Source organism: Mobula hypostoma, chromosome 1 (genome assembly GCF_963921235.1).
Source record: "Mobula hypostoma chromosome 1, sMobHyp1.1, whole genome shotgun sequence".
In the NCBI taxonomy this organism is placed as follows: domain Eukaryota; kingdom Metazoa; phylum Chordata; class Chondrichthyes; order Myliobatiformes; family Myliobatidae; genus Mobula; species Mobula hypostoma.
Genome location: NC_086097.1, coordinates 10,884,421 through 11,028,599, shown reverse-complemented (window position 1 = coordinate 11,028,599; position 144,179 = coordinate 10,884,421). Strand labels below are relative to the sequence as shown.

General features: G+C 41.8%; 1 protein-coding gene and 1 long non-coding RNA gene across 3 annotated transcripts; one reads left to right on the top strand and one right to left on the bottom strand.

Annotated features, from left to right (window-relative positions):
* Positions 1–38,135: 38,135 nt before the first annotated feature.
* LOC134344193 (protein sel-1 homolog 1-like) lies at positions 38,136–92,873 on the bottom strand. The gene is made up of 21 exons (XM_063043597.1): positions 92,711–92,873; positions 80,529–80,563; positions 79,279–79,438; positions 73,275–73,433; positions 69,893–69,998; positions 66,776–66,938; positions 63,738–63,791; positions 63,569–63,628; positions 63,265–63,346; positions 57,075–57,229; positions 56,783–56,839; positions 56,344–56,412; positions 56,183–56,260; positions 54,178–54,240; positions 51,641–51,728; positions 50,890–51,038; positions 48,449–48,614; positions 45,667–45,741; positions 44,655–44,827; positions 40,786–40,914; positions 38,136–39,582 (listed from the first exon to the last, which is right to left on the bottom strand). Exons 1-21 carry the CDS (start codon positions 92,793–92,795, stop codon positions 39,415–39,417), a joined length of 2,274 nt encoding a protein of 757 aa, XP_062899667.1. The 5' UTR covers positions 92,796–92,873; the 3' UTR covers positions 38,136–39,414.
* On the top strand, positions 61,749–134,335 carry LOC134344197 (uncharacterized). Of its 2 annotated transcripts, XR_010017391.1 has the most exons (4): positions 61,749–62,304; positions 85,525–85,694; positions 92,884–93,035; positions 127,120–134,335. It is a non-coding gene; the product is annotated as an uncharacterized LOC134344197 (long non-coding RNA). The 2 variants fall into 2 exon arrangements; XR_010017395.1 differs by lacking the exon at positions 85,525–85,694 and having other exon boundaries at positions 61,755–62,304.
* Positions 134,336–144,179: the final 9,844 nt, after the last annotated feature.

Here is a 144,179-nt window from a genome sequence, read left to right as displayed (position 1 = left end):
CCGGGACATCAGAGATATTCTCCTTCTTCAAAGAACGAGATTTCTTTTCCTCCACTATTGATTCTGCCCTCACCCGCATCTCCTCCATTTCCTGGACATCTTCAGTTCATCTTCCCCCCACCTTAACAATGACAGCCCATGAGCCTCTGCATCCAACACACCATTCTCCACAACTTCTGCCATCTTCAAAGGGATCCTATCACCAAGCACATCATTACCACCCCCCACCCCACTCTCCGCTTTCTGCAGGGATTGCTCCCCCCATATCCAGTTATCTCTTCTCACGAATCTCCCTCCCAGCACTTATCCCTGCAAGTGGTCAAAAAGCTACACCTGCCCATTCACTTTCTCCCTCACTTCCTCCCAGGGCCACCCATGAATCTGCTAGAGGTCGTCTATGGTATCCAGTGCTCCCAGTGCAGCCTCCTCTATAGTAGTGAGTGAATGAGGCCTCCATTGGTCAAGGTTGACCATGGATGTTGCATCTCAGCTGTCTAGATACGCAAGCCTGGGCTGTACGATATGGAGAGCAAGCTGCTGCCCATGCAGCAGTATCTACCTCTCCACACATCTAATGAACCCAAAAGAACAGCAGGCACTGATACAGTTTGATACCAGCAGCATGGCTCAAGTTGCCAGTCAGTGTTGAACTCAACAGAGGACTGCCTTAGGGACTCCAGCTCCAGAGCTTTCCCTTGGGGTTTACTCCCAAAGCCTTCCCCATATGGGTATAGCCTCAAGGTGGCAGAAGTTTGAGAGTTTTCCTTCTCCTAGATGAGCTGCCAACCATAGCTGATGTGCCTGAAGTGCCTGGTTTTATGGTGCCAGTAACCCGCCTATTCCCATTCTCCTGTCAGTAGAAATGGTTCCACCAAGCTTGATAGCTAAGACACACATGAAGGCCAGGAGCTGGACTTGGTTGTCAGAGGCTAGTTGAGGTGCACAGCATTGGGAGCGTTCAATAGGTAGTGGGAGCTTGTCTTCATTGCTACCCCAGCTATAACAACTTGAAGGCTTCATACTAGTCAGACCCATCGTAAACTGGCGCATCAGTTCTTCAAGCATCTCCGCTCCATCAGCCGAAATCAGAACTTTCCAGTGGCCAAACACTTTAATTCCAATTCCCATTCCCATTCACATTCCTGGTCCTCTTGTGCCACAATGAGGCCATCCCCAGGGTGAAGGAGCAACACCTTATATTCAACCTGATGGCATGAATATCGATTTGTCCTTCAGGTAAAATAAAATCTCTCTTGCTCTCCTCTTCTTTTATTCCCCACTCTGGATTTTTACCTCTTCTCACCTACCTATCAATTCCACATTCCTCTCCTATCAAATACCTTCTTCTCCAGCTCTTTACCTTTCCCATCTACCTGGCTTCACCTGTCACCTTCCAGCTATCCTCTTCCCCACCCCCCAAACTTATTCGGGCAGATGTGACCTGTACAAAAAGAATGGGTTGCACTTGAATCCCAAGGGGACCAACATCATGGCGGGGAAGATTGCAAAGGCTATTGGGAAGAGTTTAAACTAGAACTGCTGCGGGGGGGGGGGGGAACCGAACTTAAGTGATGGAGGAAGAGGCGGTTGACTTGGAGACTGTAGAAGAGGAAGGATTTTGATCTATTTTAATGCAAGGATTATTATGAACAAAGCGAATGAGCTTAGAGTGTGGATCAGTACTTGGAGCTATGATGTTGTGGCCATTACGGAGACTTGGATGGCTCAGGGGCAGGAATGCCAGGTTAGAGTGACAGGTTTTAGATGCTTCAGAATGGACAGGGATGGAGGCAAAAGAGGTGGGAGCATGGCACTGTTGATCGGAAATAGTGTCACGGCTGCAGAAAAGGAGGAAGTTATGGAGGGATTATAACGGAGTCTCTGCGGGTGGAAGTTAGGAACAGGAACAGGAAAGGGTCAATAATTCTACTGGGTGTTTTTTATTGACCACCCAATAGTAACAGGGACATCAAGGAGCAGATCGGGAGACAAATTCTGGACTGGAGTAATAATAACAGGGTTGTTGTGGTGGGAGATTTTAATTTCCCAAATATTGATTGACATCTCCCTAGAGTGAGGGGTTTAGATGGGATGGAGTTTGTTAGGTGTGTTCAGGAAGGTTTCTTGATGCAATATATAGATAAGCCTACAAGAGGAGAGGCTGTACTTGATCTGGTATTGGGAAATGAATCTGGTCAGGTGTCAGGTCTCTCAGTGGGAGAGCATTTTGGAGATTGTGATCACAATTCTATCTTCTTTACCATAGCGTTGGAGAGGGATAGGAACAGATAAGTTAGGATATCGTTCAATTAGAGTAAGGGGAAATATCAGGCTATCAGGCAGGAACTTGGGAGCATAAATTAGAAACAGATGTTCTCAGGGAAACGTATGGAAGAAATGTGGCAAATGTTCAGGGGATATTTGCATGGGGTTCTGCATAGGTACGTTCCAATGAGACAGGGAAAGGATGATAGGGTACAGGAACCATGGTGTAGAAAGGCTGTTGTAAAACTAGTCAAGAAGAAAAGAAGAGCTTACAGAAGGTTCAAAAAGCTATGTAATGATAGAGATCTAGAAGATTATAAGGCTAGCAGGAAGAAGCTTAAGAATGAAATTAGGAGAGCCAGAGGGGCCATGAGAAAGCCTTGGTGGACAGGATTAAGGAAAACCCCAAGGTATTCTACAAGTATGTGAAGAGCAAGAAGATAAGACGTGTGAGAATAGGACCAATCAAGTGTGACAGTGGAAAAGTGTGTATGGAACCAGAGGAAATGGCAGAGGTACTTAATGAATACTTTGCTTCAGTATTCACTGCAGAAAAGGATCTGGGCAATTGTGGGGATGCCTTACAGTGGACTGAAAAGCTTGAGCATGTAGATATTAAGGAAGAGGATGTGCTGGAGATTTTGGAAAGCATCAAGTTGGATAAGTCACCGGGACCAGATGAGATGTACCCCAGGCTGCTGTAAGAGGTGAGGGGGGAGATTGCTGAGCCTCTGGCGATGTTCTTTGCATCATCAATGGGGACGGGAGAGGTTCCGGAGGATTGGAGGGTTGCGGATTTTGTTCTCTTGTTCAAGAAAGAGAGTAGAGATAGCCCAGGAAATTATAGACCAGTGATTTTACTTCAGTGGTTCGTAAGTTGATGGTGAAAATCCTGAGAGGCAGGATTTATGAACATTTGGAGAGGCATAATATGATTAGGAATAGTCAACATGGCTTTGTCAAAGGCAGGTCGTGCCCTACAAGCCTGAATGATTTTTTAGAGGATGTGACTAAACATTGATGAAGGTAGAGCAGTAGATGTAGTGTAGCAGCAACAGTAGAAGTGGCAGATGGAATTCAAGCCAGGTAAGTGGGAGTGGATTCATTTTGGTAGGTCAAATATGATGACAGAATACTGTATTAATGGTAAGACCCTTGGCAGTGTGGGGGATCAGAGGGATCTTGGGGTCCGTTTCCTAGAACGCGCAAAGCTGCTGTGCAGGTTGACCCTGTGGTTAAGAAGGCATACAGTGCATCGGCCTTCATCAATCGTGGGATTGAGTTTAAGAGCCAAGAGATAATGTTGCAGCTCTATAGGACCCTGGTCAGACCCCACTTGGAGTACAGTACTGTGCTCAGTTCTGGTCGCCTCACTACAGGAAGGATGTGGAAACCATAGAAAGGGTGCAGAGGAGATTTACAAGGATGTTGCCTGGATTGGGGAGCATGCCTTATGAGAATAGGTTGAGTTAACTCGGCCTTTTCTCCTTGGAGTGACGGAGGATGAGAGGTACCTGATAGAGGTGTACAAGATGATGAGAGGCATTGATCATGTGAATAGTCAGATACTTGTCCCCAGAGCTGAAATGGCTAGCACAAGAGGGCACAGTTTTAAGGTGCTTGGAAGTAGGTACAGAGGAGATGCCAGGGGTAAGTTTTTTACGCAGAGAGTGGTGAGTGCGTGGAATGGGCTGCCGGCAATGTTGGTGGAGGTGGATACGATAGGGTCTTTTAAAAGACTCCTAGATAGTTACATGGAGCTTAGAAAAACAGGGGGCTATGTGTAACCCTAGTAATTTCTAAGGTAAGGACATAATTGGCACAGCTTTGTGGGCCAAAGGGCCTGTATTGTGCTGCAGGTTTTCCATGTTTCTTGAGATTTGTCTGCTTACAGGCAGCCACAAAACAAAGAAACACAGTAGAATCTATTATATATTCGAATTGTAATTTTTATTTTATTATTCTCCTGTATTGAATGGGACTGCTGCCACAAAACAACAAAGTGCTGGCGATATTACTCCTGATTAGATTATTATTAGATAATCAGCTATGGATCATAGGTCTAATAGTATATATTATTATTTACGATATCAATAATCCTATACAATATGTTGTGTAATAGGATATACTGCCAGAAATGGAAGCTATTCTTTGCATGCCTATAGTGTATAAAATCTAATCAACTTTCTTTCTTACAATGTGATATATTCTGTTACCTTCCAGTCATTCAATAATGTTCGGTGTGAAACAACACAGAAAATGTTGGAAGAACTTAGTGTAACAGGCAGTATCTGCCGAGGGAAATGGGCAGTCAACATTTGAAGCTGAGATGCTTCATCTGAAACCCCAGTGACCTCCTCCGGTGTTTTATGTGTTGAAGCAGACTCTCCAATATTCTACAGTACTGTTAAAAATCTTAAGCCAGTATATAGCTAGGGTTCCTAAAGCATTTGCAGAGTATTGTATTTGTCAACAGAGAATGAAGAGCGAGTTTGTAAATCTGGTAGGAGTAAAGGATGTTGGGTCTTTAGAGGATGGAGCATTATGGGAGGAGTGTGGGACAGGAGTGGAGTGCCCTGGGCAGGAGGTTGCTTGGGTGCAGACACACCCAGCTCTGAGACAGCAGGCAAGGTCGTTTGTTTCCAAACACTTGGTTTATTGATCATTACAGAATGTCCCTCTGATGCTTCACACTCCCTCCCCTGTCCTTTTTCCTTTTCCTAACCATGACTCCCTCTCCCTGCCCCCTTCCCACTCTCAGTCCATAATAGAGACTCATATCAAAATCAGGTTTATTGTCACTCACATATGTCATGAAATTTGTTTTTTTTTTGTGGCAGCAGTACAGTGCAATACATAAAATGACTAAATACTGTAAGACTACCTTAAGTCTTAGGTACCCTAGTTATGTATATGTGTCTTGGACTTTTGCACAGTACTACATGTTGATTTACTAAATCAAAGCATCATTATACACACTGAGACAGGCCTGAATACATAAATCTGTTTTCATTTACCATGCTAACATGTTACATGTCAAGAGTCGGGCGAAGTTGGATCGCTCTAAGTACTGATCCGACCTGACTCTCCAGCAGTGAAATCTAGTCCCAGAGTGATTCTGTACGACTGAATCCAGTTCCTAGCGCAAGGTTCAGACAATTTAAACACTGGCCCAGATAGTCTGGGAGCTCCTCCTTCCGTGACGCTAAGATGGTGAGACTGCCCCTGGCTGCTGTGCTTCGTATCTGCGAACTTTGCAGCGATTTGCCCCACTAATATGATGAACTGAATACCGAGGCTTTGGGCCTACTCCGGGATCCGGTTTTGAGGATTTGGATCTAAGGACATATGTTAGTTCAGATTTCTGTTGCTTTTGCTTGCTTCTATTGTTTGCATAATTTCTTTTGGTTTTTTTTCTCTTTCTCTCTGGGCACTCAGGGTTTATCCTTTTTTTCTAATTGGGTTCTTTCAGGTTCCTTGCTTTGCGACTGCTGTTAAGCAAACAAATCTCAAGCTGTATATTTTATACATTCACCTTTGTATAACAGAGCTGACCCTGATGCCTAACATGGCTTCACGCTCTGCTGTGAACCAAATAATCTGAGGTGCACTTTGCTTGAAAAATTTTCTCCCTTACTGTCTAATGCAAAAGGGGGCATCCATCATTAAGGATCGCCATCACACAGAACATGCACTCTTTTCATTATTACCATTGTGGAGGAGGTACAAGATCCTAAAGGCACACACTATAACTCAGGAATAGCTTCTTCCCTTCCACAGTCAAATTTCTAATGATAAAAGTAGTGTGGTAGTATACATGGGTTCATTGTTCATAGAATGGACAATAAACCAAAGTACATTACTTCACATCAAAGTTGCTGGTGAATGCAGCAGGCCAGGCAGCATCTCCAGGAAGAGGTACAGTTGACGTTTCAGGCCGAGGCCGAGACCCTTCGTCAGATCCTGACGAAGGGTCTCGGCCTGAAACGTCGACTGTACCTCTTCCTAGAGATGCTGCCTGGCCTGCTGCATTCACCAGCAACTTTGATGTGTGTTGCTTGAATTTCCAGCATCTGCAGAATTCCTCGTGTTTACATTACTTCACTAAATTTTTCTTTCCTTTTCTGTTCTCATTTGCATTACATTTTTAATTTAAATGTTCTATATATTTCTTACTATAATTTATAGTTTACTTTATTATGCATTGCAATGTATTGCTGCGGCCAGACAACAGATTTCACGACATATGACAATGACATTAAACCTGTTTCTGATTCTGATCCTGAGCCCTAAGTGTTGTTTCAGACTTTAGAAGATCATTTGATCTTCTTGGGAATATTTGCCATAGAATAAACCCATGTTTTATTTGTACAATGTGTTATATTTTTCTCAATGTCCAATGTAGCTCCTGCAGGCTATTAGATAGACACATGAATATGCAGGCAATGGGAAAAAATAGATCATGAACATGCAGAAGAGATGGAATTTAATTCGGCACCATGTTCAGCTGAGACATTGTGGGCCAGGTGGCCTGTTTCTAAGCTGAATGTGCTATACCAATCCCATTATATTCTCATCACCAACCTCAGATTCTAATACACACTCCGTGTCTTTGTGACGTGGGCGGAAATGCAACCATCATTAGAGGAGTAGATGCTTACTGGGAGGAGGTGTAAACATCACACGAACAGTACTAGAGGTCACGAACAAGCCGGTACCACAGGAGCTGTAAAGCAGCATCTCCACTAGCTACGTCACTATGCAATCTTTCTTTATAATTATGCTGCACTCTTCTTGTTTTGCCTGCACTCACTAGAGTTTAGAAGAATGAGGGAGGGATCTCATTGAAACCCATTGAGTATTGAATGGCTGAAATAGAGTGGAAGTGAGAAAGATGTTTCCTATAGTGGGGGAGTCAAGGACTAGACGGCACAGACTCAGAATACAAGGATGTCCTTTTAGAACAGTGGTGCAGAGGAATTTCCTAAACTAGGGAGTGGTGAATCAATGGATTTTTTGCCACAGATGGCTGTGGAGGGTGTGGTATTAGTTATTGAGGGATCGTGCAGAACACGCCAGGACATAACAAGCAGGATTTTCAACTGAGCTTTATTGACGACCTTGCTTGTACAGTATGAGAACTCCTCCCATGTGGGAACGCATAGCTGAGTGGCATAGTTGATACTTAACCCAGAGGGCAAGTCATTGAGTATATTTAAAGCAGAAGTTGATTGGTTCTTGAAAAGTCTGGACAACAAAGGTTATGGGAGAAGGCAAGAAAATTGGGTTGAGATGAGTAATAAGTCAGCCATGATGAAATGGTGGAGCAGACTCAATGGGTCAAATGGACTAATTCTGTTCCTATGCCTTTAAGGTTTAGTAACTTTTATTTTTAAATAAACAATGCCTAACATCAAACTGAAACTGTTGGAAATTGGGAATACAAGCAGAGAAAGATATAAATATTCAACATAAACAACAGGAATTCTGCAGATGCTGGAAATTCAAGCAACACACATCAAAGTTGCTGGTGAACGCAGCAGGCCAGGCAGCATCTGTAGGAAGAGATGCAGTCGACGTTTTAGGCCGAAACCCTTCGTCAGGAATAACGAAGTCCTGACGAAGGGTCTCGGCCTGAAACGTCGACTGCACCTCTTCCTACAGATGCTGCTTGGCCTGCTGCGTTCACCAGCAACTTTGATGTGTGTTGCTTAAATATTCAACATGTCAGGTTTTGTTTGGAGGAGAAACAAAGTAAGTGTTTATTGTAATGACTTTTCAACAAACTTAGAAATTAAGAATGTTTTAACTTGTGGAGAAGGGGCAGAATGGATAGAAGGGGAATCTGCAATACAGTGGAGAGAATGGAGGATACCATCTGAGAGAGAATGGTGAAGTCTTATTAATTACAGAATAATCTATTTCACGTTTTTAGACGGCTATGTAATATGTGTTTCTGGTTTCTGGTTACTCCTTTTTTTATTGCCATTTTGCGCAGAGGATGAGAAGTGACCTGATAGAGGTGTATAAGATGATGAGAGGCATTGATCATGTGGATAGTCAGAGGCTTTTTCCCGGGGCTGAAATGGCTAACACGAGAGGGCACAGTTTTAAGGTGCTTAGAAGTAGGTACAGAGGAGATGTCAGGGGTAAGTTTTTTGACTCAGAGAGTGGTGACTATATGGAATGGGCTGCCGGCGACGGTGGTGGAGGCGGATAAGATAGGGTCTTTTAGAGACTCCTGACAGGTACATGGATCTCAGAAAAATAGAGGGCTATGGGTAACCTTTGGTAATTTCTAAGGTAAGGGCATGTTCAGCACAGCCTTGTGGGCTGAAAGGCCTGTATTGTGCTGTAGGTTTTCTATCTTTCTTTGAACCTCCTTTGGACTCTCTCCAATGACAATACTTAGTTTCTGAGATAAGGAGCCTAAAGTTGTTGACAATACTCCAAGTGCAGCCTTACTAGTGTCTTTTAAAGCTTCAGCATTATCTCCTTGTTTTTATATTCTATCCCCTTGAAATAAATGCCATCATTGCATTTGTTTTCTTTACCAGAGGCTCAACCTTTGAATTAACCTTCCTAGAGTCATGCACGAAAATTTCTAATTCCTTCTGCATCTCTGATGTTTGAACTTTCTCCCCATTTAGATAATAGTCTGCACTATTGTTCCTTTTGCCAAAATGCATTATCATATATTTCCCAACACTGTACTCAATCTGCCACGTTTTTGCCCATTCTTCTAATTTGTCTGTCCTGCTGCAATCGTGTTGCTTCCTCAGCATACCCTATCTCTCCACCTATCTTTATATCATCTGCATACTTTGCCAGAAATCCATCAATTCCGTTATCTAAATCATTGACAAACAATATGAAAAGTAGCAGTCCCAGTATTGACCTCTGAAGAACACCACTAGTCACTGGCAGCCAACCAGAAAAGGCCCCTTCTATTCCCATTTGCTGCCTTCTACCTGTCAGTCATTCCGCTATCCATGTCAGTATCTTTCCTGTAATGCCACAGGATTTTATCCTGTTAAGCAGCCTCATGTGTGGCACCATATCAAGCGCCTTCTAAAAATCCAAGTAAATGACATCTACTTCCTCTCCTTTGTCCACCCTACTTTTTACTTACTTGAAGAACTCTAACGGATTTGTCAGGCAATATTTCTCTTAAGAGAAACTATGTTGACTTTGGTTTATTCTATCATTAGTCTCCAAGTACCTCAAAACTTCATCCTTAATAATTAACTCCAACACTTTCTGAACCACTGAGGTTAGGTTAACTGGCCTATAATTTCCGTTCATTTGCCTTCCTCTCTTTTTAAAGAGTGGAGTGACATTTGCAGTCTTCGAATCCTCCAGACCCATGCCAGGATCAAGTGATTCTTCAATAGATCTGGTATCTCAGCAACCTCTGGGATGTAGTCCATCTGGCCCAGGTGACTTATCCACCTTAAGACCTTTGAGTTGCCTGACACTTTTCCCTTTGTAATATCAATGGCATTCCTGCTTCCTGACACTCACGGACCTCTGGCACACTGCTAGTGTCTTTCACAGTGAAGACAGCTGCAAAGTACCCAGTAAATTCACCTGCCATTTCTTTGTCTCCCATTACTACCTCACCAGCATCATTTTCCAGTGGTCCAATATTAACTTTCACCTTCCTTTTACTCTAAAATAACTAAACACACTTTTGGTTTCCTGTTTTATATTGTTGGCTAGTCTGTCCTCATATTTCATCGTTTCCCTTCTTATAGATTTCTTAGTTGCCTTTTGTTGTATTTTAAAAGCTTCCCAATCATTCAACTTCCCACTCACTTTTGCTACATTATATGCCCTGTCCTTGGCTTTTATGCAGTCCTTAACTTCCCTTGACAGCCACGGTTACCTAGCCCTGCCATATGAGAACTTCTTCCTCTGTAGGACATATCTGTCCTGCACCTTGTGGACTATTCCCAGAAACTTCAGCCATCTCTACTGTGCCGTCATCCTCACCAATATCCTCCTCCAAATCCACCTGGGCAAATTCCTCTCTTCTGCATCTGTAATTCCTTTTATTCCATTGCAATACAGATACATGTGACTTACGTTTCTCTCCTTCAAATGGCAGTATAAATTCAATCATATTATGATCACTGCCTCCTAAGGATTCCTTTACGTTAAGCATCCTAATAAGATCTGGGTTGTAACACAACACCCAGTCTAAAATAGCCTTTCCTCGAGTACAAGCACAAGCTGCTCAAAGAGCCATCTCATAACATTCAATAAATTCCCTTTCTTGCAATCCAACACCAATCTGATTTTCCCAATCACCTTGTATATTGAAATCCCCCGTTACAATTGTGTCATTACCCTTATTACATAACTTTTCCAGCTCCTTTTGCAATCTCAACCCCACATCTTGGCTACTATTTGGAGGCCTATATACGATTCCCATAATGTTTTTGTTTATCCTTGCAATTTCTTAACTCTGCGCACAACATTCTCTGACCCTATGTCACCACTTTCTAAGGATAAAATTCCATCTTTTATCAACAGAGCCACACCACCAGCTATGCCTTCTTGCCTGTCTTTCCAATACAAAGTATATCATTTGACGTTAAGCTCCCAGCTATAGCCTTCTTTCAGCCATGACTGATGCCCACAACATCATACCAATCAATCTCTAATTGCGAGTTCGTCCACGAGACTGTTGTGTGTGAAAATACCAGGAGATCAATAGTTTCTGAGATATTCAAATCACCAACAATCATTCCACAAACTCACTTATATCGCATTTCTTCCCCATTCTGATGTTGCTCTGAACAACGACTGAACCTCTTGATTGCGTGCTTTTATGCGTTGAACTGCTGCCACATGATTGGCTGATTAAATAATCATGTGTAGAGATGTACCTAATATAGTGACCACTGAGTGTAGATCTGATATCCTGTAGTTATGAATCGAGAAATTGCAGATGCAGTTTAATCTGGGAAAGTCTGAGGCATTGCGCTTTGGGGGGGTAAAAGGGAAAGCATGCAGTTAATGGTAATCATCATTATGTGCCATGTTGTGGGTGATCATAGTCTATCCATGACCATGATTGTTCTTGGAAACATTTTTCTACACAAGCGGTTTGCCTTTGCCTTCTACTGGGCAGTGTCTTTACAAGACGGATGACCCCAGCCGTTGTCAATACTCTTCAGATATTGGTGTCAGTGGTCACATAACCAGGACTTGTGATACACTCCAGCTGCTTATGGTAGGACCCTTAACAGCATTGATCTTGGAGTCCGAGCCCATTCTGCTCTGAAAGTGGTAACACAGGTTGAATGGTAAAGATGATGTATAGACAGCAGTATGAAGTAACATTGATTGGATGCAATGAGTAAAGTGATTATTGGAAATTAATGACATGTTTAACCTCCAGAACTGGCCTGTCGAATGAGATATTACTGTATTAATGGCCAACTACCTAATTGTGGAATTGCAGAATATAATGGAAAGCAGAGCACATTGTTAACAAAAATTATTCTGTCTCTGCAAATGAAATAAAAATAATAGTAGGTCTTTTTTTAATTTCAGGCTCAGTCTGATATAAAATGATTCAATGCCACGTCATGTTCCAGACAGCAAGTATGGAATGCACAATTAACAGATGCATAAATGTACAGGAATAAATCCTATTTTCAGCTGTTTGCCTCTCATCCTTTATGCGTACACTAAGAGCTATGAAATGTCATTTCACCAGCTGTATATTCAAGCTACATACTGTAAGTAACAATTACTTGTCCTTGCAATAGTTACACAAATCTTTAGATGCACTGTGGAGAGTATTCTGGCTAGTTTCATCATGGACTGGTGAAAACGCCCCCAGTGCCCAAGAATGAAAAAGCCTACAGCAAGTAGTGGATACAGCCGAGTCTATCACAGAAAAAGTGTTCCCCATCATTTAACACATCTGCCACAGGAAACTGTTATCCATCACCAAGGCCCTCCACTATCCAAGCCATGTTCTCCTCTTGCTGAATCAGACTTTGTTTGTGAGTAGTTTTTCATTGATTCTATTTTATTTCACTGCTCTACTGTGAATGCCTGTAAGAAAATGAATCTCAAGATAATATATGTGACATTATATACTTTGATAATAAATTTACACTGAACTTTGAACACGCCATGTTTCCAAAGCTGTCATCGTTCATTCTCGATTGACCACTGACAGCCGTGATCAAAGTCACTTTACTCTCCTGCCGAAAAGCCTCGGCCTGAAACGTCGACTGCACTCTTTTCCATAGATGCTGCCTGGCCTGCTGAGTTCCTCCAGCACCTTGGGTGTGTTACTTGGATTTCCAGCAACTGCAGATTTTTTCTTGTTTGTGATTTGATGACTCTCCATGTGCCCTTTTTCTGTCATTGTTCATTGCAGATTAAAGCATTTTAACCTGTTTCATTACATTTCATTCCGCTTTCAAATTTTAGCATTTATTGACAATTGACCTTAAACATCTGCTTATACTGGAGTATCAAAAATTTGATCACTTAAAAACTAGATGCAAAGGCTGAATTTAAGCCTATCATTTCAATTACAGGCACTGGTCATTGCTAATAGTAGTAGATAGGGCCCATTCCATCAAAGGTAAAGAATTTGCCCCTCCCACCCACCCTTGAGCACATCTTTCTGTCTGCATAGCTTGTTGTCTTCTGCTCTCTGGGTGAATGCCCAAGTTGCGTGGTATTTCACGGATTCCGTTGTGGTTATTTTCTATAGATTTATTGAGTATGCCCACAAGAAAATGAATCTCAGGGTTGTATATGATGACATATATGTACTTCGATAATAAATTTGCTTTGAACTTTGAACTTTTAATTGTGTTGCTTATTTCCAGGAGTTCCTCCGATATTTTCTGTGTATTGCTTTGGATTTCCAGCATCAGCAGACTTTCTGTTGTTTATGATACAATACTTCACTATTTTTTCTTTTTTTGTTCTCTTTTTGCACTGCTTATTTAATTTAATATTAAAATATATTTCTTATTGTAATATATATGTTTTTATTATTATATATGGCATTGTACCGCTGCATCAAAACAAATTTCACAATGTATCCAGTGATATTGAATCTGATTCTGATTTTGATATCTGTGCCACTCATAATGTTGTATTTTCTATCAGTTCACCCCTGAACCTCTTTGCTCCAAACAAAAAAAGTCCAGCCTCTCCAAACCCTCCTTATATCTAGAGTCCTCTCACTCAGGAGATCTATTCTGGTGAATCTCCTCTACATATAGTAAGTTTCTCATCAGCCGGCCTTCCACAGCTTGATGGATTTTCTGTCCAAGGAGCTTTGGTAGCAATTGGGCAGATGTCCACTTACCATTAGTCTATATATTCTTTTAGTCCTCTAACTATCAGGAAACTAATACATTTTACTTATCCTGGCTACAGTTCAGAGGCCTGTATATAACCCCATCAGGGTCTTTTTAACCTTGCAGTTTCTTAACTCTAACAACATGATCCTATGTTACCTCTTTCTAAGGATCTGATTTCAGTTTTTACCATTTTTGCCACCCACTCTGCCTACCTGACTGTCCTTTCAATACAAGGTGTATCCTTGGATGATAAGTTCCCATCTATGATCTGCTTCAGCCATGACTCAATGATGTCTACACTGTCATACCTGCCAATCTCTAAAGTGCGCTGTATTCAAATGTAGCACCTTCACACCTATATTACTCACCCTTTTTGATTTTGCCCCCATGTTACACTTCACCTCAAGCCACTGACTGCAATTTTGCCCTATCATCTACCAGTCCTTCCTCACAGTCTCACTACAAAATGTCTTGGCTTGCATACCAACTGCCCCATTCTCAGCCCTAACACTCTAGTTTCTATCCCCCTGCCAAATTAGTTTAGTCACCTCCCCAACTGCTCCGGTAAACTTACCTACAAGGATGTTGGTCCCCCTTGGGTTCAGGTGTAACCTATCCTTTTTGTACAAGTCACACCTTCCCCAGAAGAGATCTCAATGATCCAGATTTCTGAAATTTTGCTCCCTGCATCACTCCCTCAGCCACTCATTCACTTATACTATCATCCTATTCCCGCCTTGACTAGCATGTGGTACTGGGAGTAACCCAGAGATTAGTACCTTGGAGGTCTTGCTTTTCACCCTCTACCCTAGCTCCCTATGCTCCTTTTGCAAGATCTCCTCTCTTTCTACCAATGTCATCAGTTCCAATATGCACCATGACCTCTGCCTGCCCAACTCCCCTCTTGAGAACCTTCTGCAGCTGCTCTGAGAAACCCTAGCACCTGGGAGGTAACACGCTATACTGGTGTTTCTTTCAGGGCCACATAATCTCATGTTCGTCCCCCTGACCATTGAGTCTCCAATTTACTATCTCTCTTCCTGACAACCCTTCGCTGTTGAGCCTCAGAGTGCCACTGGCCTAGCTGCTACTGTTGTGCCCTGATAGGTCCTCCTCCCACTCCCACAGTAGTATCCAGAGGGGTATAGTATACTTGTTGCTGAGGGAATGGTCACAGAGGAACGCTGCACTGACTGCTTACTCCCCTTTCTCCTCCTGGTGGTCACTCATCTCCTATCTGAAGCCCACACTCCGGGTGTGACCACCTCAGTAAAAGTCTTAACTATGAGGTTTTCAGCCTCCCGGATAATCCTGAAGACATCCAGCTCCAACTCCAGTTCCTCGACCTCATCAGTCAGGAGTTGATGGTGGTTACACTCCCTGCAGATGAACCCTGAAATCTCAAATCTCACAGGAGGAGCCTTAACTACCATCCTGCCTACACTTGTTATACCTCAAACCATAGGGTTTTCCTCGCAAGATATGGAAGTAGAATGCCTGGCCTTTCATTCACCGTGAAGAAAAGTTACTGAGCTCTTCTTCAGTCTTGCGCTGCTTCACCAATGAATGACTTCTCATGATGATTGCAGCCCACCAAATATGGGAAGAGTCAACTTGTAACTAAACTCCAGAGGGGAAAATTCTTTATTCACCACGGCATCACTGGCATGTAGATACATTTTCCGCTAATTTCCATAGAACAGCCTGAGATACTTCAAAACTAATATTTAAATTTACCCTTTAAGAAGTTATTCAGCCTTAAATTTGACATATCTGTTCACACAATGCAATTTTATACAGCACATATTAGCATTTGAAGAAATGGTTTGAATACATTTTGTGCATGGCTTGTGGTTGAGATAGTTAAGTTAATCTTATGGAAACTCAGAATATGGTAATGTTGAATATTAACACCAAGGGGTCAATAACGTTGCAATTAATTCACCAAAGTAATTTCTTAATACTTTGGAAGATACAACATTAAATGAGGCAACATCCTATTGGATCCTGATGCTTTTGTGATCCAAAGGTTCGTTGGAAGTTAAGATTGAGGCATAAAATTTATTAAGTGTTAGAAGAACAAAGAAGAAAAAGGGAGAAGCAAGATGAGGAGGGAGAACAAAAAAGAGCAGGCGGAAAAGTGCCTAGGAAAAAGAGAGTGAACAAAGATGGTCCAGTTTTCTTGTAGCAGACCACTGATAATGTTAAATTCCATGAATAACATTAACCAATCAGATAGCCAGATTTAAGTCATGTGATAGTCCTCACTGAAACCAAGAAATGTCCAGAAAAATGCAGAGGAAACTGTTACTGAACATTCCTAGTCTGTTCCAAGGACTCTGTCATTAGATGTTTAATATTCTTTGTGTTTTTCTCTTGCTTTTTTTGCCATTTGTGCAATTTGTTCTTTTGTTCGACAATCCTCTACACTATCCAGAACACCCCCAACCTTTGTGTCATCTGCAAACTTGCCAACCCACCCTTCTACCCCCATATCCAGGTCCTTAATAAAAATCATGAAAAGTAGAGGTCCCAGAACTGATCCTTGTAGGACAGCGCTAGTCACAACCCTCCAATCCGAATGTACTCCCTCCACCGCAACCCTCTGCCTTCTGTAGGCAAGCCAATTCTGAATCCACCCGGCCAAATCTCTCTGGATCCCATGCCTTCTGACTTTCTGAATAAGCCTACCGTGTGGAACCTTGTCAAATGCCTTACTAAAATCCATATAGATCACATCCACTGCACTATCCTCATCTATATGCCTGGTCCCCTCCTCAAAGAACTCTATCAGGCTTGTTAGACACGATCTGTCCTTCACAAAGCCATGCTGACTGTCCCTGATCAGACCATGATTCTCTAAATGTCCATAGATCCTATCTCTAAGAATCTTTTCCAACAGCTTTCTCACCACAGACGTAAGGCTCACTGGCCTGCCTATAATTACCTGGACTATCCCTACTACCTTTTTTGAACAAGGGGACAACATTCGCCTCTCTCCAATCCTCTGGTACCATTCCCATGGACAATGAGGGCATAAAGATCCTAGCCAGAGGCTCAGCAATCTCTTCTCTCGCCTCGTGGAGCATCCGGGGAAATATTCCATCAGGCCCCGGGGACTTATCCATCCTAACGTATTTTAACAACTCCAACACCTCCTCTCCCTTAATATCAACATGCTCCAGAACATCAACCTCACTCATATTGTCCTCACCATCATCAAGTTCCCTCTCATTGGTGAATACCAAAGAGAAGTATTCATTGAGGACCTCGCTCACTTTCACAGCCTCCAGGCACATCTTCCCACCTTTATCTCTAATCGGTCCTACATTCACTCCTGTCATCCTTTTGTTCTTCACATAATTGAAGAATGCCTTGGTGTTTTCCTTTACCCTACTGGCCAAGGTCTTCTCATGCCTCCTACTTGCTCTCCTCAGCCCCTTCCTAAGCTCCTTCTTGCTACCCTATATTCCTCAATAGACCCATCTGATCCTTGCTTCCTAAACCTCATGTATGCTGCCTTCTTCCACCTGACTGGATTTTCCACCTCACTTGTCACCCATAGTTCCTTCACCCTACCATTCTTTATCTTCCTCACCGGGACAAATTTATCCCTAACATCCTGCAAGAGATCCCTAAACATTGATCACATGTCCATAGTAGATTTCCCTGCAAAAACATCATCCCAATTCACACCCACAAGTTCTTGCCTTACAGCCTCATAATTTGCCCTTCTCCAATTAAAGATTTTCCTGTCCTCTCTGATTCTATCCTTTTCCATGATAATGCTAAAGGCCAGGGAGCAGTGGTCACTGTCCCCCAGATGCTCATCCACTGAGAGATCTGTGACCTGACCTGGTTCATTACCTAAGTAAGTAAATAAATAAATAACTATTTGAAATTCAGATTAAATTGACTTGTTTGGTTCCTGGATGAAGAGATGAATTGAAGAACAATTAAACAGGTTGAGCCAAAACACAATATAGTTTACAAGAATGAAAGGTATTTTATTGAAACTGTTACGTAACCGGCAACAATGAACATTAATCAAGACAGGTTATATAAAAGCAACCAAACATTTATTAAACACGGATAAACAATAAAAAAAGACAAACAAAAACCTTAACCGGAAGTTAACCGCTATGCAGCCGTTCAACAAATTGTCACGCGGCACTGGTTCTTAAAGTGTTAAATGCGAAAACATTTCTTAAAGTGGTAAAGTCAGATATAGTTCTTAAAATGGTAAATTCAAAAGGTCAACAGATTTATACGTTCAATTGGGAGAGACTTCTCTGGAGAAGGATTTCTTCATAGACGTGACTTTCCTGTTGGTTCTACCCAAAGGATTCAAGATGCAGGAAATAAACAGTTTAAGACAACAGACCTTAAATTCTAGAGAGCAAATCCGGCAGGAAATCTTAGCTCTTTTGGCAAGAGTTATCTTTGATGCAGGTCACTACTCCTTCAACGAAGACTCAATAAGGTCGATCCTTTGTTAAACTGCTGAAGGATACTGACTCCTCTCAATCCTTCAGGTCCTGTACTTCGATAAAGTCTTCACTCTCCCGTACTACTGCTAGAATAAGGTACATCAACACATCTAGCAAAAATTGCCAGTCCAGCACTATTGTACCTTGCAACAGAGCATACACTCCATTTTAAAAATGAAACTGCGTCATAAAAACAAATACGCAACAGAAACAGAGACACAGATGCACGTTTTAGCTGGAAACTGAAAACTAAAAACTAAAAACTAACTGCGTCATCTGTAGACTTCCCTTATATACCCGTGGTGCACATGTTATCACGTGACCTCACATCGGCGGGAAAATTACATCAGGTGACCTCCAAAAGACCATTACGTCATTTTCACAAAAAATAATCACAGATCTCCTTGAGGTAGCAAAACAAAATGATATATTCTGAGGGTGCTTGATGGGGCAAATGTTCAGTGGATGCTGCCATTGGGACAATTTCAAGATAGATCTCAAGGCAGATATTAACAGAATTTTGGTTTGCATGGGAGTCAAAGGACAGTAAAGAAAACAGAACTGAGGCTAAGATGGGAACACACAAGAGAATCTGTACACTAAGTGCACACTAAATGCTTGTGGAACTCAGCGGGGCAGGCAGCATCTATGAAGGAAAATAAACAATCGGCATTTCAGACCAAGACCATTCATTAGGAGGCTAAGTAGACTACATCTTGTCAAGTCATCTTACGATCTTATATGTTTGAGCAAAATATTGTCTCTTCTTTTCCCTCTGACATGGCCTAGCTACCTGCTCAATTAATATCAAAAGCAAACATATTATGCCCATCGGAAATATTCAATTAAGGACAGAAAATTTAGGACTCACTACTCAGAGAGTGGTGAGTGTGTGGAATTGGCTGCCAGCAACGGTGGTGGAGGCGGGTACGATAGGGTCTTTTAAGAGACTTTTGGATAGGTAGAAAAATAGAGGGCTATAGGTAAGCCTAGTAATTTCTAAGGTTCAGCACAACTTTGTGGGCCGAAGGGCCTGTATTGCGCTGTAGGTTTTCTATGTTTCTATGTTCTAATAAAATTGTGGGAAATAAGTGGTAATATTTGGGGGGAATTGATTGTGAGTGTGTGCAGCATATGGTACTGGCAAATCTGTGAACTGGCACATAGTAGATGGGCCAAATATTTCATCCAGAAATATGGAGATTAAGTGATAAAGTAGATCATGGGCAACACAGTAATGTAGCAGTTAGTGCAACGCTTTACAGTGCTAGTTGTAAGATTGGCATTCGATTGACGTCACTGTCTGTAAAGAGTGGGTACAGTAGGTTCTCTTCTTGACTGTTTGGGATTCCTCCGGATTCTTCGGCTTCCTCGCACATTCCAGGGATGTACAGTTAGGATTAGTGAGTTGTGGGCATGCTACGTTGGTGTCCGAAGCAAGGATACCCTTGTCGGTTGTCCTGCACAATCCTTGTTTATTTGATTTTAGTTGACGCAAACATCACATTTCACTGTATGTTTTGATGTACATGAGACAAATAAATCATCTTCTATGATTCAAGGATGAATGATGATGGATTTGAGGGAACTAAACATAGTAAACCTCAATCTTGCAAAGTGTAAATGAAAGATGAACACTAGTAATCTGAATTTGTTCAGCGAAAGGTTGGAAAGCTACTTGCAGAAATGTAGTTTTGAAGAAGGAGGGAGTGCAATTCAATAGTTAAGCAGGTCCAGTCAGGAAATGGTGTGGTGCTCCTCATACTAACATTGAACTTCAATGGGACAGAGTGGAAGATCAAGGGCACAACTGCCAGAGTTCAATTAGCGAAAGGAAACTCAACATCATGCTTGCAAACTGCAAGTGATGTGCAAAGTATAACTCTGGATTTCATAGCATCCCTTTCAAAATCTTCCATCATATGACCACACTAAGGAGGAGATAAACCGCGGAGGTACTGTACATAAGATATATCAAACTGCTGCAAAGAATCAGTTGTTCAAAAAGACAGCCCAGTCCCTGTCCTGAACAATTTTTTAAAAAAGAAATCAGATTCCTCTTCTTTTCCTTCCTCCCACGGTCCACTTTCCTCTCCTCTCAGATTCCTTCTACTTCAGCCCTTTAACTTTTCCACCTCTCACGTTCCAGCTTCTCACTTCATTCCCCCCTCTCCCCCACCTACCGTCCACTTCACCTGGTCTCACCTATCACCTTCCAGCATGTCCTTCTTCCCCTCCTCCTCACCTTCTTATTCTGACTTCCACCCCCTTCCTTTCCAGTCCTGATGAAGGGTCTCTGTCTGAAGTATTGTCTGTTCATTCCTTTCCATAGATGCTGCCTGGCCGCTGAGTTCCTCCAGCGTTTTGTACGTGTTAATCAAATTCAAAATTGGGTGGCGGGGTGGAAATACATCTCTATCAAAGGAGGTGTAAGGTGCTCTTTCCTTCTGCTATCCTGCAGGTCACCCTTGGGCAAGGTGTAGCACCTGTTTAACCCCCCAGATCAGGGTAGCATGTAGCCATGGGTGCAGGTGGTGGATGGTCGTATGAGCAGCTGGTGCATATCACAAGTCCTGGTTATGTGACCACTGACGCCAGGCAGATAGTCTGTGAAGAGTATTATTAACAGCTGGGGTCACCTATCTTGCCAAGACACTGCCCAGAAGGAGGCAATGGCAAACCATTATGTAGAATAATTCACCAAGATAATCATGGTCATGGCCATGATTGCCAACGTCATATGACATGATGATGATGACAGGAGTGTAAGAAAGAGACAGGTTCTAGTGACATGTTGTCATGACACCAACTTTTCCCTCAATATCAGCCAAACAAAGGAGCCGGCCATTGACTTCGGGAAGGAGGTCGGTGCACCAGCTCCTGTCTGAGATGAGAGGGTTAGGAGCTTCCTGGGAGTGAACATCACCAACAGTCCTCAATCCACCACGTTAACATCATGGCTAAGAAAGCTCACCAGCATCTCTACTTTCTCAGGAGACTAAAGAAGGTTGACATGAAATTCGCATTCCAGAAATCATTCTATACAATATGGCTTTGTATGGCAAACTGCTCTGCTTGTGACCGTAAGTAACTACTGGGATTTTTATTTGTTTTGAGCCACACTGCGCAGCAACCACTGACAATCCTAATTTAACCCCAATTTAATCATAGGTCATTTTACAATGAGTAATTAACCTACCGAGTATGTCTTTGGACTGTGGGAGGAAACCAAAGGACCCGGAGAAAGCTCATGTGATCCAGGGGTAGGACGACCAGAGACTCCTGACAGAGGATGTCAAGACTGTATTCTGAAGTCCAGCGCCGGGACTTGTGATAGCATGTCACCAATCACTGTATGTCAACACTGCTCAGCACATCACAGAGACCAGCCTCCCCTCCGTATACTCTGTTCATGCTTCTCACTGCCCCAGTCAAGCAGCCAACATAATCAGAGACACCTTCCAGCCTGGCATCTCTTCTCTCCTTTCTCCCATCAGATAGAAGATTTACAAGCCTGAGAGCATGTACCACCAGGTTCAAGGACAGCTTCTACCTCTCTGTAATGATGGTCCTTCCTTGTACTCTTGGCGTCAGAATTTACCTCATTATAATATTGCACTTTATTGTCTATGTAACCCAGGTTAATTAAACCCAAAGATGTAACGTTAGAAAGCTCCACCTGTGGAGGGATGAAAATGAGACTAACTGAACTTAAAATAAAAGGAAACTTGAAAAAAATTGTTAAGCGCGAATAAGGCATGGCTGACGCAGGCATAGACAAACGACTAAAACACAGAAAACTGTAGAAACTAACTAACGGTAAAAACTGTTAGAAGTCCTCAGGATGAAGATAAGTTGAAGCTACGGCTATAATGAGCACCAGCTATAGCGAGACAATATCGGCAGAGAGTAGTGTCCAAGATTTCTACAGTGCAACCAGGATTTAGTTCTGATAAATCAAACCAAGGGATTTGGTGAATTAAAACACTTTTACTATTCTGAGTGTATAATTTGTGTGTGAAATGTATTTGGTAGTGTTGTAACTGATAAATGTTTGGAAATGACAATGTGATAATGAATTATTTTGAAATAGAAAATAGAATGCATATAAGAAACTTATGGACTGTAATCCTGTTGTATACAGCTCAGCTTTTTTTTGTGTATGTATTGTGAATTGACTTTCTGTGGATGACCCACCATTTCATCCAATGAGCCAAGAAACAAGATGGCGAGCCATCCAAGTTCGAAGAACCAGTTGGAAAGGAAATGTTTCAAGACATAACAGATTTAATATGGTTGGATGTACAAGTTCATTTCTCATTCAAAGGATCTGAATTCGATTTTCTGGAAGAACTGATTATTTTGCAAGAATTTTGATAATTTACTGAATGAAATTTACCTTATTTAAAAGTTGTGATGTTGGAGAATATGTCGTGAAAGGAGTTAAGCTGTATTTTTGTTTGGGGATTGAATTTGAATTTGTAGACATATTGACTTGAAAATGAAACTGAGGTTAATCATAATGCAGGTCGACCTTCACTAATCCGACTACCTGTAATCCGGTTTTTCAATAATCCAGCACTGATTATGCTTAATGTGATCCTTCTGTAATCTGGCATTTTCACTAATCCAGCACTCCTCAGGTCCCAGTGGTGCTGGATGAATGAAGACCGACCTGTACAAGAAAGTAGGAATTCAGTAAGTTTCCGAAGTAACTAGTGATAAATAAAAAGACAAATGTTAGTATGTAAATATTTAAATAGGTAATAACACTAGATCTAATTAGTTAGAGAAATTGGGGTACTAAAGGTTTTTCTAATAAATCTCACTGATTCTAAATAAAAAGGAACACACATCAAAGTTGCTGGTGAACGCAGCAGGCCAAGCAGCATCCATAGGAAGAGGTGCAGTCGACGTTTCAGGCCGAGACCCTTTGTCAGGACTAACTGAAGGAAGAGTGAGTAAGGGATTTGAAAGCTGGAGGGGGAGGAGGAGATCCAAAATGATAGGAGAAGACAGGAGGGGGAGGGATGGAGCCGAGAGCTGGACAGGTGATAGGCAAAAGGGGATACGAGAGGATCATGGGACAGGAGGTCCGGGAAGAAAGACAAGGGGGGGGTGTGACCCAGAGGATGGGCAAGAGGTATATTCAGAGGGACAGAGGGAGAAAAAGGAGAGTGAGAGAAAGAATGTGTGCTTAAAAATGAGTAACAGATGGGGTACGAGGGGGAGGTGGGGCCTTAGCGGAAGTTAGAGAAGTCAATGTTCATGCCATTAGTTTGGAGGCTACCCAGACGGAATATAAGGTGTTGTTCCTCCAACCTGAGTGTGGCTTCATCTTTACAGTAGAGGAGGCCGTGGATAGACATGTCAGAATGGGAATGGGATGTGGAATTAAAATGCGTGGCCACTGGGAGATACTGCTTTCTCTGGCGGACAGAGCGTAGATGTTCAGCAAAGCGGTCTCCCGGTCTGCGTCAGGTCTCACCAATATATAAAAGGCCACATCGGGAGCACCGGACGCAGTATATCACCCCAGTCGACTCACAGGTGAAGTGATGCCTCACCTGGAAGGACTGTGGGCCCTGAATGGTGGTAAGGGAGGAAGTGTAAGGTCATGTGTAGCACTTGTTCCGCTTACACGGATAAGTGCCAGGAGGGAGATCAGTGGGGAGGGATGAGGGGGACGAATGGACAAGGGTGTTGCGTAGGGAGCGATCCCTGCGGAATGCAGAGACAGTGGGGGAGGGAAAGATGTGCTTAGTGGTGGGATCCCGTTGGAGGTGGCGGAAGTTACGGAGAATAATATGTTGGACCCGGAGGCTGGTAGGGTGGTAGGTGAGGACCAGGGGAACCCTATTCCTAGTGGGGTGGTGGGAGGATGGAGTGAGAGCAGATGTACGTGAAATGGGGGAGATGCGTTTAAGAACTTGGTTTTCATTGATATCTGAGACTTGGACTGAATGTTAGAATTTTGAATTGCTCTTACTCATGTAAATAATTTTTACATGTTGCTATTTTTTTGTAACCAAAACTTACTTCCAGCAGTGTGTGTTTTCTATTCACTGCCTCCTTCCGATACCTAGAGCTTCTGATGGCCTACTAGCACCCAGTGTAGTACTAGGTAATTCAAATTCTTCATAAACTGTGTGGCGACCAGTCTCACAAGATAAGAAAACACTACAAAGGTGTTACATAAAACTTGGTGGGTTAGCCAGGAGGCAGTTTATTAGATAAATACTAACACACTGATTAATGTACAAAGCATTAAAATAATCTCATTATTCAAACTCACTTTTGTTCAATTAAATTACTGTTACATTGAAAGAAAATGGAAGTCCTGGAGGAAAAAGGTGTCAAAATCCCAAATGCTGATTTAGTCAGTGGCATAATAGGAACAGAAAAAGATGAGAAAGTACCAAACTTCCTAAAAAGATATGGTTCAGTTGCCAGAGTTATTCCTCTAACTGATTCTGGAGCAGAGTCTACTGAGTCCCTCGTAGCAGAGTACAATTTTGGTTCTGTAGTGTAAGATCTCAAGCCCTTGCTACAGTACACTCAACAGGCAAGCGGTGACCAAAATGTTTCCTACCATGTAGTTACTTTAGCCAGTGTTTGCACTCATATAGCTGGAAAAGACATCACTTAAGCTTATCTTGGTGAGTTGAAAACCTTAGAAAAGTGCAGTGGTAAAGATTATGAAGAAATCTTGAGTGAGAGTTAGCACAGATCTGTGAAACACCTATTATCGAGAGTGGGGAAATAATTTCAGAGCCGACTCCTCTGATATTAACCAGCCAGAAACAGATCTAGCTGCTATGCAGAATAACTCAGTCCTTGTAATACAAGCTACTGGAGTTGCAATGAACCCATCCTTCTCTCCCAGTGATCAAGATATTCAAGGAGTCGTAGTGGAGCACATTGTGCACAGTAATGACTTGATGGCTCATGGTAATCCACCAGTGAGGCTCTAGACTTTTTTTGATAGGGTCCTTCATCCATCTAATGAGGCGGATTATGAGATTTGGCGCTCTAGTGTTGAACTGCTCTTGCAAGACCCAAGAGTGTATGATCTTCATATTACACAGAAAATATGTGGATATCATCAAGCCAATAAGCTCTGGAGCTTCACCTGCTGTTTATGTCAACTCCTAGATTCAGATTTTGCCTCCATGGAAGACAGTGATGAATTATCCATCAAATTTATGAATACGGTACAGAACATGGGTGAAAAACTGTCTGCCTATCTATAGCGGCTGCAGGTAGTGTTGACATGGACCATAAAGTGAGACAGAGTTGCTGAAATTGAGGCTAACAAGCATCTCTTAAAGCAATTTTATAGGCGATGTTGGGACGGCTCCCCAATCTTAGAGCTGTAGCTGGATCAGAAAAAACAAAACCCGCCATCATTTCCCAAGCTATTGACATTTCTACGCACCAAGGAAGACAGGCATGCTTCCAGAACCACATGCATGATATGGCATTTAGGAACAGTCAAACAACATGCCATTATATAGTCTCAAACGGCAGGTGCCTGTAAAGGAGATAACTTCAGTTACTTCCTAACTGACTCTGACGAGATAGCGGTGGCCAATTCTCAGAAATCTAAGGGAATTGAAGTCCTTCCTGGAGGAACAAAAAGTATCATTTCTTAATGCACGCATTACTAAAGGACAATAAAAGAGGACTGTGTATCCTCATAATCTAATCTAATCTAATATATTGGATATTAGCACTAATTTATTAAGGATTTTTCTTGTAAAGTTAAGCCACTCAATGATTTGACATTAGGGTACCCAGCTACCAGAAAGAACTCCACTATGAAGAATGATAGCCAGTATCATAATCTGAAAGAACCCATTTGGAGGCACGTGGACTACTGCATCTCAAGAAGCATTCAACCTAATCATAAAGGAAATTACATCTGCTCTTGTATTGCCTTTTGGTACATGGGACAACAATAAACCAATTCCAAGTCCAATGGAAAACCATGTACATTCAGTTCTCTGTAATAACTCACCAGCTAATGATAAAGTAGTACTTCTGTGAATAAACAGAGTTGAGGAATCTCATTAACCCGAATTTCTCTTGTTCCATTATGAACAATCTCTTGCAGCAGCTTGTTATGACAAGTTGTAAATTCCACTTAGCTTTGGTGAATGCCTGGGATAATTGGTTATTTGTTATTTTTTTGTTACACTCTCTTATTTATGCCTGGCTTCCTAAGATCCTGACCTTTCAAGTATTGTTATATTGATATTCATGAGGGGAAGGTAACACATTTCAGACAACATGAAAATGCACATGAATAGGCTGGGTATAATCAGTTTGCATTCTGCAGAAGAAAAAATGGTCTATCAGCAGAGCATAATGCCATTGGACAAGGGCCAGTGGGTATTTGATTGTCATGAGTTCCGTCTTTGTGATGATCTGACTTCCCTTTGTTTGTTGAGATACCTGTGGTAAAAGCAGTCCAATCTCTAAAAACAAAGGTTCTATTCTGAAGACCTCTAAAATTGTTTGTTAAATTGCACTGAAAAGTAAGCAGAAATCAGTAATAAATATAAATGGATTTTGGTTGTACCACAGCTCTGTAGGTTGGGGGCTGCTTTGTGTGATTGTTTGCACATTTTCAATGAGAATTTATTGTCTCTAATTAAACTGCACGGGTAAGACATGCAGGTTCAGATTCAGAATTCTCCCAGTATTTTGTGTGTGTGCATTTGCAGCCATGCTTATGGATGAGAATAAAATCACAGTCATACAGGCCCTTCAGCTACAGAGTCTGCAATAAATGTACCCTGCATTTTAAGCATACATTTATAGAAATAATTTTAAAATGAAGGTGAAAATTTAACTAGAAATTTTCCTTCATGGATTAATAATATATCATGCATTTCATCTCAAATTCCTGATTAAAATAATGTCATATGCCCAGCTATGATGGTGTTTAGGGTGCCAATGAAGATCCTCCACCTCCTTGGCGGCGGTCAGGGCTTCCTTCATTGTGTCAGCAGTTTCCTCTCGGTTTTCACTACTGTCATTCATGCAAGTCCCAGGTGGAGACTCCAAAATACCATCACAGACAGATGTTGAAGGATTCTTCATTGCTGTTTTCACAATAGCTTTGTTTTACCAGTCGGGGTTGTTAGCCCTGAGCTGAACCCACAAATCTGGAGGACTAGTGGGCCACTCTTTTCTTTTTTTCTTTATTAATCTTTTTATTGATTTAGAAAGAGCACATATACAAACAAGAGGAGAATTATCTCAAATATATATATTAGTAACAATATTAAACAGAAAGTGAAATAGACATTATCAAAATCATACATCGTATTAAGCGAATATGTAATATATAATTAAAGAGAAAGACATCTAATTCTCCTCTTATCAATTCATAGAGAGAGAAAAAAAACTTTAAATTTTTAAAATGAGAAGAAAAGAAAACCCCTCCCACTACATTGTAAGAAAAAAAAGGAAAGAAAAGGACTGGGCAGTCCATTCTGAGGATACGACTTTCTGATCAATTCTAAAACTTCGAAAAGAATAATTGGAAGAGTAACAAATCAAATCAAGTGAAAATATTGAATAAAAGGTCGCCAGATTTGCTCAAATTTAAAGGATGTATCAAATGTCCGACTTCTTATTTTCTCTAAACTTAACAGGACATAATGGAGGAAAACCAAAAAAAGACAGTAGGTGGATTAGAAACCTTCCACTTCAATAAAATGGGTCTCCTAGTCAATAAAGTTGAAAAGGCTATCATACGTTGAGCGGAAACAGGAATATTTCTTGTTTTCGATGGGATAATCCCAAAGATTGCCATGAGTAAATTAGGTTGTGCGTCCAGATCTAAGACTTCTGATAGCGTTTTAAAAAGATCTGTCCAAAACTTATCTAGCTTTATACAAGACCAAAACTTATGAGTTAGAGTGGCCACCTTAATATTTCATCTGTCACAAATAGGATTAATGCTGGAAAAAATATGTGCCAGTTTATCCTTTGACATTTGGGCCCGATGCACTACCTTGAACTGTATCAAGGAATGACGGGCACAAATCGATGAGTTATTCACCAAATGAAAAATTTTACTCCATTGATTATCTGAAAATGACTCCTGAAATTCCAATTCCCATGCACGTTTAATTTTATCGTTAGATATCATTCGTAAATTCAATAACCGTTTATAAATTATAGCTATCAACCCTTTCTGAAGTGGTTTAAACTGAAAGAGAGCATCTGTCATGTTAGGTGGATAAGCAGAAGGGTAATTTGGCAGCAAACCACGTAAGAAATTCCTAATTTGTAAATACCAGTATCTAAAAAAGTGTACATTAGATAAATCATTTTTATCCACTAACTGAGAAAAAAACAGTAAACAATCCCCTGAAAACAAATCTGAAAAAGTTGTTATTCTCTTGGTTTTACAAATTAAAAAGGCCTTATCCAAAATTGATGGTTTAAAAAGAAAATTGAGATGGACATTACTAAAAAGAGCAAAATTGTTTAACTCAAAAAATTTATGAAACTGAAACCAAATTCTTAATGTTTGTTTAATAATGGATTAAAATCGTGTCTACTAATCTTAGAAAACAAAAAGGGAAGAGGAGCTCCCAGTAAAGAGAACCCCTTCACCGAGTATGTCTGAATAATGAATCCAAAAAGTAATGTATCAAATATTAATTGCCCAATAACACATTCTAAAATTTGGCAAAGCCATACCACCATCCTTTTTTAATTTCTGCAATAAGAGTTTACTCAATTTAGCATTTTTATTATTCCAAATATAAGAGAAGCTTATAGAGTCTATTCTGTCAAAAAACATTTTAGGAACAAAGGAAGGAACTGCCTGAAATATATATATAAGAATTTCGGTAGGACTATCATTTTAATAGCATTAATTCGACCTATTAATGATAATGTCATAGGTGACCATTTAAAAAGCATTTGTTTGGTGTGATCAATTATTGGGAGAAAATTACATTTATAGAGATCTTTAAAATTTTTAGTAATTTAGTAATTTTTTTAATACCAACATAAGTAAAGTAATTTTTAGCAATACTAAAAGGTACTTCATGATTTTGATCGGAGTAATTATTAATAGGAAATAACTTAGTTCTATGTAAAGTTAATTTATATCTAGAAAAACTACTGAATTCAGAAAATATAGATAACATAGAAGGAATAGATTTCTTAGGATCTGAAATATAAACCAACAGGTGATCTGCATAAAACGAAAACTTGTGTACTTTGTCCCCTCTCTTGTCCCCTGAACATAGAAACATAGAAACATAGAAAATAGGTGCAGGAGTAGGCCATTCGGCCCTTCGAGCCTGCACCGCCATTTATTATGATCATGGCTGATCATCCAACTCAGAACCCAGCCTTCCCTCCATACCCCCTGACCCCTGTAGCCACAAGGGCCATATCTAACTTCCTTTTAAACATAGCTAATGAACTGGCCTCAACAGTTTGCTGTGGCAGAGAATTCCACAGATTCACCACTCTCTGTGTGAAGAAGTTTTTCCTAACCTCGGTCCTAAAAGGCTTCCCCTCTATCCTCAAACTGTGACCCCTCGTTCTAGACCTCCCCAACATCGGGAACAATCTTCCCGCATCTAGCCTGTCCAATCCCTTTAGGATCTTATACGTTTCAATCAGATACGAGTATTAACAATCAACAGTATTAGAATCTCTAAGAGTAATAGTAAGGGACTCCAAAGCCAACTTAAGTAATAAGGGGCTAAGAGGACATCCCTGCCTAGTACCCCTGTATAATCTAAAGTAAGGAGATTTTTTGATTATTAGTTATAACCGCAGCCATAGGGGTATGATAGATCAATTTAATCCAGGAAATAAATCCTGGACTAAAATTAAATCTTTCCAAAACCTCAGACAAGTAAGACCACTCCACCCTATCAAAGACTTTCTCTGCATCAAGGGAAACAACACATTCAGATTCTTTGGATGGAGAAGAGTGAATAATGTTTAATAATCTTCGAATGTTAAAATGTGAATATCTATTTTTAATAAATCCAGTTTGATCATTGGAAATAATCCTAGGTAAAATACTCTCAAGTCTATTAGCCAAGATCTTAGAAGGAATTTTAAAATCCACGTTCAGTGGGCCACTCTTAATCTAGCATCTACCCTTTGACCTTTTTGTCCTTGGTGACCTTACTAAGAGCCAAAGCATAAAGCCCTGACTCATAAAGCCTCCAAATCCTATGACATGGTTGTGGTCCTCTTGGAGGACCATAGAATAATATAACTCAGAAACAGGCCCTTTGGCTCAACTTGTCATTGCTGATCAGGATTAATCCTGAGTTATCCCATTTTGCCTGTATTTGGTCCATATCACTCTAAACCGTTCCCATCCAAGTAGCTGTCTAAATATTTAAGTTCAACTCAGTTTATTGGCATTCAGTTGTATACATGTACACTGCCAAACGAAACATTACCCCAGTCCAAGGTGCACAACACAGTACATATAACTAACACACAACACATAAAGTAATATTATCACAAAAAAAAACAAATGTTAAAAAGTAAACAGTATAATGCTACTGGCACTTCATACGTGATGACACCTGGGTGGTGGCAGAGAGCTCAGGTCATTTTAAATGTTAAAATTGTATCTGCCTCTACCACTTGCTCTGCCAGCCTGTTCCATATACCCACATCTCTTTGTGTGAAGAACTTGATCTTTAGATCCCCCGATGGAAGATAAATGCTATTAGAGATTACATAGAAACATAGAAACATAGAAAATAGGTGCAGGAGTAGGCCATTCGGCCCTTCGAGCCTGCACCGCCATTTATTATGATCATGGCTGATCATCCAACTCAGAACCCCGCCCCAGCCTTCCCTCCATACCCCCTGACCCCCGTAGCCACAAGGGCCATATCTAACTCTCTCTTAAACATAGCCAATGAACTGGCCTCAACAGTCTCCTGTGGCAGAGAATTCCACAGATTCACCACTCTCTGTGTGAAGAAGTTTTTCCTATCTCGGTCCTAAAAGGCTTCCCCTCTATCCTCAAACTGTGACCCCTCATTCTGGACTTCCCCAACATCGGGAACAATCTTCCTGCATCTAGCCTGTCCAATCCCTTTAGGATCTTATACGTTTCAATCAGATCCCCCCTCAATCTTCTAAATTCCAACGAGTACAAGCCCAGTTCATCCCGTCTTTCTTCATATGACAGTCCTGCCATCCCAGGAATCAATCTGGTGAACCTTCTTTGTACTCCCTCTATGGCAAAGATGTTTTTCCTCAGATTAGGGGACCAAAACTGCACACAATATTCCAGGTATGGTCTCACCAAGGCCTTGTACAACTGCAGTAGTACCTCCCTGCTCCTGTACTCGAATCCTCTCGCTATAAATGCCAGCATACCATTCGCCTTTTTCACCGCCTGCTGTACCTGCATGCCCACTTTCAATGACTGGTGTATAATGACACCCAGGTCTCGTTGCACCTCCCCTTTTCCTAATCGGCCACCATTCAGATAATAATCTGCTTTCCTATTTTTGCCACCAAAGTGGATAACTTCACATTTATCCACATTAAATTGCATCTGCCATGAATTTGCCCACTCACCCAACCTATCCAAGTCACCCTGCATCCTCTTAGCATCCTCCTCCCTGCTAACACTGCCACCCAGCTTCGTGTCATCCGCAAACTTGGAGATGCTGCACTTAATTCCCTCATCCAAGTCATTAATATATATTGTAAACAACTGGGGTCCCAGCACTGAGCCTTGCGGTACCCCACTAGTCACCGCCTGCCATTCTGAAAAGGTCCCGTTTATTCCCACTCTTTGCTTCCTGTCTGCTAACCAATTCTCCACCCACACCAATACCTTACCCCCAATACCGTGTGCTTTAAGTTTGCACACTAATCTCCTGTGTGGGACCTTGTCAAAAGCCTTTTGAAAATCCAAATATACCACATCCACTGGTTCTCCCCTATCCACTCTACTAGTTACATCCTCAAAAAATTCTATGAGATTCGTCAGACATGATTTTCCTTTCACAAATCCATGCTGACTTTGTCCGATCATTTCACCGCTTTCCAAATGTGCTGTTATCACATCCTTGATAACTGACTCCAGCAGTTTCCCCACCACCGACGTTAGGCTAACCGGTCTATAATTCCCCGGTTTCTCTCTCCCTCCTTTTTTAAAAAGTGGGGTTACATTAGCCACCCTCCAATCCTCAGGAACTAGTCCAGAATCTAACGAGATTACAATCTCCTTTCCCAGTTATCTGCTGACTGATAGGTGGAGAGACAACAGTATTTTGAGTAAATGAATATTGTTTATTTAGTTATTTGGATGCCAGCCAGTGGTGCAGTGGCATCAGCACTGGACTTTGAGGCAAGTGGTCCCTTGTTCGAATCCGGCCGACCCCTTGCTTTCCACCCATGCTGGGTTGAGCGTCGAGCTAGCAACTCGGTCTCGTGAAAAACAGACAAACGCCAAGGAGCAGCAAAAAATGCCACCAGATGCGTCACAAGGTGTGAAAAGGAACAGCAATTTACTTTGAGATACAGCGCGGAATAGGCCCTTCTGGCTGCGCTGCGTAGCAGTCCCTGACAACCCCGATTCAACCCTAATCTAGTCATGGGACAATTTACAATGAGCAGCTAACCTACCCAGTATGTCCCTGGACTGTGGGAGGAAACCAGAGGACCTGGAGAAAACCCACGCATTCCATGGGGAGGAAGTACGGAGACTCCTTACAGGGACACCAGTACTGAACTCTGAATTCTGACCCCCCCCCCCCCGCAGCTGTATTAGTGTCGTGCTAACTGCTATGTTACCGTTATCACTGGAATATGAGTCAGTTGTTGTTACCTCTTTATAGGAAGATGTGGAAGCTTTAGAGAGCGAGTAGAGGAGATTTACCAGGATGCTGCCAGGATTAGAGAAACGTATTATGAAGATAGGCTGAACATCTACTGCTTTTCTCTTGGAGTGAGAGAGGATGAAACACAACTCCCACCTCCCCCTCGTACCCCATCCACTATTTATTTATATACACACATTCTTTCTCTCTCTCTCCTTTTTCTCCCTCTGTCCCTCTGACTATACCCCTTGCCCATCCTCTGGGTTTCCCCCCCTCCCCCTTTTCCTTCTCCCTGGGCCTCCTGTCCTATGATCCTCTAGTATCCCTTTTGCCAATCACCTGTCCAGCTCGTGGCTCCATCCCTCCCCCTCCTGTCTTCTCCTATCATTTTGGATCTCCCCCTCCCCCTCCCCCTTTCAAATCTGTTACTACTCTTCTTTCAGTTAGTCCTGACGAAGGGTCTCGGCCTGAAATGTCAACTGTACCTCTTCCTAGAGATGCTGCCCGGCCTGCTGCGTTTACCAGCAACTTTGATGTGTGTTGCTTGATAGAAGTGTATAAGCTTATGAGAGGCATAGTTAAGGTGTACAGCAAGCCCTCACAGCAGCAGAGACCAATACAATCGAAATCATGTTTAAGTTGCACCTCAGCATCGTGGTTAGCACAACACTTTATAGCACAAGTGACCCGGGTCCAGTTCCTACCGCTGACTGGAAGGAGATTGTACGTTCTCCCCGTGACATTGTGGGTTTCCTCCGGGTGCTCCAGTTTCCTCCCACAGTCCAAAGACGGACTGATTGATAGGTTAATTGGTCATTGTAAATTGCCCTGTGATTAGCTAGGATTAAATCGGGGGATTGCCCGGTGGTGTGGCTCGATAGGCCAGAAGGGCCTGTTCCGCTCAATCCAATCTCAATAGAACAATAAAATTGAGCGGAGAAAATTTTAAGGGAGAGTTTTTTTTTACACAGAGAGTGGTGGGTGCCTGGAACACACTGCCAGGGTGGTGGTCAAGGTTGATCTAATAGGGACATTTAAAAGACTCTTAGATTAGCACATGGATGTACAGATGGAGGATTACGGGCTCTGCAAGAGGGAAGGGTTAGGTTGATTGTGGAGTAGGTTTGTATAGGTCACCACAACATCATGGGCTAAAGGGCCCATACTGTGCTATAGTGTTCTATGTTCTATATTCTTGGAATAGCATGTTTCTTCTGCAGTTACAAGTAAAAAAAACAGCTCAAGCAACAACTGGCTAATATACAGCAAAACAAATATGATTATAATTGGGTCTTTATTCTTTGGAATGTAGAAGGTTGGGGGGACTTGATAGAGGTATCTAAAATTATGAGGGGGATAGATAGAGTTGGCATGGATAGGCTTTTTCCATTGAGAGTGCGGGAGATTCTAACAAGAGGACATGAGTTGAGAGTTAAAGGGCAAAAGTTTGGGGATAACATGAGGGGGAACTTCTTTACTCAGAGAGTGGTAGCTGTGTGGAATGAGCTTCCAGCAGAAGTGGTTGAGGCAGGTTCGATGTTGTTATTTAAAGTTAAATTGGATAGATATATGGACAGGAAAGGAATGAGGGTTATGGGTTGAGTGCAGGTTGGTGGGACGAGGTGACTAAGAGTTCGGCACAGACTAGAAGGGCCAAGATGGCCTGTTTCCGTGCTGTAATTGCTATATGGTTATATGGTTATAATCATAAACAGAATTAAGTAATCTCTTTGAATTAACAATGTGGTAAAACATGGCAGTTTGATTCCCCTTGGCCACTGCAGCAAACGGTACTGTGGAGAACATTTTGACAGGCTGAATCACAGCAGGGGAGGGGGGCTACTGCACAGGATTGAAACAGGCTGCAAAAAGTTGTGAACTCAGTCAGCTCCATCATGGGCACCTGCCTCCCCAGCATCCAGGATATCTTCAAGGAGCGATGCCTCAAAACGATAGCATCCATCATCCCCATCACTCAGGGCATGGCTTCCTCTCATTGCTACTATTAGAGAGGAGGTACAGGAACCTGAAAACACATACTTAATGATTCAGGAACAGCTTCTTCCCCTCTGCCATCCAATTTCTGAATGGACAATGAACCCACCAACTCTCTTTTTGCACCACTCATTTAATTTAACTATATATACACACACACACTTCTTACATGCCAATGAAATTAAACCCGATTCTGATTCTGTTGATAATTCAGGTGAATTTATCAACAAACAAACACCTTCAAAGGGGTTTACGGGATTAACTCTCTGGATTTATCTTGATATCCATAGTACATTTAGAATGCAAATCCATTTGATAAATTATCAACTCTTAGCATTAATGTTGCTTAAGACCACATACCAAAGCTGAATGCACTTTGATGTAATAACTGAACTGAACATCTCTTTTCAAACAAATGTATTCACTTATAAATATCATTTACTAGAAACCGAAAAAATCAGTTAGCTAACAAGAAACAACTGTCTGATATATTGCAAAACAAATATAATTAAGTAATCTGTTTGAATTAACGATGTGATGAAACATGGCAGTTTGATTCCTCTTGACTGGGGCAACAATATAAATCAGCTCTAAGCCCACTTACACTGATAATACAAACCAAACGTTATGATGTTTTGATTTGATAGTTTGTACCTAACAGTTTAACACTCCTCTGAGTATTAGATTAGATTCTGTAGTTATTCCAAGCTCTGTTAACAAAGGGAAAGATGGTGCAAGACTTGTAAATATGAGTACTTTATGCATTACCAAATAAGATACAAAGTAGATTGGTAAAGTTCAAAGTAAATTTATTAGCAAACTACATATATGTCACCCAAGGTTCATTTTCTTGTGGGCATACTCAATAAATCTATAGAATAATAACCATAACAGAATCAATGAAAGACCGCCCAGCCAGGGCATTCAACCCGAGTGCAGAAGACAACAAACTCTGCAAATACAAACAGAAATAATAATAAATATATAAGCAATACGTATTGAGAACATATCGAGATGAAGAGTCCTTAAAAGTGAGTCCAGTTGAGAGGGAACAGTTCAAGACAACATATACAAAGATCTTCGAACATAGGGTGCATAAACTGAAGGAGTGGATTGTCACTTAGGACTGGGACGTAGCGGCCAATCTAAGAGAAACATGGCTGAGAGAAGGGCAAGACTGGCAGCTCAATGTCCTGGGATACCAATGGTTCAGGTGTGACCAAGGAACATACAAAGTGGACTGAAAGCTACTATTTTATTAGGGACGACATACTAGCAGTACTTCGAGATGATATTCTCGAGGGATTAGCTAGCAAAGCCATTTAGGTAAAAATATAATGAGAATAGTAGGGAGTGTTAGTGGGAATTTTCACTGATCACAGCATTGACTGGACCAACTGACTGCAAAGGGTCTGGAAAGCTGGAGCTTTTATGGTATCCAAGAAGCTTCCTCATGCAATATATAGAGTAACTGCAATACTGTACCTCCTCTCAGAGAGGAGGTGAACTGAAGTGGCCGTTGGGAAAACCCTGGGTCCAGTGACCACAATTCTAATCAACTTATGTACTTTATACACATTCCTGATTAATTTATTTTTATTTTTTATTTGTATTTACACAATCTGTTGTCTTTTGCACATTGGTTGTTTGCCCATTTGTCATGTGTGGTGTTTCATTGATTCTATTGTGTTTCTTTCTATTTACTGATTGCCTGCCCAAAAATAAATCTCAGGGGTGCATATGGTGACATATATGTACTCTGAATTTTAGTTTTTGAATAGTTATGGAATAAGGTCGAACTGGTCTACAGATTCAAGTTCTCCACTGGTGCAGGGCATTAGGCAGAATCCAGCTGAGATGACTGGCTGATTCTATTTAAAGGCAAAGGAACAGTAGGCAAGTAAAAACTTTCAAAAGGCCCACATATTCCTGTTAGGTTGAAGGGTGGACATACTGAGTTCAGGGAACCCTGGCTGCCGAGAGACACTGACGCTCTGGTAAGTAAAAAGAAGCTGGTGTACATTTTCAAGCAGCTGAGTATGAATGAATTCTCAACAAATATTAAAAAAAAGCCTTAAGATGAGGCTTTAATTGGAAACCAGAATGGCAAAACGGGAATACAAGACAGTAAACACAAAATAAACTGCAGATGCTGGGTTCAAAGCAACACTCACAACACGCTGGAGGAACTCAGCAGGTCAGGCATCTGTGGAAAAGATCGGACGACGTTTCAGGCCGGAACCCTTCCTCCTGACAAAGGGTTCCGGTCCGAAACATCGACCAGTCTTTTCCACGGATGCTGCCTGACCTGCTGAGTTCCTCCCGTGTGTTGTGAGTGTTGGAATACAAGACAAATTTGTTAGGCATGGTTAACGATAATCCCAAGAGGTTTTCAGTTACATTACGAGTAAAATAATGACTAGGGAGACTGGGTCTTCTTAAAAACTATCAGGGCTGCTTGTGTGTGGAGCTACGGGGGATGGTTATGATTTTTAATGCCTATTTCCACTGTGTTTACAAAGGATATTATGGATGACAAAGGAATGGAGGTGTTAAGTAGTGAGGTCTTGGATCATATACATATTAAGAAGCAGGAGGTATTTGCGGCCCTGAGCTCAATTACGGTGGGCAATTCCCTAGGACCTGATAAAGTGCATCCCCAGACCTTATGGGAGGCTAGGAAAGAAATTGCAGAGGCTCTTGTAGACATAGCTGCATCACATCAGATGTTAATTTCACTCTTCTGATCCACGCAGGTTCTCTCAACCCTCTCCTTTCCAAACTCTGCCACCCAGCACCAAGTTACCGGTTTTTTTCCCTCTCCATCTTGTTCCATCTGCCCATCACCCACACACTTAAATCATTGGGCCACCATCCCCTAGCCCATTGGTTTAATTTGACCATCATCCTTTCTTATTTGGTTCTACTCATCACCTTCCTTCTAGTATTCTAGAATCTTCCATTGCTTACACTCCTAACTCCATTTAGAAGTTTTCTTGATGATAGCACTATAGTAGACTGCATCACAAATAATGATGAGTTGGATGACAGGAAGGAGAATTTGACTTTCCCAGTTCATCCTCTTAACAGGTCAGATTGACAACTTGAAGAGGATACTGGCACCTTGTCCAGTTCAATTAGGGTCCCATTGTTCAGTGTTAAATGTACAGAGCACTTAATGTAGAAATGAAGAGTCTCAGGCTACTTACATTTATTTTTATTAAAACCAGCTTAAATACACTTTAATGACTAATTAGACTGCATATTAAAAAGTTTGTACAACTTATTAACATTTTTAAACAATTTTACACAGCAAATCCTCATTGCATTTACAATATCATACATTTACAACAGCTATCCATCCCAATTTTAAAGGGAATACATATGCTTTGAGCGTTCAGTTATGCCCCAAAACAAAGTGCAATCTTTATGGACTATTTGCTCCAGAGATCACTACTGATTTTTTCAACCAGTGTTTAAGTGGGCTTCCTAGAATTAGGCTCTCTCCCCTCCCTCCCCCACTCTAGTGGTTCCCCAAAGGTAAACACACAATTCTATTCTGCGCTCTACATTTGCTGTTATTCAAATCCATCATTAAACTCCAATTATTACCAAGTTCAATTAAGACATCTAAGATATCAAACATGTTGTCACTTGCCCATCATTAAATGGAGTACTTACTTCCATTAACATTTGCCTTGTCAAGAACCAAATTAGTCTCACAGTTTTGGCTCTGCACATTTTCAAAAAAATATCCTTATCACCACATTACTATGAAATAGTTCAGTTTTAGTATTTTTAAATTCTGCCTTGCAAAATGGTCAAATCCAGAGAAAACAGTAATGAGTACCAGGAGAACCCCTTAACTAAACATTGCAATCACTCAAAACTGTGGAAAACATTAAATCTGCAACATACTAATAACCAAATTCAAATTTGTTTTCAGGTTTGCAGTAAATTTAATCCTTAAATTGTGCATTAGTTATAGCTGATTTCAAGATGTCTGAAGTGGAACAAAGTCACCATTCGACAAAAGACTAAAGCTCCATAAGCAGACCAGCTGTTGAAAGCAATCCTTTGACAGTGAGGCAAATGTTGGCAAATTCAAAGGACTAAAGTGCAGGAAAAGATCCATGTTCATTTGGTGATGATATACTTGTGTAATGGCACTTCTAAGAACAACTCTTGAAGAATTTTCTATATCCTCATGGAAAACAATTTGGGTTCAACTCAAAGTTGGGAGATTTAATACAAAATAGTAAAATTAACAATGTTTCAATGGTGAAGGACTAGCTTTGTGGCATTTGTAAAACTATTCTTCAGGCACTGACCTAAACAACTAAAAACCTGGTAAGCCCCAAAACAGGCTATTTTAATAAGAAAATGTGCATTTCATAAAAGTTAAAGATTAACTTTTTTCTTGCACTGCTGTTGGTGGTATGGTTGAACAAGACTGCATCCTTGCTACTGTTGCCCACGTTGAGGTTCTGGTGCCCGCAAGCGAGGTTGTTGCTGCCTTTGTCTATATGCAATCACAGTTCCCAAAAGCAGAGCTAGTATAGTCATGAGGTAAAGATCCCACTCGGGGCCCAGTAATGCATCCAAGTCAATCTGCATCCATATTTCTCGGAACTGCAAAAAAAAAAAAAAAAAAAAATTCATACAATGGAAAACTGCTGTGTGGGTAGGTCAGAAAGTTTTCAAATCCCAACAGGAGCTTTGACCACTTTTCTTTCAAGCCTTTAACAGATTAGCTTTGTCACCTGTACAGCAAATAACACAATGAAATACAACAGCAAGACATGAGCATAATTAAGTCATTCAGCCTCGAGTCTACTCCACCATTCCATCATGACTGATTTATTATCCTGCTCAACCCCATTCTCTTGTCTTCTCCCCACAACGTTCGATGTATAGACTAATCAAGCTCTGCTTTAAATATACCCAATGACTTGGCCCCACACAGCCATTTGTGGCCATGAATTCCACAGATTCAATCCTCTGGCTAAAGAAATTCTTCATCTGTTCTAAATGTACACCCTTCTATTCTGAGGCTCTGGTCCCGTGTTCCCCCATGATAGAGAACATCCTCTCCACATCATCTAGGTCAGGGGTTCCCAACCTTTATGCCATGGTTCAATACCATTATGGAGTCCATGAACCCCAGGCCTAGGCCATTTAATAGGTCTCATAGGTGTTATTCCACATCAACGATCAACATAGTCTGAGGATTTCTGAGGCATCTATAAATGTCACCATACTTCCGGTGCATGTCCAACTTGCTCCAATCCAGTTAGAAAAGCAGAGCCAAGTATATTAAGCGGATTTTATGAAAAGATCTTATTGACCCAACTGCCTAGATGGGATATCCCCAAGCTGAGACATTAATAGTGAACTGCACAAGTTAAGCAGCCACATGAGCGATTGTTTAAGCTCCACCCTGGAGAAGATTCTTGCTCTGTAGTACTGGTGGCGACATCCATGAGGCAAAGTATTGCACAGGATTGAGGGGATAGAGGAAAATGACATTCCTTCCTGACATGGACAAGTGAGATGATCTACTCAAGTTGTACTGGTCTCATGTACAAAGCTCATTTCTGAGAAACGATTCTCCTATATTGATGAATCTCAGCTTGGTTTAACTTCCGGTCATGGTAGGGTGTACAAGCACAATTTTCCATAATGGCATCATGCAAAGTTTCTGATAGAACATTTCGCCCATTGGATATTACACTTATGCTTAAGGAAAAGGTCATTTTAGGTGTAATCATTAGATAACAAGGATCCTTTACATTAATAATTGGAGTAAATACACTTCAACATTTGTTTACTTACTTTGGTTTCACTCAGGTAATCCATTGAGTAGATCATTCCCAGTTTACAAAGGGCTAAGAAGACAGGAACTTGAGCATCAGGACTGGTCTCTGCAGCCATGTCATAAAACCGCTTTGCAAGATAAATATCCTTCAAAAAAAAGTTCAAGGTCTTAAAATTATCAGCTCTTGATAGAATATAGGATTAATTTCCTTATTTTACCATTAGAGGATATGAACCAAATACGCAATATTCTTTAGAATGATTCCTCAATACAACTGACAGTGCTGCATACAGAAACATGACCAGGTCCTGGAAATGTTACTGTACAGAGAATTACCCAAACAGGATTCCAAAAATATACGGAATTTAAATAACCATGGTTTGACACTGCATATACCGAGATGACAAGACTAGTAGCCAACTCACTCACTAAAGTGAACATTCCCTTAGCCTCCAAGATAGCAAACTACCAAATTGATTTCCTACACCACTTCCAAACGCAACCTTTGAGATTAAAGCGGCACTCCACATGTAATACATAATAAATGTTCCATTTAAAGGACTAGTCATGAAAACCACATTAAACTGCTGGAGACTACTACATGATTAAATTTTCCTTCCCAACTTAACTAATGGATTGGAAAAAAAAACATAAGATGGAGAAGCAGAATTAGTCCATTTGGCCATTTCATCATGGCTGATCCATTTTTCTGCCTTCTCCCTGTATCCCTTCATGCCATTAATAATCAATTGAATCGACCATTTCTTATGTCCTTCATATACATGGTGTAAAAATCTTTACGTTATGACTGTCTAAATGTGCAATTAGTAATTTGTAATAAATAGTATGCACAACAGCACAGTCAATAGAACAAAGAAATTAATTGTATCAACTTGAATTAATGAATCTGATGGCCTGTTGGAAGAAGCTGTCCCAAAGCCTGTTGGTTCTGGCTTTAATGCTGCAGTACCGTTTCCTGGATAGTAGCAGCTGGAAGAGTTTGTGGTTGTGGTGACTCTGGTCTCCAATGATCCATCGGACCCCTTTTACGCACCTCTGTATATGCGCTGAATAGTTACAGGTTCACATTCACAGATGCGCTGGGCTGTCCACAACACACTGCAGAGTCCGAGATTGAGGGAAATACAGTTCCCATACCAGGCAATGATACAGCCAGTCAGGATGCTCTCAGTTGTGCCCCTGTAGAAAGTCCTGCTAAGCTTCTTAACCATCTGAGGTGAAAGAGGCGCTGTTGTCCTTTATTCACCACACAGCCTGTATGTACAGATCACACGAGATCCTTGGTGATGTATATGCTGAGGAACTTGAAGCTATTTACCCTTTCAACCCCAGATCAATTGATGTCAATGTTAGCCTTTCTCCATTCCTCTTGTAGTCTACAACCAGCTCCTGTTTTTGTGACATTGAGTGAGAGGTTGTTTTCTTGACACCAGTGTCAGGGTGATGAAGACTTCTCTGTAGGCTGCCTCGTTATTATTTGAGACAAGGCCAATTAATGTAGTATCATCAGCAAATTTAATTAGCAGGTTGGAGCTGTGGGTGGAGACAAGTCATGGGTATGCAGAGAGCAAAGGAGGGGGCTTAGGACACAGCCCTGAGGGGCTCCTGTGTTGAGGGTCAGAGGGGCAGAGGTGAGGGAGCCCACTCTTACCACCTGCTGGTGATCTGACAGGAAGTCCAGGATCCAGCTGCACAAGGCTGAGGTCTCTGAACTTCTTGTCAAGCCTGGAGGGGATTATGGTGTTGAATGCTGAACTGTAGTCCAAGAACAGCATTCTCATACAAGCATCCTTCTCCAGATGTACAAGGATGGTGTGTAGAGCTGTGGCTATTGCGTCATCTGTCGATCGGTTGTGTCAGTAGACGAATTGTAGGAGGTCCACTGTAGGTGGTAGTATGCTGCAGATGTATCAACCTCTGCCTTAAATATTCCTAATGACTTGGCCTACACAGCCACCTGTGGCAATGAATTCCACAGATTCACCACTCTCCAGCTAAAGAAATATCTCCATTCTAAAAGGGCACCCCTCTAAATATGGGCAATATATTTGAGATTGTACTCAAGGAATGAAGTAAAAATGCAAGATGACTGCTCATCGGATTTGTAACAGGGAATGAAACACTGCCAGATTATAAAAAACAGCATTCCATATAGATGCAATTCAAAGCCACTGGAAACCGTGCTGGGAATCCATAGAAAACATAGAAAACCTACAGCACAATACAGGCCCTTCAGCCCACAAAGTTGCACCGAACATGTCCCTACCTTAGAAATTACTAGGGTTACCCATAGCCCTCTATTTTTCTAAGCTCCAGGTACCTATCCAGGAGTCTCTTAAAAGACCCTATCGTATCTGCCTCCACCACCGTTGCCAGCTGCACATTCCACGCACTCACCACTCTGAGTAAAAAAAAACACTTACCCCTGACATCTCCTCTGTACCTACTCCCAAGCACCTTAAACCTGTGCCGTCTTGTGGCAGCCATTTCAGCCCTGGAAGACTCCTCCGACTATCCACACGATCAATGCCTCTCATCATCTTATACACCCCTATCAGGTCACCTCTCATCTTGCGTTGCTCCAAGGAGAAAAGGCCGAGTTCACTCAACCTGTTTTCATAAAGCATGATGCCCAATCCAGGTAACATCCTTGTAAACCTCCTCTGCACCCTTTCTATGGTTTCCACATCCTTTCTGTAGTGAGGCGACCAGAACTGAGCACAGTACTCCAAGTGGGGTCTGACCAGGGTCCTATATAGCTGCAACATTACCTCTCAGCTCCTAAGTTCAATTCCACGATTGATGAAGGCCAATACACCGTATGCCTTCTTAACCACAGAGTCAACCTGCGCAGCTGCTTTGAGCGTGCTATGGACTCGGATCCCAAGATCCCTCTGATCCTCCACACTGCCGACAGTCTTACTATAAATATTATATTCTGCCATACATGATAGAGGTGTATAAGATGGTGAGAGGCATTGATCGTGTGGATAGTCAGAGGCTTTTTCCCGGGGCTGAAATGGTTGCCACAAGAGGACACAGGTTTAAGGTGCTGGGTACGGAGGAGATGTCTGGGGTAAGTTTTTTTTTATTTACGCAGTGAGTGGTGAGTACATGGAATGGGCTGCCAGCAACGGTGGTGGAGGTGGATACGATAGGGTCTTTACAGAGACTTTTGGATAGGTACACGGAGCTTAGTAATAGAGGGCTATGGGTAAGCCTAGTAATTTCTAAGGTAGGGACATGTTCAGCACAACTTTGAGGGCCAAAGGGCCTGTATTGAGCTGTAGGTTTTCTATGGTTCTAATTTCCCGCTGCAACCTCTGACAGCCCTCTACACTATCCAGAACACCCTCAACCTTTGTGTCATCACTAAACTCACTAACCCGTCCCTCCACTTCCTCATCCAGGTCATTTATAAAAATCACGAAGAGTAAGGGTCCCAGAACAGATCCCTGAGGCACACCAACTGGTCACTGACCTTCATGCAGGATATGACCCGTCTACAACCACTCTTTGCCTTCTGTGGGCAAGACAGTTCTGGATCCACAAAGTAATGTCCCCTTGGATCCCATGCCTCCTTATTTTCTCAATAAGCTTTGCATGGGGTACCTTATCAAATGCCTTGCTGAAATCTATATGCACTACATCCACTGCTCTTCCTTCATCAATGTGTTTAGTTACATCCTCAAAAAATTCAATCAGGCTCGTAAGGCACAACCTGCCCTTGACAAAGCCATGCTGACTATCTCTAATCATATCCCTCCAAATGTTCATAAATCCATGTCAAACAAATCCGAAAAGTGACACCATCCTTCAACTGAAACCATGTCGGTAAATACAAATGATAATTTTAAATGCATACCTGTTTAATGCCCAAACCCTTTTCATGCATGTAGCCCAAGTTAAACATGGCCTGTGCACTGTGTTGTTGCTCGGAGGCAAGTCTATAATGAATTACAGCAGTTTCGTAGTCAATGTCTGTACCGTAGCCATAGAAATGATAATCTCCAAGCTTGATTCTTGCAACTGTATAACCTAAAACAAAAGTCAATGTTTAAGTACTTACAGAACTTGATGTTCATCATAATCATACAAAGATGTATGCCCCTTCCCCAACAACTCTTCTTTGATGCTTGTCAGCTTAAGTGCAATGGATGTTATTTGAGCAGATTCTGGTAAACTGAATTATTCTCCAATTAGAAATGCAGAGCTTTCTGTAGCAATTTTCTATTCAACTATCCGAATGAAACGTGGCTCTCACCCTTATTCTGACTGCACTTTAGATCAGACCAAGATTTGCTGCTTTTAATTTTAAGGAAGTAATATAGTATCCAAATTAGAATTAGCGTATCAGCTCGTTTATAAAGATTACAATTCTTAAAAGCATTGGTTAAAATTTTCTTGGTTATAGTTGAGTGTCATTTAGAAAGTTCACAAGCATACTTTGAAATTGAACATTTAATATGACAAGAAAAGTTTTCATCTGAAACAGCATACCCCAGGCATCTAAACCAAATTAAAACAGCCAAAATCAAACTGCTTCCTAGGACAGTTTAAGTGGAATTAATGAATTGTGCAGTATTTAGTCTGGAAGGTGCTTTGTAAAAAAAATCTGCTTCAATGTGCAATCACAATTTGAATTTTACAGTATAATTTAGACTTTCCTAGAGTGCTACTTTATAATTTAAAGTGTACTGGACATTGCATTTGCATTTTGAAGTGCACATAAACTCAGGTTTCAGAAGGCTTTGTGCCTCAAAAAAGGAATGGTTCAAATAGAGAATAAAGTCCTTCCACTCACTAGGGTTTCAAAAATCAAACTGCAGTAAGACTGACCAGAACTCACTGTACAAGGTTCTTTATGTTCATCTCACCTTGTGCTGCTGCTCTGTTCCAGTGTAACAGTGCTCGAGGATAGGTCTCATTTTCACCAAAAATGTTAGCTTCTTCTGCAAAAGAGAATAAGTATTTATTCTATTATTGAACTTTGAAGTCTTGAATAAAGAGTACATTACTGAACTCGATTAGCTGACTCCTTAAAAACTCAGCATACCCACTGGCTTATACACATTCCCAAGTTCACATTAACTCAACCTGAATAAAAATTATTTGATAGAATGGTAGTCAGTCATAATTCTGTATCTTCAGTTATAAATAAAGAGTCTGCTGTGCAATATTTCAGAATTCCAAACTTGACTTTTAAAAAAAATAAGATTTGAACAAGTATAAACCATGAGAATATTTTGCTGTTTCTATCAACAACTTGGAGTTAGCAGTGCCACCACCAGGCATTTCATGGTACAGCAACAAGCCCCTTCAATTAAATCCAATTAGAAGATACAGTACAGAGGAAAAAGTTCTTCAGCCTATGTGCACATGCAAAAACTGAAAAGTGAAGATGCTTTCAAAAATTATGAAGGTCCTGAGAGCATTGGCTCAAAATATTGACTGTTTACTCTTTTCCCTAGATGCTGCCTGACCTGCTGAGTTCCTCCAGCATTTTGTGCTTTATTCTGCAGATTTTCTCATGTTTGTAAATGAAAAGTTTCTAAATATCAAAACATTTACTGTAAAGAGCAAAAAAGCCAACAGTAAAAAAGCTAAATCAAATCAATACTTGGTTTGACCACTCTTTGCTTTAAAACGCATCAATTCTCTCAGGTACACTGACAGGCAGTTTTAAGAATTGGCTTGTAAGTTGCTCCGAGCATCTTGGAGAACTTGTCACAGTTGTTTGGCAAACTTTGGCTGTCTCTCTGTTTCTGCCTCTCCAGGTAATCCCAGACAACGTCATACCATCTAAAACCACAAAAAACTCTAGGGTGCTTAAGACTTTGGCAGAGTACTGTATGTGCTGACCACAATACCCAATTAATTAAAAAATCTAAAAAACTGGGGCACTGTGGCAGCATAGCAGTTAGCGCAATGCTATTACAGCTCAGGGTCTCAGTTCCAGTGTCCTCCAGGAGGTTTAGTGTCATTCCCATGACTGTGGGTTTCCTCCAGGTGCGCCAGTTTCCTCCCACGGTGCAAAGACGTATCGATTTAAGTTAACGTGCCATTGTAAATTATCCCGTGATTAAGCTAGGGTTAAATAGGTGGGGCTGCTGAGTAGCACAGCTCATTGGGCCAGAAAGGTCTCTTCTGCACTGTATCTCTAAATAAATTAAAATGCACATCTAATAGAAAGTGGTCTATATCTCTCCATTCTCTGCCTGTTCATTTATCTGTTCAAACACCTTTTAAAATGTTTCTACTTCTACCATTTCCTCTGACATTTAAGATACCTTTATCCCCAAAAATTGCCATGCAAATCTCCTTTAAAAACTTTACCCCTCTTGCTTTGTCTTCTGGTATGCCTTCGATCATTTTACAATTCCACCCTGACTTTCCATCAATTCAGTCTCTCTCAATTTTATCTACTTCAAGATATCCCTCAACTTCCAACACCTACAGAACACAATCCTAAATTTATCCAACCTCTCCAATAGTTAATACTTGAATCCAGGCAATATTCCAATGAACCTTTTCTGCATCCTCTGAAACCATCACATTTTACAATGTTGCACAAATGAGTTACATTCATTTGCTATGGTTTTCAGTGATCAAGGAAAAGAATTCAGAAAAAGATGTTGCCTGTACTGGAGGTCTTTAAGAGGAGAAATCGGATGCGATAGGGTTGTTTATCTTGGAGCAAAGAGGTGACATGGTAGAGGTATAAAATCAACAATCCCTTTTATTTATTTTTACAGCTGCCTGGGCCAACCATTGCTCTAAGCAGGACTTCTTTCATTATTATATACACAGCCTGAAAACTGCATAGCACTAAATGCTTTTTATTTTTGCAAATATTTAGAATGAAAATTGAAAATTCACATACTTTGTTAATTGAAGGGTATAGTATAACACAATACAGAACATGAGAATCTTTCACATTTCGTTAACTTTCTAGCTGTGTCCATTACTAGCTGCGTGGCTATGCAGGACCATTTCAGTTACTGTGCAGCCATGCAGTTTAGAGGGAACAGTGAACAAAATGGATAAGTAAAGATAGTAGCCAGCACCTAGTTCTATAGCAGAGGTGTCTACATTAGAGAGCAAAGATTTAAAGGGATTGGGGAGGTTAAAGGAGATTCTGGGAGTACATTTTTCCAGATTAGTTAGCATGTGGAATGATCCCTAAAAGACTGAAGCAGGAGAAATATTTAAGAACCATTTCAGCACAGTCTTGAGTGATCGATAAATTGACATTTGAAATTAATTCAGACAAGTAGGATCAGTAAAGGCACAAATACGAGGGTCTGCAGATGCTAGAAATCCAAAGCAATACACAAAATGCTGAAGGAACTCAGGTCAGGCAGCATGTATGGAAGTGAACAGATAGTTTGGGTCGAGACCTTTCTTCAGAACCAACTGACAATAAAGACATGACAGTCAGTATGGATGCAGTAGGCTAAAGAGCCTCTTTCTATGCTTTACCACTAACTTAACAAACTAGACTATTGATGTAACAGCAAATAATTGTTTAACCACAAAGGTCACACTTGTTATACAGCGCATTTTCACAGAAAGCAGAATTTATACAAATATGGCCAGCAATAATATTTTGAAAGATGAATAAGACAGCTGAAATGCCACAAGCCTGGTTTTTCTTACTTTGATCCAGTATGAAGGCAGCGTTGCTCTGGGCCACCTCATAGCCTTGTTCAGCTAACAACAGGTATTGGACCAAAGCAGAATCAGTGTCGCCCTCCTTATAGCTACTATATGCAGACATCAGCCGCTCTGACCAGCGACCTCGCTCACAGACATTTTTGAACAGCTGCAGAAGATGAAGCAATTCAAATCAGAAAATGCAAAGTACATAGTACAAAGTATAAAGTAGATTGTTATCCCAAGTACTCAAATGAGTAAAAACCCACAGACAAAAGAGTTGTAATACGGAGAGAGAAAAAAAAACTGCAATCTAAAAATAGTCATTTCTGAACCGTGATTTCACTTGTGCAGAGAATGGATGTTTACAATGCAAATATTGTACCAACTGAAGTAGAGGCCCATAAAACACACTCAACATTTCAGTAATATCTTTTTCCCCTACCATCAGATTTCTGAATGACAACGAACCCATGTACACAGCCCCCTTCTTTTTTCCTCTTCTTGCACTAATTTTCATATACATTTCTGATTGCAATTTATAGTTTTATATATTATACATTACAATATACTGCTATGGCAAAACAACATATTTCATGATGACATATGCCAGTGAGACCAAACCTGACTAAAACTACTGAACTGCAATAAAGGACAACCTGTGCTAGATGCAGCCCAATGCCACTTACATTGGCTGGATTGAAGACCAATTAACTACACCCACTGAATTCAGGAAGTGCAGTGAGGCCTAATTAGTTATACTGCTGAGGTTTCATCCCAAAACACTCAACAGGCTTTGTTAGGAGCCAAAGTTAAATTCTATGAAATTATATGTGCAGAATTGTTTTTAAAATGATTTGAGATTAGGAGTCTAAGAACTACTGATTTAGAAACATCACAAAAATTTTCACAACACGCTGGAGGAACTCAGCAGGTCGGGCAGCATCTGTGGAAAGGATCGGTCAACGTTTCGGGTCGGAACCCTTCGTCAGGACTGTAGACGGAAGGGGCAGAGGCCCTATAAAGAAGGTGGGGGGAGGGTGGGAAAAAACCAGTAAGGGGAAAGATAAAGGGGTGGGGGGGGGGAGGCAGGGAGGTGATAGGCAGGAAAGGTGAAGGAGGAATAGGGGAAAACACAACTCTGCTTCCCATTCGGATATGTCCGTACATGGCCTCCTCTACTGCCATGAAGAGGCTAAACTCAGGTTGGAGCAACACCTCATATACTGTCTAGGTAGTCTCCAGCCCCTTGGTATGAACATAGAATTCTCCAACTTCCGGTAATTCCCTCCCCCTCCCTTCCTCTATCCCTATTTCACTCTGCCCCCTCCTCCAGCTGCCTATCTCCTCCCTCATGGTTCCGCCTCCTTCTACTACCCATTGTGTTTTCCCCTATTCTTTCTTCACCTTTCCTGCCTATCACTGCCCTGCTTCCCCTTCCCCACCCCTTTATCTTTCCCCTTACTGGTTTTTCACCTGGAACCTACCAGCCTTCTCCTTCCCACCCTCCCCCCACCTTCTTTATAGGGCCTCTGCCCCTTCCCTCTGCAGTCCTGACGAAGGGTTCCGGCCTGAAACGTTGACCGATCTTTTCCACGGATGCTGCCCGACCTGCTGAGTTCCTCCAGCGTGTTGTGAGTGTTGCTTTGACCGCAGCATCTGCAGATTATTTTGTATTTACAAAAATTTTCAGAAGTGCCAGGATCGTTCTTCCAGCCTATTCTGGACTGACTAGTCAGTTTGATCCATGACCAGCATTCAGATTTTCCTGAGTGATTCACTGGCCATCGGTCCTTCATTATGTGCCTGATGAAGTGAGCAATCACGTTCTTTCCATGAACATGATTGTTCTAGGTAAATTTCTCTACAGAAGAGGTTTGCCATTGCCTTCCTTTGGGCAGAAATTACAAGACGGGTGACCCCAGCCATTATCAATACTCTTCAGAGATTGACTGACTGGCATCAGTGGTCACATAACCAGGACTTGTGATATGCACCAGCTGCTCATATGACCATCCACCATCTGCTCCCCTGGTTTCACATGACTTGGATTGGAGGGCTAAACAGATGCTACAACTTCCTAAGGGGTGACCTGCAGGCTAGAGGGAAGCAGTGCCTTATACCTCCTTTGGTTGAGACATATCTCCATCCAGCCACCCACTGACAATAGCCAGCATTAATTGACTCAGTACCAGAAACCTAATCATGCGGTGGAACACATTTATAAGCATCCCTTTAACAGTATACACTTACATGCGAAGGCATTAAGGATCAACGCTTAGAAAACCAAAAAACTAGATGCTGGAAACTAGAAAACAAAAGACTAGAAATACTGAGCAGGTCAAGCAGCATCTGGAAACAGTTAATATTTCAGGAGGAACTTTTCAGCAACTTGAAATGTTAACTACCCCACTTACAAAGAGCACCATGGTAAGCATTCTTACCTCAACAGCTGTATGACAAGATCGAATCACACCACTGCCTATTGCATGCATCTGAGCCAAGTTATAGAAAGCCAGTATGTGTCCAGCTTGTGATGCGAGGTTAAAATACTTCAAGGCTTGTTTGTAATCTCTCTTCACACCTACACCATCTATAAAACAAACATTTTATTTGAGGTGACAGAAAATTCACCAAGAGTAAGCCTTAAATAAATTTGGAGACAAATATGCATTAATGGTAGAAGAATATCATTGAATCAACTTGTAGTTTTGTTCAACAGCTTTGAGTTGAAACCAAACTTCCCTAACTTATCATCCCCACTGCTCTACCAGCTGATAAATTTTATACAGCACACTAAGTTTGTTGAGTAGAACAGTTTACTAGGAGGTAGAACTAGCTGTTTTGTCAGAAACTGCCCCAAGAATGTTAATACTGATTTTGTAATCAAAATACACTTTCTCAGTATTGAACAATGCAATTCCAGACATTAAGAAACACTGAGCAAGGCAACTGCTCAAACTCATAATTGCAAATATTAATCTAAAACATGCTCTGAACCAGAAATTTGATTTAATCAAAATCAAGAAAACAAACTTGTAATGAAAAGATTGACATCAAGTTTTGAAATAATATTTTGATCTATTGATTGATGTTTGTCATATTTAAAAGTACTTGACAAGCAGCTGATTATCAACTAGATCTGCATATTTTTAAGACAGGTCTATAAATAGTAAATATGAAAAGATTCCTTACTGTAATACATGGAGCCCAGCTGAAGTTGTCCATCCACCCAACCCTGCTCAGCAGCTTTCTGAAAGTATTTCAGTGCTAATTCATGATTCTATTAAGAAGGGAAAAACAAAACAACTTGGGATTCAATTCAAATCAAAACATAATTTTAAAGGTACTGTAAAATCAGGTAGCAATTTTGTCCTGCTACCACACAAAATAGTTTTCAGCTTTAACAATGCTGATACCAATCTGATTTTGTACAGTGTTTATTTTTGGCAAGGTACTGGATATTGCAGATGGGTACAATTAAGGCTATCTGGAGTACTGCATACAGCTCTGGTTGCCTCATTATAGAAAGGAAGCACAGGCTTTGGAGGTGCAGAAGGGTTTGTGCCTGGATTGGAGGGCACGTGCCAATGAGCGGTTGGACAAACTGGTTGTTTTCTCTGGAGCAGCACAGGCAAGATCTGATGGAGGTCTAGAAGATGAGAGGCACAGATTGAGTAGACACACAGCACCTTTCCCAGAGTTGAAACGTCTAATACCACATGGCATGCATTTACGGTGGGGGTGGGGGTGGGGGGGGCATGTCAAAGTTTTATGGGGGATAAGTTTTTGTTATTGTTTATTAAGTGGTGGGTGCCTGGAATGTTTGAAGTAGCTCCATGAATGTGAGGAAAATGGAAGGATATGGTCATTGCATAGGCAGAGGGGATTAGATAGGTTGCCCATTTGATTAGTAAGTTAATGGACTGGCACAACGTTATGGGCTGAAAGGTCTGTTTTTGTGCTGTACAGTTCTATGTCTATATACTACAACAGCATACACTAGATGTGAATCAATAACCATTGAATAATGGAGGGGGGAATGATAGCCTGTTAGAGAAACAAGATTACAGAATACTTGGAAGGCAAAGTAGGGGAGGCATGGGGTGCAAAGTAGAGGTAATCACAGAAAGATATGAATTCAAATATGAATATTTCAAGCACTGTTACTGGGACTGGAGGACTGAAGTTATAAGAAGAGACTGAAAATGCTGGTATTATTTCCCTAAAATGTTCAATTTTGAAGGGTGGCCTTACGAATACATAAAATCATGAGAGGAATGAATAAAGTCTTTTCCTCCCCAGTCTAAACCAAGAGGACACCCATTTCAGGATATGGTAAAGATTTAAAGGGACTCAAGTAGAAAACGAAATTTTCTCCAGAGCATGATCAGCACATGAGATGGATTGCCAGAGGAAGTTGTAGTGGTGGGTCCAATCATAATAATTAAAAGACATTTAAATCATGTGCACAGATGGAAAAGGGTTAGTTAAATGGAGTCAAATCGATTAGCTTGAATAGACATCTTGGTCAGTATGGACAAGTTGAGGGAAGGGGCCCGTTTCCATCCAGTATAACTGATTCTAGAAGTGAAATCTGCTTGCCCTGGATTAAAGATATGATTTGCTTTGAATAAGTGCATTGTATGGATGTTGGAAATCAACATTGGCCAGTACAGCAAGTATTTACCAGAAATTGCAAAACTATGAATCAACATTTCAGGAGAGAAGTCAAAATCTGGCAGCATGAAGTATTTTCAAGGTCACAAATTTAAGTCAGAATTAGGTGCAATGCCACAAGTGAAAAGGCTGGAGCAGGTAAAGACGGTAACATGGAAGGGAAGGGAAGTGCTGTAAAGGACGAAGCTCAACTTGTGACAATAGCACATGATAGGGCTCTAATACCTCTTTGGCCATCCTGATCTACGGCACTGTACATAGCCATTATCTTCATTACATTCCCCCTTTCCTCTGAAACCTGGCTTTGGACTAGACTATAAAGCAGCATATTGTGATGACGAAAATGCAACACTCATCCCAATTGCAGCAGAAAACTTGGACCTCATGCAAATCTGAAGTCTGCAGGATGGGCACCAATGGCTCATTTCTAGGTCACAGAGTTCTATTAAATGTTCAATCAGGGACATGGACAGGAAATAAGCAAACCTTAAGTTCTCAATTGGACATTGTGGTGGCAACTTTTGATATAAACCATAACACAAAGATTTTTAAATTTCCGCAATCCTGCCTGCTCACTTTATCTTGAAGAGCTATGTTATAGGATCTCTGCTGTTTCATCTTCACAATGAGGAGTTTCCTGCTTAATTTGCACAATTTCGGCAGGATTTTTACAACAGATCAAATCATTCTAATTCAGAAAGTTAGTCACAGCTCAAGGAAGGAAGGTTGTATTTAAACTGCAAATGTGTTAATCAGATAGTCAAATGCAATGTCACCTTTGTAAAATTGGCTTTGGTAGGTCTGCAATTCATTAAAGAATACAAATTGTTCCTCATTATACCTCTAGTTCAAAAGTGGAAGAAACAGTAGAGATGGAGGTGGGAGAGTACAAATAGCAAAAGCAACCATCAGTGTTGACAAAAACAGATTTAAAGCTATAATAAATTTCACTTCAAAACTTTCCTGCATATGAAAAGCCAATATCATTTTGACCCAGACAATTATTTATTCCAATCAGATAAAATCTGACCATTAAAAACACTCATACATACCACTGGGACACCCTTTCCATACAAGTAAGCCATTCCCAGGCCACTCTGCCCAACTGGATTACCCTGGAAATTGAACAGTTTGTTACAAAATAAAGTCTCCAAGAGTGATCAAAGAAATAATCAGAGAAGCCCAAAATATCACATTACAGCTTCCCAAATACAATGAAAAATTGGCAATCATAGTCTTTTCCCCAGGGTTGGGGCGTCTCAAACTAGATGGCACAGATACAAGAGGGGTGAGATTTAAGAGAACTGAGGTAACTTCTTTACAGAGGGTAGTGTGTACCTTGGAGGGCAGGATGGAAATAAGTCTACCAAAGGAGATGTAAGGTGCTCCTTTCATCTGCTAGCTTGCAGGTCACCCACGGGCAAGGTGTAGCACCTGCTTAGCCCCTGATCAGGGTTACATGAAGTCATGGGATAGTTCTGATATGCACCAGCTGCTCGTACAAGTTTGCCACTGCCTTCTTCTGGGCAGTGTCTTTACAAGACAGGTGACTCCAGCCATTATCAATCCTCCTAGAGATTGTCTGCCTGGCATCAATGGTCACATAACCAGGACTCACTAGACAATTGTATGACACACATTTCCCTGTGAGGCCATATTCAAATATCCAAAACCTCTTCAGCGAGCAGCTATTGACCAACTTGGTGAAAATGAAAAGCGCTTATGAGGATTTATACTGCTTACATTGCGATTGAACTTGAAGGACTGGTTACAGTGTTTGGTCTTGAGATGATACAAGGCAGTATGCAAAAAAATGCCAAATTCCTCTAGTTTCAGCTTGGGTTGTGGGAAGATTATTATTAGGCCAGGACTTGGAGTGTTCACCTCACATGGGGACGTGGTCAATACTTAAAAGAAATGGAATGTAGTTCATAGATTACAGCCAAGATCACACCCAATAGAGGGTTGAGAGATATAATAAATCAGCCATGATGAGATAGCAGATCACACTTGATTGGCCAAATGACCTCACTCTGCTCCTACACTGGCACAGTAGCGTAGTGGTTAGCACAATACTTTACAGTAACAGCAGCCCGGGTTCAAATCCTAGTGCTGTAAGGAGCTTGTACATTCTCCCCATGACCATGTAGGTTTTCTCTGGTTCCCTCTTACAGTCCAAAGATATACTGGCTGGTAGGTTCATTGGTTATTTAAATAGTCCTGTGATTAGGTTAGGGTTAAATCAAGGGTTGCTGGGTAGTGTGGCTCAAAGAGCCTGAAGGGCACTGTGTCTCTATAAATAAATGTCGTGGTTAAATTAACAAACATTCACAACCCGAAACTTCTTGAATGGTTTCAAACGACACACACAAACCAAGCTATTGATTGATAAAAGGAACTTCCATTCACCCTCCCCAGTTCAAGGTTTTGTTGCCTTGCTAGTACAGGATACAGTCCATCAAAATTCCTGGTTTTGTTTCTTGGACTGAGTAACAACAGGTTGCCGGAAGTGATCATGTACTACTGAACACAGTAGGGAGGGGGAACTATACCAGGACACCAAAACTGCACGTTATTGATTACATACTTGAGTATAAACCACTTGCAAATTTATAAATCCATTAGCTTCAAATGCTGAAATCAGAAAATAACGCTAGCAGTAGTCAACATGCCCAGCAAATGAATAGCTTGCTGTTGACTTTCTCCGAGATTTATACAACTTATAAGAATTAAAGCAAATTATGCCATTTAGTATGAAGGGTGTAATGTTTATTTGGTGGCAGTAAGAAAATTGAAATAACATTTTTAACCTTCATTTACACAATCAGAAACTTCTGTGTTGGTCATGTCTAGTTAAAATAAAGGAATGACAATTGGAATTTGGCTACCACTGATCCTCAGCACAAAGGCTGGAAAAGTTAGCTGCTGATACCTTGAGAACATTTGCATTGTTCATCTTACAGGAATAACTTATTTATGCCTTTGTTAAACATTCAGCTTTGAAAGCAATCAGAGCACCAAATCCAAAATCACTTGAAAGCTACTGAATCTACTTACCATGTCTGCCGATTTCTTGAAGTAATGATACGCAGTGTCATTGTTCTGGGGTACAGCACTACTACCCTCTGAATACATCTGAAAAAAAATTAGAAGTTCATCTTCAAAATTTACTATTATACCCAGTTTTGTGTGTATGAATCATTTCACTTTGTACTTACTTTTCCAAGAAAAGCCATTGCATGAGCGTTTCCAGTGGCTGCTGCCTGATTGAAGTAATCAAATGCTCTCTACAAAAGCAAAGTAAATCAACATAATGCGCAGAACAAGTAAGAAAATTCCTTCTATATAAAGCAAAACGAAAAGAAACAAGCACTTGGAATATTTACTCAATGTCAAGTACTGTAGGACATCATGCAGAGGTGGCCAAAACACTTTCTACAGACATTAAAGCAGTTTAAGACTCTGTATCAGGAGATCACAGCACACTATTTATGATTCAGACATCACTTAAAAAGATGTTATAAGTGACAAAGCAAAGTAATTGTGTAAGCAGTACACAAATCTTAAGAATGTACTCTTTTGAAAAAGGTAATAATGGTCACCACTATTTGGAACAATTTTGATCATTAAACTGCTCAATTATTTTCAAATAGTTACCTGATAATTTTGTTCTACACCTCGTCCTCCATGCAGATGTAATTGACCAAGTCCAACCTTAAAGAGATAACATTTTTATTTCAAACTTTCAGCACCTTTGATCTGAATGTTAGATGGTTTGACTTTCTTTCAAGTTTTAAACAGGAAAATAATACAATGCATTATGCAAAGCTTCTAACAAAGCTGCTTATATCTGAATATATTTAATCTGGGTGAACAGTAATAAATAAAACCTGCATATCACTCTGAATTTTACTAAGCCAGACTTTCACAGAACATGTCAACAAAGTACCTGTGCTTGGACATCTCCTTTTTCAGCCAGGAATTGGTAATATTGAATTAAATCATCCTCCAGCATTCCACTGCTAACACCAGAGTTCTCAGCTTCATCAAGAAGACGAATTCTCTGAACAACATTACCACCAGTTAAGGACACATCACTGGCAACTAAAAGGAAAAGTTTAAAAGCTGATGAGCTACATTAACCAACATATGTGGAAGGTTGTGGAAATAGCTTCTGTTTAATGACAATATTCACCAAAACGATGAAACTTCAAAATTTTCTGCAGCCACAGCAAACAGGAACTACAAGTGAACAAGGTGTACAATACATTTCACTGTACCACAACACTTAACAGATTTTTGAAACCTGAAATACAAAACCCTGAAAGTGGTCATCTTAGGCAATATTCATGAAAGAAACCATTTCCTAAATAGATTGAGTTGCTAACCTGTATTTAACCTTGCTTTTATCTAACATTTTTCTCTTCTATTTTCATGTTTACACTTTATCCCATTGTAAAGCACTTTGAGTTACATTGTCTGTATGAAAACTCATCTACAGGTGGCCCGTTTTCCGAACGTTCGCATTACGACACCTTGCTGTTACGAAAGACCTACATTAGTTACCTGTTTCGCAAAGGCAGCGCGCGCGCGAACAGCTAAGCTCCTCTCTCAGAACTGCATTCTAGTCGGCATTGCTTAAACACGTGCTTTATCTCGATTTATTTTGTGCATCCGTTAGCAAGATGAGTTCTAAGGTATCGGAAAAGCCTAAAAGAGCTCGAAAGGGTGTTACACTTAGCGTAAATCGAGACATAATTAAGTGTTTCAATCGTGGTGAACAAAGTAAGTACATTGTCCGCGCATTGAACTTGCCTGCATCCACCATTCGCACTATTTATATGCAGAGAAAGAATTTTGAAAGCTGCCTATGTTATTGTTGGTTCTGCTTGTAGCAAAGTGGTCTCTCTTAGTCGGCATCCAATAGTGGATAAAATGGAAAATCTATTGCTTGGTTGATTGATTGATGGGTGTACAAAGTGTGGTGTTCTGTTAAGTTTTCTTATACTTAAGGAGAAATCAGTCGGTCTTTTTAATAAGCTGAAACAGAAAGCACTGGACGATGGTGATGAAAGTGGAATTTCAAGGTAGTCATGGGTGGTTTGATCGGTTTCTGAGGCGAGGGCAGCTTCACAGTTTAAGCAGTGGTCCCCAAGCTCCGGGCCGCCGACCGATACATTGCCGTGAAGAATGCAGGAGCGTAGCAGTAGTTGGAATGCACCCAGCACAACTTTAAGAAAAAAGCCAAAATAAACAAGCTAATTAATTAGGTGCCACCCAGCACGTAAATGTCAGCCCAGATCAGAGCAATTGCCAATTGCGTCAGGTGGTTATTCGTATAAGTGTTTAACTGTGACGAAACTGCAATTTATTGGAGTCTTCCCGATTGCGGTAAGTGAAACCATACTGCACATACATTATTTCTACTTTATATAGGCCATGTATTTTTGTGTGTTATTTGGTATGATTTGGCAGCTTCATAGCTTAAAGGTTACAGGAGAGAGTGTTTCTGCTGAGAGCGCTTGTGCCGTGTTTTTGCCGAGAGCGCTTCCGCGAGATTTTCGCTGCACTAGACAGTGCTGCAGAAAAGTATTTCTACTTTATATAGGCTGTGCATTTATATCATTTCAGCTTTTACTGTATGTTACTGTTATTTTAGGTTTTGTGTGTTATTTGGCATGATTTTGTAGGTTTTTTCTGGGTCTGGGAATGCTCAAAAATTTTTCCCATATTAATAAAAAGGTAATTGCTTATTCACTTTACGACCTTCCAGCTTATGATCCGTTTCATAGGAATGCTCTACCTTCGGATAGTGTGGGGGGGAACCTGTACAAATAAGTTACTATTTCAGATTAAAGACTTCTGATAAAAGGTTAATGACTCAAAGCTGACCAGCAGTATCTTACTGTTTCTAATTTTAAGTTAAGACAAAAAGGCAAAGTCAAGTTCACATAATAGGAATACATTAACAATTTCCACACAAACAACAGGAATTCTGCAGATGCTGGAAATTCAAGCAACATACATCAAAGTTGCTGGTGAACGCAGCAGGCCAAGCAGCATCTATAGGAAGAGGCGCAGTCGACGTTTCAGGCCGAGACCCTTCTTCAGGACTAACTGAAGTTCCACACATCCATTTATACAATATACAATTGAAAGTAAGGAATTAAAATACAACTTTGCAGACATTTCAAAGCTGGGAAATTAGATTGGATAGATAGATAAGTGAGTAAGGAGCAGGTAGATGCCAAAGAGGTGTTCCACATGAGTAAATGTAAACAAGTTGACCTAAAACTGCAACTTAATTGGATGCCTATGATAGTTGGTTCAATTAGGTATATGAACTCTTAAACTTATTAAAATAAGTTCTTTTATTCTAATATTTTTTAAAAATGGCTTGGTAGAAAAATGTCAATATTTGATTGCTTTGCTTAAAGTGTTGAAGGTCTGTAAAAAGGTATAGAGAAGATGGGGGAAGGCTGAGTGGTGAAGAAAGATATTCCATGACTGGACCAAAACATCAAGTACACTTTTCACTTAGTGACCAAAATGCATGGCTAGCTTCCTCATCATCGACCGATGTAATTGCACAAGGGAGCCAAAACGACAATTTCTGACCTGTCTAGTAAAGTAGAGAAAATACTGGAGAAGCTGAAACAGGCCAAACTGCCACAAAAGCTGTTGCTTAACTTCTACAGAAGCACAATTGAAACCATCCTGACCGACAACGCCACAGTATGGTCTGCCAGCTGCACAGCTGCTGAGCGACAAGACCTGCATCGCGTGGTGAGGGCGGCCCAGCAAATTGTCAGGGTGGAGCTCCCAGGACTGGACACCATCTATTCCAGCAGACTCAGGAGGAAAGCAATCAGCATAACCAGAGACACCACACACCCCGGCCACTCCCTGTTTGACCCGCTGCCCTCCAGAAAAAAGTTCAGGACACTAAAAGCCAGAACAAATAGACTGAGGAACAGCTTCTATCCCAGAGCTGTGGCCTCCATCACACCACTCCCACAGAACAATGACTGAAACTGTGAGCACACACATCCACACACACAGGGACTCAAATACTTGCACTAACGGCACTTTGGGCATTACTGTGATATTCTGGTGCTGCTGCAACTTATTTTCTGCTACTTATCTATTTAATACCGTTTTTCTATTACTGTCTTGTTTTTATCTACCGCTTTATTTAATTGCCTGAGAGGAAGCCAAACAGAGTTTCATTGTACCCATGTATAATGACAATAAAGATTATTCAATTCAATTTTGTTAAAATACTCGGCTTGTGGCCAAAATTCTCCTCAGCAGATAGCAAGTCACTGATTTAATAGATTAGCTAGCAACAAAATCCGATTAAAATTTAACTGACTTAGCATTAGGTGACAGGTGATATGTCTCTACCAAAGGAGGAACAAGGTGCTCCTTCCTTCCACAAGCCCGTGGCTCATCCTTGAAGCACCTGCTAAGCACCACCCACTCCACCAAATCAGGGTCATGCAAAACCATGGGATCAGGTGGTAGATTGCTGTACAAGCCGCTGGTACATATCACAAGTCCTGGTTAAGCGACCACTGATGCCAGACTGACACTGAGAGGAGTATTGATGATGGCTGGGGTTACCCATCTTGTAAAGACACTGCCCAGAAGGCAACAGTAAACCACTTCTATAGAAAAAGTTGCCAAGAACAATCATGGTCATGGATAGACAATGATTGCCTACATGGCACATTATGATGGGCATTAAAAAACAGAATTGAAAAAAAAATAGAACACCTGAAGAACTAGGACAAAAAAGCCCAGTTTTGCCACTTAGATCATGACTGATAATGTGATGGAACTCCAGTCTATGCATCTTTGCTCTACATCCTTCTATGCTTATGGTTAGCGAAGTCTGAAAGGACTGATTACATTGGTGCTAGAAAGTTTGTGAACTTTGTAGAATTTTATATTCCTGCATAAATGACCTAACATGTGATCAGATCTTCTTGCAAGTCCTAAAACTAGATAAAGAGAGCCAAAGAAATAATACAAAAAAAATTATACTTGTCCATTTTTTAATTAAGAAAAACGATCCAATATTACATGTATTTGTTGGAAAAAGTATGTGAACCTCTGGGATAATGCCTTCTACAAAAGCTATTTACAGTCAGGTGTTCCAATCAATGAGATGAGATTGGAGGTGAGGGTTATATAGCTGCCCTGCCTGATTTTAAAATAAGGCACACAAAGTCAGGTTACTGACAGAGCCTGCTCCTCTCAAGAAAGATCTACTTATGAGCACCATGCCTCGATCAAAACAACTTTCAGAGCACCCAAGAAGAATTGTAGAGATGCATGAAGCTGGAAAAGGCTACAAAAGCATTTCTAAAGCCAAGTGTTCATCAGTCCACAGAGAGAAATTGTCAGTATTGTTGCTACACTCCCTAGGAGTGGACATCCTACAAATATCACACCAACTGCATAACATGCAATGCTGAAGGGGGTGGAAAAACCCAAGGGTAACATTAAAAGACCTGCACAAATTTCTAGAATTTGCTAAAGTCTCTGTTAGTGCCACTCTAAAGAAAATACCGAACAAGAAAGGTGTTCATGGAAGGACACCACAGGAAACCACTGCTCTACAAAAAAAATTGCTGCCCGTCTCAAGTTTGCAAAAGACTACCTGGATGTTCTACAATGTTCTGTGCACAGATAAGACTAAAGTTAAACTTCTTGGTAGGAAAGCACATCGCCATGTTTGGAGGGAAAGGGCAGTGCACACCAACACCAAAACCTCACCCCAGCTGTAAAGCATGGTGGCAGGAGCATCATGGTTGGGGGCTGTTTTCCTACTTCAGGGCCTGGACAGTTTGCAATAGTTGAGGGAACAATGGATTCAAAATTGTATCATGACATTTTACAGGAGAATATCAGGGTAGCAGTCCATCACCTGAAGCTTAATAGAAGCTTAATGGATAATGCAACAAGACTAATCTGAAAGACAAGAATAAATCATCAACAGAATAGTTCAAAAGAAAATCTGTGTTTTGGAATGGCCAAGTCAAAGTCCCCGAACTTAAGCCTATAGAGATGTTGTGGAAGGACCTGAAGCAAGCAGTTCATGCAAGAAAGCCTACCAACATCCCAGGGTTGAAGTTATTACCCTACAAGGGGGTCACACCAGTTACTGAAAGGTAAGGTTCACATTTTCCAACAAATACATGTAATATTGGATCAGTTTTCTCAATAAATAAAAGTATAATGCTTTTTGTGTTGTTTAAGTGGGTTCTCTATCTAGTTTTGGGGTTTACATGAAGATCTGATCATATTTTAGGTCATATTTATGCAGAAAAAGAAAATTTTACAAGGTTTATAAACTTTCTAGCACCACTGTAGCATTACTTACTGAATTGTTACATTGACATCTTTACCATCTTTTGGATGGAGAGCATTTTCTCCAGATACATTTTCCATTAATCTAGACTCGCAAGCTAATGATAGGATTCTAATCTATTCCCTTAAAATCTTTAAAGAGTCATTCTGTTTTTTTTTTTATGTCCCACTAATCCTACATTGTTAGTTGAATATAGGAAGAACATGCAATATTTCTAAAAGTACACGCTGTTATGTACCCCCAGGGTTCATATTTTCAGACGCAGGCCCCAATATTGTTAGGGACCTGGGACGGGTTTAAAAAAAAACAGCTGGTAAACAGGAGATCCTGGGTTCGAATCCCAGCGGTGCCTCCAATTTTGTTACGTAACCCATAACGGGTTTAAAGAACCAGCAGAAATGGAACACACCTGGAGTCTGGTTTTGCAGTTCTCTAATTTTATTAGTGACTACATAATAAAGTAACATAAAACCAGATAGATCAAGTAGGTTAGCAGAGATTATTTGTACATATATAGGTGTGGAAATATAAACCTAAACCTCTTCAAGCTTAGGTGGTAAGGGATACAGTCTTACGATGGAATGTAAGATAGTTCAGTTCAATGCTCAGGTTAATTAATAAGAGATATTTTTAATCCAAAAGGCGAATGCTGTGAGAAGTCAGTCTCGTTCTCCCGACATTTTAAAGTGACAGTCCACAGAAAATATGAATCCTAGGGGTACATAACAACGCAGTATTTGAGGCCAATTTGATTGCTTACCATAATTTGCCACGAGCTTGTAATGAGTTAAAGCAGATTCACAGCTCTGAGGGACTCCAATGCCAGCCCAATATCTATAGCCCTGAACGATTAAGAAATGTGTTATATTTCCATCAACTAAATATTCAAAACTTGCTGCAAAATAACATCCATAGAGAGCAATTTAACTTCAGGCAATTATGCTACTAACCTAAAGGTTACAGGTTTTAAAAATGACCTTTGCACACATTAACTCAATTATACTGGATAGCAAGCCAAAAATAGTTAACTTTGTAAGGCTTTGTTACAATGTAGGATTACTTACCAAAATCATGTGTGACAACAAGTTTCCTCCAAGAGCTCCAAATGTGTAAAACACTAATGCCTTTAAATGTAAAAGGCAAAAATTAGGAGCAATCCCCTTCTCAAAAATGAACACATTCACCAGGAAGACAAGTTAGCCTAATTTTTTTTTAAAAAACATATACAAATACCTTAGCTTGACTTGAATGGACACCGACACCAGATGCATAAAGGAACCCAAGTGCCTAAAGAGAGGATCAGAATCAGATTTAACATCACTAGCATTATGTCATGCAATTTGTTTTATGGCAGTACTACACTGCAATATATAGTAATAAAAAAAAACTAAATTACAATAAGAAATTTACTTTGAACTTAGAAATAGATACAAATTAAAGAGCGCAAAAAACAGCTAGCTCAGTGTATTGCAAAATCTTTGATTTGCATGTCATGGCAAAGTACAGCACAGAAGCAAACCCTTTGGCCAATCTAGTCCATGTCAATGTGTATCCTTCTTTTCCAGCAAAAAATTAAACAAAAGTGAGCAACAATAAAACTCAGGATAAACTCAGTTGGTGCTGTTGCTCCAGCTCCAGGGAGATGAGTTTGATCGTAGTTCAGATGCTGACCATGCTGGCAGATTTATTGGCTACTAAATTTGTCTAGTGTAGGCCTGTGATCAAAAATATCATTGCTGAAACGTTACTGAATAGCAGAAGGGAAAGCAAATGATTTCTCTCCTGGAAGCTTGATAACCAATCTCCAGCTGTGTTGCAAGAAGTCAGCAGGGGCAGGGAAGTCAAGTCTGCCAAAGGGATCATATGTACAGCAACTGAACACGCATAACAATGGTAAGATCAGTTCGCTATTGCTCAAAACAGCAAAGTGCCAGGTGGCTGAAGCACAAGGAAACTGATTTGGTGGGAGAGTCTAGGACTAGAGGGGACAGCGTCAGAATAGAGGAGCGTCCTTTTAGAACTGAGATGAGGAGGAATTTCTTAAGCTAGAGGGCAGTGAATAAATGGAGCAACACACACAAAATGCTGGAGGAAATCAAGTTAGGCAGCATCTATGGAAAAAAGTACAGCCAACGTTTTTCAGGCCGAAACCCTTCGACAGGACTACAGAAAAAAAGACTGAGTAGGTTTGAAAGGTGGGAGGAGATTCAGACAGAGACAGAAACACTAGGTGACAGGTGAAACTTGGAGGGGAAGGGATGAAGCGAAGAGCTGGGAAGTTGACTGGTGAAAGAGACAGAGGCCATGGAAGAAAAAGTGGGGAAGTGGGGGGGGGGGGAAGAGGAGCATCAGAGGGAGGCGATCGGCAAGCAAGGAGCTAATATGAGAGAGGGAAAAGGGACGGAAAGTGGTGAAGGGGGTGTTGGAGGCGTTGCTGGAAGTTTGGGAAATCGATGTTCATGCTATCAGGTTGGAGGCTACCCAAGCGGAATACAAGGTGTTGTTCCTCCAACCTAAGTGTGGCCTTATCCCGACAGTGGAGGAGAGCATGGACGGACATATCGAAATAGGAAGTGGAATTAAAATGGGTGGGCACTGGGAAATCCTGTTTGTTCTGGTGGATGGAGCGCAGATGTTCGGCGAAGCAATCTCCCAATCTACATTGGGTCTCACCAATATACAACAGGCCACACCAGGAGCACCAAAACAGTATATGACCCCAACAGACTCACAGGTGAAGTGTTATCTCACCTGGAAGGAGACTTTGGGGCCCTGAATGGTAGTGAAGGAGGTTGCGTAGAGGCAGGTAAAGCACTTGTTTCACTTGCAAGGGTAAGTGCCAGGAGGGAGATCAGTGGGGAGGGACAAATGGGACAAGGGAATCACGTAGGGAGTGATCCCTGCAGAAAGCAAAAAGTTGGGAGCGGGGGGGGGGGGGAAGATATGTTTGGTGGTGGGATCCAGTTGGAGATGGAGGAAGTCTCGGAGAATTATATGCTAGACGCGAAGGTTGGTGGGGTGGTAGGTGAGGACAAAAGGAACCCTATCCCTGTAGCATGGCGGGAGAATGGGGTAACAGCATAAGTGTGTGAAATAGAAGAGATGCAGTTGAGGTTAAGGTTGATGGGGGAGGAAGGGAAGCTCCTTTCTTTGAAGAAGAGGACATCTCCTTCATTCTATAATGAAAAGTCTCATCCTAAGAGCAGATGTGACAGAGAATGAGGAATTTAGAGAAGGGGACAGCATTTTTACAAGTGGCAGGTAGCTGTGAGAGTCCGTTGGTTTACAATAGACATCGGTGGATGAGATGTCTCCATGGTCTTTCTCCCATGGCCTTCTGTCTCTTTCACCAATCAACTTCCTTGCTCTTGGCATCATCCCTCCCCCTCCAGGTTTCACCTTTCGCCTGGTGTTTCTCTCTCCCCTCCCCCCACCTTCCAAATCTACTCCTCAGCATTTTTTCTCCAGTCCTGCTGAAGGGTTTCACCCAAAACGTCGGCTTTAGTTTTTTTCCCCATAGATGCTGCCTGGTCTGCTGAGTTCCTCCAGCATTTTGTGTTGCTCAGATTTCCAGCATCTGTAGATTTTCTCATTTGTTGGTGAGTCTGTGGAACTTGTTGCAAGTGACAGCTTTGGAGACCAAGTCTTTATGTATATTTAAGGCAGAGGTTGATAGATTCTTGACTGGTCAGGACATGAAGGGCTATGAAGGGGAAGACAGAGGATTTGGGCAGAGAGGGAAAATGGCAGAGCAGACTCAATGGGCCAAATGGTCTAATTCTGCTCAAACTGAAAGCTTTATACATTTGGCAAGTGAGTGAAGCAGTTTACTGCTGGCTCTTTTGTCATCAAGACACCTTGGAAGATTGAAATCGACATGCTCTCACCCCTTTCCTCAATTCAAATAAACAATTTATACTGGCTAATTGAATAAATGATCTGGATCAATCACTTCAAAGATGAAATGGTACAAAATAACAGCTGATAACTGCAAAGCATTTTTGCTCTGAAGCATCTACAAAATTCAGAAACTTAACTGCAGCCCATTTTAGATACATCTATAGATGAAGTCACAAGTTACTGAGTAGAACTTCAGATTCTGATTTTAAAATACCAAAACTGTTTTTAATTTTTAAAGTTGTAGCTCTAAAAGGGAACAGTGCAACAGACCAATTTTTCCACCGCTGTTAACATTCAGTTCAAGGCACTCAGCTTTTGCTATTAACCGCAACAAGAGTTGGTGAAAAAAAAATTGTGTAAAGCACACCTACTGTTTGACCTTTCGGTGAACCCTGTTCTGCAAGCTTCTCAAAGAAACCCTTGGCAGCTCCAATGTCCAACTTCATATAATCACCCAGTAGCATGGCATAGCCCACTTTCTCCATGGCCTTAATATTTCCCAGTTCAGCAGCTTGCATTAGTATTTTATAACCTCTGAAGTAAAAATGAATGAAAAAAATACAAATCCAAGATAAGCATTATAACCAAAGTATTGACAAAATATTGTGATGCTAAGAGTGGATTGCATTAATTTCACTGAATATAGTGACACAAAGATTGCTAGATCAATCACTTGCCTAGCAGTCATTATCCCATCACAAGTGCAAACTAACTTTGTAAATGGGACAGCATGGTAGCGTAGTGGTTGGCACAACGCTTTACAGTACCAACAACATGGGTTCAAATCCCATCACCGCCTGTAAGGAGTTTGTATGTTCTCCCCATGATTGCATGGGTTTCCTCCGGGTGCTCCTGTTTCCTCCCACAGTCCAAAGATAGATGGGTTGATATGTTAAATGGTATTGTAAATTGTCCTGTGATTAGGCCAAGATTAAATTGGAGGAATTCTGGGCAGGGCAGCTCAAAGGGACGGTCTATTCTACACTACTGCAATAACAAAAAATAAACAAAATAAATTATCTAAGTACATATACGTCACTATATACAACCCTGAGATTCATTTTCTTGTAGGCATTCACATTTTTTTTGTTTTGTATGTCAGGTATTTTTCTCTTCACTAATTGGTTTTTGTCAAGCCACTCTTCCAGCTGGTGGCCGCATCGAAGGACCGTGGCCAAGCTGTCTCGGATCTTGGTGAGAGGGAATGTTTAGATCAGGTGGAGGATGTCCTGGTTTGGGGCACCACAGGGGAAAGCTGGGTTTTGTCAGGCATCGTGTTGGTGTAATGTTTGCGCTGTTTTGGCATGTTGATTTCTAAAGATTTGAGTTTTTTCCAGTTGTGGAGATTTTAGTTGAGAAGTTGGAGGAGCATTTCCCGAGCTTATGAACTGGAATGTTGTTGGACATATTTTGCATATACTTGTAGAATTTTGCTGAAGATGCTCTTATACAAAATCTCCAGGGATGCCATTCCACTCATCGTTGGGAACCATTGGTCAGGTGTGGATTTCAGAGCTCCTGAGATTATTCTCATAGAAGTATGGAGCTGTGTACTGATGATGTTTATGTGAGCACTTCTCTCCAGGTGGGTGCACAATATTCAGAAACAGTGCGAGGCTAGATGTTTGTTAGCACCCCAGTTGATTCCTGCTATCTGTTGATATTGGCTGCTCTGGATTTTAGTTTCTTTGCAACACTTTGAAGTGGATCTTGCGAGTGCAAGATAAAAATAAAATACAAATGCAAGATAGGCATTATAACCAAAGTATTGACAAAATATTGTGACTCCCAAGTACTCTGTGTGTGGATCATTGTGTAGATGTTTGTCATTTAATTTGATATCAAGTTTAAGCTTGGTTAGTCATTTCACAATACATTCACAATAAATACAAAGAAACCAAAGAGTCAATGAAAACTGCACACAAGACAGGCAAACAAGCAATGTGTGAAAGACAAACTGCAAACGCAAAAAAAAGCAATAGATAAAGAACATGAAGAGTCCTTGACAGTGAGTCCATAGGTTGTAGGAACAGTGCAGTGTTGACGTTAGTGAAATTATCCCCTCTATTTAAAGCAGGGGTTCCCAACTTAGGCATCCACGAACCCCCCAGTTAATGGTAGGGGTCCATGGCACAAAATGGCTGGGAACCCCTGATCTAAAAGAATTACTAAAGTTTTCACATGAAGATAGCAACATTATAACAAGATAGCAACAAGATCTTAAGTTTTTCAATTTCCCAAACTTAAAAATCAGCCAGACCCATGCTTAATCTGACACTTGTCAAATGTAACACAAACCAAATGCTGGAGGAACTCAGCAGGCCTGGCAGCATCTATGGAAAGGAGTAAAGAGTCAACACTTTGGGTCAAAATTCTTCATCAGGACACCAGACACTTCACTTTTCCATAGATGCTGCCTGACCTGCTGAGTTTCTCCAGCATTTTGTGTCTATTAATTTGATTTCTAGCATCTGTGGATTTTCTTGTGACTTGTCATAAGTGGCTAACACCCCAAGCTCATTGCCAAACTTCACTAGATTGAGTGGACACCTCTACATCATCCTACTTCCAGAAGTCTTCAGAAGGCCTCAGGTGACATAGCCAGAGGATGAAAATAATTTGGAGTCCAGCAGAAAGATTAGATATTTAGCATGTTACCTCCAGCACATTTTCAACTGCTGTAATATGGTGTGACAAAGTGGAAAGCTGACAGGTGGCAGTTCCTTTTAGAAAGTGCCTGCACACCAGAACTTGATTCAACATTGAAAAAGGTCTAAGTATAAACTCCAAATTATTATTGAGTAGTTCCCAGACAGCTCCAACTGTCTTTCAAGTTCAAAGACAGCGCATTTGAAATATTATTGGTAAAACAGTCAAACTTAATCACAACACCGATTTCCACTTATAGGGTATGGAAAGTAAGTCGTTTCCTGATTTTTTTCCTCTTTTCTTTGTATTTTCAGTTTGTCGTCTTTTGCACATTGGTTGCCTGTCCGCCTCTGTCATGTGTGGTTTTTCCACTGATTCGATTTTCTCTTTCCATTTACTATGAACGTCCACAACAAAAGAAATCTCAGGGTAGCACACGGTGACATATGCACTTTAATAAATTCACTTTGAACCTTGATTTACAAATATATTACCATAGCTATCACATTATTGAAGATAACCAGGAGGTTTAGATTAAATGTGCAACTTCAAATCGGGAAATTTAATCCAATTAAATTTGGATTAACAGTTTCAAGTAATGGTGACCATGAAATAAAATCTCTCACCTAGCTGATTATGTCTTTGGGAAATTAAGTTGCTATCCTGATCCAATCTGATCTACATGCTTCACTTCAGACTATAACAGTAGTTGAACAACTACCCTTCAAAATGGCCCAATCAACTTCATTCAACAGATGCTGGAAATATCAGCTTGCAGGTTGTTCACATCCAGTAAATGAAGCACAACGACCACTTCCAAATGAGATCAGGATACTTACTCTTTCTTTTGGTTCTTTTTACTTGTACTATTGATCATTTTCATTCCATTATGATAAATTCTCTCTGCTTCCTGTGCAACCTTGCGTTGACTGGCCTCTTCATCAGCTAGAACAGAGGTATTAGAGTAATGAGTGAACAGCCAACGTGAGTTTTAATCTTAAAATTACCATTGCAGTAACTCAAGACGTCTTGGTTTTCTATGAATTAAAATAAACTGATTTAAAAAAGCAAAAACTTGAGTCGCAAATTGAGAGAAAATTGTTTACTAGCTGGTTTAGGCTAGATTTTAGATGGGTTGCATTAGATTAGGGTGTAAAATTGTTATTTTTTGTTATTTAATTTTCCTATATTTACTTAAATTTTACACACTCACCTATATATTGTATGTGTAATCATTCAGTGAATTTTCAATACTTGTAGCATTCCTGATTCTATATACTCTACAACTTTTAGTTTTTCTGTAGTCGATGTCACACCACTTGATTCTGGTCATTTCAAAGGTTATATCTTAATAACAATATGCTTCATCTCTAGTCATAGTCATTGAACAGAAACAAGTTTTTTGGCCCATCTAATCCATGCCAAACTGTTAATCTGCCTACACCCATTCACACCTGCACCCAGACCACAGCCCTGCATGTCCCTACCATCCATATACAGGTGAAAGAGAAAGTCTGAACCCTTTGCAATTACCTGGTTTTCTGCATTAATTACTCGTAAAATGCAGTCCGATCTTCATCTAAGTTTCAATAGACAACAATCTGCCTAAACTAAGGACACAAACAATTATACTTTTCATATCTTTATTGAACATACTGTTTAATCATTCAGTCCAGGCTGGGAAAAGTATCTGAACGCTTGTATTTAATAACTGGTAGAACCTCCTTTAGCAGCAATAACCTCCAAACGTTTCCTGTAGCTGCTGATCACACTTGCACAATGGTGAGGAAAAATTTTAGACCATTCCTCCATACAAAACTGTTTCAGTTCATCAATATTTCTGGGATAACATGCATGAACAGCCCTCTTCAGGTCATGCAGCAGCATCTCAATTGGGTTAAGGTCTGGACTGACTTAGTAATTCCAAAACACAAATTTAAACCATTTTTTAAAAACCATTCTGCTGTTGATTTACTCCTGTTTCAGATCACTGTCTGGTTGCATTATCCAACTTCTATTGAGCTTCAGGTGACAGACTACTACCCTGATATTCTTCTGTAAAATGCCTTAATACAATTTTGGATTCATTGTTCCCTCAATGACTGCAAGGTGTCCAGGGCCTGAGGCAGTAAAGCAGCCTCAAACAATGATGCGCCTTCCACCATGCTTCGCAGCTTTATTGAGATTTTGGTGTTGATGTGCAGTGCCCTTTTTCCTCCAAACATAGCGATGTGCATTTCTGCCAAGATATTCAGCTTTTGTTTCATCTGTCCAAAGAACATTGCCCCAGATACATTGTGAAACTTAGGGGGTCTTTTGCAAACTTGAGATGTTTGTTTTTGGAGAGCAGTGGTTTTCTCTGTGGTATTCTTCCATGAACACCATTCTTACTCGGTGTTTCCTTTGTAGTGGACACATGAACAGAGACTTTAGCAAGTTCTAGAAATTTCTGCAGGTCTTTTGCTGTTACCCTTGGGATCTTGTTCACCTCCTTCAGCATTGCCCATTGTGCTTTTGGTGTGATATCTGCAGGACGCCCACTCCTAGGGAGTGTAGCAACAGTACTGAGTTTCCTCCATTTGCAGACAATTTCTCTTACTATGGAGGGTTGAACACAGTCTTTAGAAATGCTCTTGTAGCCTCCTCCAGCTTCATGTATCTGTACAATTCTTCTTCTTAGGTCCTCTGAAAGTTGCTTTGATCGAAGCATGGTGCACATAAATATATTTTTCTTGAATAGCAGGCTCTGTCAGTAATCTGTGTGCCTTTATTTTAATATATATAGGGCAGGGAATGTCTATAACCAACATCTCCAACCTCATCTCATTGACTGGAACACTAGACTTCAAATAGCTTTTGTAGAAGGCACTACCGCAGAGGCTCACAATTTCTTCTAACCTAGATTGTGATTGTTTAATTGTGTACTCAGTATTGATGAGAAGTACAATTGTTTGTGTGTTATTAGCCTAGACTGCATTTGTCTATTATTGTAACTTGGATGAAGGTCAGACCATGTTTCATGAGTAATTAATGCAGAAAACCAGGTAATTGCAAAGGATTCACAAACTTTTTCTTGCAACTGTAACCATGCAAATTTCTCAATCTATTGAAATTTGAACCAGCATCCATTTCCATTGGCAGCACATTCCATACTTGTACTACCCTCTCAAGTTCCCTCTCATGTTACCCTTAAACAGTTCACCTTTCACCCTTAAATATTTCACCTTTCATTTTTAACTCATGACCTCTTTCTCATCTCACCCAGCCTCACTGGAAAAGGCATGCTTGCATTTACCCTACCTGTACCCCTCAATTTTGTATACCTCCATCAAATCTCCCCTAATTTTCCTACAATCTAGAGAATCAAGTCCTAACCTATTCAACTTTTCCTTAACTCAGGACCTCAAGTCCTGGCAACATCCTTGTAAATTTTCTCTGCACTCTTTTGATCTTATAGACAGAGTACAAGATGGCCATAACTTATTTTCATTGTCTTTTCTTTCGTTGTGCTTGTAACATTCAACCATGAAGTCTTATGCCTCACTTTTGACTTCAAAGAAACACAGATCAAAATCACCTCATCCTGCAGTTAAGAACAAAAATCATACAAACTTGGCTCATATTGAAGGGTCTCTTGGAAGGTGGGTAAATAAGATGAACAATAAGGGCATTCACTCAAACTGTCTGCGGGTCAATATTTAAACAGATCACTGCATCAATACACAAGCTGGATATTTGTAGCTAAAAAAAAACAGGCTAATACAAGCCAATAATATAGTTCACTCCAGAAACAGACCAAATTGCCTTCATGGTAGAGGACCAGAGATACACATACACACCATTCATAACGGGGTGAGGAAAAAAAAATACATATGTGGTTACTAAAGTAACCCAATATGTGCTGCCCGAAGTATATTGCAACTTAACTACAGGGGAAAGAAATGTGCTGATCAAGATCTTAAGATTACCTCAGCAAAAGGAGGAAGTCAATATTTAAAAACTTAAAATGCTGACTCTTACATTGCCTGGGTACCCACCACAAACTTGGCATGTCAACAGCTATTTTGTTATGACCTATTGTGTCATTACATGGAAGTTAACAATTTGCCCAAATCTTTGTAATGCACTTTAGAACCTGAACATTTAACACGTAAGTTTTAAATATTTTGAACCTTTCCAAAATCACCCAGATATGTAAAATGCACAATAAAAAGTACCCACTTTCACAAAACCCCCATTTCTTGTCCTGATTATAGTTGTATGTTGTTGCACACCAGAGTCTGTCATCATCTCTTCCATCGGTGGTACAGCTCAGGTATTCCTGGCCCATGAAGAGGAAGGGAAATACACAGGGTTCTCCGTCAGCAGTCCCACCAATTGCTAAAGGATTTAAAGCAAAATATATTAATTTAATCAGAAAGCATCTCTGGAAGGAATGTAGAAGAATTACTTTGCTTTACTTGCCATAGTACACAAACTACAATTCTAATTAAAAGGCTATGAATTGTGAAGAGTTTGCTTCTCCATAAATCTTTCCTGACCCAAGTATTCAATTCCGATTTCCAAAATACGCATGTTACTTTTTGAAACCAATAGCTTTCAAATATTCTTCAACTTAGAAAAAGATTCAGCTTTTAGAACCTGACAACTTGAAAGGAGATGCTGTAGTGAGAATACAAAATGAGATAAACAAAATTCAAAGGTACATTATCAAAGTATGTTTCCATTACAAAATCTTGAGATGCGTCTCCAAACAGGCAGCCACAAAACCAACACAAAAAAAAATTCAAAAAAGACCAAGCATCCAATGCTCAGAGAGAGAAAAAAAAAGAATCATGCAAACAATAAGCACAAGTAAATAGTATTCTGAACTGAAGTCACCGAGACTCCATCCTTGGACCCTTAGTTCAGCGCAGAGCGGTGTAAGCGTTATGGAGCAGTGAGCTGAACCGGCCTGTACATCGACTCGGGACCCAACAACCTGAACTTCTTAATTTGGTTTGGCACCTAAATCGTCATCATTGATATAGATGACAAAGATTAAAAGGACAGCCAAAATAGTTGCTTAAAAATAAAATTGTGGTTTAAAAAAAGTAACAATTTTTACTCAAAAATTTAAATTCTACAAATAAATTGCAGGAATCTGGCTAACATTTTGTACATGTCCCAAATTACTTTGACAAGCAACCTTATTGTTTCTTAGTTATCTGACTGATCAAGTGATAAGAAGAAATATTTATCAAAACTTGGCTCTCCCCATCAAACTTTTGCATTGTGTACAAGAACTTTCCCTTTGCATACGTGGCACAACATTAATTGTGGAGGAAGGGAAGAACTAAGCACCTGCTTAAGCTGCTGCTCATTATAGTATACAAGTAATAGAACTGAAATCTTATTTTTAGACAAAAGAGTTTCAGATGGCTTCAAAAAAGCTGTAGCTTTCAACAACATTTTTTTTTGCTGGTAACCATAACATTATGAAAGGCAAACTTTATTCTGAAAACTAAGATACAGCAAGCCTAAAAACACAAATACATTGGTTTTGGTTAATTGGGAAACACCAGGGCCAATACATTTTGGCCCAATTAAACAGATGCCCCAATTAACCAAAGTTCCATGAAAATAGTTAAAAAGGTGTAAAAAGACAAACTCCTGTTTAACTGAGTAGCAAATTATGGATTTAAAGAAAATACAGTCCAATTTCAAACACTTAATACTACTACAGTACTATAAAACTATTAGTTCCTAATGTGCGTATGCAGCCACTTTCTTTTGATTGACTAAATGAACAAAATCACCGCAGACACCCAGCGTAGGTAAAGGACTGCCTTTAAACAATGCTATCAACAATTGCATCCTCCAAAACTTCATTTTACTGGAACATTCAAGATGAGTATCAGCACCTTCAAATTCCTGTAGTGACAAACAGTCCTTCCAGGTGAGGCAACACTTCACCTGTGAGTCTGTTGAGACGTACTCCCAGTGTGGTCTCCTGTATATCAGACAGATTGGGAGACTTCTTTGCCAAGCACCTTCACTCCATCCACCATAAAAGGCAGGATCTCCAAGTGGCCTCTGATTTCAATTCTACTTCCCATTCTGACATGTCAATCCAAGGCCTCCTCTACTGCCACGATAAGCCCACATAGGTTGGAGGAGCCTTCAAGCTGATGGCATGAACCTAGATTTCTTGAACTTCTGTTAACTGCCCACCCCCTTCCTCACCTTTAGCATTCCCATTCCTGTTTCTCTCTCACCCACCTTATCTCCTTACCTGCCCATCACTTCCCTCTGATGTTCTTCCCTTTCTTAAAATAGTCTTCAGTCCTCTCTCAGATTCCCCTTTCTCTAGCCCTTTACCTCTTTCACCAACTTCCCAGTGCTTTACTTCACCCCCTTCCCTCTCTTCACTATCACCTGCCACCTTGTACTTCTACCCTCCCCTCTCCTTTCCAGTCCTGAAGAAAGGTCTCAGCCTGAAACTTCAACTGTTTACTCTATTCCATAGGCGATGCCTCCAGTAGTTGAGTTCCTTCAGTATTTCGTGTATGTTGCATTGGGTTTCCAGCATCTGCAGATTTTTTCATGTCAGGCATCTCCAAACCTGAATGCTTGAAACTGCAGTGAGCAAAACAGTTCTGAGGTCACCTCACGGCTTATTTCTCACGATCAGTGACAAAAATCACTGCTTTTTGAACACAAACAAACACACCTAAAGCTATTTAAAATCTGCTTGCTCCAGGCACATTGTAGTGTCTAACAGTCACCTTACTCACCACTCACATTTAGAAAGGCATTACATGATTAGGAATAGTCAGCATAGCTTTGTCAAAGGCAGGCCGTGCTTTACAATCCTGACTGAATTTTTTTGATGTGACTAAACACATTGAAGGTAGGGCAGTAGATGTAGTGTATATGGATTTTAGCAAGGCATTTGATAAGGTACCCCATGCAAGGCTTATCGAGAAAGTAAGGAGGCATGGGATCCAAGGGGACATTGCTCCGTGGATGAAGAACTGGCTTGCCCACAGAAGGCAGAGTGGATGTAGATGGGTCATATTCTGCATGGAGGTCGGTCACCAGTGGTGTGTCTCAGGAATCTGTTCTGGGACCCTTAATCTTCGTGATTTTTATGAATGACCTGGATGAGGAAGTAGAGAGATGGGTTAGTAAATTTGCTGATGACACAAAGGTTGGAGGTGTTATGGATAATGTGGAGGGCTGTCAGAGATTACAGAGGGACATTGATAGGATCCAAAACTGGGTTGAGAAGTGGCAGATGGAGTTCAACCCAGATAAGTGTGAGGTGGTTCATTTTGGTAGGTCAAATGTGATGGCAGAATATAATATTAATGGTAAGAGTCCTGGCAGTGTGGAGGATCAGAGGGAACTGGGGGTCCGAGTCCATAGGACATTCAAAGCTGCTGCGCAGGTTGACTCTGTGGATACGAAAGCATAGGGTGCATTGGCCTTCATCAATTGTGGGATTGAGTTTAGGAGCCGAGAGGTAATGTTGCAGCTATATAGCACCCTGGTCAGACCCCACTTGGAGTATTGAGATCAGTTCTGGTCGCCTCACTACAGGAAGGATGTGGAAACCATAGAAAGGGTGCAGAGGAGATTTACAAGAATGTTGCCTGGATTGGGGAGCATGCCTTATGAGAATAGGTTGAGTGAACTCGGCCTTTTCTCCTTGGAGTGACGGAGGATGAGAGGGGACCTGATAAAGGTGTACAAGATGAGAGGCATTGATCGTGTGGATAGTCAGAGGCTTCTTCCTAGGGCTGAAATGGCTAGCACGAGGGGGCACACTTATAAGGTGCTTGGAAGTAGGTACAGAGCAGATGTCGGGGTAAGTTGTTTTTTTTAATGCAAAGAGTGGTGAGTGCATGGAATGGGCTGCTGGCGACAGCGGTAGAGGTGGATACCATAGGGTATTTTAAGAGACTCCTGGACAGGTACATGGAGCTCAGAGGGCCATGTAACCCTAGATAATTTCTAAGGTAAGGACACAGCTTTGTGGGCCGAGGGGCCTACATTGTGCTGTAGGTTTTCTATGTTCTACTGACCTTGGAAGCAGTTGTGCTTTTTAGCTGTATCAGGCTGAAACGAGAATATTTAATTGTATCCATTGACAGTACAGCTGCTATTCGAGTTACCTAGGTGCCCCTCCAAACTGCATCTGCAACCCTCCAATCCTCTGGAACCTCTCCCATCCCCATTGATGATGCAAAGATCATTGCCAGAGGCTCAGCAATCTCCTCTCTCTCATCCGGTCCCAGTGACTTATCCAACTTGATGCTTTCCAAAAGCTTCAGCGCATCCTCTTTCTTAAAAGACGTATTGTATGACGTAGGTAATCATGCTGTTTCCATGACCATGATTGTTCTTGGCAAATTTTCCTACAGAAGTGAATTTCCATTTCCTGGGGAGTGTCTTTACAAGATGGATGACCCCAGCCATTATCAGACATCCCACCTCTCCTGGGAGTCTCCCACTTATTGATAGTGGCTTCCTGATGCACGGAAATTACATACAATATCCCGCAAATCGATTTTTTTTTGAGAGGGAGAGAGAGAGAGGGAGCATCCTGATTGGTCTCTCTTCATGCTAAGTAGACCTATCAGTTTTCTTTGTGGGCAGGCTTTACAGTCGACCTCGAAAATAATGACAGTGTTGCTCGCTGCACTGTTTGCAACAGTGACTTTTCTACTGCCCATGGTGGGTTAAAATGTAAAAGACATGTTGAGGTGAGTTTAACAGGTGTCATTCGTCCATTAGCATAGCTAACGTTATTTAAACTAGCTGGCTAGCTGCTCAGGAGCTACTCTATTGATGTCCTACGTGATGACGCCAAACTCTCTGTAGACTTGCTTAAAGTTGTAATAGAATAAACATACTATAATATAATATATGCACATATTTTAATGTCACATTTTCTGCATATACCCAACTTGGTTTACAGATTAGACAAAATCACTAGACAAAGTACACCCTTGGAGGTCAACCGGGGGGTGGGGGGGGGGGAAGAATATCGGGTTGCGGGGCTGCTACCTCCCTGAAATGGTGGTGCTACCTCCCTGAAATGAATTTTTGCAGGGTGGCATATCTGCATTATCAATACACTTCATAAATTGTTGCATAACCTGTACTTGTGATATGCACCAGCTGCTCATATGACCATTCACCACCTGCTTGCATGGCTTCATGTGACCCTGATCAGGCGCACTAAGCAGGTGCTACACCTTTGCCCAAGGGTGACCTGCAGGCTAGCAGACAGAAGGAGCGCCTTACACTTCCTTTGGTAAAGACTTATTTCCAACCCGTCATTCTAGCACTTCAGTACCTGCCTTTATTAGAATAATATCACTGCAGTACCAGTAACTCACTTTAATTATACATGGACCAAACATTCAAAAACTGAAGCCAAGCCAGCTACTTTCATGTGACCTACAGGCACAGCCTTGAGGTTGCCAATAAATAACTAGCAGGATTAATGGCAACATTCACCAAATGCTGGAGGAACTCAGTACATTAGGCAGCATCTGCAGTGCCCACCTCCTTAAAGCATTTGCAAAGCAAATCCAACAAACTGCTGTTGCATTTGGCTCAATACCAAAGAAACTCAGACGTTAGTGATAAGACCATTCAGCCCATCGAGTCTCCTCTGTTATTCCATCACAGCTGATCCTGGATCCCACTCAACCCCATACACGTGCCTTCTTCCCATATCCTTTGATGTCCTGTTCTGCTTAAACATACGCACAGACTTGGCCTGCACCGCAGTCTGTGGCACAGCATTTAACAGATTCACGACGCTGGCTAGAAAAAATTCCTCTTTACCTCTGTTCTGAAAGGTCACCCCTAATTTTGAGGCTGCGCCCTCTAGTTCTGGACACTCCCACCACAGGAAACGTCCTCTCCACATCGACCTTATCTAGTCCTTTCAACATTTAGTAGGTTTCAATGAGATTCCCAGGCATTCTTCTAAATTTCAGTGCCAAATGCTCCTCATATGTTAACCCCTTCATTCCCGGAATCATCTTCGTGAAGCTCTTCTGAACTCTTTCCAATAAGAACACATCTTTTTTGAGATATGGGGCCCAAATATGATGAGGGTAGGGCAGAAGGGGGATGAGTTGATTAGATACACAATGGCTGCTCTCCTTGATAACTTAATAAAATAAATTACGAAGTCAACTAAAACATGATTTTGGAGTCTTGCCTTTTTGAACATCTTTATCTGTGTTTACACTTTCTTCTTCAGAGGCAGCTTCATGTTCGTCAGGTTTACTTTCCTCGAAGTCTTCTGCGTCCATGATCTGCCCAGCAACAACTCTGGTTCCTGTTGGCTGATCTCTCATTTGATCACTGTGTTCATTTGGCTGAAAGGGAATATGCAAATTCATAATTCAATCACTGACAAACATTGCCTGTTTTTTTTTTAAATATAAAGTAAATGGCTGGAAGCAGAGAAGCCACCGCCCCAGAGAAGTCACGCTTCATCATCTGAACAAAAAGGTTCTACCTCAGTACTGCTTAGTGAAGATTAAATGCTGGCTCAGAAGTTATAGAATATTCTGAATACAAAGATATTTAAATTGAAGTGTTTGCAAAAGGAGTTGAATGGTGTTCACACAAAGTGCACAATTAAAATTGCAACACAAATTTAGAACTTGTCTAAAACCCAGTACATTCCAATGATCATGCCATCTCCTCCGAATTCAAAGGAAGGACATCAGCACTCCCTTCAAGAACAACATCCCCATCACTTGGAACCTACTTACATAGCCAGCTTTGGCATGCAGGTCAGTTTTTGTTATCCTATGGCTGACACCAAGCTCCCAAAACAGACCATTGCAAGCTCTGTCAAACAGACTACCACTTCGTCAGGGGAAATGATGGTCTCAAAGCCTTCCTGATAAAAATGAAACATCTCACTAACTTCTGAGAATCCTCCATCCAAGAGGTGACAGAAGAGTATTTGGGATGGCACAAGGAAATTTGATGTTTAAGGCAGGAGCTTCATGAACGCTCAGTGTAACTGCAAAGGTAGTGCACCATCTTATCCCATCAGGCACATGTCCCACATGTGGACAAGTGCGATATTAACCTGTCACCAGAGGATGCACACACAGATAAGTCAACCTCAATCCTGAGAGGCCACTTATGAAAACATTCCATTTATGGACCACTATGATCATTGCATCAACCAGATAAGATGTTTGGCACAATTTTGCTACCTCAACAGATATATTCAACCATCTTATATCCTATTCAACTCCTTTCCTCAAAGAAATATGAATTTATCTTCAAGTTAATGGTAAGTTTAAATATCTATACCATTTGCCTTAATTGCGTGAGATGGCTCATAACACTTTTACCATTCTGCATCAGGTATTTCTCACTCAGAACCATGCTATCAATCTAGCTCTCCTGCAGCTTCTTGGCATAGCAGGATAGATGGAAGCTTACCTTTGACTCCAGTGACTCATCAATTTCTTGCACATCTGGGGGAGAAAAGTAGATACACATTATAAACTTGGATTAAAAGCACAAGACAGTCACACTTCAAACATTTAAAACCTATGCAATGAAAAATGAATTAAAAAGTTTTTAGACACTGGAAAATAGTTATTCCTTAAACAAATGTCCACACAATACAGTGATTTGCCCATCAATGTTTGCCAAACCAAGTTAATGTTTACTTTTGCAGCAGAGAAATTTCTTGTAATCATTCAAAGCATCAAAAGCATCCAATAAACACCTCTGGGGGCAAGTATATTTTACAATTATACATATCGGTAAAAGTAGCCAGACTGTTAAAATATGGTGGAGTAAGAAACTATCTCATTCCACTTCTGTTTATGAAATAAATGTGACCTATACAATGATTTGAACTTTCAAGTATCACTCTTTTTACAACATAGGCTTTTCAGCCCATCAAGTTCATGCTCGTACAGAATCCCATTCTCTCTGCAAACTTACATTATCAAGAGAGCCTGTATGAGACAAAGTGCTGGGTGGATTATGGACTGTAGTTTTTGATGGACTCCAGATCAAGGTCTCGGGTGGTGGTGGTGGTGGTGGGGGTGGGGGTGGGGGAGTGCTTTTGCTAAGTGGGTCAGTGCTTCTGCTGGCTCCAGCGTGGGGGAAGGGGAGGGTCATTGCTTTTGCTTGTGCGTGGGAGGACTGCAGCATCTTTGGAACTCGAATGTTTCTCTCATTCGTTCTATGTGGTTTCTTATTGCATGGACGTCTGTGAAGAGTAAGATTTCAGGCTGCATACTGTATACATTCTTTGATAGTAACATGAACCACTTTGAACCATTTGAGTTGGAAGGAAAGGACAAAGATCCAAAGATAATATTGGAAAGCAAGATTTTACAACTGAATCTTCATGTTTTGTAAAACAATCCCAGAATAGAAACAAAGAAAACATACAGCACAATACAGACCCTTCGGCCCACAAAGCTATGCCAAACATGTCCTTAGCTTAAAACTGCCTAGGCTTACCCATAGCCCTCTATTTATCCAAGTTCCATGTATCCATCCAGGAGTCTCTTAAAAGACCCTGTTGTTTCTGCCTCCACCACCGTCGCCAGCAGCCCATTTCACCACTCTCTGCATAAAAAAACTTACACCTGACATCTACTTCCAAGCACCTTAAAACTATGCCCTCTCGTGCTAGCCATTTCAGCCCTGGGAAAAAGCTTCTGACTATCCAATTGATCAATGCTTCTCATTATCTAGTACACGTCTATCAGGTCACTTCTCATTCTCCATCGCTCCAAGGAGAAAAGGCCGAGTTTGCTCAAACTATTCTCATAAGGCATGCTCCCCAAGCACTGGTTGGACTCATTAAGAAACTCAAGGCAGTGTCCTGAAAATGCAATATTTACTTTTCATCTCATGATTCTTAAATATATAAAGCTCGACCACTTTACAAACACTGGGCATACCATGCTTCTGGAGCAAGACCAACATTTCCCAATGTTAACAAGAGTTAGAAGTAGTTGTCAGTTAACTAGTCTTGTTAACTATAAACTTATTGGCACTGAATGTGTTTCACAACCATCTCCATTCCAAGCTTCTAAGTCAAAGTAAATTTTATTATGAAAGTACATACATATGTCACCATATACAACCCTGAGATTCATTCCCCTATGGGCATACTCAGCAAATCTATAGAATAGTAACTGTAACAGGATCAATGAATGATCAGCCAGAGTGCAGAAGACATTGTGCAAACACAAATATAAATAAATAGCAATTAATAATGAGAACTGAGATAATGAGATAGAGTCCTTAAAGTGAGATCATTGGTTGTGAGAAAGATCTCAATGATGGGCAAGTGAGTGTAGTTATCCCCGTTTGTTCAAGAGCCTGATGGTTGAGGGGTAGTAATTGTTCTTGAACCTGGTGGTGAGAGTCCTGAGGCTACTGTACCTTCTACCTGATGGCAGCAGCAAGAAAAGAGCATGGTATCAGTGGTGAGGAACTTGGATGCTACTTTCCTACCACATCCCCCAAGTTACATTGCAGGAGGCAGGCAGCTGGGTGACTGTCAGAATGAATGGGAAGGTGAATAGGCAGTTAGCCCAGAGCACCTCAGTGGCCGTTCCCCTCAATAATCAGTATACTATTCTGATACTGTTGAGGGAAGATCTTTCCAGGGGAACGATGCCACGGAGACCAGGTTGCAGCACTGCGCAGAAGGCAAAGAGGGAGAAGGCGGGAGCAGTGGTGACAGGGGACTCAATAGGGGAACTGACAGGAGATTCAAATAGATGAACTGGACACCCAAATGGTATATTGCCTCCCAGGTGCCAGGGACATCATGGATCTTGTTCACAGCATTTTTGAGGAGAGGCAGAGCAGCCAGATGTCTTGGAACACATTGGTACCAATGACATTGGAAGGAAAAGCGAAGAGGTCCTGAAAAGAGAATTTAGAGAGCTAGGCAGAAAACGAGAAGCAGGACCTCCAGGGTAGTAATTTCTGGATTGCTGCCTCTGCCACGCGCCAGTGAAGGTACAAACAGGATGATTTGGCAGATTAATGTGTGGCTGAGAAGCTGGTGCAGGGAGCAGGGCTTCATATTCTTGAATCACTGGGATCTCTTCTGTGGGAGTATGATCCGTACAAATTGTTGCACCTGAACCCGAGGGGGACCAATATTCTCGTGGGCAGGTTTGTCACAGCTGTTGGAGAGGGTTTAAACTAATTTGGTAGGGGGATGGGAACCGGAGTGAAGGGTCTCAGGATAGGATGGGTGGTTAAAAAAAAACAAAGATAACATGCAGTCAGACCGTTGGGAATGGCAGGTAGATGATAGAACAAAATTACAGCCAGCATGGTGAATATCAGTGCACTAGGAATGCAGTATCAAAAAGGGTAGCAAATACAGTACTTAGTGTTATTATCGCAATGCATGGAGTACAAGAAATAAGGTGGATGGCTTGTTGCACTTTTATAGATCGTCGGTTATGATTTTGTGGCCATCACTGAATCGTGGTTGAAGGATGGTTGTAGTTGGGAGCTGAATGTCCAAGGTTACACATTGTATCAGAGGGATGGGAAGGTAGGCAGAGGGGGTGGTGTGGCTCTGTTGATAAGAAAATAATCAAATCATTAGAAAGATTGACATAGGATCAGATGATGTTGAATCCTTGTGGGTTGAGTTAAGAAACTGCAAGGGTAAAAGTACCCTGATGCCAATTATAAACAGGCCTCCAAACAGCAGCTGGGATGTGGACTACAGATTACAACAGGAAATAGAAAAGACATTTCAAAAGAGCAATGTTATGATAGTTAAGAAAGATTTTAACATGCAGGTAGATTGGAAAATCAGATTGGTAATGGATCTCGAGTGAATCTGATGAATGCCAACGAGGTTACTTTTTAGAGCAGTTTGTAATTGAGCCTACCAGAGCATCAGCTATATTGGATTCAGTGTTACGTAATGAGCCAGAGGCAATTAGGGTGCTTAAGGTAAAGGAATCCTTAGGAGACTGTGATCACAAGATGACTGAGTTCAACTTGAAATTTGATAGGGAGAAAGTAAGTCTGGCATAGCAGTACTTCAGTGGAGTCACGGTAAGAAAGAAGAGTTTGCCAAAGTTGGCTGCCAATGACTAGTGGTCTTCCGCAAGAGTCAGGGTTAGGATCACTTTGTTTTACGCTACATAACAATGATTTAAATGGCTTTGTTGCTAAATTTTCAGATTATACGAAAATTGGTGGATGAGCAGGCAGCACTGAGGAAACAGGAAAGCTGCAGAATTTAGACAGATTAGGAGAATGGGCAAGAAAGTGGCAGATGGAATACAATGTTGGAAAATGCAGTCATGTATTTTGGTAGTAGAAATAAATGTATAGATTATTTTCTAAATGGGGAGAAAATCCAAAAATCCGAGATGCAAAGAGACTAGAGATTCTTTGTGCAGAACACCCTAAATGTTAACTTACAGGTTGAGTTGGTGGTGTGGAAGGCAAATGCAATGTTATGACTCATTTCAAGAGATTTAGAATATAACAGTAGGGATGTTATGCCAAGGCTTTATAAGGTACTAGCGAGGCCTCATCTTGATATTGTGAACAGTCTGGATGCCTTATCTAAGAAAGATGTGCTGGCATTGAAGAGGGTTCAGAGGAAGCTCAGGTGGATGATTCCGTGAATGAAAGGGTTATCATACGAGTAACATTTGATGGCTCTGGGTCTGTACTCGCTGGAATTTAGAATGAAGAGGGGGAAATCTCACTGAAACCTTTCAAATATTGAAAGGCTGAGAGAGAGTAGATATGGACAGAATGCTTCCCATGGTAGAACAAGAGGGCACAGGCTCAGCAAAGAGAGGCGTCCATTTAAAACAGATGTGGAGAAATTTCTTTAGCCAAGGTGTGGTGAAATTGTGGAATTTGTACTTAAGGCAGAGATCGATAGGTTCTTGATTGGCAACCACAAAGGTTATGGGGAGAACGCTGGGGAGTGGGTCTGATGAGGGAGAAAAAAAAAGTTGAGCCATGATTGAATGGCAGAGCATACTCAAAGGGGCAAATGGCCGAATTCTGCTCCTATGTCTTATGGTCCTTCATGTAGATGTGCTTAGCGACTGGGAGCGCTTCACCCATGATGTACCAGGTTGAATTCACTACCTTTTGCAGGATTTCCTATTCAAAAGTATTGGCATTTTCATACCAGGCCCGAATGCAGCTAGTCAATACACTCTACACTACATCTACAGAAGTTTGCCAAAGTTTTTGATTTTATGCCACATCACCGTAGACTCCTAAGGAAGCAGGGGCTGGGCATGCTTTCTTTGCAAATGGACTTACATGCTGGGTCCAGAACAGTTTCTGAAATAGTAACACCCAGGAGCTTATTGGTTAGGTTTGAGGGGATGATGGTATTGAACGCTGAGCTATCGTCGATAAAGAGCATCCTGATGTACTCATGTTTTCTGCCCAGATGTTCCAGGATATAGTGAAGACCCAATGAGATTGCATCTGCTGCGGACCAGTTGCTCCAATAGGCAAATTGGAGTGGATCCAAGTCATCTCTCAGGCAGGAACTGATATATTTCATTACCAAGCACTCAAAATACCTCATCACTGTGGATGCAAGTTCTACTTTGTTAGGTAGAATATTTTTGTTTTCATTTAGTATGGTTGCACAAGATTAATTTTTGTTATTAAAAATTCAGTTAATCAACTTTACCTTTCAATGCAACAAAACAAATGCATGTTCACCATGGCGAATTCACTGTTGAGGCTTGGTACCACTTCCTTCTTAGAATGCTACCTCCTTTAAAGCATATTAAGCCAGTCTTCTAACAAGTAAGCAGGGCAGCAACCGATATAATTTTTTTGCTAAAAAATCAAGAGGCAGAATGATCTGTTCTTTTAAACCAGGGATTCCCAACTCGGGCTCCACAGACCCCTCAGTTAATCGTAGTGGCCCATGGCATAAAATAGGTTGGGAACCCATTTTAGAAAACTGCCAGCTAACTGTAACGTGCCAGTTAACACATCTACAGCACCAATGCATAAAATGAATCAAGAGGAACACAAAGCCAAATGCTAGTCAGTCATGGAACTCGTGTCTAGCAGAAAAACCTTGTCCAACAGGAAATGTGCACTCTGATTAGCTTTACCCTTACAGGCAGGAGCTAATTTTTCTTTTTGCTAGCATTACTAACAGTTTAAATTACTCATTGAGCCTACAATTATATTTAAATCCAACTGAACTATTCAAATGTTTACGATGAGACATTTAAATACAGTTAATGGTCTGACACCTGCAAACAGCTGATTGCAGGACAGCTAGAATGGCATAGTAGACAACACAAAATGCTGGAGGAACTCGGGCCAGGCAGCATTTACAGAGGGAAATGAACAATCAATGGTTTAGTCCCGGACCCTTCATCTGGACTTGGCAGGAAGGGAGCAGAAGCCAGAATACGACAGTAAGGAAAAGAACGGAGCATAATTTGTCAGGAAAAGGCAAGTCCAGCTCAGAGCGAAGCTATTGGTGGGATTGGGGAGATTAAAGAAAATTGCATGAGAACCTCAGAAGTGAAAGGAGAGAAAACCTGGGAAAAGAAAGAGAAGCAAATGGCTGGACAGTGAGTCTTATGGGAGACTACAGTAGACCATCGAATAAATGGAAGGAGATGGGGAACCAAAGGGAGGTGATGAACAGGTCGTGAGTGTGGAAAGGGGAAGAGGGGAGAGAAGGCTCCCAGGTTAATCAATCCCACGATCCACTAAAAGACAAGAATGGTCACAGGGAAAGCAGATTACAAATATAGGCAAAAGTTCGGATCAAGACTGAGCCAGCCTAAAATTGCCAAATTTCCAAGAATAGTATCTGGAGAGCAGGAATTGTATGCTTGCACAGTTCCTACTTCAGACTTTACAGCAGGGGTCCCCAACCTTTTCTGCACCGCGGACAATATTCTTGTGGACCGGCCGACTTGGGGGGGGGGGATGTTAATCATGACCGGAATATAGGTGATAGGTCACTTATAAGTGGCTAATACACTCAATTTCGTTTCTAAAGGGGTTTATCTAACAAATTTATTAAACACACAGCACATATTTTCCTCGCATGAATATAGTGATAAGTCAATTATAACAGTGGTTCCCAACCTCCGGGCCGCGGACTGATACATTGCCGTGAAGAATGCAGCAGTACAGCAGTGGCTGGAACGCACCCAGCACATCTTTAAGAAAAAGGCCAAAATAAGCAAGCTAATTGATTAGGTGCTGCCTAGTACATAAACATCGGACCAGATCAGAGGCGACGCGATCGGAGTTGATCTTTTTCCCGTGCTGACATGGAAGATTCACCGGAAACATTCACAAATGGGTCATGGACCCATTCCTTTGCACTTCTTGGGTCACTGATGACCTCACGTGCGTTAAAGTTCAACAGTGGGCGTGACAGGGAATGAGGAAAGGTGCAGCCGACTCATATAGTTTCATATCGCCAAATCATATCGTTTCCTCGTGGCCCGGTAGCACATGCTTTGCGGCCCAATGGTTGGGGACCACCGCTTTACAGTACTTGGTAGCACTGAACTTGCAGATGAGCTGTCATATTTCATAGGGGGTTGAGTCAAGGATTTTTTAAAAGTAAAATTACTTGCCTCACTAGAAGACCAATCATTTTAAAAAATGTAGGTAATGCATGCATTTGGCAGAGGCCTCACAGCAGAGGCCCTTTAGCAAAGCAACTTAATGTTCATGTGTTTGACACAATCGAACCCTTATTGCACCATTGCCTTAACTGACATGATACTTCCTTTTAGCTTTCTTTTCATTTCTGAGAATTTTGTTAGCTACAGTGATGCTCAGTTGAGTCCAGCTTTAAAATTCAGAAAATAGCGCTCACACACCAAAATCTAACAATCTAATTGCAAGAGAATACAGTAATATGATGGGTGGCAGGGTGGAGACACTTCACTACCAGAAGTATAAAGTGCTCCTTCCCTCCACTAGCCTGCAAGTCACCTTGCCCCCGCACCCCCCCACCAACGATCAGTGTCATGTAGAGCCATCACAAATCCTGGTTATGTGCCCACTGACGCCAAGCAGACAGTCTGAGATAATGGCTGGGGTTTCCACTTCTGTAGAATTCACCAAGAACAATCATGGTCAGAGCAGTACAAACAAGAGAAAATCTGCAGATGCTGGAAATCCAAGCAACACACACACACAAAATGCTGGAGGAACTCAGCTAGCCAGGCAGCATCCATGGGAAAAAAAAGTACAGTCGACGTTTCGGGACAACACGGCAGATAATGATGATGATAACGACAGCAATGAGTTTGGCATAGAAGGATAGTAGTTAGCATAATAGTTTACAGCGCCAGTGATCAAGGTTTAATTCCCACTGCTCTCTATAAAAGAGCTTCTATGCTGTCACTGTGACTGGCTGGATTTCCTCTGGATGCTCCAGTTTCCTCCCCTAACCTTATGATTACGGTTAGTTATGCTATGTTCACCATGCTTCCAACACCAACTTGCACCCAGCACACACTTGCAGTGTGCTGCTGCTTTTCTCTACATGTACACTGAAACATCCAAAATGTGGCAAATAATGTTCATCTTTATATTTAAGAATTCTAGACCAAATCATACTTTTGCTTTTTTTTAAAAAATTTATTGAGACACAGCACAGAATGTGCCCTTTGAGCCACGCTGCCCAGCAACTCCTGATTCAACCCCAGGCTAATCACAGGACAATGTACAATGATTAATTAACCCACCAAACAATATGTCTTCAGACTATGGGAGGAACCCAAAGCACCCAGAGGAAACCCACGTGGTCACAGGCAGAACATACAAACTCACTGCAGGCAGCGCCGGGAATGGAACCCAAGTTACTGGTACTGTAAAGCGTTGTGCTAACCATTACACTACCTTCAGTAACACTCATTTTTTCACTGTAACACCAATTAACAATCCAAAGGCAAACAAGATCGACTTGCATTGTACCAGGAATTTTAAAAAGGAAGCCAAAACAAGCTATGCAGTTACTATTAAATGCCATTGTAGTTTTAATAAAAAGCAGCATTTTTCCTGAAGGCAATCAGCTGTATTTTGCTAAAACTCCAAATAATTTTTTTAAAAAATTATTTCCACAGTAGATAATGAAACTTGCTGGAAACAAAGGAAAGAATGGGGAGACAAGGCAAAAAATTGAATGGTTGGGCAAAGCAAGCAGAGACTATTGAAATAGATGTTTGTTTGGCAAACTGAGTTACTAAATCCAACTCAACAACTGTGCTAGGAAATGAAAAGTAGTTCAACACTCAGTAGATGAACGATTCAGAGGCTGGGATTCCCGGAAAAAGACGACTCAGACCTCAGCTTTTCCACAGGTATGGATGACACTGTTAGACCGCCGATTCTGCATCCAAAAGACACAACACCTGCTTGGACTAAACAGCTGACTTGTTTCAGCATTTGAAGCTCAATTCTCTTGTGCACTGGCTCAGTGATTGAAATGTGTTATCTACATTAATTACTCAAAACCAGTGGTTCTACTGGAGAGTGGATAACAGGTACATGGGTCCATCTGTAATTTCCCATTGGTAAACATTGCATTAACTTTTCCTACTTTAACTAGAACCTCCTAACAGCGAGAATACCTTCTAAACAGGAATGCAAAGTTGTGCAATAGAAAAAAAATCCTTGTAGTTTTCAGATGTGATTTACATAACCCGCATTTGTGTTACCATATGAGAGTTTAATTTGGATGAGAATCCAGACTTCTGGATCATTGATCCAGGAAGATAACATTTCACAATTCAAGCAGCCAGGCTCAAATCCCCAGGACAGTCTATGCGTTCTCCCCGTGACTGCATGAGTTTCCTCCAGATGCTCCAGTTTCCTCCCACAGTTCAGAGACATACTGGTTAATAAGTTAATGGGTCACTGTAAATTGTCCCATAACAAGCCTAGGATTAAACCTGGACAGCATGTCTCAACGGGCCAGAAGGGCCAACTCTGTGCTACATCTCAATAGAATTTTGAAAAACGTGGTCAAGTCCATTATGGTGGCTTGGAACTTAATTTTAAAAACTATATTGTCAGTAACAGTAACTATAAAAGCATTTGATTACGTCAAATAATCACTCTAGTTCACTGGTGCCCTAGAAGAAAACTGTCATAGTTATCCAGTCTGGCCTACATGCAACTTCAGATCCACTGACTGACAGATGCATAACTAGCTGCTCAATTCAGGATCAAATAGGGAAAAACAAGGAATGCTGACACTATCCATTGCTCTGACACCACAAAAGGACAGTCCGAAACAAAAGCTGTACTGATTCATGGATACCATTCTTATTTCACAATCCACGTAAAGGGGCCAGTGACATTATGAAGGATCCCACACTCACAGCTTACAGCCTGTCCCACTCCGATTAGGAAGGAGGCTATGAAGCATCCACACCAGGACCACCAGAATCAAGAATAGTTACTTTCCCCAAACAGTAAGGCTGATCCAACACCACCACCCACTAACCCTCTTAAATGATCTTGAACAGGAATTTTTAAAAACAGACTGCAACTAAGTAGCTTCTGGGATAACCAGATCTATCAACTCGAATGAGTGATACATGTACAAACCTACGGACTAACATTATATATATAGTACTTGAAATTGGTATGCATTTGAAAAACCTACATGTGTAACATATGCCATTCTCTGACCACTGTTGTTTTGAGATTTTCTTGGCAGAGGGCATTTAATTTGGAATAAAAACAGTAAAGAACTAGACTATACTCTAATCTTAAAGTGGCACACCAAAACCAGAACAAAATTCACGTCCAGTAATCATTGTATTTTAAGATGCAATAAAGCAAATGTTTCCTATGGTGGGGAAGTCTAAGACCAGAGGACACAGCCTCAAAATAGAGGGACACAGATGAGAAATTTTATTAGCCAGCGAGAGATGAATCTGTGGAATCCATTGGCACAGGCAACTGTGGACGCCAAGTCGCTGGATATTTTTAAGACGTTGATAAATTCTTGATTAGTCAGGACATGAAGGAATACAGGAAGGCGGCAGGAGTTTGGGGCTGAGAGTCATGATGAAGGGACAGAGCAGACTCAATGGGCCAAATGGCCTAGTTCTGTGACTTTTCAGCTGCCCACTACTGTCCAATTCAAACCCAGAAAACCAGACTCTAGTGCCAAATCATAACAGCCAAAGAATAGCATGTTCAACCTATCAAACAGAGTTTCTGAATAGAACACATTCCAGAAATGAAGTGAGAAGTAAAAGTACAGATAGGATAACTGGGAAAATGCTGGAATATTTTAGTAAAATAATAGTGGCATTAATACTAAATGCATGTTCAAGCAAGGTAATAAAGAATAACTTTCTAAATGCTATGGATACAAAACTCTGGTGCGGTGCTACATTCATTCCACACTAACATATGGAAATGAATGTTGGACAATATCAAAGCAATACGTGGGAATCACAAACACCAGAAATCTGCAGATGCTGGAAATCTAAAGCAACACACAAAATGCAAAAGGAACTCAGCAGGCCAGGCAGCAGCTATGGAAAAGAGTAAACAGTTGCCTTTTCAGGCCAAGACCCTTCTTCAAGACTAGAGGGAAGGGGCGAACTACCTGAATAAAAGATGGAAGGAAGAGAAAGATGCTAGTTGGAATGTGAAAGGTGAAGCCAGGCGAGTGGGAAAGGTAAAAGGCTGAAGACAGCATCTGATAGAAGAGAGTGGATAATAGGAAAAAGGGAAGGAACCAGCGGGAAGCAAATGGCAGGTGAGAAGTAGTGAAAGATCAGAGTGGGGAATGGGTGGGAGGGAATTATTTTTGCTCACCGTAAGGAGAAGAATATAAATATCGTGGAAGGACAGAGAAACAAATGAGGAAGTGTTGCCATAAACCAGAATAAGAGAGCTGATAGCATCCATCAGGAAACGGCAGCTGGAATTTCTGGGACATGTACTGAGGAAAGAAAAGCTCGAACATCTTGTAGTGACGGAAAAAAAATTGATAGAATAAAAAGTCGCGGTTGACAGTGCATGACATTCATGGATGGGATGGACAGGCAAAAGTTTTTAAGAGTTTATTAGAACTTCTCAGATTAGACTAGACTGTCCCTATAATACGACAGGGTACATAATGATGAAGAGCAAAGGAAAACATTGCATGAAAAAGGAGACGTGCACGAGCAATATACAACTTAGGCCTGTACAGTGCTTGCTTACGAGGAGCAGGTGAGAAGGTGGAGCCAATGCCAAACTGAGCCATGATCTTAAAGAACGGCAGAACAGGATCAGAGTCCTAATTTCATTTCTTGCATTATGCTAGAAACATCCTTCCTCTTTCCACATCACTCCAAAACACATTTCCACTCCACTGCCGATGTGAGACGGGGTCCTGCATACACCACCCAGACACACTGACCGAGGTGGCACCAATCTGCCCCACACCAGCCGGTTAGCCCATACCACCAGCTGCAAGCCTCCCCATCACCCCTGTCAGGGTATGAAAGCGGCAGCCCAACCACCATTCGGATACGGCGGGCGCCTCTACGCGGGGCCTAGCACCAGGCTAGGCTTGTGATCAAGGCCACCCGCCTCCCTCCCGTCACCCAGGCACTCACCCCCTGAAACCGGCTTAAGCCTCGACACCAAGAGCAGCAGCCAGAAGCAGAGCATGCCTACTCGTTTCCTGGTCATCTCCCGCATCCACACCGCTACGACTCCACTTCACTCAAACTTCCGCCGCCATGAGCTCGTTGCACTCCTTTTAAATCCTTCTCAACTTCGTCAACAGCTCGACGACCAATCAGGAGGCCCCACACATCCCAGCGCCGGGAAAGTGAAGGGACGCCACGTATTCTTTCTACACGTCACATTGCGATTGGTCAATTGCGACGGCGTGGGGCGGGGCGCCGAATCCTCAGGGCCGCAGCACGGAGCTGAAAGGTCACGTGTTACGTCTCCGTATCTTATTTTGCTTGGGTGAGCGGGGTGGATGTACGCGCATGCGTAGAGGGATCGAATTGCGATGTGTTTTAATGGTGACCGACAATTCCCTTGGATATTGACAAAGCTAAATGCGTTCAACGGGTATATGTATGGGGAAAATAGTTTGTTTGAAAGGTTTGTCCAAGACGTAATAACATCATAATTCATTTCGTCAATTATTGCATCAATGAAAATCAGAAAGTATGTCTGAGAACATGAGAAATTACAAACAAGAGAATATTTGCTGATGCTGGAAATGTAAAGTAACACACACAAAATGCTGGAGGAACTCAGCAGGCCAGGCAGCATCAGCTGAAAAGTGTACAGGTATGACTTGCGGAGGGCTGTTTCAAGGGTGAAGAGACAATTTCGAAGGAGGTTGGAGGTGACATCGGGTGTAAGACATCTCTGGCAGGATTTGCAAGACATTACTTCCTACAAAGTGAAACCCAACAGCATGAATGGCAGCGATGCTTTACAACCAGATGAACTCAATGCCTTCTATGCCCGCTTTAAAAGGGAGAATATAACTGCAGCTGTGAAGATCACTGCTGCACCCGGTGACCCTGTGATCTCTCTCTCGGAGGCCGACGTTAGGCTGTCTTTAAAGATGGTGAACCCTAACAAGTCAGAAGGTCTCGACAGAGTACCTGGTAAGGCTCTGAATACTTGTGTCAGCCAACTAGCGGGAGTATTCAAGGACATTTTCAACCTCTCACTGCTATGGGCGGAAGTTCCCACTTGCTTCAAAAAGCCAATAATTATACCAGTGCCTTAAGAAGAATAGTGTGAGCTGCCTTAATGACTATTGTCCTGTAGCACTCACATCGACAATGATAAAATGCGTTGAGAGGTTGGTCATGACTAGACTGAACTCCTGCTTCAGCAAGGACCTGAACCCACTGCAATTTGCCTTTTGCCACAATAGGTCAACAGCAGACACCATCTCAATGGCTCTTCACATGGCCTTAGACCACCTGGACAACACAAACACCTATGTCAGGATGCTGTTCATCGACTATAGCTCAACATTTAACATCATCATTCCCACAATCCTGATTGATAAGTAACTGAAACTGGGCCTCTGTACCTCCCTCTGCAATTGAACCCTTGACTTCCTAACCGAAAGGCCACAATCTGTGTGGGTTGGTGATAATATCTCCTCCTCGCTGACGATCAATACTGGCGCATTTCAGGGGTGTGTGCTTAGCCCACTGCTCTACTCTCTGTATACCTATGACTGTGTGGCTAGGCATAGCTCAAGTACTGTCTATAAATTTGTTGATGATGCAACCTTGTTGGTAGAATCTCAGACGGAGACGAGAGGGTGTACAGGAGTGAGATATATCAAATAGTGGAGTGATGTCACAGCAACAAATTTGCACTCAACGTCAGTAAGACAAAAGAACTGATTGCGAACTTCAGGAAGGGTAAGATGAAGGAACATATACCAATCCTCATAGAGGGATCAGAAGTGGAGAGAGTGAGCAGTTTCAAGTTCCTGGCTGTCAAGATCTCTGAGGACCCAACCTGGTCCCAACATATCAATGCAGCTATGAAGAAGGCTAGACAGTGACAATATTTCATTAGGAGTTTGAAGAGATTTGGCATGTCAACAAATACACTCAAAAACTTCTATAGATGTGCTGTGGAGAGCATTCTGATAGGCTGCATCACTGTCTGGTATGTGGTGGGGGGGGTGGGGGGCTACTGCAGAGGACCAAAAGAAGCTGCAGAGGGTTGTAAATCTAGTTGGCTCTGTCTTGGGTACTAGTCTACAAAGCACCCAAGGCATCTTCAAGGAGCGGTGTCTCAGAAAGGCAGTGTCCATTATTAAGGACCACCAGCACCCAGGGCATGCCCTTTTCTCACTATTACTATCAGGCAGGAGGTACAGAAGCCTGAAGCAATTCAGGAACAGCTTCTTCCCCTCTGCCATCCAATTCCTAAATGGATCTGTGAACACTACCTCACTTTTTAAATATATTCTGTTTTTGCATGATTTTGATTGATTTATTATTTTTCTTCTATATTACATATTGCATTGAACTGCTCCTGCTAAGTTAACAAATTTCATGACACATGCCTCAAAGGTTATAATCTTGGGATTACTGCCTGTGCCATGCGACAGTGAGTATAGCAACAGAGTGAGGTGGAGGGTAAATCTGTGGGTGAGGGATTGGAGCAGAGAGCAGGGACCTGAATCCCGAGGGAACCAGTAACCTGACAGAGATGTTTGCTAGGGCTGTTGGGGAGAATTTAAACTAGAATTGCTGGGAGGTGGTAATTGAACTGAAGAAATGAAGAAAGGGGTGGTTAGCTGACAAATAGAGAAAGCTTGTAGGCGGTGTGAGAAGGAGGATAGGCAGGTGATAGAGGCGCTCTGATGGTTTGAGATGTGTCTATTTTAATGCAAGGAGAAAAAGCCATGCTGACTATTCCTAATCATATTATGCCTCTCCAAATGTTTGTAAATCCTGCCTCTCAGGACCTTCTCCATCAACTTAACAACCATTGAAGTAAGTCTCACTGGTCTATAATTTCCTGGGCTATCTCTACTCCCTTTCTTGAATAAGGGAAAAACATTCACAACCCTCCAACCCACCAGCGCCTTTACTTCCTGTGAAAACTAAATAAATTTGGCCTGTCCCCTAAAACCCTCACTAATTTTTATAGATGTACCGTAGAAAGCATTCTTCTAGGGCGCATCACAACCTGGTATGGAAGTTGTCCTGTCCAAGACCGAAAGAAGCTGCAGAAGATCATGAACACAGCGCAGCACATCACACAAACCAACCTTCCATCAGTAGACTCACTTTACACCGCACGCTGTCGGAGCAGTGCTGCCAGGATAATGAAGGACACGACCCACCCAGCCAACAGACTGTTCGTCCCTCTTCCCTCCGGGAGAAGGTTCAGGAGCTTGAAGAATCATACGGCCAGATTTGGGAACAGCTTCTTTCCAACTGTGATAAGACTGCTGAACGGATCCTGACCCGGATCTGGGCCGTACCCTCCAAATATCCGGACCTGTCTCTAGGTTTTTTTTGCACTACCTTACTTCCATTTTTTCTATTTTCTATTTATGATTTAAAATTTAAATTTTTAATATTTACTATTTTTAATATCTTTAATATTTAATATTTGTAATCAGGGTGTGTGAAGCGCAAAATCAAATATCGCTGTGATGATTATACGTTCTAGTACCAATTGTTTGGCAACAATAAAGTATAAAGTATCCTCCACAACCTCTCCTGTCCCATTGATGATGCGAAGAACATCACCAGAGACTCAGCAGTCTCCTCCCTCACTTCCTACAGTAGCCTGGGGCACATCCCATCCGATCCTGGTGACATATCCAACTTGTTGCTTTCCAAAAGCTCCAGCACATCATCTTCCTTAATATCTAGATGCTCAAACTTTTCAGTCCATTGCAAGTCATCCCTTCAATCGCCAAGATCCTTTTCCGTAGTGAATACTGAAGTAAAGTATTCATTAAGTACCTCTGTATCTCCCCCGTTTCCATACACTCTTTTCCACTATCATACTTGATTGGTCTGATTCTCTCATGAGGATGTGCTGGAGCTTTTAGAAAGCATCAAGTTGGATAAGTCGCCGGGACCGGACAAAATATGCCTCAGGCTACTGTGGGAGGTGAGGGAGGAGATTGCTGAGCCTCTACCAATGATCTTTGCATCATCAAATGGGACGGGAGAGGTTCCAGAGGATTGGAGGTTTGTAGATGTTGTTCCTTTGTTCAATAAAGGGAGTAGAGATAGCCCAGGAAATTATAGGCCAGTGAGTCTTACTTCAGTGGTTGGTAAGTTGATGGAGAAGATCATGGAGGATTTATGAACATTTGGAGCAGCATAATATGATTAGGAATAGTCAGCATGGCTTTGTGAAAAGCAGATCATGCCTTATGACAGTGATTGTATTTTTGACAATGTGACTAAACACATTGATGAAGGTAGAGTAGTAGGTATAGTGTATATGGATTTCAGCAAGGCATTTGACAAGTTATCCCATGCAAGGCTTATTGAGAAATTAAGGAGGCATGGGATCCAAGGGGACATTGCTCTGTGGATCCAGAACTGGCTTGCACACAGAAGGCAAAGAGTGGTTGTAGATGGGTCATATTCCGCATGGAGGTTAGTGACCAGTAGTGTGCCACAGGGATCTGTTCTGGGACCCCTTCTCTTCGTGATTTTTATAAATGATCTGGATGAGGAAGTGGAAGGATAGGTTAGTAAATTTGCTGATGACACAAAGGTTGGTGGTGTTACGGATAGTGTGGAGGGCTGTCAGAAGTTACAGTGGGACATCGATGGCATGCAAAACTGGACTGTGAAGTGGCAGATGGAGTTCAACCCAGGTAGGTGTGAGGTGGTTCATTTTGGTAGGTCAAATATGATGGCAGAATATTGTATTAATGGTAAGACTTTTGGCAGTGTAGAGGATCAGAGGGATCTTGGGATCCAAGTCCATGGGACACTCAAAGCTGCTATGCAGGTTGACTGTGTGGTTAAGAAGGCATATAGTGTATTGGCCTTCATCAACTGTGGGATTGAGTTCAAGAGCTGAGAGGTAATGTTACGGCTTTATAGGCCCATGGTCAGACCTCACTTGGAGTACTGTTCTCAGTTCTGGTCACCTCACTATAGGAAGGATGTGGAAACTATAGAAAGGGTGCAGAGGAGATTTACAAGGATGTTGCCTGGATTGGGGAGCATGCTTTATGAGAATAAGTTGAGTGAACTTGGCCTTTTCTCCTTGCAGCGACGTAGGATGAGAGGTGACCTGTTAGAGGTGTATAAGATGATGAGAGGCATTGTTCGTGTCGATAGTCAGAGGCTTTTTCCCAGTACTGAAATGGCTAACACAAGAGGACACAGTTTTAAGCTGCTTGGAAGTAGGTACAGAGGAGATGTTTTTTACAAAGAGTGGTGAGTGCGTGTAATGGGCTGCTGGTGACGGTAGTGGAGGCGGATACAATAGGGACTCCTGGATAGGTACCTGGAGCTTAGAAAAATAGAGGGCTTTACTTTTACTTTACTTTATACTTTATTGTCGCCAAACAATTAATACTTGAACGTACAATCATCACAGTGATATTTGATTCTGCGCTTCCTGCTCGCTGGATTACAAATCAATAGTAAATATTAAAAATATAAATTATAAATCATAAATAGAAAACAGAAAAATGGAAAGTAAAGTAGTGCAAAAAACTGAGAGGCAGGTCCGGATATTTGGAGGGTACGGCCCAGATCTGGGTCAGGATCTGTTCAGCAGTCTTATCACAGTTGGAAAGAAGCTGTTCCCAAATCTGGCCGTACGAGTCTTCAAGCTCCTGAGCCTTCTCCCGGAGGGAAGAGGGACCTGAGGTAATTTCTAAAGTAAGTACATGTTCGGCACACCATTGTGGGCCGAAGGGCCTGTATTGTGTTATAGGTTTTCTATGTTTCTGTGCCGGTGATATTAAACCTGATTCTGATTCTGATTCTGACAGTTGACATTTCGGGCTGAAAACACTGAAACAAAAATATAAAGAAACTGGTCAGGCAGCATCAGTGGATTCAAGCATCTCAGTGTATCTGGAGCAACACAGAAAGGAGATGGATTGAATCAGTGGGTCAGACAGCATCTATGGAAGGAAATGGCCAGTCAACATTTGCGTTACAGCTGACTGTTCTGCTGTTCTTCTAAGATCAAAGTGTAAAGTTCCATGTATCATCAAGGTACATGTAGGTCCCTATATACAACCCTGAGATGTAACCATAAGTAAATATATTTATATGTAAGTAATAGTTCAGTAAATGTGGGCACGTGGCCAAGTGGTTAAGGCATTGGACTAGCGACCTGAAGGTCGTGAGTTCGAGCCCCAGCTGAGGGAACGTGTTGTGGCCTTGAGCAAGGCACTTAACCACACATTGCTCTGCAACGACACCGGTGCCAAGCTGTATGGGTCCTAATGCCCTTCCCTTGGACAACATTGGTGGCGTGGAGAGGGGAGACTTGCAGCATGGGCAACTGCTGGTCTTCCATACAACCTTGCCTAGGCCTGCACCCTGGAGAGTGAAGACTTTCCAGGCGCAGATCCATGGTCTCACAAGACTAACAGATGCCTTAAACAGTTCAGTAAATATAAGAAACAAAATAGAATCAATGAAAGTCTGACCCAAATGGTAGACAAACACAACAAAATGTGCAAATACAAAAATGAAAATTGGGTATCAAATCAGAAACAACACAACAAATTATATCAAGACACACAAATTATATCATGGACAATTCTACATTCCTTCATAAGACCATAAGACCATAAGACATAGGAACAGAATGAGGCCATTTGGCCCATCGTCTGCTCCGCCATTCAATCATGGCAGATCCTTTCTTCCATTCCTCAAGCCCATTCCTGGCCTTCTCCCTATAACCTTTGATGCTGTGTCCAATCTAGAATCTATCAATTTCTGCCTTAAATACACACAACGACCTGTCCTTCACAGCTGCCTGTGGTTAAAAGAATTCCACAAATTCACCACCCTCTGGCTAAAGAAATTTCTCCACATCACTGTTTTCAATGGGCATCCCTCTATCCTGAGGCTGGGCCATATTGTCCTAGACTCCCCCACCATGGGAAACATCCTTCCCACATCTACTCTGTCTAAGCCTGTCAACATTCAAAAGGTTTGAATGAGATCTCCCCTCATCCTAAATTCCAGCGAGTACGGACCCAGAGCCATCAAACATTCCTCGTATGATAACCCTTTCATTCCTGGAATCATCCTTGTGAACCGCGTCTGGACCCTCTCCAAAGCCAGCACATCTTTTCTTTGATGAGGAGCTCAGAACTGTTCACAGCATTCAAGATGAGGCCTCACCAGTGCCTTATAAAGCCTCAGCATCACATCCCTGCTCTTGTATTCAAGACCTCTTGAAATGAACAATAACATTGCATTTGCCTTCTTCTCCACTGACTCAACCTGCAAGTTAACCTTTAGATTGTTCTACACAAGGACTCCCAAGTCCTTTTGCATCTCAGATTGTTGGATTTTCTCCCCATTTAGAAAATAGTCTTCACATTTATTTCTTCTACCAAAGTGCATGACCATGCATTTTCCAACATTGTATTTCATTTGCCACTTTCTTGCCCATTCTCCTAATCTGTCTAAGTCCTTCCACTGCCTACCTGTTTCCTCAACACTACCTACCCCTCCACCAATCTTTGTATCATCTGCAAACTTGGCAACAAAGCCGTCTATTTCATCATCTAAATCAGTGATAAAAAGAAGCGGTTCCAACACTGACCCCTGCGGAACACCGCTAATCACAGGCAGCCAACCAGACAAGGATCCTTTTATTCCCGCTCACTGACTGCCTACCAATCAGTCAATGCTTTAGCCATGTTGGTAACTTTCCTGTATTAACATGGGCTCTTAACTTAGTAAGCAGCCTCATGTGTGGCACCTTGTCAAAGTTCTTCTGAAAGTCCAACTATACAACATCCACTGCATCCTCTTTATCTATCCTACTTGTAGTCTCCTCAAAGAATTTCAACAGGTTTGTCAGGCAAGAATTTTCCCTGAAGAAAGCCATGCTGACTTTGTACTATCTTGTCCTGTGTCACCAAGTACTCCATCACTTCATCCTTAACAATTGACTCTAATATTTTCCCAACCACTCAGGTCAGGCTGACTGGCCTATACTTTCCTTTCAGCTGCCTTCCTCCTTTCTGAAAGATCTGAGTGATGTTTGCAATTTTCTAGTCCTCTGTCACCATCCCAGAGTCCAATGATTATTGAAAGATCATTGCTAATGCCTCCATAATCTCTAATGCATCTTCTTTCGGAACCCTAGGGTGTGGGTTATCTGATCCGGGTACCTTATGTACCTTTAGGTCTTTCAGCTTTTTGAGCACCTTCTCTCTTGTAATAGTAACTGCACCCACTTCTCTTCCTTCACACACTACAACATCTGGCACACTGCTAGTGTCTTCCACAGTGAAGACTGATGCAAAATACTCCTTAGTTCATCTGCCATCTCCTTGTCTGCTGTTACTTTCTCTGGCCTCATTTTCTAGCAGACCTTTATCCACTCTCATCTCTCTAATTTTTTTACATACTTGAAAAAGCTTTTACTATCCACTTTGATATTGTTTGCTAGCTTGCTTTTATATTTCGTATTTTCCCTCTAATGATTCCTTCAGTTGCTTTCTGTAGGTTTTTAAAAGCTTCCCAATCCTCTATCTTCCCGCTAATTTTTGCTTTGTTGTATGCCCTCTCTTATGTTTTTACATTAGCTTTGACTTCTCTTGTTGGTTGTACTATTTTGGTATTTGAATATTTCTTCTTTTTTGGAATACATCTGCCCTACACCTTCCTCATTTTCCCCAGAAACTCACACTATTGCTGTTCTGCAGTCATCCCTGCCAGCAGATCCTTCCAAGTTACTTTGGCCAACTCCCCTCTCATACCACTGTAATTTCCTTTACTCCACTGAAAACCTGCTACGCCAGACTTTATTTTCTCTCTATCAAATTTCAAATTGAACTCAATTCATATTGTGATCACTGCCTCCTAAGGGCTCTTTTGTCTTAAACTCCTCCATCACCTCCGGTTCATTACATAACACCCAATCCAGTATAGCTGATCCTCTAGTAGGCTCAACAACAAACTGCTCTGAAAAGCCATCTCGTAGGCATTGAACAAACTCACTCTCTTGAGATCAATTACCAACCTGATGTTACCAATCAACCTGCATTTTAAACTCTCCCATGACCATTATCTGTAAAGCTGAAGCAATTAATTCAAATAGTAGAACTATTTTTCAAAAGATATAAACATGAACTTTGGACTAGATAAGTGCAGAACATTAAACATAAAGAAAGATGCAACAGAGCTAGTAGAATATAAAACAGAGCAGCAGGGTACTTTTGATGAACATGAAACATAAGTATTTGGGATATCAACAAGCAAAGAAAATAGATCAGACTGTGATAAAGAGAAAACTTCCGACAGTATTTAAAGCTTATGAAAATCTGCCAAACAGAGCTCAATAGTAAAGTCATAGTCATAGTCATACTTTATTGATCCCGGGGGAAATTGGTTTTCGTTCTCGTTGCAGTTGCACCATATATAATTAAATAGTAATAAAACCATAAATAATTAAATAGTGATATGTAAATTATGCCAGGAAATAAGTCCAGGACCAGCCTATTGGCTCAGGGCGTCTAACCCTCCAAGGGAGGAGTTGTAAAGTTTGGTGGCCACAGGCAGGAATGACTTCCTATGACGCTCTGTGTTGCATCTCGGTGGAATGAGTCTCTGGCTGAATTGTACTCCTGTGCCCAACCAGTACATCATGTAGTGGATGGGAGACATTGTCCAAGATGGCATGCAACTTGGACAGCATCCTCTTTTCAGACACCACCGTCAAAGAGTCCAGTTCCATCCCCACAACATCACTGGCCTTACGAATGAGTTTGTTGATTCTCTTGGTGTCTGCTACCCTCAGCCTGCTGCCCCAGCACACAACAGCAAACATGATAGCACTGGCCACCACAGACTCGTAGAACATCCTCAGCATCGTCCGGCAGATGTTAAAGGACCTCAGTCTCCTCAGGAAATAGAGACAGCTCTGACCCTTCTTGTAGACAGCCTCAATGTTCTTTGACCAGTCCAGTTTATTGTCAATTCGTATCTCCAGGTATTTGTAATCCTCCACCATGTCCATACTGACCCCCTGGATGGAAACAGGGGTCACCAGTACCTTAGCTCTCCTCAGGTCTACCACCAGCTCCTTAGTCTTTTTCACATTAAGCTGCAGATAATTCTGCTCACACCATGTGACAAAGTTTCCTTTAATATAATAAAGACAATTAACACTTCTGGTATACCCATATTAACTTTCTCATTTGGCATAATATCTTGGTCTGAAACTGATCTGGAAAATTTACAAAGAAAAATAAGAAATTAAATGACAAATTTTAGAAAGAGCAATGCACACTTGAACACACTTAGGTTAACACTACCTAGGACAGGAGGAGGAAGATATATAACAGACACAACAGTCAGATAAAACTTCTACAGATATATTTTCACCAATGAAAACAGGATTCAGCATTCCATGCAAGCATATACTATTCTGATAAGACCATAAGATATTGGAGCAGAAGTAAGCCATTTGGCCCATCAAGTCTGCTCTGCCATTTAATCCTGGGCTAATCCAATTCTTCCAGTCATCCCCACTCCCCTGCCTTCTCCCTATACCCTTTGATGCCCTGGCTAATCAAGAACCTATCTGTCTCTGCCTTAAATGCACTCAACAACTTGGCCTCCACAGCCGCTCGTGGAAACAAATTCCACAGATTTAGCATCCTCTGACTAATTTCTCTGCATCTTTGTTCTAAATGTATGTCCTTCAATCCTGAAGTCATGCCCTCTTGTCCTAGACACCCCTACCATGGGAAATAACTTTGCTTTATCTCATCTGTTCAGGCCTTTTAACATTTGGAATGTTAACACGACAAAACATAAATGAAAGCACAATCCAGAAAAATGAAGAAATTAACATTATTGAAGAAAAAGTTATGGAAGAGCATGACCCTCCAGGGAAGACATCCCCATAATCTGAACAGACTAGATGTCAACAAGAAAGCATTGAACACCTGGTTCAAAGTTGCAGACCTCTTTAAAGAAACAGAAGGTTCCTTGTGGCAAAACAGGATCAGGTGGTTAACACAAAAAAATTATCAAAAATACAAAAAAAAACCAACAGATTCAAGATGATAAATATAGAAAATGACAAGAGAAACTAGAAACAATCCAGCACATTACAGAATCCTGCAGAAATTTAACTCAATCTGATTACTTACACAGGCACAATCAAGTGGAGAACATTATTCACCAAAACCTTGCATTAAAATACAAACTCATAAAAGACCCCATACCTTACTATAAATACAAGCCTGATCCAGTTTTAGAGTCAGAGTCCTGCAAATTATGTTATGACTGATCCATTATTACAGATAGCTACACAGCAATATTTATGTAAATCTTCAGAAAGCCCCAATACTAAACACCACTAAAATAGTCCAAAAGTTCTGAACAATTGAGAAATGAGTGTGCTTGGCTATATATATATATATTCCTTGAAGCAAGTGAAGCAGACTCCCACCCTGACTGGCTAACTCAATGATGGACAGTAGTCATAACGAAGGATTCTCACAAAGAAGCAACACCATCAAACTACTGGCCTATAACCTGCCTGTCAATAACATGGAAGCTCCTATCAGGCATCGTAGCCACCAAGCTGAAGGAACATGTATGTAAATTCCTGAGCCCTGCTCAGAGGGTAATTTTTAAAGGAACCAAAGACTTTGAGCACCAACTATGGGTACACAAAGCAGTCATGCAAGACTCCAAAACCAGGCAAACCAACTTAAGCACAGTCTGGATTGACTACCAGAAATGCCCCACACATGGATCCTGGAATACCTGTCTCTGTACAAGGTCAACAAGACACTAAGGGCCTTCACCAAGAACTCAATGGACCATTGGAGGAGAATGCTAGAAGTTAACTCAAAGTCAAGAGCACAAGTGGCCATCAGATATGGAATATACCAGGGTGGTACACTATCCCCACAGCTATTCTGTGTAGGCTTAAATCCCCTCAGTACATATCACCTTCCAAATGTCACTCAAAGTCAAGAACAAATGGGCTCCCCCATGGGAGTATTGGTCCTTCCTGCTTGGAGCCATTCATCTGCACAAAGCACCTTGTGCAACAGGGATGGCATCTTCAGCCGTCTTCCATCCTGTCTTCTCCCAGCTCCCACTGAAAAAACCTCGACCCACATCAGTTTGCCTCAAAAAAACCTCTCTGCTCAGTGCTCTCCAGAGCCTTCTCCCGATTCCACCATCCTGATTGGCTGACACAACATTCCTAAGTTGAGCAATAAAGCCCCTTATCTTTAGCTCAAACCCAAACATGCTAAAAGTAGAGCATCTTTGCATCAGTTTAAGTTGGTGTTGCCAAACATCTTCATTCTCTGGTGCTGCTAACCAGTGAGATCTCTCTCGGAAAGGGGTGTCCTGAGTCACTCCAATAATGTGGCAAGTGCTCCTGGAGTAACCAACATCAGACTCATCAGTAGAAAACACATCTTCACATCCCAACTTCTTCTCAGTTAATCCTGACGAAGGGTCTCGGCCTGAAACGTTGACTGCACCTCTTCCTATAGATGCTGCTTGGCCTGCTGCGTTCACCAGCAACTTTGATGTATGTTGCTTGAACTTCCAGCATCTGCAGAATTCCTGTTGTTTTTGTTCTTCTCAGTGAATCTCCTTTTGCAATCCTTGGACATTCCAGCAAATTCAGGGGCTCCTGTCACTTTAGCTACTCCATCCCAATGTAACATGACAGGTTTAGACTGGGTGTACTACGCAATTCTTCGTTTCTGCTTGTCATCTTGCTTAGGAGGAACTTGCACCTTCTCAAAAGCAGTTCTGAACACAGTAAATGGAAAAGGTTCTCAAAAGGTTCTCTCTTCTCATACTCCCAGTTGTAACAGAAAATACCAATCGCTTCCCTGGTCAAGAGACCCTGCTCAGTAGCAGATTTCGCCCTGATATGTCTCACCAGTGGATCCAGCTTCCTATCGGCCTTATCATGCTTGGTGGCAGCACCAACAGATATCATCTGAAATACCTCAGCCCTCATATCTTTCATGACATCCTGCAAAACCCCCACTGGTGTGATATCAGGAGTTGCTTTAGCAACAGAGGCTATGACTAAGGACTGTACCCTGCTGATAGAGGTATCCCGCTCATCCACTGTGCTTTCTTCCCACTAACTTCTCTGAGTAACTCGGTAAAAGATGGAGGAAGGTGCATCTTGGGGGTCATTTGAATATGTAAAGCAATTATGGAGAGGTATAATGTATATTGAATATATAGAGAGGTATAATAGGATTAGGAATAGTCAGCATGGCTTTGTCAAGGGCAGGTCGTGCCTTACGAGCCTGATTGAATTTTTTGAGGATGTGACTAAACACATTGATGAAGGAAGAGCAGTAGATGTAGTGTATATGGATTTCAGCAAGGCATTTGATAAGGTACCCCATGCAAGGCTTATTGAGAGAGTAAAGAGGCAAGGGATCCAAGGGGACATTGCTTTGTGATCCAGAACTGGCTTGCCCACAGAAGGCAAAGAGTGGTTGTAGATGGGTCATATTCTGCATGGAGGTTGGTGACCAGTGGTGTGCCTCAGGGATCTGTTCTGGGACCCTTACTCTTCGTGATCTTTATAAATGACCTGGATGAGGAAGTGGAGGGATGGGTTAGTAAGTTTGCTGATGACACAAAGGTTGGGGCATTGTGGATAGTGTGGAGGGCTGTCAGAGGTTACAGCAGGACATTGATAGGATGCAAAACTGGGCTGAGAAGTGGCAGATGGATTTCAACCCAGATAAGTGTGAAGTGGTTCATTTTGGTAGGTCAAATATGATGGCAGAATATAGTATTAATGGTAAGACTCTTGGCAGTGTGGAAGATTAGGGGAATCTTGGGGTCCGAGTCCATGGGACACTCAAAGCAGCTGCGCAGGTTGACTCTGTGGTTAAGAAGGCATATGGTGTATTGACCTTCATCGATCATGGAAATGAATTTAGGAGCCAAGAGGTAATGTTGCAGCTATATAAGACCCTGGTCAGACCCCCCTTGGAGTACTGTGCTCAGTTCTGGTCACCTCACCACAGGAAGGATGTGGAAACCATAGAAAGGTTGCAGAAGAGATTTACACGGATGTTGCCTGGATTAGGGAGCATGCCTTATGAAGACAGGTTGAGTGAACTCGGCCTTTTTTCTTTGGAGCGACGGAGGATGAGAGGTGACCTGATAGAGATGTATAAGATGACGAGAGGCATTGATGGTGTGGATAGTCTGAGGCTTTTTCCCAGGGCTGAAATGGTTGCCACAAGAGGACACAGGTTTAAGGTGCTTGGGAGCAGGTACAGAAGAGATGTCAGGGGTAAGTTTTTTATGCAGAGTGGTGAGCACTTGAAATGGGCTGCTGGCAATGGTGGTGGAAGCGGATAGGTTAGGGTTTTTGAAGAGACTCCTGGATAGGTACCTGGAGCTTAGAAAAATAGTGGGCTATGTGTAACCCGAGGTAATTTCTAAAGTAAGTACATGTTCAGCACAGCATAATGGGCCGAAGGGCCTGTATTGTGCTATAGGTTTTCTATGTTTCTAATTACATCATGTTACGCTCTTCACAACTGTTCCGTCCTCAAGTGATTTCTCTCAGACCGTAGAATGGCCCCTTTGTGGCACAAACAGTGCAGTAGCTTCTCCAACCTGAAAATGTGGCCAGACAACTTGTCTCCTTCCTCCTGGAATGTGTGCCTAAACTTTATCTTAGATCGGCTGCACATTCCGCAGTGCCAAAAGCATCTTCCAGAGCTTGCAGATAATTAGTTGATGTGGCTAATAGATTTTCTGCCTTGGGGAACCTCACTATATCAGTCACCGGCCCCTTTAAGCTCTCTACCAGTGTCTGTTTTTTTGTATTATCTGAGCACTGCCATTCATCCAGTAACTGAGATGTCTGCCCAGCCCAAGCCTCATGATCTTCTTCCCCATCGGGTGTGGGCTTCACCCCAGAGAACACTCCCAGCCTACAATAACTTTGGCTCTCTGCAGGTACACTTCTGCATTTATCAACCAGTGATGTAATAGCCAAAACGAATTCAGAAGTTAAATCAACAGCTGAAAGCCTCATTAGACTGGTCACATTGGACAACTCCTTCTCCTTACTCTGCAGAAATGAGAGCGACTTTTTTTAAATCTCCACCCTCAGCTATGGGAAATATGACTTCCTATTCAGCACCTTCACCTACACTCAAGTCTTCTCTGAAAGTATGGAAGGCCCATGGCCCAGTCTCCCCGGGTACCCCAATGGTACCAGGCAGGTCCACTGCCGTCACATCATAGCTAGCCTGAATTAAAATGTCATATTTGCTCACTGTTTGGTCAAACTGCCATTCCCTGATCATAACATTCCCTAATACAGTACTCTAACGGTACTTAAAACCCGAATCAACAATTCTTCTGGCCTGCAGGTATCTACCCTGCTCAGAACACAAACGTTAGTAACAGGTAATCTCTTTGAATCACACCAGTGCTTGATCCCTGCAGCATCCAGAGCCACGTATCTTAATCACTTTCCTGGACAATAGTTTCACATGGCTTAAACACAAAACCACTCAATCAATTGTTCGAGCAATTATGCAGTATTCAATAAATTCAATCCAGGATGATAGCCCCTACAATGAAACGCCTTTTCACTGGGCATGCCGAGAGATGCGGCACGTTAACCTCTCAATAACAGCCACCGCACTCAATGGTGAGACTCTTGTGTCTTCCATCGCATCAGCATTTTAATGTAGTCATTTCAATCTACTACATATCCCCTTACATTTACTCTGCTTTCTTCACCCATCCTCGTGTTTTCAACACTGTGTACAAATATTCTGTACAATTTATGCTGTCTTTGATAATATTCAGAATGTAATGTATTTTAAATCTGGTGGTGCAGCTTAACTGTTGTCAATACTCAAAATGCTGGAGGAACTCAGCAGGTAAGGCAGCATCAATGAAGATGAATGAACAGTCGAAACCCTTCATCAGGAATGGGAAAGGGGGGGTGGTGCTCACCTGGCTTCACCTATCACCTTCTACCTTGTCCTCCTTCCGCTCCCCCACCTTTTTGTTCTGGTGACTTCCCACTTTGGGCCGAGACTTTTCATTATACTTTATACTTTATACCTTATTGTCGCCAAACAATTGGTACTAGAACGTACAATCATCACAGTGATGTTTGATTCTGCGCTTCCCACTCCCTAGATTACAAATAATAAATGTTAAAAATAGTAAAAATTAGTAAGTATTAAAAATTTAAATTATAAATCATAAATAGAAAATAGAAGAATAGAAAGAAAGGTAGGGCAAAAAAACTGAGAGGCAGGTCCGGATATTTGGAGGGTATGGCCCAGATCCAGGTCAGGATCCGCTCAGCAGTCTTATCACAGTTGGAAAGAAGCTGTTCCCAAATTTGGCCGTACAAGTCTTCAGGCTCCTGAGCCTTCTCCCGGAGGGAATAGGGACGAAAAGTGTGTTGGCTGGGTGGGTCGTGTCCTTGATTATCCTGGCAGCACTGCTCCGACAGCATGCGGTGTAAAGTGAGTCCACGGACAGAAGATTGGTTTGTGTGATGTGCTGCACCGTGTTCACGATCTTCTGCAGCTTCTTTCGGTCTTGGACAGGACAACTTCCATACCAGGTTGTGATGCACTCCAGAAGAATGCTTTCTACGGTGCATCTATAAAAATTAGTGAAGGTTTTAGGGGACAGGCCAAATTTCTTTAGTTTTCTCAGGAAGTAAAGGCGCTGTTGGGCCTTCTTGGCAGTGGACTCTGCTTGGTTGGACCAAGTCAGGTCATTTGTGATATTGACCCCGAGGTAGTTAAAGCTTTTGACCTGTTCCACTTGCGCACCACCAATGTAAGTTGGGTCGTGCGGTCCTCTACTCCTTCTGAAGTCAACAACCAATTCCTTCGTCTTGCTGATGTTGAGGGATAGGTTATTGTCTTCGCACCATGCCACCAGGTTCTTAATTTCCTCTCTGTACTCAAACTCATTATTACCCGAGATATGGCCTACAAATGTTTTGTCATCAGCAAACTTACATATTGAGTTTGGAAAGGAAGTGGGGGTGGGGGAGGGAAGGTGGGATAGAAAAATGGGGGGGAGGGAAGAGAGTACAAGATGGCAGGTGATAGGTGAAAGCATGTGAGGGGGAAGGTAGGTGGGGGATGAGGTGAGAAGCTGGGATGTGTGAGGTGGAAAACATAAAGGGCCAAAGTCAAAGGAATCTGATAGGAGAAGAGTTTGGACCATGGGAGTAAGGGAAGGATGGTGGGCAGGTGAGGAGTAGAGATAGGACCATGGATAGGAGAAGAGATTGGACCATGGGAGTAAGGGAAGGATGGTGGGCAGGTGAGGAGTAGAGATAGGACCATGGATAGGGGAAGAGATTGGACCATGGGAGTAAGGGAAGGATGGTGGGATAGGAGAAGAGATAGGACCATGGATAGGAGAAGAGATTGGACCATGGGAGTAAGGGAAGGATGGTGGGCAGGTGAGGAGAAGAGATAGGACCATGGATAACAGGGCAGCCAGAATAAGGACTAGATAAAGAGAGAAGGGGGACAGGGACAGAGAAGGTCTGAGTTTTCAGATCTATCACTGACAGGGCAGCATGCTGATGTGAAATATTTGTTTATTAGCCATGTCCTATGACATGGGTGATCACTGTCTTTCCATGACCATGATTAGTCTTGGCTTATTTTTTCTACAGAAGTGGTTTGCCTTTGCCCTCTTCTGAGCAGTGTCCTTTACAAGACGGGTGACCCTAGCCAATATCAGTACTCTTCAGAGATTGTCTGCCTGGCATCAGTGGTCGCATAACCAGGATTTATGATATGCACCAGTTGCTCAGGTGACCATCACCCACCTGCTCCCATGGCTTCACGTGACCCTGACTGGGGGGCTAAGCAGGTGCTACACCTTTCCCAAGTGTGACCTGCAGGCTAGAGGTGTGAAGGAGTGCCTTACATCTCCTTTGGTAGAGACGTATCTTCACTCTGCCATCCATATTAGAGATTTATATCAGGGATCTTAGAGATAGTGGCAGCTAAAACGAGCCCTTGCAAATGACTTTCTAGAGGTGACTGCAAAAGAATGGAAGCAGGCAAGTACTTGTTGGACACTAATGGAGAAATGCCGGGGGGAAGTAATACTGATCAAGTAAGGAAAAGAGGGTCAGATTAACTTGATCACTTCAAGTAGGTTGTGATCCGTGACTTGATAAGAGACGTTTTACTACAGGGACAAGGGTGAAAGTGTGATTCAGGGTTCAAAAGTTCAAAGTACATTTATTATCAAAGTATGTATACATTATACAACCTCGAGATTTGTCTCCTTAAAGGCAGACACAAAACTAAGAAACCCAATACAGTCCATTGAGAAAAGGAAGACCATTGAACATCCAATATGCAGAAAGAAAACAAACTGTTCAAACAATAATAGATAGCAATTAGCATTGAGAACTAAAATTTAGTGAAGTGAGGCCACAGCTATGATCTTGGATTCCAATAGTTTCTTTGGCCACAGCCTCAATTTAGTGCTGAGATGAATAATCCTTGCAGATCAACAATCTGAACCACCCCTGACATCCTGACCTTTTCAATCTAGCTTAAATTGTCCAGCCTCGGGACCTTACTTGCTGTTGGATCTGGAGCCTGCCACTTCAATATGTTCTTGGGCTCAGAACTGAGGAATTGTAGGTGACAATGGGGTAGCGCAGTAGTGTAATGGTTAGCACATGGTTTTACAGTACAGATGACCCGGGTGCAATTCCTGCCACTGGGCAATTGTAAGGAGTTTGTGCATTCTCCTTATGACCGTGTGGGTTTCCTGCCACAGTCCAATTGCCCTGTTAGGGTCAAATTGGGGGTTGCTGTGTTTTGTGGCTGGAAAGGCTGGAAAGGCCTGTTCTGCGCTGTATCTCAATAAGAGAAAAAATAAAAACAATTGGAGATTTAACTACAAAAACCTGAAAGACTGCCTCAGACAAATGATACAGACCTTTCTAAAACAACATCCTGCAGTGTTATAATGTCTGATAAGGAATGTTGCAGGAATGGTGTGATTTTTATAAATAAAAGTGTTGCATCCAACATGTTTTTGTCACACACAAGAGTTTAATTGACTCCATTCTTCCGGGATCAGTCAAATAACACTTACATCACTGTTTTTGAACACATCACTCAAAAATATTTTTTCCAAATCTTTTGATTTTTTTTTAAATTTAGAGATACAGCACGGTAACGGGTCCTCTCGGCCCAATCAGGCCATGCTGCCTAGTTGCACCCATGTGACCAAATGATCTGCTAACCCATGCATCTTTGGTATGTGGGTGGAAACCCGAGCACCCGGAGGAAACCCACATGGTGACGAGGAGAACGTGCAAACTTCTTCCAGGCAGCAGCAGAACTGAATCTAACTCACTGCAATGTAATAGCATAATACTAAATGCTACATTCTGTACCGCCCCATCAAGGACCTTTTGATCTGCAGTCAAATGCTCTTTGATCCTTTGAACAGTTTAGCAGTTTGGAACGTCCAGCCATTTATATGGCCTGCATCAATTAACCTAAGGAAGATGTACCTGTGGTGGAAAAGCAAAGCTGAAAGTCTGGAACAAAATCTAAAAATGCTGGAAACACTCAGCCAGTCAGTCAGCATCTATGATGAAAGAAACAGACTAACCATTTCAAGTCAATGATCTCTTAACTCTGTTTGTCTCCTCACAGATGTTGCCTGACCTGCTGGCTATTTCCAGCTTTCTCTGTTTTTATTAGAAATACCAACTGCTTTGCTTTTGAAAGGAACACCGCAAGTTATATACAATCAGTGACCACCTTATTAGGTATGGCCTCTAACTAGTAAAGAGGACACTGAGTGGATATCCATGGTTCTTCTGCAGCTGTAGTCCATTCACTTCAAAGTTCAACAAGTTGTGTGTTCAGGGGCGCTCTTCTGTACACCACTGTTGCAATGCTTGGCTATATCTATTACTGGAACCTTCCGGCCAGCTTGAACCAGTTTGGGCATTCTCCTCTGATCTCTCTCATTAACAAGGTGTTTTCATCCACAGGACTGCCTGTAAAATGGAAAGTTAACTTACTTGCTGATGAAAAATTGTTCCGAAAGTTGTTTCCACTAGTGTTGGTTAATGATGGACCTGCAGTGTCTGCAGATTTGCTTACTGAATTCACTAATCTGCTTCCTTATAACATTGATGCTCATTGGATGATTTTTTTTGTAGCGTTCTCTGTAAACTCTAGAGACTGTTGGGTGAAAATCCCAGGGGATCAGCGGTTCATGAGATGCTCAATCCACTCCATCTGACACCAACAATCACTTAGATCACATTTCTTCCCCATTCTGATGTTTGGTCTAAACAACAACTTGCCCATGTCTGCATGCTTTTATGCATTGTGTTACTGCCATATGATTGGTTGATTAGATAGCAAAGATCAAAGTGAAATTATTATCGAAGTATGTATGCAGTATACAGCTCTGAGACTTGTCTTTTCACAGATGGCCACAAAACAAAGAAACACTATGGAACCTGTTCAAAGAAATCATAAAACACTCAACATGCAAAAACAAAAGAACAAACCATGTAAGTGGAAAAAAGAGGAAAAAAAACATAGAATATATACATCATACCACAAGGTCTAGGAATGTTCACAGTTGAAGTATTTGCATTAACAAGCAGGTGTACCTAATAAAGTGGCCACTGAATGTATTGTTGGACTCAGTAGCAAAATGAAGATTTCATGACAATGAGTTCCTATTCTTATAAAACAGATTAGCCTAGAACTTTTAACTTTTGACTCTTAACTTTTTCACTGTAATGACAGAAAACTTTCCGAGGCAAAAATGCAATAAAAAGCATTTTGAGTCACACTGGAATTTTGCCCACCACATTAGGGCATAAGACACCATTGCATCCTGATGTAATTTCCCCAATGGGTGTGCACTGGATGAAAAACTCCCCATGCAACATACATTTCGAACAATCTGGAGGGACTTTGACTATTTGTCCTAGAAGTGATCTGAATAAAGCATGCTTGTGAACTCAAACATGAGGAAATCTGCAGATGCTGTAAGTCCAAGCCATGCACACAGACTGTTAGAAGAACTCATCAGACCAGACAGCGTCTATGGAGAAGAGTAAACAGTCAATGTTTTGGGCCGAGACCCTTATCAGGACTTGATGCATGACTGAGACAGATGTCTGACATGACATGGAATGTCAATTTGAAATTAAATAAAGAGAAATGTGAATTTGGTGTTAAGAAATGGACTTTTGCAGGAGATGTCATATTGGAAGAGAGAGTGAAGCCTGGCCTGAGAAGGACATCAGGCACTAAAAACATAGAGAGGCTCCAAAAAAAAAAGGAGGAGGTTTCTTGGGGATGGTAAATTTCCTGGCTAAGTTCATGCCTTGACTGTTTACAGTGTCAGCACCACTTAGGACATTCTTGGGCAGCAAAATGAGTGGATTTGGTCTCATGAGCAAGAAGTGAGTTTCCTGATTCTGAAAAGAGTCCTGACTGAACAGACCATGCTGAAGGTTAATATCTGGAAAAGTGTACTAGGATATTTGCTGATGCATCCCAGTACGGCCTTGGAGCATTACTACTGAAGCAGCATGATGACACATGGCAACCTATGACCTATGCATCAATGGCATTAACAAGTGTGGAAACCAACTATGCACAAAAGGAGAAACAGCCTCTCACCAGCACATATGCATGTGAAAGGTTCCATCAGTATATCTATGGATCTACTCTTGAAGTGGAGACAGACCATAAACTATTGGTCTCAATTACATCCAAACCACTATGCACTGGGAAAATCTATATTTATTGCTGATGCACTATCTTGAGCAGTCAACAAGAAAGAAAAGAGTGACCAAAAGATTAATGCTTGTATACAGGCCTGTGTTGACATAATTGTCACCTTCATTCCGGTATCTCCTGATTGACCAGAGATTGGGACAGCAGCAGGGATGGATGAAACAATGAAAGTACTCAAAGAGACAATACAAAAAGGATGGCCAGCAGCTGATAATGACAGTCCAATGTGTATTCAGAATCAGCGTGCGGGCAGAGCTGGACTGTTAGTAGTGGAAGATACAGTGTTCAAAGGGAACAGGTTTGTGATTTCAGTGTCACTGTGCAAGGAAATGCTCCAGAAGATACACAAAGGGCATCATGGTGAGGAAAAATGTAAATGTAGAGCTTGGGAAGTGACATATTGGTCAAGAATGAACCAAGACATCATTCAGACTATTGTCTCATATGAGATTGTCTTACCTACAGACCAAAGCAGCAAGCAGAACCGCTTACACCACACCCTGTACCAGACAAGCCATACTTCAAAGTTGGAGTGGATTTGTTTGTTTGTAATGGAAAGAGTCACATTGTTGTAACAGACTACTTTTCCAACTACCCAGATGTTGCAACACTGCACTCAACATCCAGCAAAGTGGTCATCACCGTCCCGAAAGCTGTGTTTGCGAGGCATGGAGTTCCATGTGGAGTGGTATTAGACAATGGTCAACAATTTTCGAGCTGTTAATTTGAGTCCTTTGCCAATGATTGAGGGTTTCAACATATAACTTCAAGCCCACATCATGCAGAATCTAATGGCCTAGCAGAAAGTTCGGTCAAGGTAGTGAAGGGTCTCATAAAGAAAGTGCAAAGTGGACAAGAAGATTTGCACAAAAGTTTGATGATTTACAGAAGTGTGCCACTACTTCTGATGGGTCAACTTGTAAGCCCTAACCTTCCAGTACATGAAAACCCGTTGACAACTGAAGGAACACTGTTACGTAACCGATCACAATGAATATCAATCGAGACAAGTTATATAAAAACAACCAAACATTTATTAAACACAGATAAACAATAAAAAAAACAATGACAACCTTAACCGGAAATTAACTGCTAAGCGGCCATTCGACAAATCGCCACTCAGTACTGGTTCTTAAAGCAATAAATGCAAAAACAATTCTTAAAGTTGTAAAGTCAAATACAGTTCTTAAAATGGTAAATTCAAAAGTCCAACAGGTGTATACATTCAATTGGGAGAGACTTCTGTGGAGAAGGATTTCTTCATAGACGTGACTTTCCTGCTGGTTCTGTCCAAAGGATTCACGATGAAGGAAATAAATGGCTTAAAACAACTGACCTTTCTTCTGGCGAGCAAATCCTGCATGAACTACCTTGCTGTTTTGGCAGGAGTTATCTTCAATGCATATTTCTACTTCTTCAACGAAGACTCAATAAGGTCGATCCTTTATTAAACTGCCGAACATTACCAACTTCTCTTAATCCTTCAGGTCCTGTACTTCGATAAAGTCTTCACTCTCCAATACTACTGAAAAAGTACATCGCCAAATCTGGCAGAAATGGGTAAACTGCCAGTCCAGCACTATTGTACCTTACAATAGAACATAACACTCCGTTTTAAAAATGAAACTGCATCATAAAACAAATACGCAACGGAACGGAGACACTGACTAACGTTCTAGCTGGAAAACTAACTGCGTCACCAGGGATCTTCCCTTTTATACCCGTGGTGAACATGTCATCAAGTGACCCCACATCGGCAGGAAAATTACATCAGGTGACCTCCAAAAGACCACTACATCATTCTCACAAGAAAGTCACAAGGTCTCCTTGAGGTATGTAACAACACACAAGGTTAAATTGACTAAAGTAAACGGGAAAGAAAAACAGAAACAGTGTCACGACAAGCCTGTGAAAAGCCCACCGGTCCTGAAGCCTGGAGATCAAGTGTGAATCCAAGATCACGTTTCTGGCATGCAAGGATACGTGTGAGAGGATGTTGTTCCACCTTCCTATCAAATCCAGGCAGAGTGAGGATCGCCCCTGAGAAGGAACCATCTGGATCTATGACTACAACCTCCAACCCAAAGTGGTGACATGTCATCTGTCAGTACACCAAAGGGGCCAGCTGATGTAAAAAATGAATATGTTGATCAGAGTTCTCAGAAAGATACAAATATTAACACACTAAATGCAAGCAATACACCTGTGGAAACAAATAAAAGGAAAGGTACGTCGCATCCAGAGTTTCTCCGGTAAGCAGACAATTTCCCTCCATGCCTCTCTGATGTAGTGGGGAACCGCGTACGAGGCAAGTTACAGCAGTGGTTTGCCATTGCCTTCTGCCGGGTGAGTTTCCAAAGAGATCACCAGCTCGTAACCTAGCACGGATGGAAAGTGTGCAGGGGAGCCAGCAGGATTCAAACTCGGGATCTTTCGTCCCAAAGTCCGACACCGATGCCAATACGCCACCAGCCAAGTCGTGGAAACAAATAGCAAGCCAAAAAGGATCATTGAAACTCCTCAGAGAGTGATTGAATGTTGCTAAGTGAAAAAAGGACTGGCTACAGAATGTAGATATGTTTGTTGGAAATGATTATTGTTCCTTGCAGGTTTATGAGGACATAGTATTGTGTTTGTTTTTCTTTAAAGGGGGAAGATGTATTAATATGTGTGCATAATAAAGAACTTCAGCTCCCAGTGCGAAATGCAGGCAGTTCACCCGGAACTGGAGGCCTTGGTGGGGAGCTGGTCTTGCACATTCAGTGTTGACCTGGAGTCATTCCTGGAGTGATTCAGGAACAGCTTCTTCCCCTCTGCCATCTGATTCCTAAATGGACATTGAAGCTTTGGACACTACCTCACTTTTTTTTAATATACAGTATTTCTGTTTTTGCACGTTTTTAAAATCTGTTCAATATGCATAATTGATTTACTTGTTTATTTATTATTATTATGTTTTATTTTACGGTATTTATTATTTTTTTCACTCTGCTAGGTTATGTATTGCATTGAACTGCTGCTGCTAAATTAACAAATTTCACGTCACATGCCGGTGATAATAAACCTGATTACAATTCTGATTATGATTCTGAAATAAAAATGTTCTAGCGTTTACCTATGCTAAATTTGTCTTTATTAAGAACAAGCATAACAAGGAACTTTACCATCTAGGACACGTCCTCTTCTTGCTACTACTCTCAAGAAGGAGACTGAAGACACAATCTCAACAATTTCAGAAAAACTTCCTCTCCACCGCCATCAGATTATCAGATTTCTGAATGGTCTGTGACCACTTGAAAACTACCTCACTATTCTCTTTTTTACACTGGTCATTTATTTTTCTAATTTATAGATTTTTATATTTTTATACTACAGCTGCAGAACAACAAATTTCATGTCATATGACACATAGTAAATATGAGTCTGATTCTGAATAGTCATAGCAATTTGTCAGAGCTAGGTTTGCATAAGGAGGCTTTCATATTTGCTACTTACAGCAATGCTATTGCATGGCTGTATCCTCAGTTGTCTCCTGTGTGGATGTGAAACCTGGGAAGTAATGTATATAGAAGGCACCTCAAAGTGCTGGATGGGTAGTCTGCAATTGATCCTTGGCATCCATTTGCAGGACCGAGTTACAAACCTAGAGGTCCTCGGCAGGGCAGGGTCCACAAATGTTGAAGTAGAAGCACAGCTTTGGTGGACGGGGTATGTCATAACCACGAGGCATTCCCGAATAGGTGAGTTTTTGATGGGCAAGAGGAATCAAGGCAAGGTTCAAGGACTGAATGAAAGCTAACATTGCACACGCTGGGCTTGTATCAAAATGGCTGGAACAGAGGGCACAAGACTGGAGTGACTGGTGAGCCTTGGTTAGGGCTGCTCACAACAACCTGGAGGAGAGATGCCAAGCCGTACCAATTGCTGACTGACAAAGAAACAAAGCCATAGCAGTGGCTCCACTTCCAGATCCAGTAGAGTTTTCTTGTCCTTATTGTGGACGTCTATGTCGCTCATGGCTTGGACAGCATTCACCTGCAAACCCACAACAGAACTGTAGACATCTAACTGTCATCATCTGATATAATGGACAATCAATCATGAATCTTAGAATGAAATTGCTTTAGAACATTTTGAAAGGAAAATTGCCTAAAAGTTGGATTTCACCCATTTTTGGTCGTTCTCTGGAAGATATGTACAGCTCCAATTCCCCATCAGGGATAATCAAAACAGGATAGTTGAAATTTCTCTTGAAAATAATCTCTCTTACCCCATCACAACATGCACAAAATGTTGCTGGAACTCAGCCGGTCAGGCAGCGTCTATGTAAAAGTGTAAACAATTGATGTTTTGGGCCGAGACCCTTCCCCAAGACTGAGAAGAAAAGGGAAAGATGCCAGAATAAAAATGTGGGGTGGGGGGGAGTGGAAAAAGGTTAGATGGAAGGTGATAGGTGAAGCCAGGTGGGTGGGAAAGGTCATGGGCTGAAGAAGAAAGAATCTGATAGGAGAGAAGAGTGGACCATAGGAAAAAGGGAAGGAGAGATCGACATTCCCCTGTCCCCTCACTTGCCTTCACTGGATACATTTCACAATGGAGTGAATTCCACCCAGAAGTACAATTTCCCAATGTGTGGAGTTCCGCGGAAAATAGGGCATTGCTTTAAACCACGGCAAACTGCTTTTATGGCCTGACTGCTCCAGCGTCAAGCTAAATAGATTTAAACCAGTCTGTTGGATTCTCAGTGCTCTGACACAATTACATTGAATTCTAACCCAATCTTACCAGCTGAGGGCACTAAAGTACTAGGAAAAGAATTTGCTCGCTGTATTGGTTGCAGATTTGTATCTAGATGTTGAGACAAATTCAAATCAATTTTAAATGCATCCTCAGGATATGGAATTGTGAAGTACTGTATCTATAGAAAGTAGTTTCACACCCCATGCACGTTGATTGCCACTGCAGAATATACAGACTAATATGTTACTTTCCATCTGGGTAACCTCCAACCTGATGCCCTGAATATCGATTTCTCCTTCCGGTAAAAAAATTATTCCTCCCACCCCCTCCCCTCTTCCTCTATTCCCCACTCTGGCCTTGTACCTCTTCTCACCTGCCTGTCACTTCCCCCAGGTCTCTTCCTCCTTCCCTTTCTCCTGCGGCCCACTCTCCTCCCCTATTAGATTCCTTCATCTCCAGCCCTTTACCTTTCCCACCCACCTGGCTTCACCTATCTTCTTCTAGATATTCTCCTTCCCCTCCTTCCCCTCCTTTTTATTCTGGCGTCCTCCTGCTTCCTTCTCAGTCCTAAAGAAAGGTCTCATCCAGAAATGTCAACTGTTTATTCTTTTCCATAGATGCTGACTGACCTGCTGAGTTCCTCCAGCATTTTGTGTGTGTTGCTTTGGATTCCAGCATTTGTAGACTTTTAACATACATGATCAGCTGGTTGAGTGGTGTCACAGCAAACAACCTTGCACTCAACATCAGTAAGATCAAGGAATTCATTCAAAGTTCAAAGTAAATTTATTATCTAAGTACATACAGATCACCATTTACAACCCTGAGATTCATTTTCTTACAGGCCTTCTCAGTAAATCCAAGAACCGCTGTAATAGAATCAATGAAGGACCACACCCAACAAAGCAGACAAATAATCAATGTGCAAAAGATGACAAATTGTGCAAATACTAAATAAATAAATAAATCTGCAATAAATATTGAGAAGATGAAATAAATAGTCCTTGAAAATGAGACAATAGCCTGTGAGAACGGTTTAGTATTTGGGTGAGTGAAGTTATCCCCTCTGGTCCAAGAGCCTGATACTTGAAGGGTGATAACTCTTCCCGAACCTGGTGGTGTGGTCCTAAGACCCTTGTAGTTTCTCCCTGATGACAGCAGCGAGAAGAGAGCCTAGCCTGGGTGGTGGGGGTCCCTGCTGATGGAGGCTGTGACATCGGTCCATGTAGGTGTGCTGAATTGTGGGAAGGGCTTTACCTCTGATGGACTCAGCCATGTCCATGACATTTTGTGGGATTTTCAATTCAAGGGCATTGGTGTTTCTACACCAGACTGTGATGCACAGTCTATATACTCTTCACCACACACCTGTAGAAGTTTGTCAGAGTTTTAGATATCATGCCTAATCTTTGCAAACTTTTAAGGAAGTAGAGGCACTGTCATGCTTTCTTTGTAATGGAGGAGGAGAAGATGGCGGCGTGACGCAGCGTGCAGTGGCCACTCCGGTGTCAAGTAGGGGACCGTGCACAATCCTGATTTGATGGAGACAGACGTGAGAGCACGGCGGAACATCTGGAGAAACTTCTGAAATGCCTGCTTCGCTGCCGCTGCTACTGTGCGATCGAGAATCTCCGGAGGAGAAGGCCCCGAGTCCTCGGCTCTGCTCGTTGCTCAGCGGCCGGGGTGGGGTCTAAGCGCTCGGCAGAGGATGGTGCTCGGGAGGTTGTATAGGAGGGGTTGGTTGGAGGCTCAAAGTTTTCGGACAGACTCAGAGTCGGCTGTGGTCAGGTGCTTCCAATGCATCGGCAGTTGTCGGCCCCTGGAGGTTTACGGCAGAGAGAGTTTCTCCCTTTTGCTGCCTGCTATCGGGACTATCGGGAGTCAATCGGAGCTTTGAGATTTTTTTTTACTGTGCCCATGGTCTGCTCTTTATCAAATTATGGTATTGCTTTGCACTGCTGTAACTATATGTTATAATTATATGCTTTTGTCAGTGTTAGTCTTTGGATTGTCCTTTTTTTTTGGTGGTATCACTCTGGAGGAATATTGTATCATTTCTTAATGCATGCATTTCTAAATGACAATAAATGAGGACGGACTGTCCTCATAATCTGATGGAATCTAATTGCATTTATGTGCTGGACCCAGGACAGATCCTCTGAAATGATAACACTGAGGAATTTAAAGTTGCTGACCCTTTCCACCTCTGATTCCCCCAATGAGGACAGGCTCCTGGATTTCCTCTTTGCTCCCCTTGAATTTAATAATCAGCTTCTTGGTCTTGCTGACATTGAGTGAGAGGTTGTTGGCATGACACCATTCAGCCAAATTTTCAATTTCCTTCCTGTATGTGTAAAGCAATTAAAACAGGGAGCTAAGTGCACTGCCTTGTGGTGCACCTGCGCTGTTGGGGACTGTGGAGAAGGTGTAGTTGCCAATCTGAACCGCCTGGGGTCTGCAAGTGAGGAAATCGAGGAGCCAATTACATAAGTTATTGAGGCCAGTGTCTTGAAGCATATTAATTAGCGTTGAGGGGATGATAGTATTGAATGTTTGACTTCAGGAAAGGGACATCCAGGGAAAACATATCAGTCCTTACTGAGGCGTCAGCAGTGGAAAGAGTTTCAAGTTCCTTAGTGTCAACATCCCTGAAGATCTATCCTAGGCTCAATAGAAAGATGGAATTTCAAAGAAGACATGACAGCGACTATATTTCTTTTGGAGCTTGAGCAGACTTGGTAAGTCACCAAAGACTTTCACAAATTTCTATAGACGTACTGGGAAGAGCATTCTAACTGGTGCATCACTGTCTGGTGTGAAGGGAGCACAGCACAGAATTGGAAAAAAGCTGATAGAAGTTATAAACTCAGCCATCTCTATCATGGGTACTAGCCTCCTTAGCATTGTGGGATAGCTTCAAATAGGCAGCATCCATCATTAAGGGCTCCCATAACCCAGGGCATGTTCTCTTCTTATTACTACCATCTGAGAGGAGGTACAAGAGCCTGAAGTCACGCACCCAATGGTTTAGGAACAGCTTTTACCCCTACATCATCAAATTTCAGAAGAGACAATGAACCAACTCATGAACACAACCTCACTATTTTTGCTTTCTTTTTACACTACTTATTTATTTTAAAATGCTGTATATTTTTCTTATTGTAATTGATAGTACTTTTTATATATTGCACAGCACTGTTGCTGCAAAAACAAACTCTTGACAGCTCACGACCAGTTAAAAGACATTTGCAATGGTGATGCTTTGGCATCTTTGAATAACATTTTAACTTCGGTCTTGTTGATGGAGGAAATGGAGAAGAAAGTGATTATTTAAGAGAAATATCACCAATTTTGTTTGGCGTCCACTGATGGGGTATTGGAGATATACATAACTACCAAATTGTGCACCAAAATGGGTAAAATCCACTTTTAAACAATGTTACCTGTCTGAATGTTCAGGGTCTCAGTACTGCACTGAATAGTCTACCAAGGTTCAAGATTCAACAGCGGGAGGAGAAGATAGCAGCGCGCCATGCGCGCGCAGCTCTCTGTTGAGAATGATATCGTATGCATTAAATAGGGGCTATGGACAATTCTGATTTGATTGGGACAGACGTGAAAGCACAGAGGAACATCTGGAGAAATTTCTGAAACGCCCGCTCACTGCTGTTGTTGCTGCGCGATCGGGAATCTCTGCAGGGTAGGCCCCAAAATCCCCGGCTTTGCCCGCTGCTGGCAACCAAGATTGAGGTTGAATCGTTCGGATAGAGATGGTGCTCGGTACCCGGTGTCGGATGGCTGATCGGAGGCTCGAAGTTTTCGGACGACTCAGAGTCGGACTGTGGTCGGGCATGGCAGGGAGAGTTTTCTTCCTTCTCCCATCTGCGTGAGGTGTGGGACATTCGAGAGACTTTGAACTTTTTTACTGTGCCATGGTCTGTTCTTCATCAAGTTATGGTATTGTTGCACTGTTGTAACTATATGTTATAATTATGTGGTTTTGTTAGTTTTTCAGTCTTGGTCTGTCCTGTGTTTTGTGATATCACACCGGAGGAATAATGTATCATTTCTTAATGCCTGCATTACTAAATGACAATAAAAAGAGGGCTGCGTGTCCTCATAATCTAATCTAAAATGCCATTTCTAGTGCACAAGTGTGAAGGAGAATGAAATAATTGTTAGCCAAGGTCTGATGCAGCACAAAAAACACAATAATAATAAACACACAATAAATATAGATACATAAGATAGCTTATATAAATAGATAGAGTGTATGTCCATGAAGTGATGACACAAGGGTGTCTGTACATAAGGTGACCCTGACACGAAATGATAAAGTAGTGGTGGTTGGGGGTGTGGAGCTGTGGGTTAGTGGGTGGAGGTGTTGATCAGCCTTACTGCTTGGGGAAAGTAACTGTGTTTGTGTCAGGTGGTCCCGTGGATGCCACATAGCCTCCTCCCAAAATGGGAATGAGACAAACAGTAAAGTACTCAAGTACATGATAGTACTCAAGAATTTGCACTGAGTCTTGACCCTCCAAATCTCAGGTTTGTTGGAACAACAGATAACATGCATTTACTCCTGGAGGATTTTTCAGTTAGAAGAAAGAAGAGTTTGAACGTATACAGTGCATGCTCCCCCAAATCTCTTCACAACCTGGTGGGAGCTTTTTCTGAGCAACAGCATTTGATTCCTGTGGCTTATTTGTGAAACTCAGTGAAAATGTGCCAACAATATGAAGGAAATACAGTAGTTTTGATATCATTCAAATGCAAAGTCTCCATTTTAATTTTACCCACAAAAGCTGTGCGGCAAAATCTGGGAAGGAGGATAGTCTATGACTGCCATGGATTTCAATGCCCAGTAGGAGCACTAGACTCCATGTTGTGCCAGGAACCGGCTCTTCCTGTTAGTGCAGCTCTCCAGTGTTCACTCTCTGGAAGACAAACTGCATTGCTTTCTGCTGACAGGCTGATTTTGTCTGCTGAACCACTGCGAGATGAGGAACTGTTGCGTGCTTGTTCTTGCAGAAACGTGGCTCTTGGACAACATGCCATGCACTATCAATTTACATGCCATGCTATTCAAAGATTTGGGCTAATATTATTTTTGTGACTATATGAGCTGTGTGCTTTGTGTGACTGTATGTACTGTATTTTGCTCCTTGGCTCTGGAGGAACGCTATGTTGTTTAGCTGTATAAAGGTTGAATGACAATTAAACTTGAATTTGAACTTGAAATTTCCATGAGATTGGGATTCCAGGTACAATAACATGTAGCACTATTTATTATAATTAAATGGAAGTTAAATGATAACATTCATTATAGATCATCTTTCGCAATGTTGGTATATGTTATGATACTGTGTGATGAATGTGATCATTCAAGTCAAGTATGATCTAATCCTAAGGGTCTACTGGTGGGTCCGCAGGTAGCTTTAGATCCCGATCTGGGCTCCACATACCTGGGATGTTAGGGTGACCACCCCTTAATCGTGAATGCCCGTGCGTGACTTTGCTTAACATGGGGAAGCTGATGCACGGGTAGTCATCACACAGTCCTTGACATATTGGGGTCATGGGACAAATATTTATCCTATGACTCAGCCTTTCTTCAAAATAGTGTCACACGAGAGATGAAATCTGTTCCTGATTTAATGCATTGTCAAAGAAGATTATACTTTTAAAAGGGCAGCTCCTCACACCCCTACTCCCTCACCTCAGTGCTCCAGCAGAGTGTCAGGGGAGTGATTTTTTTTTTTGCTAAGTTGCAGAACACACAACTTCTAATCCAAACGCAAGAATGTTTTTAATTAAACTTTACACATATTACAATGAAATAGTGACTGCAGTGTAAAAAACTAACAGGCAAGCCAGTAATTGTTAAATGTGGTGTATCTACGTTTATCAAAAAGTTCAATGTTCCAAAGTTCAAAGTAAATTTATTATCAAAGTACATACATTATATGTCACCATACAGAACCCTGAAATTCTATTTCTTATGTGCATTCACAGTAAGTATGAAGAAACACAACAGAATCAATGAAAAACTGCATACAAACTAAAACAACAGGAATTCTGCAGATGCTGGAAATTCAAGCAACACACATCAAAGCTGCTGACAAACAACTAATGTGCAGAAGATAACAAATTGTGCAAATACAGAAAGAAAAAAATCAAAATAATCATACATAAATATTGAGAACACGAGTTGTAGGGGCCCTTGAAAATGAATCCATGGGTTGTGGAATCATTTCAGTGTTGGAGTGAGTTAAGTTATCCAGTCTGATTCAGGAGCCTGATGGTTGAGGAGTAATAAATGTTCCTGAACCTGGCAGTGTGGGTCTTGAGGCTCCCGTACCACCTTCCTGATGACAGCAGTCAAAATAGTACTCGGCCTGGATGATGGCAATCCTTGATAGTGGATGTTGCTTTCCTGTGACAATACTCCTCGTAGATGTGCTTTTCCCTGTGATGGACTGGGCTGTGTCCATTACTTTTTATAGGCTCAAAGGCATTAGTGTTTCCATGCCATGCTGTGATGCAACCAATCAAGATACTGTCCACTGTGCAGCTGCAGAAGTTTGTCCATGTATTAGATGACATGCCGAATCTTTGAAAACTTCTCAGGAAGTCGCGAATAAAGTTGTTTTCATTAAATGGTAGGTTCATGGGGGAAAAGCTGGGAGCAGGCATCTTAAGGGACAAGTTGATGTACAGACCTTGGGGAAGATCTGTAAATCATTGAATATGATGCAACATTCCTGCACCTTGCACTTGGGATAGAAGGTTTGTATGTAGTTGGTATTTACATTTTTGGCCGTGGAACAGTTATCTTAGGGACTTTAATTAAGTAATAATGGATGGTTCCTAGTTCAGTACTGGGGAATTGAGAACATGCAGGTCAACTGAAGGACAAGATTTCATTCTCCCAATATATCATTAGCAGGCACCCACCATTGCTCTCAAACCATTTCAATTGTTATTGTACATTATGACAATATTCTACTGGGGTGTTCAACTTTACATGTAATTATCTATTGTCTTGGAAAGATGTGAAACTAGCTGGTGAAATCTTAATGTTACACCATTTCCTATGCTAAAGTCAAATCAAACTTTTGTTCCATAATTACTTTAAGCATTGGATTACTTTAGGTCATCCCCAAAGCTTCACTATTACTTTACAAGATGCTTTATGATGATGTGTTTTATATTTCAATTAACTCACTTATATGAGTACAACTTTCTTGCTGTTCATATAAATTTACATGATGATTCCTTATTCAAATTACTCAGGAAAAAACAACAATCAATCATTACTCCCATTGGTTCACTAATAAAAATAACTGTTAGGTGCTAAAAGCCATTTGAAAATTTGAAAGCTTCACTCAGAAAAAAATGTGCATAAAGCTATTGTGATACCATTACCAATACATTGGACTCTAATTCACATTATGATGTGCTTTTAGTTTTCCTGACTGCTCCTTTTTTGATGCTAGTTTTCAGACGATTTTGAATCGGGGCAGCTTGCAGATAAGGAATGCTGAGATGAACTGGGACATGCTCTTTGATTTTGTGTTTTATAGGTAAAGGGTTTCTTCTTTTATGTTACTGCGTAGGCTAATCAAAATGTCTCCTCTGTGATGTTAACTGCTGAGACAGTGGTTCTTTTTCTAGCAGCTTGTTTGGGTTATGTTACTGATAAGAGAAGGAACGAACCAATGGGTGTCCATGTTATTCTTTTTGTAGGTGATATTCTGTTTCTTATGGCTGGGAACCGTGTGGTTTCGCAGGCTTTTCAGGAGGAGACCCAGAGAAGAAGGACGTGCTGGAAGCGCTCTGGTCGACCACCGTGGTTGGTCCCGAGCGGTGGGTCGAGGGGGTTGGAAGGGATCGCAGGGTGAAGAAAAGACCCGTTATTTGATCTCCAACCTGTGTACACGAAGAAATTGAACTATGATAAGTCTGGCACCTTTCTCTTTCTCTTTTTATTGTATCTCTATTAATCTCATAGTCCCAGTAAGATTTACAAATTATAATCTGTAAAGTGTACCTTGAGTGCTGTCTGATATTTGATGTGTGAGTTTGTACCAGGTGGCATTACACAGCAACGACGTAACTGTGTGACACGGCCGGGCGGGTGGATGGGGTTTTCCCCTAGATAAACACGAACTGATAGAGTTGAGCGTTACATATATTCTGCGTTTTTTGCTCTTTTTTTGTTGCTTTTTGCTTGATTTGCTTTTTTTGCATATTGGGGGGGGGACTGATGGTTTGATGCTTTCTTTCTTAGAGTGGGTTCGGTGGTTTTCCTTGTTTTGTGGCTCTCTGTGAGGAAGATGAATCTTAGAGTTGTATACTGCCTACATACCTGATAATACATGTACTTTGAAGTGGGTTAAACTTGTTACACTCATCACTATGAAAGCCCAGCAGAGATTGTTCTTCCTATGCCAGTTTAGGAAACTGAACATCTCAGGAATTATTGAATTACTCAGCTATTATTCAGAGTGTTATCACCGCCTCTATCACCATTTGGTCTTGCGCTGCCTTCTCCTTCTCCAAGTCCAGTTTGCAATGAGTGGTCCACTCAACGAAAAAGATCAATGACCTTCGAATGTCCAGTATACTGCTGATGTCTTCCTCAGTGAAGACTGATACAAAATACTCGTTCAGTTCCTCTGCCATCTTCTTATCTCCCATTACAATTTCTCCAGCATCATTTTCTATCGGTCCTATATCTACTCTAACCTGTCTTTTACCTAATTCCGAATGCTATGCGCGTTTAAATACAGTATCTTCAGTCCCGCATTCTTCATCCTTTTGAATTTTTCCTCTTTGTTACAATTTAACTCTCTGTAACGAGTACAGGCCTCGTTACTAGACCTGTAACGAGGACTAGTCCTCAACCTGCAGTATTGCCTATTTGCAGCCACCCAGGGGAGAGGTGTAATAGTCAGTGCACTCCAGTGGAAGCAGCATGGTGTAGCGTACCTGCTGGAGTTGGTGTTGCCTCCAGTGTTTGCTCGGCAGAAGGCAAGATGTATTGTGTTCAACTAAAGACTGCTGCAACATTCATAGACTCAGGGACTTGGACTGTATTTTTTTGTGTGACTGTATTTTACTACTGTCTTATATGTGCCCTGTGCTGTATATGACTGTCAGAACTGTGTTTTGATCCTTAGCTTCAGAAAAACACTGTTTCATTTGGCTGTATTCATGGATATTCATGTATCGCTGATTAACAGTTAAACTTGAGCTTGAACTTGGATGGGAGGAGCATGGAGGGCTATACTCTTAGTGCAAGTTGGTGAGACTAGGAAGCATAATAGTTTATTATATACTATCATATAATAAATAGTATATTTATTATAGGAAGGAGGGAGGAGAAGATGGCGGCACGACGCAGCGCGTGCCACCTCTCCGGTGAATAATATCATATTTGTAAGTAGGATGCTGTGCACAATTCTGATTTGATGGAGACAGACGTGAGAAGCACAGAGGAACATCTGGAGTAACTTCTGAAATGCCCGGTTTGCTGCTGCTGCTGCTACTGTGCGATCGAAAATCTCCGGAGGGGAAGGCCCCAAATCCTCAGCTTTGCCTGTTACTGGCGGCCGGGGCTGGGGTCGAAGTACTTGGCAGAGATGGTGCTCGGTGCTCAGTGTCGGAGGGCTGGTCGGAGGCTCGAAGTTTTCAGACGGACTCGGAGTCGGACTGTGGTCGGGTGCTTCCAGGACGCTGTATCAGCAAGTTTGCGGCGCTGGAAGCTCATGGCAGGGAGAGTTTTCTTCCTTCTACCGTCTGCGTGAGATAATGGGACTTTCGAGAGACTTTGAGACTTTTTTTTAACCGTGCCCATGGCCTGTTCTTCATCAAATTACGGTATTGCTTGCACTGTTGTAACTATATGTTATAATTATGTGGTTTTTGTCAGTTTTTCAATCTCGGTCTGTCTTGTGTTTCTGTGATATCACATTGGAGGAACATTGTATTATTTCTTAATGCAAAGGCATTACTAAATGACAATAAAAGAGGACTGCGTGTCCTCATAATCTAATCTATATGGGCCAAATGGTCGGTTTCTGTCCTGTAGTGCTGTATGACTCTAGTTCCTATGCTTCAGGTCAAACCACTAGCCTCTAAACAGGAAGCAATCATTAGAAGAGGAGCAGTTAAGTAGAAAAATCATAAAGAAGCATAAAATCCATGGGATTATAATGGTAGAAAATTTCATTTTCTCCAGAATTAAATGGGATTGCCTTAAAATAACATGCCTAGACTGTTAGAGTGAGTAAATCCATCCAGGAGGAGCATAGTCCCACAATGGAAGAGGAAGCAGTCCTGGACCGGCTCCTTATTTTTGGAGTGGGGCATGTTCAAAACTCAAAGAAAATTTTATTATCAGAGTACATAATCTCACCATATATAATCCTGTGATTCATCTTCCTGTGGGCATACCAAACAAATCTGTAGAATAGTAACTGTAACAGGATCAATGAAAAATCAACCAGAGTGCAGAAGACAACAAACTGTGCAAATGCAAATATAAATAAATTCTAATAAATAATGAGAACATGAGATACCAGGATAAAGAATCCTTAAAGTGAGATAGTTGATTATGGGTTAGTGCGCATGCTCCGGTCGTGCATGCAGCCTGGTACAACCGTTCCAATCTATTCTTACTTTCTTCTTATTACTTTTCAATTTACGTTATTTTTTGTTTTTTTTTTCTCACGGTAACGCATCGAAGCTGCACCCTCTCTAACATGCTGGTAGAGAGAGTTTTATTTGGGTTTTCCTTAGCGCTGAAAATGGTTACATCCCGACACGCGGGACAGAAACAAGGTCGCATTGTGTATTCCACGAACCAGCAAATACCGACCGGTTTAGCGAGCAGAGCGGTGGACACCTCTGCTGAAATCCAGAGGAAAACACACAGAGGGAGATCACAAAGCCGAGGAAAAAGGAACGGGTCGAAACAACAGAGACTTTTGGAGAAGAGGAGTTCAGTGGGTAATACCGTTCCGGCTGACCGGAGGTGCACTGAGAGCAGTAAGCGTAAAGGAGTTGGGTGCTTACTGATCTGGTTAACAACAGATGGTGCAATCCGGGCATATTACGATCGAGGAACGTGTTTGCAGACTGGATATTGAACTTTTTGCTGTTGGACTTTGGCCACATTCCACCGTGATACAACACTTGGCGGTACAGGAGGTCGTTCCTGCCTGTGGCCACCAAACGTGCAGCTCCTCCCGTGGAGGGTCAGACACCCTGAACCAATAGACTGGTCCTGGACTTATTTTCCATCTGGCATAGTTTGCATTTTGTTGTTTGATTGTTGGGGCTTTTTGTATTGCTATATTTACGCTCTATTCTTGGTTGGTGCGGCTGTAACAAAACCAAATTTCCCTCAGGATTAATGAAGTATATCTATCTATCTATCTATCTATCTATCATCTCAATAGATGGTCAAGTGAGTGTAGTTGTTCTCTTTCTGTCATGGTCCAGTCCGTGACGTCTGCATTCCGGTTCACAGTCTGGTCCATCGATCCTTATTCCGGGTTTTCCTGTTTTCCCTGGTTCCATTGGGTACCTTAATTGAGGCACCTGATTCTCATTTTGGGCTGGCACATAAATACCTCTTCAAACGAAGGATTTCCTGCTGGACTGTTCCCTTCCCCTCCCCATCTGAATCCCTGGCAGTTACTTTGGCAATTTATCTCAACAGTTACTTTGTCCGTAACCTTTGTCTGTAACCTCGCCTGTGTCCTCGTCTGAATTGCCATCAAGTTCAACTGCCAGAGTGAGACCGGAGCCTTGCCACGCCAAGATAAGGAACTATCTATCGTTGAGTTTGGAACTGTCACTTTATGTCCCTGTGTTTAGTGTCCATGTCAAAGAAGAGTCCCGGCCCTATGTCCTGTTCCCAAGGAGGCGTCCTGACTCTGTGTAGAGCCCCAGCCCTAAGTCTGTTTCCCAAGGAGGGGTCCTGGCTCTGTGTTCTGTGTTCCTGTGCTCAAGTCCAAGGCTCTGTGTTCCTGTGTTCCAAGACCAAGTCCACGCACCATGTTCCAGCCCTGTCCAAGTCTGAGCTTTGCGTCCTCATCTGGTGCTGGATCATCCCCATCCGAATCCTCGGCAGTTTATCTCGGCAATTTCCCTTGGCAAGAATCCTCGGCAGTCATCCCGGCCCTGCATCCAAGAAAGGGTCCTGGCCCTGCACTCCAAGGAGGAGTCCTGGCTCCGTACCCAACTGCCTAACCAAGCCGAGTCCAAGAGCCGAGCCAATCCCAGCCCAGGAGTTCCTCGTGCAGTCCGGGGGATTCTTTGTCCTGTGCTGGAGTACCTCGTCCTGTCCTTGCCAAGATCCTAGTCCCAAGTCCTAGCCTAGACCCGGGTTCCGGTTCCGCGTCAAGACCCGGGTTCCGATTCCTTGTCCAGACTCTGGTTCCGGAGTTCCGAGTTCCTAGTCCAGGCTCCTTGTTCCTAGTTCCACGTCCAGGTCCTGTGCTTCTAGCCCAAGTCCCAGCCCAGGGCCTGAATCCTAGTCTCGTCCAGGGCCTGTGTCAATTCCAGCGTAGTTTCTTCCTGACTCTCCTTGCTTTCTTGACAAACCTAGTCCTGTTCCTAGAACTGCAGCATCTGTGTCTTGCATTCGGGTCTGCTACCAGTGCGCCCCTTATAACACTTTCATTCAAGAGCCTGATGGTTGTGGGGTATTAACTGTTCATGAACTGGGTGGTATGAGTTCTGAGGCTCTTGTACCTTCTACCTGATGGCAGCAGCGAGAAAACAGTATGACCTGAATGATGGGGGATCTCTGATGATGGATGCTGCTTTCCTACGACAGCATATGATGTAGATGTGCTCAGTGGCTGGAAGGGCCAAATGAGCTAAATCCAGTACCTTATGTAGGATTTTCCATCCAAAGGCATTGGTGTTTCTGTACCAGGCCATAATTCAGCCAGTCAATCCACGCTCCTCCACACATCCATAGAAGTTTCTCAAAATTCCAGATGTCATGCCGAATCTCCACAGTATCCGAAGAAAGTGGTGGGAGTGTCAGTGGGAGAATATTATACAGAGAGCAGAAAGTTTCAGAATAGCTAAGAAAAACAAAAACAAGATGATTTTAATATCATAAGACAGATTCTGGCAAAAGTGGAGTGGATGCAGTCATCTGCGGGCAAGTTTAGAGATAACCATGGAAGTCAGTCAAGGAATGATATAGTCATTGTTTCGTGCCAGTGGGCTCCCATAAGGATAAAGGTCAAGGTCACAGAGTTACAGAAACGTACAGCGCAGAAACAGGCTTGTTGGCCCATTTAGCCCGTGCTGAACCGTTTAAATTGCCTACTTCCATAGACCCGCACCCAGACCATAGCCCTTCATACTCCATCCATCCATGTACCTATCAATATTTCTCTTAAATGTTGAAATTGAGCTTGCATGCACCACTTGCACTGGCTGCTTGTTCCACACTCCCACCAACTTCTGACTGCGGAACGTCAACAAGAGACGTCAGGAAACATTGGGAGTTAGATAACATAAAGATAGCTCATGACAAGTTTGGAGTATTGAATGCAGGAAAGCTCCACGAGATTATAGGAAGTGTAGTGGGGTACTCAAGCTGAATATCTAAAGGTAGATAAATCTACTGGACCAGATGGAATGCACCTTCGTGTTCTGAAGGAAGTAGCTGTGGAGATTGCAGAGGCATTAGTGATGATCTTTCAAAAGTCGATAGATTCTGGCATGGTTCCGGAGGACTGGAAGATTACAAATGTCACTCCGCTATTTAAGAAGGGGGCAAGGAAGCAAAAACGAAATTATAGACCTGTTAGCTTGACATCGGTGGTTGGGAAGTTGTTGGAGTCGATTGTCAAGGATGAGGTTACAGAGTACCTGGAGGCATATGTAAGTGGGTTTCTTTTTCTCGTCACTGTGTAGTCTAATTAAAATGGCTTCTTTGTTATGTTATAATTGAAAGAGCTTCTTTGTTATGTTAACTGCTGAGAAAGTTCTCCCGCTAACAGTTTGTTTGCATCATGTTACTGATAAGAAAGGTGTTACGAACCAATTGGGATAGTTGTTATGCTTTTAGTGTGTCTGAAGATATTGTATGCGCGGGGTTTTGGCACAGAAGGCGGGAGAGAGAGAAACAGAGGATGGACCAGGTGCTGCGAGTCCACTAACGGGGTCAGACCCTGAGCGGGGCGTTCGACGAAGAGAGGAGACAGAGCTGGACTCGTGTGGAGCGTCTGGTCGACCACCGTCGTTGGTCCCAGTTGGCCGGTCGAGGACGTCTGAGGGGTTGCAGGGTGAAGAAGAAGGGTCCTGAGCTCCAACTGTTTGTGCACGAAGAGATAGAACTTTGATAAGTGTGGTGCCTTTTATTTTCCTTTTACATTTTATTCTCTATTAATTATATAGTTCCAGTAATATCTATAAACTGTAAATCATTTAATCATATCTGGTGTATTGTCTGTTATTTGGTCGGGGTGGGGTACATCACACAGTATCCACACAAAGTGATTACCCAGTTTGCCGGGGCTGAGGGCTGTTTCCCTAGATGACAGCGAGCCGAGCGACCCTGAGGCTTGGCCGGGGGGCTACATATATGACAAGATAGGCAGAACTCAGCATGGATTCCTTAAAGGAAAATCCTGCCTGACAAACCTATTACAATTTTTTGAGGAAATTACAAGTAGGCTAGACAAGGGAGATGTAGTGGGTGTTGTATATTTGGATTTTCAGAAGGCTTTTGATAAGGTGCCACATATGAGGCTACTTAACAAGATAAAAGCCCATGGAATTACGGGAAAGTTGCATTTGTGGATAGAGCATTGCTGATTGGCAGGATACAGAGAGTGGGAGTAAAGGGATCCTATTCTGGTTGGCTGCCGGTCACCAGTGGTTTTCCACAGGGGTCCGTGTTGGGGCCGCTTCTTTTTATATTGTACATCAACGATTTGGATTATGGAATAGGTGGCTTTGTGGCTAAGTTTGCTGATGATACAAAGATAGGTGGAGGGGCCGGTAGTGCTGAGGAAACGGAGAGTCTGCAGAAAGACTTGGATAGATTGGAAGAATGGGCAAAGAAGTGGCAAATGAAATACAATGTTGGAAAGTTTATGGTTATGCACTTTGGCAGAAGAAATAAACGGGCAGACTATTATTTAAATGGGGAGAGAATTCAAAGTTCTGAGATGCAATGGGACTTGGGAGTCATCGTACAGGATACCCTTAAGGTTAACTTCCAGGTTGAGTTGGTGGTGAAGAAGGCAAATGCAATGTTGGCATTCATTTCTAGAGGAATAGAGTATAGGAGAAGTGATGTGATGTTGAGGCTCTATAAGGCACTGGTGAGACCTCATTTGGAGTACTGCGGGCAGATTTGGTCTCCTTATTTAAGAAAGGATGTGCTGACATTGGAGAGGGTACAGAGAAGATTCACTAGAATGATTCCGGGAATGAGATGGTTAACATATGAGGAACATTTGTCCGCTCTTGGACTATATTCCTTGGAGTTTAGAAGAATGAGAGGAGACCTCAGAAACATTTCGAATGTTGAAAGGCATGGACAGAGTGAATGTGGCAAAGTTGTTTCCCGTGATGGGGGAGTCTAGTACGAGAGGGTATGACTTACAGATTGAAGGATGCCCATTCAGAACAGAGATGCAAAGAATTTTTTTTAGCCAGAGGGTGGTAAATCTATGGAATTTGTTGCCACAAGTGGCAGTGGAGGCCAAGTCATTGGGTGTATTTAAGGCAGAGATTGATAGGTATCTGAGTAGCCAGGGTTATGGTGAGAAGGCGGGGGTGTGGGACTAAATGGGAGAATGGATCAGCTCATGATAAAATGGCGGAGCAGACTCGATGGGCTGAATGGCTGACTTCTGCACCTTTGTCTTATGGTCTTACGGTATGACGTTGTGGGCATCACTGAGTTGTGGTTGAAAGAAGGCCATAGTTGGAGGCTTAACATCAAAGGATATACTTTGTATCGAAAGGACAGGCAGGAGGCATAGACTGTGATATGGCTCTGTTGGTGAGAGATAGAATTAAATCTTTAGAAAGAGGTGACAGAGGGTCAGAGAATGTTGAATCTTTGTGGGTGGAGTTAAGAAATTGCAAGGGTGAAAAAAATATATGGGAATCATATATAGGCCTCCAAATAGTAGCCAAAATGTGGGGTTGAGATTGAAAAGGAAGCTGAAAAAGGCATGTAATAAGCGTAATGACACAATTGTAATGGTAGAATTCAATATAGAAGGTGATTGGAAAAATCAGGTTGGTGTCCGACTGCAAGAGAGGGAATTTGTTGAATGCCTATGAGATGGCTTTTTAGAGTAGCTTGTGCTTGAGCCTACTCGAGGAAAGGTTATCTTAGGTTGTGTGTTGTGTAATAACCCAGATCTTATTGGGGAATTTAACATAAAGGAACTCTTAGAAGGCAGTGACTATCATATGATTGAATTCCTACTGTAATTTGAGAGGGAGAAGCATAAATCATATGTATTTGTATTGCAATGGAATAAAGGGAATTACAGAACCATGAGAGAGGCGCTTGCCCAAGTAGAATGGAGGAGGACACCAGTAAGGATGATGGCAGAGCAGAGATGATTGAAGTTTAACGGGTAGGTTAATTTGTCATTGTAAATTGTTCCATGGTCATGTTAGGGTTAATTGGGTTTGTCACATGTAACTGAGGTGGTGTGGCTCGAAGATCCATAAAGACCTATCCTGTGGTGTATCATTAAATAAATAAATAATTCTATACATCTTTGACATAACATCCCAGTTTGTGCACCCAGTACTCAGATTTTTGAAGGCCAATGTACAAACATCTCTCTTTTGCCCCGTATCTACCTATGATTGCTCCCTTTTGTTCTCTAGGTGCTATTCACATGTCCTCATCAAAGAATTTTCTTGGATATCCTACCTCCTTACTGCAATAATAGACTCACTGATTAAAACTGCAGTACTATCATCTCTTTTACATCCCCACTAATGTACTTAAAGATTCTATATCCTGGAATTTTGAGTTGCCAGTCGTGTCTCTAGTGCAATTGCACCTTTGCCTTATCAGCAATATAATTACCCATTTTATAGCATTCAAAAAAACTATCCACAGCTTCTTAAATATATTAGCTGCCTCTTTGCAATAGTATTAGCATAGGGCAGATCTTAATTGGTTATCCCTATGAATTTAATTAGACAGTAAATTAGATACGCTGTTTTATGAGCATTTAATTTTTGCTCCTTTGTTGCCCTGCACGAATCTCCAATTATTCCACTTACCTTCCCACCCAAGTGCTTTAAGATCGATTCTCAACCAGTTCTCCGAAATATCCTTTCTTCTTTAGTTTGGAAGTTTCTGTAGCACTCTGGGATATTCAGCTACACTAAGGAGACTTGCTGTTCAGTGCTCATCACCTTCAGCCAACACGGATCCTGGCATCACACAGGCTCCAGACCATGAACATTGAGATTCTGCAGATCCAGAGCAACACACACAAAATACTGGAGGAACACAGCAGGTCAGGCGTCAGGCAGCATCTATGGAAATGAATAAACAGTCGATGTTTTGGGATGACAATCTTCATCAGGTTTGGAAAAGAACATAAGAAATAGGAGCAGGAGTCGGCCACCTAGCCCGTCAAGCCTGCTCCGCCATTCAGTAAGATCATGGCTGATCTGGCCATGGACTCATCTCCACCTACCTGACTTTTCCCCATAACCTTTAGTTCCCCTGCTATGCAAAATCCTATCCAACCTTGTTTGGATATCAACTGATGTAGCCTCCACTGCTTCATTGGGCAGAGAATTCCCCAGATTCACCATTCTCTGGGAAAAGCAGTTCCTCCTCATCTCCATCCTAAATCTACACCCCCAAATCTTGAGGCTATGTCCCCTTGTTCCCTAGTTCTACTCTCATCTAACAGTGGAAACAACTTTCCTGCCTCTATGTTTCTATAAGATCTCCTCTCTGAATTCCAATGAGTACAGTCCAAGGTGACTCAATCTCTCCTCATATTCTAACTCCTCATCTCTGGAATTAACCTGGTGAACCTCCTCTGCACTGCCTCCAAAGCCTTCCTCGAGTAAGGAGACCAGAACTACACGCAGCACTCCAGGTGCAGCCTCACCATTACTCTATACAGTTGCAGCATAGCCTCCCTGCTCTTAAATTCAATTCCTCTAGCAATGAAGGTCAGCATTCCATTTGCCTTCTTGATAGCTTGCTGCACCTACAAATCAACCTTTTGTGATTCGTGCACAAGCACTCCCAAGTCCCTCTGCTCAGCATGCTGCAGTTTTTTTTTTTACCATTTAAACGTTAATCTGCTCTTTCATTTTCCTTCCAAAGTGGATGACCTTGCATTTACCAACATTTTACTCCATCTGCCAGACCCTTTCCCACTCACTTAACCTTTCTATATCTTCTCCATATCTTCTGCACAATTTGCTTTTCCACTCAATTTAGTATAATCTGTAAACTTAGATACACTACACTCAGTACCCTCTTCCAGTTCGTATAAAAAAGGGAGAAGACGGGAGAACAAGAAGGTTGGGGAGGGGAAGGAGCACAAGCTCTGTTGATTGGTGAAGACAGGTGGGTAGGTAGGGGGATGACGTAAGAAGCTGGGCTGTGGCAGGTGAAAATGGTAAAGGGAAGGGGAGGAAGGAATCTGAAAGGAGATGAGGGTGGACCATGAGAGAAAGGGAAGAAGCAGGGACACTGGGTGGTAGGGGGTGATGGCAGGTGAGGTGGAAAGAAGAAATAAGAAAGGGACCAGTGGAGAATTGAAGAAGAGGGAGAGAGGGAGGGGGAAAATTACCGGAAGCTAGAGATGTCGATGTTCATGCCATCAGGTTAGAGGCTGACCAGAAGGAATATGAGGTGTTGCTTCTCCAACCTGAGAGTGCCATTATCGTGGCAGTCGAGGGGGCCGTGGACTGACATACAATGAGTGGCTCCATACCATGTTGGCATTCCATTTGGATTCAGATCAATTGCTGAAAAATTTGTCTTTCTTGGTCACCCTGAAGGCAGATAACTGTAGATCAAAAGTCTCGCAGCAGAGAGCATGTCTCAGTCTCCAAGCAGTCAGAGATCTATTGTAGATTAAGTGAAAGGAGAACGAGCACTTCAGTTGGTCTCAGTGTTATTTGACAAACGACTGGGTGAATCAGTCAAGGATTTCAGATTTATCAAAGGGCAGTACTGCAGATGCCAGAGATCTGGAGTGAAGACACTTAATATTAGAAACGTTTCAAAGTAAATTTATCATCGAAGTAATCTATGTCACCGAATACAACACTGAGATTCATTTTCTTGCAGGCATGCACAGCAAATCTAAGAAACAGTGGAATCAATGAAAGACGACACTCGACAGGACAGTCAGTGGTCAACAGAGAAGAGACAACAAGATATACATATACAAAAGAAAAAATAATAAATAAATAAACAATGATTATCGAGACCATGAGATGAAGAGTCCTTGAAAGTGAACGATAGGTCACAGTATTTTACCTGCTGAGTACTTCAGATAGATTTTGATTTGTTTTTGTTACTTAAAGTGATGGCTACTGCTACTGTCTTGGTTTCTAGAATTTATGTAACTGTGAAGGGATGAGAAAAACCCTTCTAGTCTATTTTGTTATTTGAATGCAAGGCTTAGTACATCTTATCTTAGTCCCTAGCAATGTCATGAGATGAAATTATAAAAGAGAAAATATATTTCGTATATAATTGTATCTTCCTTAAATACCTCTTACACCATCTGTTAGATAATTTAGTTTTCTTGTGATGACCTAATCTGTCAAGGTTCTATCTGGTTGGCTAAATTGTATTCAGCACAGAAGATTAACTTTTGAATTAGTTTTCTTATTGCTTTATTTTTCAAACAGCAATTATAAATATTGATTTTAAGATGGGGGGGCAGACAAACCTTTCCCTTCAATATCAACTTCAAGCTCAGTAATGGATATGAAACATTTTTTTGTCAGCTACTTAGGCCTGCTCCAACTCTTGTTTCTAGTATTTTTCTGAAACTCCACCATGGATGGTCCCAAGCCCAGACGCGAAAGGCAGAGTTTTGAGTATGGGGCTCGCAAACTCATCCCCTAAAAATCCAGAGCTACAGTAACGCCAATGGAAGCTCCAAAGACTTCATTCCAGGGAGAGGAAGGACCTTCGCCTAGAAGACGCATGACGTTATGTGGTGAAAGTGGAAGCCACCAGGCCGATCAACCTTCAACCCAGGACTGAGGACTCTATTGAGTTGCTGTTGGCTGCCTACGCCCCGGTAGGAGTGATGCAGTTAAGAAGAAGAGGAAGATTTCAACGTTCCCTTTCTGATGAACTGGATTTCTCACTCTCTTACTAACTAGTGTTGGCATTGACCATTTCTAGGCAGGTAAAATATAGAGCATCTACTACTTCACCCAGACATTGTCCGTACATCACACTCAGTATCAGAGCCAAGTATTCTGGGAGTACTTACATTACTGTGCTTGCTCTACATTACTTTAACATTGTGCCTTTAAAAAAAATTTTTTTTTACAAACAATGTCAGCCTTGAGGCTTCATTTTGCATATATAAATCCACTACATTTCCTCAGTTGGGTGGAGGGGTGGAGATACATCTCTGTCAAAGGAGGTGTAAGGAGCTCCTTCCTTCTGCTAGCCTGCAGGTCACCCTTACGTAAGGTGTAACACCTGCTTAGCCCCCTCATCAGGGTCATGTAAAGCCGTGAGACCAGGTGGAGGATGGTCGTATGAGCAGCTGGTGCATGTCACAAGTCCTGGTTATGCGACCACTGACGTCAGGCAGACAATCTCTGAAGAGTATTGTTAATGGCTGGGGTTACCCCGCTTGTAAATACACTGCCTGGAAGAAGCCAATGGCAAACCACTTCTGTTGAAAAATTTGCCAAGAACAATCATGGTGATGGAAAGACCATGATTAGTCATTCTTATTCTACCTTAATGCACCAGTATAATGAATTGATCTGTATGAAAGATATGCATTATTTATATCTCCTGCAGATACAAATCCACCATATTACTACAAGCACATGGCACATAGAGAATGAATGATATTACTACAAAGGTGCATGCAACATCTCATCCATCATGTTTTTCCTTTAGTTTTATTGACTGCACCTATTTGAGAATGATTTTTTTTTGGTATGGCAGCTGAATAACATTGATGTCTTCAACATCTTCCTCCTCAGCCTACTTTTTGAAAGGCAGTGGGTAACTGTTTGCTCAATGTGGACTCTGGTAAACCTAGAATCATGCTATAATAACAAACCATTGGATATGATGGAAATCTAAAATAAAGTTTTAGATCTTATTTCAAAAAAAGAGCCTGGTTCCATGGTGCAATAGGGAAAGAGGAAGATGAGGAATGCGGTAGTCATAGGGGATTCCATAGTGAGGGGAACAGACAGGAGGTTCAGTCAGCCTGATAGAGATACCCGCATGGTGCATTGCCTCCCAGGTGCCAGGGTTTGGGATACCTTGGATCAGGTGCAGAGTATTCTGAAGGGAGAGGGTGAACAGCCAGCAGTCTTGGTACACATTGGTACGAATGACATAGTAGAAAAAAGGAGGAGGTCCTGAAGAGAGAATTCAGGGAGTTAGGTAGGAAGCTGAAAGGCAGGACCTCCGTGGTAGTAATCTCAGGATTGCTACCTGTGCCACGTGCTAGCGAGTGCAAGAATAGCATGATGTGGCTGAGAGACTGGTGCAGGGGGCAGGGATTCAGATTCCTGGATCACTGGAGCCTCTTCTGGGGGAGGTACCACCTGTACTAAAAGAACAGGTTACACCTGAACCCGAAGGGGTCCAATATCCAAGCGGGCACATTTAATAGAGCTGTTAGGGAGGGTTTAAACTAACTTAGCAGGGGGATGGGAACTGGAGTGATAGGGCTGAGGAAGGGGAAAACAGAGATAAGTCAAAGATAGCGTGCAACAGAGATTATAGAGAGAAAAGGCAGGAAATGAGGCTTAATCACAGCCAGTGAGATGAGTTACAGGGCAATAGAGGCATGGTGCATTTAAAACAGGAAATAACAAATACTGGACTGAGAGTGTTGTATTTGAATGCACGCAGCATAAGGAATAAAATGGACGATCTTGAAATTCAGCTACAGGTTGGCAAGTATGACGTTGTGGCCATCTATGAAACTTGGCTAAAGGATTGCTGCCATTGGGAGTTGAATGACCAAGGATATACACTGTATAGAAAAGATAGGTTAGTGGGCAGAGGGAATGGTGTAGCCCTGTGTATGAGAAATAATATTAAATCATTAGAAAGGGATATTATAGGATCGGAAGGTGTAGGATCTCTATGGGTTGAGTTAAGAGATGGCAAGGGTAAAAGGACCCTAATGGTAGTTGTATACAGGCCTCCAAACAGCAGCTGGGATGTGGATTACAAATTACAGCAGGAGATAGAAAAGGTGTGTCAGAAGGATAATGTCATGATAATCATTGGGGATTTTAACATGAAAGTGGATTGGGAAAACCAGGTCAGTACTGGATCTCAAGAGAGACAATTTGTAGAATGTCTAAGGGATGGCTTTTTAGAACAGCTTGTTGTTGAGCCCACGAGGGGATCGGCTGTGCTGAATTGGGTGTTGTACAATGATCTGGAGCTGATAAGAGAGCTTAAGGTTAAGGAACCTTTAGAGAACAATGATCACAATATGATCGAGTTCACATTGAAATTTGAGAGGGAAAAAAATAAAATCTAATGTGTCAGTATTTCAGTGGAATAAAGGAAATTACAATGGCATGAGAGGGGAACTGGCCGAAGTTGATTGGAAAGGGACATTTGCAGGAAGGACAGCAGAGCAGCAATGGCTGGAGTTACTGTGAAAAATGAGGCAAGTGCAAGACAGATATATTCCAAATAAGAAGAAATTTTCAAAAGGAAGAAGGAGATTACCATGACAACTAAAGTCAGAACCAAAGTAAAAGCAAAGGAGAGGGCATACGAGGAGCCAGAGCTAGTGGGAAGACAGAGGATTGGGAAGCTTTTAAAAATTTGCAGAAGGAAACTAAGAAGGTCATTAGGAAGGAAAAGATGAATTATGAAAGGAAACTGGTGACTAATATCAAAGAAGTTACTAAAAGCTTTTTTAAGTATATGAAGGGTAAAAGAGAGTTGAGGGTAGATATAGGACCAATACAAAATAACGCTGGAGATATTGTAATGAGAGATGCAGAGAAGGCAGAGGAACTGAATGAGTATTTTGCATCAGTCTTCACAGTGGAAGACGTCTGCAGTATATCAGACATTCAAGAGTGTCAGGGAAGTGAAGTTTGTGCAGTGAAAATTACGACTGAGAAGGTGGTCAGGAAGCTAAATGGTCTGAGGGTGGATAAATCTCCTGAACCTGATGAAATGCACCCTCGGGTTCTGAAGGAAGTAGCTGAAGAGATTGCAAAGGCATTAATGATGACTTTTCAAGAATCGATAGATTCTGGCATTGTACCAGATGACTGGAAAATTGCAAATTTTACTCCGCTATTTAAGAAAGGTGGGAGGTAGCAGAAAGGAAACTATAGACCTGTTAGTCTGATATCAGACCTGTTAGTCTGATATCAGTGGTTGAGAGGTTGTAGGAATCGATTGTTAGGAATGAGATTACAGAGTATTTGTCATGGTCCTGATTGTTTATTCCCTAGTTTCCTCTAATTTCCTTTGATTATGCCACAGTTCCAACCGTTAATTTCCCAATTGCTTCTAATTTTCTTTGATGACGACACACCTGGTTTCCATCAGGACCTGCAGTATAAGAACCCCGGCGTTACAAACCCTAGTTGCCAGATCGCTGGTCTTTTTCCTGTGTGATAACTAACGTTTCCCGACCACTTAGAACCGTCTGTTCCAAGTTTAGCTCCAGTTTCAAGGTTTACTTATGAGACTCCGTCTCTCTGAGTCAAGGCTCCGTGTCAAGGATTCATATCAGGGCTTTGTTTCAAGATCCCTCCTGTTTGCTGTTCGGCGTTTACACCCGTGTAAGCATCCTAACTCAATCTCCGTGCCTGTGTCCTGCACTTGGGTTCACCTCATTCGCCACATTCCATTGCAACAGTATCTGGAGGCACATGACATGATAGGCCTGAAAGGAAAATCCTGCCTGACAAACCTACAGCAATGCTTTGAGGAAGTTACAAGCAGGGTAGACAAAGGAGATGCAGTAGACGTGGTGTACAGTACTTGGATTGTCAGAAGACCTTTGACAAGGTGCTGCACATGAGGCTCCTCAGCAAGATCAGAACCCGTGGATTTACAGGAAGTTACTAGCACATGTGGACCATTGGCTGGTCGGCAGAAAACAGAGAGTGGGAGTAAAGGGTGTTGGGATAGCAGATTTTTACGATGTATGTCAATGATTGGACTACGGCATTAATGAACTAATGAAAATTAATGAACTTGTGGCTAAATTTGCCAATGATACAAAGATAAGTGAAGGAGCAGGTAGTGTTGAGGAAACAGAGAGCCTGCAGAGAGACTTAGATAGTTTAGGGGAATGGGCAAAGAAGTGGTAAATGAAATACAGTATTGGAAAGTGTATGGTCATACACTTTGGTGGAAGAAATAAATGGGTAGACCATAATTTAGATGGGGAGAGAATTCAAAATGCAGAGATGCAAAGGGACTTGGGAGTCCTTGTGCAAGATACCCTAAAGGTTAACTGCCAGGTTGAGTCGGTTGTGAAGAAGGCGAACGTAATGTTGGCATTCATTTCTAGACGTGAAGAACATAACAGCAGGGA

Coding starts and splice junctions, on each gene's coding strand:
- LOC134344193 (XM_063043597.1), bottom strand. CDS start 92,795: ATGCGGGAGATGACCAGGAAACGAGTAGGCATGCTCTGCTTCTGGCTG. Junction 80,564..92,710: donor GCTTAAGCCGGTTTCAGGGG/GTGAGTGCCTGG, acceptor TTTCTCCCCCAG/ATGTGCAAGAAATTGATGAG. Junction 39,583..40,785: donor ATTACCTGAGTGAAACCAAA/GTAAGTAAACAA, acceptor TTTTTTTTGCAG/TTCCGAGAAATATGGATGCA.